A 121,896-nucleotide genomic window follows, 5' to 3' on the forward strand; every position below is an offset into this window, starting at 1 on the left:
CTAAGAGTTTGTGCATGATATCATAGTTTATACTAATTATAGATAATTATGCTGCAGTGCCAGGGAGGACTCTGAAGTGCTGCTTAATCTACTAGTGTAGACATACCCTGACTGGCCCATGCCCCAGCCGTTTCTGCAGCCAGTCTCACCGCTGACATTTTGGACAGGCAGCCCTCAGTGAATATTTCCCAGTGGCACATAGATGGGTGGCGTAAGCTGACTCCTTTGTCCTGCAAGGACCAGGGCACCTCTGCACCCCCTGGGACCTGTCCTGTTCCCTGCTGCCCCACCACCCCCAGCAGTAACCACAAGACCTGCCCTGCAGGTACTCCTTTAGGGCAAGGGGTTGGTTTGGCTCATTCAGACAGGCAGGGAATGTCTTCTGGTCTCAGTTGTATCAGTGTGGGTAGAGATCGGCCCCTCTAATATAAGCTGGCCATCCCAAGGAGTGGCTCCAGGCTTACATGGAAAAAAACAGACTGGTGTTTGCCTCGAGCTGGTCTATATTAAAACTCTTTTCCAAAGCTACTTTGTGCTACTAACATTGCTGGTATCAGCGCAGGTACTCTGAACTTCTAACAACACAGCAATAAACTTTATCTGAAGAGATTTAAAAGCCAACAGCCTGGTTATGGTGACTGATGAGATTTTCTTTATTGACTGTGCAGTGTGATTTAGATCCCCAGCAGGGGCCCTGCTGCAGGCTCTCTAAGAGCCAGCTGTGACAAATGTCCCCCACAAGCTCTGCTGATCACTGCTGCTGTCCCCAGCAGTGGTGGCACTGAGAGGTTCCTCCTCCTCATCTTCCCACCCTCCTGGTCCTGCCTTCCCAGTGTCCTTCCCTCCCGCAGGGCCACTTAGTTGTCTGGCATCACATCCCTGCTTTCTGAGGTAATAAATTACTATGGGATGCAGCTTTGGACTGGACTTCATTAACTACAAACACTGTCATCCCTTTTCCTGCCACACCACACAAGCCAGTCACCCATGATTATCTGCAGTAGATATGCATTTCTCAAGCTCCTGGGGGACCCACTGGTTTGGGGCAGATGGTACATCGGACTGATGGATGCACAGGGCTGGGGAGGCAATTCATCCTTCTCGTCTCTGGGGATCATGTCCCCATACAGCCTGGCACTCCTGTGACACTACATTCCCATGCCATTGCAAAGGGTTTATATACATTTGTTAGCATTGGAAAAAGTGGGATATAAGTTTCGAGGAGCCTAATTTGGTACAGTCTTGTTCTGTTTTCAGAGACCATCGGTACTTTGAAAAAGTACCAGGCTTAATTAAAATAGTAGGGGGTCAGCTCAATAAAACTAGAAGTGAAGACTGAATGTCAAAGTGCAGTAAGATGGATCCAGCCCCATGCTATCTGTGTGAGTGCTGGGGCTGTGTTATTTCTAAAGAAAATAGCATTTTTTTCAATGCATATTGAAGAGTTACTTTTGAAAAAATGTTAAGTAAAGTAAAAACTGATCTCAGGGCAGTCAGCATCCCAAATTCCTCTGCTAAATAATCACCTACTTTTTGCTTTTCATTTCTTTGCTGCTTTCTCATCAGAAGGAAAAGGTTTAAAAAGAAAGAAATATGAAGAAGAGAGAGAAAAATATGTTTTCAGAAATTAGGAGTTTTTACGGTGTTTCTACAGACAAATTTGAACAAAATGTAATTATTATTTGTTGCTTTTTTCCCTCTTATCTCTTTTTTGGGGGTAAGCTCTTTCTTATCGGAAAATAGTCCGTTTCTGCTAGCAGCCCTAGTTTTGAAAAGCAGGAGGAACAATGGAAAACCAGATCAGCTGGCATGTAAAATACACTTCCAGGCTTTATATTTGGAAGCTCTGAAGCTTCTACTTTTGATCCATGCATCTCTGTGTAAACAATTCTTGCAGAGAGTCCCTGCCACTAATCACATTTTTTGTGGAAGAGCCTATTTGTCAAAGTGGACAATGTCACGAAGAAATGTTGTGTCTCAGTGCAGAGATTCAGTCCCCAGCAATTTTCTTTTTGTTTGTCAGCCAGCACCTCGCTCCTGTCTGAGGTCAGACTAAATGATGTAACGCTCCCTTCTGGCCTTGCAATCGATGGGCTGGCAGCCGGGGCTCCTCTCCCTGCTGACAGGAGCGGTCGCTGCAGCTGAGACCCCCCCAGGGACCAGGCTTTGGTCCTGGGCTCACACCAGATTACCAGGTGCTGTGGGACAGGGTTCACAGCGTGCACTAATGTGAAACATGCCTCTTGCAATGATGTTAAACCCCTCCACAACAAGAACAACGATAACAACAAAAACCCCTCTTTAACTTTTTCCGTCACACAGATACAGCCAACAAACCCGACGGTTTTATTTAAACCAATATCCATTAACCCGTGTCTGGGGGTTTTGGTTTATTTTGTGTTTCTGCTTTCCAGGGCTCTGTTTGCCCTAAAGCGGTGTCTGAGCAGTTTGACCATGCAGTGATACCATCAAGCAGTCTATCCAAACTCTGTCTCTGGCAAGAGGTGGGGGACTGCATGTTTGCTGGACCTCTGATAATCTGACCCTGACACTACCTGACTCCCATGGCCTCTTTCTAAGGATAATGAGTGCTCTGTGGTCCAGGGCTGGAAGCACGAACCCGCTGAGCCCAACAGTACAGGACTGGCCCAGTGCCCTGGGAAGGGCATTTCTAGACTTGCACAAGAAAAGTCTCGGGTTTTGCTTTTAGCCAAATTCAAGACCAGACTCAAAGACCCGGGCAGTTCCTCAGCAGTCGCTATCCTCAAACGACCCGCAGCAGCAGCCGGCATCCCCTTTAACACCCGGGAAGGCGGGGTGTAGCCCCGCGCCCCCATCCCGACCCGGCCCTGCCCGCTCCGCGCCCCCCGCCCCGCCGCGCCGCACTCACCGCCTCGGGCGCGGGGACGCCGGGGACTCCGCCGCCGCTGCCCCGCCGCGCCGCCCCGCCTGCCCGCGGCCCCGGCATGGCGCCCGGGGGCGGCCGCAGGAGCGCGGGGCGCAGGGGTGCGCGGCTGGTCCGCCTCGGGCGCGGAGCTGGAGCGAGTGAGCGGAGACCCCGGTGCCGGCTCCTCTCCCGCACCTCCCCGCCGAGGGAGGAGCCGCTCCCTCCCTGGCCAGCAAAACCCGAGGGGACCGCAAGGATGCCGAGCTGGGCGCTGGCAGGGCCGGGCTCGCCGGAAAAGAGGAGACAAAAATCAATAGGCATGGGGAGAAATGAAGTGAAAAGTGACTTACAAAGAGAAAAGCCTTCACGGCTGCTGATTTATTGGTGGCGCAGCCAAGCACTCCCCGCCAGGATTATTGCTGAGACAGAGTGGCAGGTATGAATGTAACGCTGTAGGTGTTGGAAATAACAAGCACTGATGCTGCGGAGCTTGCAGCCGAAATTTGAGTCCATCATGCATGCAAGAATGAGGGATGGGGCCAGGGGACACTAGAGTAGGGGGCTGTGTTGCCACTAGCCTGGAGGTAAAGGCTCTATAATGCACTCATCGTGCCCACAGGCACTTGCTTTGGTCTGTAACAGATATCCTCAGCAGCCGCCTAGGCACAGATTTGGGGAATCACCCTTTAAACTGGGATAGGAATTGCACAGGGCTCTTAAGCAATTGGGGTTGACTTTCTACTAACCAACACACTCCATCTTCTTGTTGAAATCTAAGTGACTCAAGCAGGAGGGAGCTTCATCAGTTCAAAGTGGGGTGTTTCTTCTATAGACTTGCCTGTACTTAACCATCACATTTTGCATCTGCACATTTGACCTGCTATCACTGACCTGTGCTGCTTGGCAGTTGGATGTAAGTTTGTTTCAGATAATGATGAATTGCCTCCAGATGGGACACTACCTCTTGCAGTCCTGACATGGTGTTTTACCAGGGAAAAAGCTTAGTTCTTTCCCATAAGAAGGACAAGTAGGTGTCCCGTCAAACGTGGGCTGGTTAATAAGAGCTCCAGTTTGTCTTCGAGAAGGGGGAGAGATGAATTATCATGTCCCTGACAGTTCACAATGCACTTCTTACGAAAAAAAAAAAAAAGCAGCAACCACAAAAAGGACAGATAGATACAGTCTCCCACAGAAGTTGCACCTAATCACAGCGGCTCTGCCCGTGCTTGCGTATAGCCGGCCGCTGCAAACCAGCCACCTCGCTCTGCTGGTATCACCCTCCCTTTCCTGGTTCTGTATGACCCCGGGAGTTCTGGGAGCTTTATGATTTGTTTGGGTTTTTTCTTTTTGTATTTTTTCAGCTTTAGTGCTGAGTACATCTCTTGTATAAAATATTAATAAAACTCCCTCTGTGACATCCTCTGGCAGCCTGCAAAAATCAAGGGAGAAGTTACACAAGGTTTGGCATCATCAGTGCAACTATTGTGAAGGCTCAGTTAAGCCCCCCAGGACATGAATGCCTGCCAGCTTTTGTGGAAGCTGCAATATGTTCCCAGACAACATGATCAGGAGTGATTAATTTTGCATTTACATATTCGTATTTGATATTAGCTAGAGTTTGGCAGATAAAATCATGGCTTGAGACCTTCAGAGAAGTGAGACAGACCATTGCTTTCTGCCTATTGTTGTTTTAATCAGAATTGTTTTCCAGATCACTGTGAAGGGAAGAATATAAAATAAAAAATACAAAACATTGGATATATATGCATATAAAATATCGGATAATTTCAGAAAGTGGTAACTGAAGACTATGGTGAAAGGAAGAAAATTAAAATCAGAATTGCTAACATGGTCATATTATTTCTTACAATTCATGTTTCTTCTGGTGTTTATGCTAAAAACCCCAACATTTCGCTCTGCACAAAGCCTCATACATGTCAGCAGTGTAAGATTAACTGTGATACCTAATTAAAACAGGCAGTCACCAATTAAGATAATAAAAAATTGTTATTTGAAATTCATAAGAGACTGAGAAGTTAAAGAGACACTTATCCAAGAGCTTAGCAGGCTTTCATTTGCAGATATTTAAGGAAAAAAAAGTGAAAACACACTCTGGAACGTAGCCCAGTAAGATCAGAGAGGAGTCTGCAAGCTCCTGTGACGCTTCATTACTGAAGTGCCTGCTGCCAGCCAGCCCGTTTCCTTTTGCACTCCATCTGCCACGTCTTGTACATACGGAGATCCCGGCTCTGCTGCCATCACTTCTGCTGCCAGTTCCCCCTCTGGTGTCCCCAGCCACACCGCTCCAACCACCTGAACAGTGCAGGACCTGCACCACCACCTGGATTCTCCTTGGGGCAGGGACAGCATTTCACTGACATTCAGACAACATTGCTCCCTCTGACCCCCCTCAGGAACTCTACGCGATACAGTAATAATAATAATTAGTTCGAGGAATCGATAGCAATTATCCAACCCAAAATTTATTTCAAATTTATTTTTACCATCTGAAAAGCTGACTCGGTCTTCTTTGCCTGCTGTTACTAGGTGAATTAGCTCCCAGAGAGTACACATGTATGTTCAGGTATATAAACATTTGTACAAAGCCTGTGAGTATGTATGCACACGTGAGTGTGGTGAGTTAAACTTGGCTGGCTGCCAGAAGCCCACCCAGATGCTTTCTCACTCCCCTTCCTCAGCAAGAGAGGGAGGAAAAATAAGATGAAAAAAACCTCTTGTGGGTTGAGATAAAGATAGTTTAATAAGAAAAGCGAAAGCAGCATGGGCAACCAAAACAAAAAGAGGAATTAATTCCTGACCATCAGCAGGCAGATGTCCAGCCACCGCCTTGGAAGCAGGACCTCAGCACACCTAACAGCAGCTTGGGAAGACAAGCACCATAACCATGAACATCCCCCTTTCCTCCTTTTTGCCCTGAGTTTTTATTGCGGAGCGCAATGTCACGTGGCAGGGAGCATGCCTTTGGTCAGACGGGGTCAGCTGTCCTGGCTGTGTCCCCTCCCAGCTGCTTGCCCACATCCAGCATACTCAGTTTTGGGGATGCAGGGAAGAGAGAGAGAGATCCTTGACACCATGTGAGTGCTGTTCAGTGGCAGCGTGGTGTCAACACTGTTCTTAGCCCCAGACACAAAGCACAGCACCACACAGGCTGCAATAGGGAAAGTTAACTTTCTAACTTCATCCCAGCCAGACCCAGCACAATCTCCATTCCTTACTCCATACCATTTGTGTTTTGCTCATCTCCCACATTATCTAATACATCTAGGTATCCTCTTACCATCCTGTTCCATCTGCTTCTCATTCCTGAAATCCCCTCACACCACAATGAAGCAATCCAAATAGGTTTACCTCTGTTCTGGCAGTTGGTCTTCTTCTCTTGCCATAACCAGCCCCAGAGGGCATCTGCCACCACCCGTGAGTCAGTGTAGAGTACTGGCTGCTTTTCTCTTTCAGCAGCCTTAAGGGCCAGCTGGATGGCTTTCACTTCTGCAAGTTGACTTGACTTGCCTTCTCCTTCAATGGCTTCAACAACTTGTCATGTCATGGACTCCACACAGCAGCTTTCCACTTTTGATGGCTTCTTACAACACAACAAGATCTGCTGGTAAACAGAGCATGCTGCCTTTCGATTTATGATAACTCATATGGTGGTGCTTCTTAGGCAGGGGTCACCTCCTGGGGTAATGCTCTGAAATCTCTGCCTTCTGGCCAGCCCATGATCTGCTGCAGGATTCCTGGGTGGCTAAGGCTCCTTATTCGAGCCTGTTGCATGATCGACATTACCCACTTACTGCGTGTAGCATCGGTTGTGTACTATGTAGAGGAGATGCTTCCTTTGAACATCCAGTGCCATACATGCAATCATGGTGCCTACAGGAACTGTGTTTCTGTGCCAACAACTTCTGAAGCAGCTCAAACTCCTTCATATGTTGCTAGTGTCTCTTTTGCAGTCGGGATACAGCGGTCTTCAGATCTTCAATACTCCCAGCTCCAAAATCCTGGAGGTAGACCTCAGGTTTTTCCTGGTGTTTTCTGCCAGAGGCTCCAGGTGAGGCCGTGCTCCCTGGCTGAAGTGTAGAGCACATTTTACATGGCTGGTCCTGCACAGATGGACCCAAAAGCTACTACGTGAGCTATCTCCTGGCTGATTTGCTCAAGAGCCTGCTGTTGCTCAGGGCCCCACTCAAAATAGTTCTTTTTCAGGTCACTAGATAAAGAGAGCTCACATGTTGACTGTAATCCAGAATATGCGTTCCACAGAAACCACAACACCTAGAAAAAATTGTGTTTCTTTTTTGCTAGCTGGTAAGGACACAGTTATCTTATTGATCACACCCATAATGATGTGACGATGTCCAGCCTGCCATTTTATTCCCAAAAACTGGATCTCTTGTGCAGGTCCTTTGACTTTACCTTTGTTTCTTTTTTTCTTTTTTTCATTTTTCTTGTGTGGTGGGGTTTTTTTGTGTTTGTTTGTTTGGGGATTTTTTTCAGCTGTTGAATCCAGCTTTCAGAAGGATCTGGATTATCCTTTTCCCTTTCCCAGGTACATCCTCTGCTGTGTTGCTCCAAATGACGATATTGTTGATGTACTGCAGATGTTTAGGGTCTTTGTCCTTTTCCAGTGCTGTCTGAATCAATGTATGACAAATGGTAGGACTGTGCTTCCACCCCTGGTATAGTCAATTACAGGTGCATCGGAAAACCCTTTATGTGAAACCAAACCGTGGCATGCACTTGGCAATCTCAGTTGTAGCATACAACTTGGCTGCCTTGGACTCTAGTTCATGCTGGAGTCCAGCATGCCTGGTACTGCAGCACTCAGCAGTGGCTTGACTTTGTTCAGGCCATGACAGTCCACTGTTAGCTTCCACCATCCATCAGACTTTCACACTGGCCATATGGAACTATCAAAGGCTGGCTGAGTTTTACTGATCACTCCTTGGCTTTCCAATCAGCGAATCAGATCATGGATAAGAACCAGGGAGTCTCAGTGTGATGTTGCCATTGATGCATCATCATGGTAGCAAACAGCACCTGCTGTTCTTTGACACAGAGTAACCCCACAACACAGGGCTCCTCCAAGAGGCTGGGCAATGCAGGCAGCTGTTTAACCTTCTCTGTAACCATGGCTTCTACACCAAAAGCCCATCAGTACCATTTTGGGTCATTGAAGTGCCCTCTCCTGAAGTAGTGTATGCCTAGGATACATGGGGCCTCCGGAATGGTCACGATGGGGTACTTTTGCCACTTGTCCCCCATTTAGCTCCCCCCAGCCTCCAATACAGACAGCTGTTGGGATTCACCTGCCACTCTAGAAATCCAGATGGGTTCCTCCCTGACGTACCCTAATGGTACACTGTGCATCAGTGTCCACCAAAGCTTTATACTTCTGTGGATCCGATTCACCAGGCCATTGAATGTACACAGTCCAGCAACTGTGGTCGTCCCTTTCCTCCTCCTGGCCAAAGGCAGAGACCCTCCATTCTTAGTCAGAGACCTCTGCAATGTCAGACCAGAAGTCCCTTCACCAAAATCAAGGGAGGCACTCAGTCCTCTTCTATACCTCAGTTTGAGTACATGAGCTCCTAACTTTGAGGTGGGCTCACCATCCCACTTCCTCGTGTCCTTCCTCTGGTCATGCAAGAAGAACCAGAGACTGCCACGCAGTGTGTGCCTGGGCTCCCTTCCCCTCTGGCTGGAGGGGGGCTGGCTCTGCAGGGTGCCCCTGACAGCTGAGACGCTGGCCTGTGCGGACAAGTTGGAATATGATGCCAATGATGGTTGGAATATGATGCTGATGCATTTCAGACCACCCTTCTCCGCATGGTTTATGTACACTGGACATCATCTGAATCTTTGGAGATCTGTTTGTTGTCCAGGTCACTGTAGAAGACTTCCAGCACTGCTAATTCTCTGAAATACTGGATGCATTCTTCTGCAGTAGTGGCAGCAATCTGCTTGCCTGACTGGTGGTTGTAATCTTTCTGCATATCTCAAAGTTTGCCCAGGGTTAGAGACCAGGTAGTTTCCACCTCTGGGGTGATTTCTCTCACTTCTTCCTCTTGCTTCCTTGTTGAAGGACTGGCTTCCTGATCAGACCCTTCCTTGAGCTCCGCATCCAGTGCTTCTTTTTGACTACTAGGGCAATTACTGTAGTTGGGATCTGGGTCCCTATATCAACCATGGTGCTCCCAGATGTGGTTTGAGTCCCTGTCTCAACCATGCTCCTCTGGTGGTGCTGAATGGAGGCCTGAGGGACATGGGGAAAGCCCCAGGACAGTGCTAAGAACTGCTGGATTTCACTGGGGTAGATACCAAATAATGCACCAATTCAATGGAACTGCACACCTGTAGAGGTGTAAGATCCCAAGCTATTGGAGGTGATAACCACCCCAGGCACCTGCCCAAATCCTCCCACACACCCTAAAGGCACATTTCCTTGTCACCTCACCAACAAACTGTTTCCTCTTAACATCAGAACAAAACCTGGTTCAACACAAATGAGAAAAAGACAAAGACATTAACCAAGCACCTTACAAAAGGATGTGTGAGGACCTGGGGAGCCCGTGCAACAAAGGTGACCACATCAGTCCTGGGGGTGAAGAGGGAGGTGCAATCCTTCACCTCCTCCTCAGGACAGCCCTCCCGGCACAGGAGCAATACCCATGCCAGCGCCAAGAGCATGGCCACTGCTTTTATCAGAATGTTCCCAGGCATAGCTAAACACAAAGATAAGCGGTGCAGCAATGAGCAGGAGCTGAAAGCCACCTCTGGTGAGCCCTAGGCTCCGTTACACAATAAATCAAGTCAGCTCTGTGACCCACGGAGAAGCCTGTCAATTAACTGCTATCACAGCTATAGTATGTCCAGATTCAAAACTGTTGTTATCTCATGCCCCACTTTGGGCAGCAATACAAAGGACTGGTGGGTTGATCATGGCTGGCTGCCAGAAGCCCACCCAGATGCTTTCTCACTCCCCCTCCTCAGCAAGACAGGGGGTAAAAATAAGACGAAAAAAACCTTGTAGTTGAGATAAAGACAGTTTAATAAGAAAAGCAAAAGCTGCGTGGGCAAGTAAAGCAAAAAGAATTAATTCCTGACTTCCCATTGGCACGCAGATGTCCAGCCACTGCCTTGGAAGCAGGACCTCAGCACACCTAACAGCAGCTTGGGAAGATGAACAACATAATCCTCCTTTCCTCGAGCTTTTCTCAAAAAAGTTGTGCAGCTTCTCCTCTGTGTGTTGTTTGCTGTGTGAAGCTCTGCAGATTGGCTGAGAGGGCTGGGAATTTTGATCTGCTGAACCTGTGGCAGGGACCCCACAGTGAATGAGTGTCTTGCTTCACACGTGTGTGGGACCGGGGGGTTGTGTGTGCTCCTGTGCAGCCCAGTGGGTCCCTACTTGGGCAGAGAGCATTTGACTCTTGTGCTGGGCCACAGGAAAGCCTTGTGCCTGGGGAAAATGCTGCCTGCAGTGCTGATGGCTGGCAGCGTGCAGCACAGGTGAGGCAACCTGCACCTGGGTTGGTTTGTTCAGTGATCCATTGGTCCTTGAGGGACTCTGCTGGGGTTTATTTCCAAGCCTGGAGTTCGCATCATCCCCAGATGGATGTTTCTGTTTGTGTCAGCTGACAAGGTACGGGTACGTCATGAACCATATCTCAAGCTGCTATGTGTAGGTCAGGCACTGCAAATGCTGTGGCTCTGCATATGCCACGACATTTCACAACAGCTGCTCAGGAAATGTATCTTGAAGGGGTTGTACAATTTGGAAAAGAGGTACATCTGCATCTTTTTCTTGTCCCCAGCCCTGAACAGCAAGAGCTGCTGGCAAAAGTCCATACTCTTGGTCCAGAGTGAAAAAGGCATCAGGTGTTGTGGGATGAGGTTCCTTGCTGAAGGACCATCTTCCTGATAAGACCCTTCCTCCTCCTGCACTAATCGATGGTATGGACCTGTCGAGCTGTGCATCCAGTGCTTCTTTTTGACTACTAGGGCAATTACCATAGTTGGGGATTGGGTCCCTATCTCAACCATGGTGCTCCCAGATGTGGTTTGAGTCCCTGTCTCAATCATGCTCCTCTGATGGTGCTGAATGGAGGCCTGAGAGACACAGGGAAAGCCCTTTAGGCTTTGTCCCTTTAGGCCAAAGAGCACCAGAGGAATTGCTGGTGGATCCTGAGCAATGAGACAGTGGGAATGTGTTCTTCTGGAAACATTGCTACAAGTACACCACATAATGTAGAGCTGAACGTTTGCTGAGTGCTCCTTCCAGGTCTCCACGAGGAGAAAATGTTAGTCCTTTATGTAAGTTGCTACTTAGCCAGGTCTGGGGCAGGAGCAGTGTGAGGGTCTGTGCCAGGATCTCTGCTCTCGGGAATGCTGCCAGAGGTGCTGGAGAAGAATCACCAGCTGCACCTCTGGGACTGCAAACTAAATGAGCTTAATGTAGTGTGTAAACACAGGGTTTGGTAATGAGCTCACAATAATCTGTGTTTTTCAAAGCACAGCATGCATTTTTCAGATGGTTGTTCAGTGTTTCATTTCATTTTATACATCCTGCTCTACATGCAGTTTGGGTTTGTGTCTGTATTCAATTTCAGATGTGAAGCAGTAGCAAGAAGGGGGTGTCCTGTCATTTCCAGTGAGCTATGGGACTGGATTTCCATGTGGACAGTGTCCCTGGACATAATTTCCAAGCTTGAGCTCTTCTGAAAATTTTCCCAGGTATTTTGAAGCCCATGTGGGATAGAAACTTTTTGGAGGATCTGCTCCAAAGAATAACTTCTGGTTTTCAGTGGCTTGATTCTGCCACTTTCTTCTTCCCCTTGAAAATTGGAGAAGAATTTCCATGAGAACCACAAAACACAAAGCAGAAGTCCAGCATCCTGCCTATCTGTGTGTTAAAGCCCCTGCTTCACTCTCACAAAGTGTGCTGGAGTTGTGCTGCACAATTTCTCCCACCTCCCAGCTGAGGAACCTCATGATGGTGGTGCAAAGCTAAAACACCAAAACCTGGCTCCTATAGCAAGGAGGTGACAAAGGTTACTTACCGGGACACTCGAAAAAATGGTTGAATATAGGCAGGGAAATGTATTTTTCCTCCAATCTCATTCTAAGGACAGGCTGAAACAGTTCAGATGAACTTTTTGAAACTGTTCAGCCCAAGGCTGAGACATGGTAGTACTCACCAGCTGCAGTTAGAAAGTCCTTAGCATGGACTAAGCAAGGGACATGGACACGGAAGGGTGTTGGACTAAGTGATTTTTAAAGGTCTGTGACTCTGTGATTCTGTGATCTTAGTACGTACTGTGTAGGGTGACCCCAAGTGTTCGTTCCTCATGTTATGGGTACTACTAGGCTTTGCAAAAGGTCAACACCCTTGGGGTCTATCAGAGGAGGGAATTCCAGACTGCTGTCACTAGTGCAGGGTGTGAAACGTGCAACAGGTAACATCAGTGTTTCTAGGTGTCCCTGTGGCCCGATTGCTGTGGCCTGTCCTGCCCTCTAGTGCCTGCAGCGCTGCCTCCCTCTGCCCCCTCTCGGCTCCCCCTTGCACCCACACACACCCTCAGGAGATGCTGCTGTGGTTCTGAGCAGGGACCAGGAGCTGCATATCCCCGGGGCCGCCCTCAGGCCCACCATGGGTGCAGAGTGAAATTGGAGGGGTCAGCGGCAGGAGGGGCCCAGTGGGGAGGTGGGGAGATCACCCACAGGGGTGGAAAGCTTCCTATCAAACACAAAGGCAAAACCATTTCCATCCAGCTGACACATCCAGAACTGCATTTTTCCTCAATGCTCAAAAAAACGCAGCTGGCAGAGCAGCGGCCAGGGACTCTGCAGGGCCCAAGCCCTGGCTGTGCAGACCCACGTGCAGACAGCAGCCATGTGCCAGCCCCCGTGCCCTGGGGTGCAGCAGCCCCTCCAGAGGCCCAGACCCACACTCAATTGCCCATCTTCATTTCTGTGTCTCCTCAACTCTGGAGATGATGGGTCAAATAACCACAAACACAGAAGTGTCTTTTTCAAAAGCATCTTGAGAGCCTGAACCACTTCTACACTGAGGATTCAGCAGTGGCAGCCCATAGGCTTTTTGGAGAGAATGTCCCTGGTCTCTTCCATATTCCCATTCCCCAGGTTCACCTGGCACCGGCTGCACAGCCCTGATTTAGCTACATGTCTCTGAGTCCTTCATAACCCTCTCAGGGACCTTCTTTTCCCACCCTAACCCCTCACATTCAGTTGCATCTTGGAGAACCCTGATGGTTCCTGGGCTGCAGAGCCACCCCCAGCCCTGTGTGAGCCCTAGGAAAAAGCAAATCTGTGCCCTGCTGGCACTGGGCTTGAAAGTGAGCTCCTCTGACCAAGCAAGCAGGAAAAAATTGCAGAATTGAAAGAGTAAGTTCTGTAACCAGAAAGTTTTGCAACCAGCCCCAAAGTGACGGAGAGGATGGTAGAGGCCAGTGACAACTCTTGAAATTGAGAGTCTCACTTAAAAACCTGTCATTTATACCAGCTTGCTATTGCTCCATGCGTTTGGTGTTAGAGGGCTCTAGCAGCAGCACTTCCTGAGGATATCTGAGCTTGCTCTATGAAATGAGTAGTGTAGGAAGAGGAGAGAGGCTGCAGTGTCTCAGCTAACGTAGTCACTGTGCTGTGGGACAGGCGCTGACAAGGAGCCTTCACATCTGCTGCTGGTGGAGTTGGGCACGTGGAGCTCACAACCCTGATTCGCTCTTTAGAAAGGGCAGATGTGGAGGCTGACTGGAGTGCTCAGCGCTGCGCAGCACAACCGCAGGCTTTCATGTGCTTCGGGAAGCCTCCGGTGATATCTCCTGATGTCATCTCATCTACTCAAGGACATGGACTGCTGTAATGCTTGCCTTTCAGTCAAGACCTTGTAATTCAAGATCTTATAGTTAACCACAAGTTCAGCTGCTGTTGGGGATTTCTGAATTATACTTCTGCTAAGTAATGAATAAAGCACACACATGCCACTTTCTGGAGGGAGCATCATCTGTCTGAGTTTAATTGACACTGGATCAAATAAAGAAGTGTGGCTGCTGCACCATGAATTAATGTCATATTTCTTTTGTGTTTATGCAGGGTGGCTGACAAACTGCCGAGACCAAACCTGGTCTTGCTCAAGCACTTGCTGTCTCTGCTCCACCACATCAGCCAAAACGCCGAGACCAACAGGATGGACTCCAGCAATCTGGCCATCTGCATTGGCCCAAATATGCTGAGCCCAGAGACAGACAACATGCTCCCGCTGGAAGTGCAGAAGGAGATGAATGACAAGGTTTGTAGAACTCAGCAAGCAGCCTCTCCCTTTGGGGCAGCTCAGAGCCATCCATAGGGATCCCACTGCCATGGCAAAAGCTGAACAAAACAGCACCCCTGGACATCCGGGGTACCCCTCAGTCATATCGCAGCTCTTGAATACTTTGCAACAGAGAGCAAGAGGCACCCCACTGCCACCTGCGGGCCCTCTGGACAGTGAGGCTGCAGCTGTGGCTGATGGTGTTTTGTTTGTATTGGGGCAGATCAATTAGTCTGCAGCATCTGTGTGCAGGTGACAGTGAGTGAAGTTTCTCATAAACAACTGCTCAAAAATATTTGGGGAGGACATTACCTTGTCTGTCTTTGCCTCGGCTGAGCAGTCACCAGAGCACATAAACAGCTCCAGAGGTATGAGAATCAACTGGGGGGGAATTTCATAGACTGGGGCTGCTGGGCCAAATTCTTAAATTTGATACGGGAATACATCTGTGGAAACTAAGAGAGTTGCAGACGATTCAATATGTTATCGTACTGTTTTTCTACAAGAACACTTCCCAGAAGTTCAAAATGACAATACTCAATAACCAAAATTAAATCCCAATGTTAAACATCTGCCTCAAGCACATTCTGCTACAAATGTGCTGATGCCTCAAGGACCTTTCTGGCAGGGCTCAAAACAGGGCATTATTCTTCAAACAGATCCAGAGGTCTCTGTTTTTCCACTGCTCATCAGGATGAACAGGCTATGAAAAGAAAGACACATTTTCAGCGTAGCTGATATGCTATCTGCGTCCTTTTTGCACTTGCCTTATCAAAGTTAACTCCTCCGAGAGCTGTTTATTCTCCAAGGTGAGCTGAAACTTAAAGGTCTAAACACTGGCTTCAGAAGTCTGTAGAGTGAAATGTCCTTTCGGTAGCCATATTCAAGAAGAGCAGCAGACTTTACAGAGAACACGGCATCAGGGCATGCACAGATGCCTGGTGTATGTTTTGAGTTTTGAGTTTTGGTTTTGGCTTCACAATAGTCATTTTACTGTTCATTTCTTGGATATTGTTTGCCTTACTGAATTGTCAGGTTTAAAAATCACAACAAAGTCCTGCATTTTTTGCTTTGTAGAGCTGCATTCAGAAGAGCAGCAGGAAAGGTGCACATAGAAGTCATAAAGACACTTTTCTGGACAGAAAATATTCTCTGTTCTTCACCCAAGAAGAGAGAGGAGGACATGTGGCCATGCAAGTACAAAAAGGAGAGGTGTAGGTCCTCAAGCACTGTCAAAACCTGTATCCTGTATGAAGCAAGTTTCTCATGCAAAACTGGGGCAAAACCAGAAAGGAACTTGTCCTCACAGAAGGTATTAAACTAAAACTGTCTCCATTGTATGCTGTGAGGTTAAGTGCAAAATTAAGGAAGGCAGTTTTCCACGTGCACTGGTTCTGCTGCTTTGAGCTAAGAACTACAATGCTGAGAAGTGTTCTCCCCTGCAGAAATAATGTCCAGCCTGAGAAGGGGTTGGAAACACAGAAGTGACCAGAAATAGGGTCCAGGCGAGTGCTCTGCTTCTCCCTGGCAGCCCCCACAGTGGCTGTGTTAGGGTGTGTGGTGTCTCACTCCAGCCCACTCATCACTTAGCTCAGGGCTTCATCCAGCTGGGTCTTGAAAACCTCCAAAGACAGACACTGCACAGCTGCTTTGGGCAACCTGATGCACTGCCTCACTGACCACAAGGTGAGAAAGGGATTCCTCAACCCAAACTGAACCTCTCTTGTTTCAACTCCTGACCATTGTCTCTCATCCTCCTGCCATGCACTGCTGGGAAGACCTCGGCTCCGTTATTGTCCTGACCCCCTCAGAGGTGCTGGGGATCTGCTGTCAGGTTCCACTGCAGTCTTCTCTGCACCAGCTGAACAAGCCCTGGTCCCTCAGCCTCCCAGCACAGGACAAGTGCTCCAGCCCCAACCATTTCGGTAGCCTGTCACTAAACTCCCTCCCATTGATGACAAATCCTTCTTTTTGTGCAAAAAAACAACCCCTCAATTAATAACATAGCTTTTTGCAGCACCACTGTTCTGTCAGATTTTCTGTGTTAAGCCCCTCCACCTTCACAGGTGATCTTTTTAATTTGTCACATTATTCAAGTTATATATTTCAAATTGGGAGTTTAATTGTTGTTCATTGATTTGGAAGGGATATAGGGTTTGGAATATTTACAAAGGCTATCTGTAGCTGACAGTAATAAAATAAAGAACAGGTGTTCATCAACTGCTTTTCAGACACACCAAACACTTTGGTGGCTTCCTTGGTTCCAGTGTTTCCCACCACCAAAAACCACCATGCTGTGTACAGGCAGTCTCCTGGTTAGTCCTTGCTCCATGCACGGAGCACAGTCATTATACGGTTATGTCAGAAAGAAATACACTTTGGGAAATATAACTTCGTTAAATACTTCAATTGGGATTAGACATTTAAACTCTTACATAGCCTTTAAGATTTAAACTGAATTTACTGTCTATTACCACCAGATGTCACTGATAACACTAAAACAAAGTGCATTTACCTGTGATTAAAGTCTTCCTTCAAAGGCAGGCTTGCACACCCACCTATTGTCCACTGTTTGCACCATGGCCACGGGTGGTTGACACTGCAGACATCAATTTCGTATTTGTCATGTGAAGCTTATTCAGTGCAAAGCCCTTCCTAGCATTGTTCATGCTTATCATGCATTTCGGGTTGTGTAATATTTTCGCCGGAATCTCTGTCGGTTGGATGGAGATAGGCTTAGGGACTGGGCTTCCCTAAACATATAGCTGTGGGAAAGACCAGGAGACCAGTGTCAGGCTTACTTATGCAACCTGGTGAGGTACCAAAAAACATGCTTTCCATAGCACCAGGTCAAAATCAAAAACCTGAAATGGTAATAAAGTTCTGCTTTCTGACTTGTACCAAAATGATTGTAGCAGGACACAGAGGATTAGGCTCATCCTATAAAGACCGTCATGAGGCTTGATGTGGCTGATACACAGGGGATGCCAGCAGCTGCCCTCACCCCCTCACCCAGGATAAGCAGAGGGGACAAACCTGACCAGGGTGTGCTGGGGGCCCAGCAGGGCGTTGGGAAATGCCTGACAGGAAAGCTATCATCACTTTTGGCTCTTCTGTCCTGACAGCCTCACACAGGCAACTCAGCAGGCAATGAAGCGATGGCTGCTGATCCTGAGGCTCTTCAGGTTCGGAGAATTACCTGCCATGTGTGCTAACCCAGCAGGCCAGATCCCAGTCTGAGAGTGGGAGGTTGGGACTGACACCTGAAGAGACAAGAACCTGCTCCACATCTCATACGCTCAAAAGGGACATCCAGACTTTTCACTGGACCACCTGTACATGTCGGTTCCCAGGCAGACCCTGCCTGCCTTCCATCCTGGGCTAGGACATCTAGTGACAATCAGGGCAGCTATTGCTTACATAGAAAATCAACCTTGGAAAGTGTCAGGTCTTTACATCTCTCTGTAAGTAGTTGAAAACAAGAAGTAATGAGATGTAACCACCAACAAATCCACTCAGTAGTCTGAGGACAGTAGATTTGAATTTGTTAAACTGTCTGCAGTTGGATGGTTTGAGGTTAAAATTAGGCTAGCAGACCACAGACACTTTCTAAAGCTGGAATATTCTTCTGTAAACTCCTCTGTTTTGTAAGTCGCAATAATTCAACACACCATGTTATATTTTTCATTTATCGTTAATTCCTAAAAGTATCCAAATATATGTTATCTGAAATAAAAAATGTTCATGCTCACCACACCTGCCTGTTAGTATTTGAGAACAATTGCTCAGTTTCTTTTGATGACACACAAGACAGGAGTCAAAGGCTGGCAGTGAAAATTTGGTTTAGGTATTGAAGACAATGGGACCAGGATTTCACATTGGTTTTGTTTCCACAAGGATGGAGATTCCTGTCATGACTTCATATAAATCAGTCTCATTATGTCTAACTGTATCTGGATTTAAATAAATTAAAAAGTACATTAAGATGTGGCTTGTGAGAACTGTAAACGTTTTAGCTTCTATACTGGAATATTATATGTCAGGTTTAGGGATTACTCATTACTGGATGTCTTGTCATATCTTTACTAGAGATTTAGCATCACTAAGAGGATTGCTGTGGATATTTGTGGAAAGATTCAAGCATCCAAATGCTGATTTAAATATTTGTTTTGGAAACTGCCCAAGGGGGAAGTGGTCAACTGGAAGATTTCCATTTCTGCCACTTCTGCTTTGTGCTTTATTAGCTGAAAAATTTAGTTGGAGAGTGATGGATTGATGTATTTAAATTGGCGGTGACATTATTTTTATTCTTAAATTGCTACAAGAAAAATTAATTAATTGTATCCATTGCAATAATTCAGGAATATTGGCTTATGAGGGATCAAAAACATGTTTAAGAGAAATTTCAAAGCTAACATATCATATCTCATTTTCACATAAAAAGTGCTGTTCAGGAAGTCTGTGTCCTTGCTTACTTGAAGTGATGTAAACTGTACACAACTATAGAAAATAAATCAGGTTTAGTCATATCCAGAAAGACATGCTTCTGACTTCATAACAACATTTTTTTTAAAAGGAGAATGTGAAGAATTTGTTTCTTTGTTTGTTTATGGTATAAAATTGTCGAGAGACTATAAGGTCAGCCTAAGGTGTTTAAGTGGATGCTGCTTGGGAATTTCATCCTCCACCTGGTATAAGTAAGTAACTTATGGAAAGTTACTTCAGAAGTTACATTTAGATATTTACTTCATTAGAATTTGCAAATACAATCCAAACCTGTAAATCATATCTACACTTTACAGTCTGCATTTAAGAAAACAAACGTGCAATGAAGATAATACTACACTGTAAAAATTATCTCACAATAAATTTGCAGAATATATTGGAATAGGGGAACCAGTTATTTTAGCCCTAAAGTATGGTGCAATCTGTGCTCTTTTGTCAACAGCTAATGGTTGTGTTTGGTAAAAAAGTCCTCATGAACCTGTTTCCATACTCCCTAAATACAATATTTGTTTAATGATAACAGCAGTGTGAGTACCAGGAATGCTTATTTGATGAAAAGTATTTCTTCACATGGATAAGGTGTACCCGAGTTTAAAAGAAAAATATTAAAATGGCCATCCCTGAGGCACCTTTTGCAAAAGTGACTCTGCTGGTGGAAGGACATTACTGTGCTCTACAGTCAGGCAGGCAGTCATGGTCCTCTGGCTGAATGGGAATTATTTAAGTTCGCCGTAACTTAAAGATAGCAAGAGCATCAGAATTTACAAAGGAGCCTGTCTTGCTCCCTTGCCAACAGAAGTTGCGCTGTACTGACCCAGAGAGCACATCTTGCTAGTAGACTGATCAGCGGTTGGGCAGGTTCTGCTGCGTTTCCTTCCATTTGCACTGAAGCATTCATCAGACAGGTACAGGCAAGGATGCTCCTCAGAAGAATCACATACCCTTCCCATCTTCACATCTCCTTAGGGGAAGGGTCTTCTCTCTGGGTCATCCCTCCTGCTCTAGGTCTGATATACTAGATTTCCATTGTGTTTAAAATAAGTATGACAGACTATGGTGGCAGGAAAGGAATTGGGGATTTTTCAGAAGATCTGTGCTGAATATTGTTCAATATTGAATAGTTTGGGGTGGAAGGGACCTTCAAAGGTCAACTAGTCCACTCTCCCTGCAATGAGCAGGGACATCTTCAACTAGATCAGGTTGCTCAGAGCCCCATCCAGCCTGGCCTGGAATGTCTCCAGGGATGGGGCATCTACCACCTCTCTGGGTAACCTGTTCCAGTGTTTCACTATCCTCATGGTAAAAAAATTCTTCCTCATGTCTAGCCCGAATCTCCCTCTTTTAGTTTAAAACCATTACCCCTTGTCCTGTTGTAACAGGGCCTACTAAAAAGTCTGTCCCCATCTTATACAATGGGATGATCATACTCCCATTCCCCATGTGATCTCAGGGCACTTCCATTCCTGACCACTAAAATTAGGCTTGTCTATGGAAACAAAACATGAATATGGATTAACTGCCTCTTCAATGGGAAATGTGTACATCAGCCCATCTCCCTCTGGCAGCGAGGTGGGAACAGGAGCTACCAGTGTCACACAGTGCAGCTGTATCTCCCTGCTAACAAGGAAAAAGCTGAGGACCGAGTGCAGCTGACTTCATTTCCAGTTTCTGAGTCTGCTGTAAGCTCATGGTTTTCACCCCCTCGCAAAGCCCTTCACCCCGCTTGGAGACACCCCATCCTCTCTGCTGAAGGCACCACCACACGTGGGTGTGGAGCTGGGCAACACCTCTGGCTAGCAGCAAGCAGCCCCCATGCCTGTTCTGCTACGCTGACATCTCACCCTTCATTTCAGCCTTCGGCGTCAGTGGGTTTGCAAGGTTGAGTCCCATGCTCTTAGGTAATAAACACAAGCGCTGCAGATGCGGATCATGGAATTTTTAACTCTGCAGGCAGGTATTGCTGGTATTTTAAACACTTTCACAAGTGTCCCATCTGGCTAATTCTGCCAGCAAACAAGGACCAGAGCTCCACTGTCTCTTACTTGGGATGTTTATATGAGCAGCAAACTTTCTGGCATGTGGCTGTCTTCAGACATACAGATTATTAATATTTATATCAAATAATTGTCTAGGAAATACAGGTACAGACCAGTGCTCAGCTTTATACAAACACACAGCAAAACAATCATCCAGACCCCAGTCAAAGCAACAGGCAAGAAAGAACAGAGATGTTCAGAGCATAAGGAAACAGCATTTAGGTATCACAAAAGTTTATTGCAAGAATTGCTGTTTGTGATGGTTGATTAAAGACTGTGGGAAAAAGAAAGAAAAGGAGACAAAACAAAAAAAACACACCACGTTGCATGAAATGACAGTTAAACATAGAGATGACTGTGCTGGGTCAGAACTGCAGCAATTCTAGTCCAGTCCTGGACTCTATCACCTAGAGCCGCCAACAGGAATCGCCTAATGATAGAGGGAAGACAGGGGAGGCTGCTCCCCAAAACACTTCCACAGGATGCGGATTTGCACCTCAAAGAGTTCCTGAATCAGAGATGTTCGTGTTGAACGTCCCTGCACAGATTTTTCTTCCATGATCGTGCCTAATTGCTTTTTGAATTTCTGACATTCCCAACATCCTGTTGCAATGAGTTCCAAGATTTAATTGTGTTTGGTGTGAAGAGGTGCCTTCTTCTGAACCTGCCACCTCATAATTCCATTTGATGATCCCTCTTCCCCTCCAGCTGCTATGTTAAGCATTTCAGTAAATACTTTTCCTGGAATACAGGGGCAACTTTGTAAAAAACAGAGAATAAACTTCATATTCAGATAATTCATCAGCTGTGTGAAAGTATATGTATATATAATTATATAAAATACACTGCATGGTATCTTCCCAAATAGCAAACGCATATTCTTTATTATGTTACTAAGTTCTCACAAAAAAAAAAAAAATTAAAACCACTCTGATGATTCTACAGCAGATACTTTATCTGATATATGCAGTATACGTGATTAGTAAGCTGAGAACATGTGTGACACAACTGCACAGCACAGACCAAGAACTGGTACGCATTTCCACAAAACCACTACAGTTTGAGCAAGTAGGAACACATCTTCTAAGTGATCCACTGCAATTCTAGTACTTGCAGTCTTGAGCACAGTCAGGAACTTGGCATATTAACGTTTTCCTGATGATGTATTAAAAATAAAGCAAAAATCTTCAAATGGCAGACCGTTTGCTTTCATTATCAGTCGTGTTTTAATACAGTTCTCCTCTACTCACCTTCATATGATGCATCTCCACCTTTCCCAGAAGGAAAGGGGATAAAAAGAAAACCTCGCCTTATGTTTCTCCACCATTGGATAAGGGTTTACACATTCATTGTGCATGCCTGAATAGGACTCTGAGGCCTAAACAGTAAACCCCAAGCAGGACAGGCCTGCATCTTTCCAGCAGTATCTCACCCAGAAAGGGCCAGGCCCTGTAATACTCCTGAAAGCATTTTCTGTTGCAGCCTGGTTCAGACTAATGGAGGAGAGATGGAAGAATATAGGCCAACGCGATAAGGTTTATCGCTCCGCTTCCTCTGCTGCTAGCAGCCAGTCTCCAATCTTAACCGGATGCCACTTTAAGAGCAGGCACAAGCCATGACTGCCAGGAACAGTGTTTTTTCACAGTGGCATGGCACAGGCCACTCTCAGTTGCTTCAGAGAGAGAAGGAGCACACGAGTCCAGGCACCAAGGCCCCGAGGGTGTCAACGCCCTGCCCCGGGGCCACTCCCGAGGGCGGGGGACGCGCCCCGCTCCACCAGCCGCCCTGGCGCCGCCCGGCCGGCTCCTCGGGGCACGGGCCGGTGGCCGGGAGGCGGGACGGGACGGGACGGGACGGGACGGGACGGGACGGGACGGGACGGGACGGGACGGGACGGGACGGGACGGGACGGGACGGGACGGGACGGGACGGGACGGGACGGGACGGGACGGGACGGGACGGGACGGGACGGGACGGGACGGGACGGGACGGGAGTAGGCAACAACTGCCGCAACCGCACCACACCAAGCCCACCCCAACGGCCGGCCGCGGGCTGCTATTTATAGTGCGCTATTTTAATCGCGCCCGCTCATTGGCCGCCGCTCCTGTGACGACGGCGACTCTCCCAGGGCGAAGTCCCAGCGCTCCCCGCCTTCCCCTGGGTGACTCGGGCGGCGGCCGGGGTGCGGCGCGAGCGGCCGCCGTGCGCATGCGCAGGGCGCCTGGGGCCGCTGTGGGGGGCACTGGGAGAGGCACTGGGAGCGCGGGGTCGCCCCGGCGGGGCAGCCTCTGGAGGCGCTCTCCGCGGTGGCGGACGCTCCCCCAGCACCTCAGCGTATTGGGGAGAAAGGCTGTGGCTTCTTCCCCAACTGGAGGTGTGGGAGACACGGGTTGACCCTGCCCCGAGGCCCTCTGCCACCTGCGGGCCGTTCAGCTCCCCTCTCAAAATGGCGGCAGGGCGGGGGAAGGCAGCGCCTGAAGGTGGAATTGCCAGGTATCTGTGGGCAGGGTGGTCAGAGACCTATTTCAGGGGGTTTGTCCATAGTCTTCAATGCAGAGGGGTAGAACACCCCGTGACACAACTGTGGCTTGTCTGTCCCTGTCCTTGCAGCAGCGAAGGGGATGAAAGGCTCTCAAGGGCAGCTGGGCTTAGGCATGAACCTCAGGAGAGGTGCGGTGGGAGGCACCATCTGCGGTGGCCACAGGTGGCTTAGGTGCTGGTTGAGGTCTGAAAGCATGCAATGGTACCTCCGCATACCCCTGACACCAGTGAAATGAACCTGCAGGAAGTGGCCAGGTTGTGTCTATCTTGAGACGTGGAACCTTATTTTGGTGTTACTGGTTTTGGTCTCTAGATAAAGAGCGTCCTTGCATCCCCACTCCTCCATGACAGAATGGCCCAAAGTCCAATGGATCAGGTCCCTGTGGATTTTTTTTTTGGCATATAGCACAAGGGCTTTGTGAACACTTAATGAATGGGCTAAATATGTATCCAGGACTTGGTGCCACTCAAATAGCCTTCAGAACACCTGGCCCATAAAAACATAAAACCTGTCATGCTTTATTTATAGAAACAGTTTGTGATTATGGTTGGGATGTGTGCTGCAGTTCTCATGTCTCCAATAGGCCTGCTGGTACACCAGCATGCACCTGAGATTAAAGTTGGAAAACTGTATTGGGAAAGATGGAAGACCAGATTGCCATTTCATGTGGTTAAAGAGCTCAACAGCCAGCGGTGTCAAGGTCCAGTTGCCTGATGTTCTTACATGGGTGTGGATGTTTCTCCAGTTCACCAAACTCTGTTCAACTAAAACAGCACTTTGAGAAAGGTGCAATTGTAAGTATTAGCTTAGCAAATGTAGCATAAGACTGAACAAACAGTGCTAATTGCCTCCTTTAAGTGTAGCAGAAATCATCATCCCTGGAGTTCTTGGATGTAGCTCTTAGGAGGATGATGCAGAAGTCAAGCCACATGGAGGTGGGTGTTGTGGGAAATCCCTAGTTTTCTACAGCCAGTGCATCTTCTGGCAGTCAGGCAGGTTGGAAATGCAACAACATATTGGTGTGTCCCTGAAATACTCATTTGTGTAAACCCTTCATCTCCCACAGGAATTTGTCTGTGCAGGCGAGATCTGCGTTAATCTGGAGCCTGAGCCAAGACACTCGTGGACAGCTCCTGCCCGGTGGTTGGCCTACCACATGCTAAGCACACAGACAAGGAAGAAAGACTTTTTACAGTCTTGTCTGCTAACAGCTATGGTAAAATATTAATTAGTTGGACTTTGACTGGTTTGGTTCACACCGTTTCCTGATTTGGACCACATTTTTGGCAAGTGGAGTGCAATACATAAACTTTGCAGAAGCTGTTTCTGTTTGTCCAACTCTGTTGCAGGATTTCAGAACTTATGTTATGGCTTAAAAATTATTCTCAGAAGTATTGAATTGTTTAAAGATTATGCTACTAGTTGCCTGATAATGCTTTGTAGTTTTCTCGAGAGCAATCCTTGTGATACATCTTTAATACATATATTTAGAGGTGTATCACGTCTTACGTGTATTTACTCTACATATGAAGCAAGGCAGAGAAATGCATTCCTCCCAGCATCTGCTGCCCACTAATTCATTAAAAGAAAATCTTCTTATTGCAGAAGGCATTTCACTCAGGAATTACCTTGTTCTATACTATAGCAGTTCCCAGGCTGTCACATCTGTACCACTGTCAAGCTGTATACAACAGTGTATGATAAAGTTTTACACAGCATTTCACAGAGCTGGGTGCTTCCATCACTGTTGATCATATCTAGAAAATGAAACTTTGTTAAACAGTCTCTTGCCTCTCACATTCAGAGCTTGATTACAAGTCCATTGAAGCCTATGAGAGTCTTTTCAAGAATTTCAGTATATTCAAGAATGTGCCCTCAGTGCATGAAGATTCATGGAATTTTTTATAAAGCCCACTGCGAAATTGTGTTTACTGGGGAAAAAGCTTAGGAGGGAGCAGAAAGTAAAGTTTGCAGTTTTAGTATAGATGTGCCTCATGTCTGGTTAGCTTAGTCCATGTCATGTGTCTTGCTTTGCTTTATCCAAACAAAAATAAAACTATATTCTAGTTTTATAATCATCTTAATTTAAAGACAGTTTACAATGATTGAAAAGTCAAAGTTCACTGACAGTAAGGCTCCTGAGTAGGCAACATCACTTCAGTATTGTTCCTCAATAAGTGGGTTTGGAAAGATCCACACTTCCCAAATGCTTTAATTAACCAAAGTTTAAGAAGAAATTCAAGACTGTGTTATCAATTTATAAATTAATCTGTCAATTAAGATCTCTTGAAAGCTTCTATTTGGATGCAAAGATTTTATTGCCTTCAAGCTAACAATATCAACTACCTGATAAGCAGAGCACTTCTGCTAATATTTGGAGAATAAACCTTGACTGCTGGGTTTATCCCCTGTCCCTGAAGCAAACAGAGATTCTCCAAGCTGCCATTGACTTAACTGGGAATTAAATCAGAACCTGTGCCAAAAGTAAAATGCAAATAATTCCCCAACATCAAAATAGTGAAACTGCATTGTTAGTGGAGGTGTTGATTTGTGTGGGTTTTATCACTTAAATGTAATAATTGTAGGTTATTGAGATGAGCAGTTTTTCCACCACCGCAAATGAAAGGCATCATCAAAAATGTCGGTGAAGTTTTGCACTCACTGAATCTCAACTGCTGTGGGGGAAGAAGGATCCATGAGTGGTGTTTAAGAATTATACAGATCAGTTTCTGCCTTGCCAGTGCCTTGGCCACCATGGTAGTAGACTGCTCAGGGTTTTCTGAGATTCCAGAATGACAAAGAATGAACTGTAATTGTTAAGGAACAGCTTGTAATCGAGAAAAATATGGGAATGATGTTATGGTCATGCAAGGTGTTAATTTTAGGTTACAGCTGTTAACACATTTTCATGATCAATTGCATAAAATCAGATTCTACTTGCCTCATTAATAAACAATTAGTAAACACAGGGAAGTGTAGACTGAGCAGTAGTGTCTGCCTTTGCATTCAGAAGGCTCTTTTAAAAGACTACGGTAAAGGAGTGCTTAAATAAAATGAATTTGCCACATGCAAAAGATTTCTTACCAGGTTGACCAAATTCTCACCAAGCTAATGAGAGGCTGAAAATCTGTTTGCAAAGCCAGTCTTGTTGCAACTGTTGCTGCACAGGAAAATAATTGCATCATGAAAATGTGAGCTCCAGAGTTCAGGGAAACGGTGCACAATTTTGCAGAAGGGAACACAGAGGTCATTTGGGCTGTGTGCTCATTAAGGAAAGCAATTGCACCGGAATGTGGGAGGGTGGAGACTAAAAATTCAAAGCTCCTGTGCCTGAAAGAAAACAGGGCAGTATGTATGCCACAGCGACTTATGATGTACAGACACCTACTGAAATGATTCTAAAAATGTTAAGGATGAAAATTAGTTTTATTGAAGATAACAGCCACTAGAAGTTGTCCATCAGCTCTCCCTGTGCAGATTAGTCAGCTATTATCCCTGAGCAGCTACAGGAATGCCTGCTGGAGCCATGCTTCTTTCAGGCTCCAGTTCCACCAGACTCCTAAGTATACATACAGGGTTAAACAGGAATTGTAATTTTGCTGAATTCTGGAGGATGCTGTTTTCAAGGATGAACTGCAGTCAGTAGCCTCACAATGAGAAACAAACAGTTCAGGTACGTGCTTTAAGGCAAAGAAAAATCTGCAAATCTGAGGAGGGTCTTGCAGATCCAAGTCTCTGTCTGGGTGAGTTCCATTTTCTGTTCAGCAGTGAAACTGCACTGCGAGAAACAGTGTTACATCCATGGAGAAAAAACCAATTGAATAATGCCGTTTGAAACCTGGTCTGTGATTTAGGGAACAAAAATAGGGGAAAATCCGCCTCTCAAACACAGGCAGATAGGACAATACAGGGGTCGTACAATTATATATTTATAAAGAATTCTAATTTTTGAAGAGTATTTTAAGGTGCTTATAAGAAATCACTCAGATGCTGGGAAGTAATCATGGTCCCTTTTGGTTTCAGGTGCCCATCCTAGGCCTGCTCCTGGCTGACTGAAATCCATGAGACTTTTGGAGTAAGGCCGGGGCCTCTCTAATGCTGTTTCAAGCTGCATGAAAGAGAAGCCCTGTGGAAATAATAGAAACACTAAGTTTTAAAGAGCATGTTGGGATCATTTTCGGTTCCTCGATTTTTTTCATTAACAACATTGATTTATTTTCCCACTGTCACAGGCTGGTAGCAGTGCAGGCTGGGGCTGGACCAAAAGTGCTTGGTTTTCTCCGAAGGGTTGTGTTTGCTCACCCAAATGTGCCACTACTCCCATAGAAATGCAGTACTTAATGCAACTCAAGTGTTTACATATCACTATTGTAAAGCAGGCAGTAAATTACTTCCTTTATGGACAGACCCGTTGAGTACATTCTGCTCACTGCTGTATTAACTGAGTATTAATAATTAATGAAAAATAAGACATGAAGATAGTAAAACCAACTTGTTTTGCTGTTAGGATAATATAGTGCTTACTGGCTGCTGTAGCAGGCCCTTTCCATGTTGTGTGTACTGCCCTGTACACATGTTCCACTGAAGGTGCTTGTGTGTCCAACAGGAGTCTGTTCCCAGTCCACAACAGTTGGAACCAGCTCACCCTGTTTATGGGCAGTTTTTTTATCAACAACATTACACAGAACAAAACTCTTAATCCCATAAGGCCCAGCCTTTGTTGTAGGGCCTGGATGGGCAATTCCAAGGAACCCTCACCTGATAAACCTTCTTCCTGGTTGCCGGCTGTCCTTTGGTAAGTGTTTCAGGCAAATTCAGGATGAGCCACACCTTACTTCCTTACTGTGAAAAACAGGGATCAGATCAGCCCACTTCTCGACCCATTGTGCTCTCCTCTCCTCACCTTGGGGGAGAACCAGGACCCTTGGTGCAGCCACCCCCCCCATCTCCCAGCTGGGGTGAGGAGTGAGGGCTCAAAGATGAGTGAGGAGAGTCGAGAGGAGCTGAACAATGGGGTGGCTTGAAGGGGCACTATTGACAGGCTGTGAAAGGAAACAGAGCAGGCACTGAGTAAACAAGTATTGGAAAAGCAGCTTTAGGTTGGAAGATGAAAAAGGAATTGCTGAGCAGGGCAGAACAGACAGGCTTTGAGGGCTCCAGGAAGCAGCACATGGGTGCTGAGGAGAATAGGTCCAAGCTGGAAATCTTCTGTAAATAATAATCCTAGAAAGAGGAGTAAAGAAGAAACTTCAATAGTTCAAGGAGTAGGTTCCTATTTACCCTCTCTCTGCTTGTGTGATATGAGCCAAATCTGGCTGACCTCCATCACTTGAGCAGTGCCACCAAATGCCAGCTCACTAGTCTTCCCATAGGAGCAAGAGGACTCTGTGCATGTCAAAGCCAGATATAATTAATGTGTATACAGAACACACATATATAGAATGTGTATAATGTTACAGAATACACTGCAAAAAAACACAACAGAAACTTGAGAATCATTATGTTAAAGATCAGACTAAATGGAATCTGTTATTTTGAAGGATTTCTCCTCTGTCTCTTTCCAGGACAAACAGCACACATAGACTTTTAGCTTGAGTTGAAAATTAGCAGAGCAGGTGTTCTGACCAGGACTGCTTCAACTTCCCCTAATTAATCAGATTTTTATAATTGCTGAACCACTAATGTGCTCCATTCATGTAATCTCAAATTTTCCAAAGAACATAGAACTCATCTCTTCCACCTCTACTCGTGTTTAAGTAAGACTGCACAAGAAATCAGGTAATAGCACTATGGCTAAAAGTAGAAGAATCAGGCCAGTAAGCTCTATTTCTAAACTGGCACACACAAACTCTTAATCTAATGTTTGATAAGGCCCATAAACAACTGAATTACTGCAATCCTGTGATCAGGCTGACAGAATCACCCTGATTATGACCTCACACAAGTGCAAAATAATTTCTGACTTTGTCCCTGTACGCTGCGTGCAGGTCTTTGGATAATACTTAAACCATAAGCACAGTTCAAGGTTATCATTTCACATTAACAAGGGCTGGCTGAGAGAGTAATCTAAAGTAACCAATTAAGAATTACAATGGGAGCCTGTCATAGTGAAGTCATGGAATTTTCTTCGCTAAACCTCTCGATTACAGGCCTGGTCCCACTGTCTTGACCCTGAAGGGCTCTGACATTGGGGCAGGATTGTAAGCTTGAGTCCTGGGGGAAGAGGCTCACAAGCATCAGTAGTTTGCATTGAAACAACTTGCCACTTTCATTCTCTTCTCTACAAGCAGGGTTTCCCTGCAGCTGAGTTTCCTCTAAGTGGGTTCCACAAAATTAATTATTTGGTCTAAAAATGACTCAGTTACCTTTTCGTTACCTTTTTCCTAACGTTCTGAGATTGCTTATAGGATGTGAGTTTGAATCCATCTGGGTACTAGATATGTAGCATTGCATTTCTTCTCAAGGGAAGGTTGTTGTTTGGTTTTTTTTTAAGGATACTCATTACAGAAATAAATAGTTTAACTACATGGAGTTGCTGCAGTTGTTTTTCCTGTGCATTAAAACTTTAAATAAAAATGTTATACCCTAAATTAAAAAACTCACTCTCAGAATTTTACAGCCATGGTAAAAATCAGTGGTTAGAGATTTTAGAGCCAGGAGAGATAATTTTGATTATCTGCCTTGTCTAACATGAAACTCAGGTTGTCAGTCACGAGTTCCAGTAACTTTTGTTTAGGGCTTTGTTTGAATTAGATTGTCCTGCTGAAATTTAACACCTGCAAAAGCAAACAAAACTTAGTTCTTATTTAAGCCATTATTTATACACCTCTGCTGTGTGGTGGCATTTGAAACACAGTACTTAATTGCTGCTTGAAACACAGAAAAAAGAGATGGTTTCAAATACTGCACATTGGCAACCGTGGGGAAAATGGTGGCCATAATCTTACTTGAAACAACACCACTTTTTCAAAAGTCCTTAGCACTGCACTAATGAATTGCATGCTGCATTTTAAGGTAATTCCTATGAAGAGGAGTTTTTTGTTACATTCATTTTTTTTAAATAAGGGTACAGACTGAACTCTGAGACAAGAAAGAACTTTGTGCAAGAGTATGTGCTGCTATCTAAGAAATATAGTTTCTTATCTCTCTGGATTTGTACAGCACGGCTAAACCCACTACAGTGATGAGTGAGCAATTATTTCAGGTGACGACGGGGTGGAGGGTATAGAGAGCAATGCAGGGAAGGAGTGCATTTAGATACAAGGAAAGATAATACTGTAGAAAATCATTCCTTGCTGTGGTGTTGTTTGCTTATGGGACAGACTCCTACAGGGATCAGGAGAGCTGCAATCAATTAGAACGCAACTGGAAAAAATGCTGTGTTGCTAGAGATGGTTGCGCCCAGAGAGAAATAGCGTGGGTGAAGTGCTTTCGTGAGTCCTGTCCAGGTTGCTTTCTGCGAGCACCTCAGGAGCAGCTCTCGGGGATGCCCCTGAGACCTCCAGGCAGGTCTCCTCCACGGAGGGTCCCCGCCTGCGAGCTGCTGCCTTTCTGCGCACTTCGGGCTGTTACCCCACCCTGCGAATCAGCTGCAGATGCACGCCCTGTTTTGTTGTTGTCTCTAAGGCCCTTTTGGCATTTTTCTGCCACACAGTGTCGGGCGGGTGAAGGGAAGCTGGGCCAGTGGCCAGGACTCCCTGTTTTCCCACTCTGTGCTGCTGTCCTGCCTGGCAGAACAGCCATGGAGGGCTGGGCAGGGACACGGCCCTGCAGGCCTGGCCTGCCGTGGCTGCATGGCATGGGCTGAGCCCTTCTCGCAGGCTTTCACAAACAGGCCTCAATGACCAGCTTCTCCACGGACAGTGGGTGAGAAGCCACTCGTGGCCCTCGGCCCTGAGCACTCGGACATGCTTAACTGAGGCCATGACTGGGTCGACTGGGCTTCTACACACTGTGTCAAAAACAGGCCATGTTGCCGGGTATGGCCTACTGTGAAGCCCTTATTTGGCCTTAAAACTGAGCTCCGCAAAAGAAAGACATAGCTGACATTGGACTTTCACCCCACTCTCCGTCTGCCCTGGCGAGCAGATCACAGTCAGGGAGAAGAAAACAGGGCAACCCACTTTCTCATAGGAAAATGCTACATGTAACAGTATAGCATGCCTTAGGGACAATATGGTTCAGCCTGTCTACAAGGTGTCTCCAGCTCTTGTGCTCCTGGTCTCTCTCAGATCCAGGCTGAAGCTGGCTTTGGAGATAATCCAGGCCAAGTATATGAAGATCTCTGATGGACATGTGTTTGTGCTAAACCACTCAAAGCGAAGTCCATAAGTCCAAATGACATAGTTGGGAAAAATAAGACAAACTACTTGGATACAGAAACTCTACTTCATGTCTGATTGCTGCAAGAACAATGTTATTACTGCTTCAAGACAATTAAACCTACTGAACAATTAGCTCATGAACACTGGCTCCAGCGTCACCAGATCGTCACCTTCAACTGATACCAGGTGAAGGGACACAGCACCCCACTTCTGGAGTCCAGCAGCACCTCACCCTTCTCCTCCCACACTGTAAGCACTTGAATGTCAAAACAGTGGACCAACAGATCTGGCTCCATAGGCGTTGCTTGCAGCTGGGGAGAGGTCATGCAGATGAAACCATAGCACAGAAGGAGATCGTAAGGTTACATGTTACTGATTTCTCTCCCTCATCTTTTATTTGTCTTATATTAAAAGAGAGCAAAGAATTCATCATGCCATCTTTAAATCATAATAAGCTTACTAAGTAAGTGTAACACCGAGCTGAGCCATATTCTGCCTAGAAGCAAATAAGGCTGTGTGAAGTCCTGGTTACCTCTGAGGCAGCACTTCAGCTCTATTTTGAAGGCTCAGTTGGTACTGAATTAGTACCTAGGTCCTGAGCTACCTGCTGCAAACAGGTGAAATTCACCTGCTATTTTAAAGGTAGCATGATGATATTATTTTCCCAAGTGTTTTGAGGAGTTGCTAGCCAACATGCTACAAGACTTGCTGTTTATCTTTAGTGTCATGCGTCAGAGGCAATTACTTCACAAACTAGGTGTGTCGTTGGGAAGCACTGAAAACTCTCTTTGTTTCCAGTTGCCTGCATGCCTCAGTGTGGCAGGTGAGCAGTAATCAGCCCAATCCCCTTCTCTTCCAGCGAGGCCTCACAGAAGTTATTTGGTTTGGTAGCCTCTTTGTTTCTGAGTTACTGGCTTTAAGGCAGCTGGGGCTGATTAGATAAGATGACCGTGTATCTGCAGCCTTGACATAAAATGGATTTAGCTTGCCCTCAGTGTTCAGCGGGGTTGTTGAAAACTAATTAAGGATATATGTAGCCATTTTTAAATTGTGTATGAGCTGTTTGCTATGAAACACAAATAGCTTTTTCTCATGAATGAATATTTAATTGAGGTACAGTTCCAGGTAAGCCCTTGCAAAATATCAGAGTTAAAATTAAAGTCTGGTGAAAGTAGGCAGTGTTCTGCTTTGTTTAGCAATGTCACCCTGCTTATACCTGCCTTGTATGTGGTCCTGCATCTTTATCAGTGCCTGCCTGTTTCCAGCATTATTGTGTTATCACAGAGCAAACAGAGGATTTCCCAAGAGACAGGTGGATTCTTGCACTTCAGACTCCAGCTTAGTATCTTACTCATTACATACTAAGGTCAAAATTACCCTCCTTTATCTGCAAGAGAAGTCTCCACTGTATATTCTCTCCTAATTCAGCACTTGGAGTTCTCTGTGCAGCCTGCTCTGCCACTGGACAGTTGCAACTTGAATGGAGCAGACATAGTCTTTTTCTCCTAATCGTGCTTGGAAATGTTCTTGTCTACAGCAGAAGCAAGTGATGCAGAGTAGGAGGGCTCATGTATGACCAGTAATAAACAGCAGTGCCAGTATTACATATTTTCTGTTTCTCTTGCTATTGGATGCAGCTGTTAAGGCTAACCAGCCTTATACTATGAAAGAAACCTGATCTCTAATGACCAAAGGGGGAGAGGCCTTGTTGCATAGAATACTTACATAAGGCTAGGCATAATATGGGAAGATAATCTGAAAGAGACAGTCCTGAGTGGAAAAACAGGGTAGAGTGATACTTGGGACCTTCCAAACTTTACCTAGTCACCCTCTGCATCCGGCAATTCTTTCTTTTTCAATTAGGGGTAAATAAGGGAGAATGTTCTTCTATTTTGATAGCTGGCACCAAACTGCACAGTAACGCAGTTTATATTGCTGATTTAACGGAGGCAAGAGCCATGCTGGATGTTTTATCCTGTCTCAGTATTTAACTTCAAATTGCATTATAGATAGTGCATCTTCTGAAATTGAATGAGAAATACAGGTATCAGTCAATGCAAAGTTTTCACAACTGACACCGAAAGAGCTTCTGGCCATGAAGAGAAACAGGAGGTAGAATCACTATCCTTCAGTCTTGGGACTGGGATTTAAGGCCTTTCTAATGTTACAGGCATGATTTGAGAATCAGCAGGTGAAACTCAACTGCTTAGTTTATGCTGAAAGTCAAACAATGTGGTCCTTCTGATCTCAAAAGGTGTGAGTCAGCATCATATCACAGGAAAATAAAATGTACTCTGTGTCCCTTAATTGTGCATTGAACTCTGCACTCTTATTTTAGCCCTGAAATTCTGAATTTTGGCACTCTTGGTTAAGTTGAAATAGCTTATTATTTGTATTTTTGAGCTCTTACAGCCTCATTCCCACAGTGAGAGCGACACACATGTCAGCAGAATGTATAATCATAAAACAACTTGGAGTAAAAAATCTCCTGCACACAGACTGATGAATTATTTTTCCTTCTATTAACCAGTGGGCATTTATTTTGCCTCCACCTTCCTTACTCTTCACATCTGCTCTAAGTGCACATCTGTGCTCCATTTGTGAACCACATGAACTAAGTTAGTTAACATTATTTGACCTGCTATTTTTGTCAATGCTGTCTTTATACATCTTTAGTTTGACTAAAAACAAACAAACAAACAAAAAACCCCACCAAAAACTAAAAGAGACGGTCCTCATAGAAAGAGTTCAGATTTGCAGAGGGTATTTACAGTACATGGCACTCAGCTCTGCTTTTAATCAGACTCCAAATAAAAAAGCACAAAGGAAGGTATCAAGGTGGAATAGAGATTACTTAACCAGGGGAACTCCCTTCCTCTTTCCTTTCTTATCATACACATTCAGATCATTATTTCATTTTGAGACGTAAAAGCTGTGTTGCCCCTAGTTTCCATTTGCTTTGAGTCTTGGACAAACAGGTCTGGATTTACACGTGTGGTATAATCTCCACAAATTCAGTATGTCTTGAACTTCGTTTGTCATTTTACACATTTTTAAACAATGCTTTGTGACATGATTGTTCTTTTGCAATAGATTCAGAAAACTCTCAGTGCTTTTTTCTATTTTTATCTTTGTTGGTAAGATCAATAATTCATTGTGGATTTCAGTTACACAGATTATTACCATAGATTTTCCTTCCCTGATGACATGCATGTTTAAACCTGCCTTTACTTTGAGTAATATTTTATCTATATTTTACCTATCACTAAGTCTTGCCTTCCACATCCATTGTAAATAATTTCTCAGTCTCAGCATGCTCAAAATGTAAATGGCAAATTATGTTTTGTTTCAGTCCAAAAGAAGATTTTATTGCACACTTTGCATCACTCCTTGTGAAAGTTTCTTGTGGAAGAGTGAAGAATGTGTTACTAGAGTTGTTACTGAAACAACTCTCACAGGAAGTGAAAGCAAACTGGCCTTGGGACTTTTTGGAATTTTCGCTGAGGAGCAGAAAGGTATTCACAATCTTCCTTTAAGTTTTTCTCTCTTTATATGATGGGTAAGAACAAACCAGATAAAAGCCTGAAGTCTTGCCTGCTTCTGTTTTCTTCTTAATCACATTTAAAAATAATCCTTCGTAAACTTCATTATACATACATTTCTCCATAACATAGCATGTCCCCATAGGGCTCCATAATGATCAATCAGGTCAGATAATCCCAAGGAATACTTCATGGTGCAGCTGGAAAATAAAATAAATGCAAAGATAAAAGTCTTCCAGCATGTAACCATTGGATCATTTAATGAGGTTTATTTCCAGGCATGTACCCACCTAACCATTTGTGAGTATAAAATGAACTTGTGGGAACCCATGCTTATTGGGGAAAAAAAAAAAAATCAACTGAACTTGGCAGCAGCTTCTCATTTAGGAACAACCGAAAATGAGGCACAAGCTTTGTGCTCTTTTACCTCGTATATCCCCTTCAAGAGAAACACAGAGAATGTGAACAGTGCTTTGTTGGGAAATGCTGGTCCACTGTGACCTGAATTTGTCGGCCTTTCAATAAGCTCAGTGTGCATAGTGGGGAAGCAGCTGTCAGTGCAGACAGAACTAGAACTCTGCAGGTCCTTGGCCACTCTTCCTAAAGTCTGACATTTCAGGAATTATAATGCCAGAATTTCAGAAACTGCAATGGGGAATAAGCTGCCTATTCAGTCATGCACAACGAAAAAGAAGCTACTGTCAATACTACCATCTGGTTCTTTTTCCTCCTACAGCTCTTCCAATTTAAAAAGAAATTCACCCTCTTGACTGTCCTACACGAGAGCAAATCTCATTAAATCTATACAACACAGCTCAGAATGTGACATTCTTTCCTTTAACTACTATACTGAATGTCCTTTCTTTTAACTGCTCCACTAAATGCACGGTCTGTGAGTTGTCGAGAAGACAGAGTTAGCTACTATATATTTTCAATTAGTAAAAAAGCCCTGGAGCAAAACTGCAAAAAACCTCATCAGAGATGCTGCAAAACTCTTCCAGCTGTACCTTGCCAAAAAATCCTAAACCTGGATGGAGCTTTATGGAGAAACAGGGAGTTCAGATCTGCCTCTCGTTAAGACTATTGATTTTGTGTGAGTGACAGGAGTGGTGTTTTTAGGGCACAAGTTTCAATGGTTCCCAGTTCCAGGATGATCCAGCTTAGGAAGTATTTTGCTGGTGAAAAACTGGCTGGCATCAAGACTGTTAAGCAAAAGCCACTTTATAGGTATAGGAGTTGCTTGAGCAAATGGTGGCAAATGGTGGCACATACTTGGAATTCATAAATGTTTTACATAAAGTTGGAATGTTATTACCGATTAAAGTAGAACAGGAAATATAAATGAGTCTTCTCTTTAAAACAGGGAAGGCAGGCTTGATGAGGATGACAACACAGTTTGGTTAGGGGTCATTAAGGTCTGGGAACTGTTACAGAGAAGAAAACAGAAACTGGGTTCTGCTACTGACCTGCTGAGCAATTGAGATCCTTGCATCACCTCCTCTGCCTTAGTAATTCCTGTAAATTGTTAGTAATGCTATCCTTTTAATAAAGCATGTAAGAATAAGTGCTGGATCAGGGCAGATCTTAATCCTCTAACTTAAAGGCTTCATTTTTCTCCAGGTCTTATGCTCAATTGTGAGGTCTGACTGAAAATGCTGTAGTTAGGGTGGCTATAAAAGTTCTCTCTTTCTTAGCTAGTGCCTAAATCTAGAAGTAATCAAGTTCCATGGATTTTCCATGTGAAAATTTCCCTAGCTTCTACATTTGTAGCTGGTTTTTTATATATTTGTATTTCTGCCCCAGGCTGTCTTCATGGGGGTTGATTGCTATGTGCCCACTTCGTATCTGCTCCAATATTCCCTCGATCAGATGCCAAGGGGGATTCGGTCTTTAAGCATTCTTAGACAATGTTTATCACTATCACACATGGTGCCAATGCTTCAAAATTCGGGACACTCTCAGGAAAGCCTGATGGCTTTCATCCCCGCTCTGGAGGAGAGGGGAGCTGGCCTAGTTGTACTGCATCTGCAATGGATGAGTAGGGTTCAGTATAGAAAGGAAGAAGGGGCTGGCATTATATACCTTCCCATCCTTATAGGGGGAAGCTGAGGAGAAACATGAAGTAGCACATGAACCCAGCTATAGAAGAGAGTTTTGTACTGTCACAAAGACACCTTGCTGCCCCACCTAACCCAGCTTTTAATAAGGCACTGTGCTCTGCAGGCAAAGGGTTTGAAAACGCGCCTAGCAGAAGGTGAAAGCCCAAGAAGGAAGTGAAGGGTCTCTAACGCATATTCCAAGCTGGTAGTTGTTCTGGTTCCTTCCACAGAAGACAATTCTTCCTGTGTAAACTCAGTGTGTTCATGGTGGTTGGTTTCGGGTGGAGAGGTGTTGTGTAAGCTGGTAGTTATGGATACCAATGGAGGCATCTACCTTTCCCCATGTATTGCAGGTGATTGTGGGAGAATGGCAAAAGGCTTTGTGCTGTGGCAAACAAGAACCTAAAGATTGTATGTTGCCACAATCATTAGTCACCTAAATTCCTCTTGCCTCTAGGTCTGTGTGGTTAGGAAGCCATGGTAAGTGTAAAAAAAATCAGGGGTTTAAGCCTGGATCTGTAGCTAACACATAGAAAAAAATACCTGACTGATCCAAGACACTGAAGAGATGAGGATCTATTAAACGAGGCATCAGTCTGACATGGAATCACTCCAACATGGAGCCCCAAGTTGATGATCTCTGAGCCCATGCTGAGCTATGGACAGGAAAGGATTTATGAAATCAAAATCCCCCCAGGATAGAAGTGGGCTTCCCATTAGATCCATGCATTTCCCTGTTTCTAGGGTATGCAGATACACACACTTGTTTTGGCTTTTCTTTCTCCAATCACAGCCAAAATCTGGATTTTAATACTAAGGAATGAAAATATCTCACCTCTATCCTTTTCTACTCCCCCAAAAAATCCATGACCACCACTTAGGGTTTTGAGTAAGAGCTGCAAAACCTGGGTTCTTAAAGCACTCCTTACTTGGAACAGTTGTGCTTTGTGCTTGGCAGCCCACCCAAAACACTGTGATAATCCGGTCTGGTCCATCTCCAGTATCATCCCACTGAATAAGGCATGAAACCCAGCATAAACCTATTGTTTACAGAAGAGCATAGAAAGTCTCCTCGTCAATTGTATTTTGTTAAATTAACCTGATCCAAGTATATCTCAGTGGAATTGTTTCATCTGAAAATGGAGGCCATATATGTTTCCCAAATATGTTTGACCCCATGGCCCTTCTCTTGGAAGCTGTTCAGCTTAGACTATTTCTTCTCACCTGCTGTTGCAAGCTGCCACCCCCATGGCTCCATTTTGATGGTAAAGCTGCCTCTAATCCCCAAGGATTATGCAACAGGAAAGGAATATAACCATGAATTCTCTCAGCCTCTGATTTGGCTGCCCTCTCCTTTCTCTCACAGACCAGACACAGTAACAATTCTTCTATTTTAACGAGGCACTACCAGTTGCTGCCTAGGGGACTCTGGGAGGGAAGACACCGTTTAGATCTTCTCCAGTGCAGGAACTGTATTGCTGGGGCTGGCCTTTTTATTACCATCCCTTGATATTTCCCAGGCTCTCTCCTGCCCTATATATTTTCCATTTAGTGGGTTGTTACTTGCCTTGTTCTCTGCCTCCCTGTTCCCATCCTATGCCTTTTCTGACCAAACAGCCAGATGCTGCCTGCAGTGGGGCTGTTGCAGACAGCAGCGTGGGTACGGGCAGCAGGATTTCCTTAATCTTACAGCTCAACTACATGCCGTTGCCGGCACAGCGGAAGAGCTGCGTCCTACAGGCCGTTGCCCATGACTATGTAAATACAATGTGCTCTTACGACCAGCCAAGCACGGAGCTGCTGTGGGAGGCCAGCAGCTCCTACGGAGCTGACGGATACTCTGTAGGAGTGTGTTCATGAATTAAGAGGGAGAAGGAACAAGGGGCGGAGGCACAGACTTTGTCGTCTTTGTATGCCTATAAATTGTTAGACTACTGCATTATCTTCTTTGGTCTTGAAAGATCAAGGCCAACTGAAGTGTGTCTTGCTTTCTAGTTTTTGAAATTAGATGGATTTCCAAACTTTTCCCTCTTGCTGCCATTGCTGAAAATGTGCTTTAATATACAAAGCAATCCTGTGTTTTGTCCACCTTTGGACTTCAAGAAACTCACCGACTGCTACTAGCAATAAACACAAGAAGCGCCAGTGCCAGTACAAGAAACAGTAACTGGTTCCCCGGGCGGGAGGCAGGGGCAGCAGGGGACGGGGGGAGCCCCACGCACGGCAGCCCTCCCTCAGGCCCCTCGCCTTCCCCTGAGCTCAACATCTTCCCCGACCCATCTGCCGGCTTGGGAAACGCCGTTCCCGCCGGGCCGCACCGGGCGGGGCCCTGCAGCTGGGCGCCGCCGTGCCCCCGGCCGGCTGGCGGCAGGTGCGGCGGCGGGGCTCGCCCGGCGGCCATGTTGCGGTGGGCAGGGCGGCGGGGCCCGGGTCTCCCTGCGGGGCGCCGCGGGTGGGGGCCACGGAGGAGAGGCGGCACAAGGAAACCCCGCCACGGTCCGGCTGTGCCCGGCGCCTTACCGGGGGCGGCGTGCGCCGCCGCCGTCCCCACCCACCGGCACCTGTTGCCTGACGGTTCGCGGGCGGCCCTGCCCGCCTCTCACCCCACTTGGGCTCAGGGCGGCTGGAGGCTCTGAACCTGAGTTCTCCCTGCGCCTCAGGGGCGTCGAAGCGAGGCCGACGGGGGTGTCCGGCGGCTGGGCGAGGCGGTCCCGCGCTTGGAAGGCGCCGGGGGGAGCGGCGGGTAATGGCCGGCGGCGGTGAGTCACCGCGGCGGCTCCACCTGCGTACTTAACCGCCGCCGGGCGGCCCGCGCCGCACTCGTGGGCTGTGCTGCCGCCGTGGCCGGGAGCGGCTCCTTCCTCCTCGCCCTCCTCACCCTCCTCCTCCTCCTCGCAGGGCGCTCGGCTGAGGCTCGGCAGACGCTGCATGAACGTTTGTCTTGGGAGCAGGAGAAGCACTAGCAGCCTTCAAAATGCCGAAGCCGGTGAGTGGGGCGCAGCGGGGGGGAGCGCTCTGCGGGCCGTGCTGGGGCTCGCCCGAGCGCCTGGCTGGGCGGGCACCGCTCGGTGCCGCGGCGTGGGCTTTTCCCGGGGCCCTGCCGCCTCCGCGACGGAGGGGCTGAGCCCGAGTCCCCGCCGCGGTCACGGCCCGAGCTCCCTGTACCGGGACGGGGCTTTACGGCGGGAGTTCTCCGCGGTACGAGGAGGGAGCGGCGGGCACCCCCTAGCTCACGCAGACGCTGCTGAACCAAATGAGCGGCTACTTCAAGCAGGAGGAATAGCTGGAGCGGCTCGGCGGGTTTGCTTCGGGTGTTGCGCCGGAGCTGGAAGGGCCGGGCGGCGGGAGCGGGGCCGCGGGCGGGCTGGGGGTGCCCCTCGCCTTCCCCACCCCCCGGAGCTGTGCTGGAAGACATCAAACCGTGGATTACTCCGTCTTCTGCAGTACTCCCATGCTGGAAACATACAGACCTCCTGGGCAACTCTTCAGAGATTTTTATGACGCTCCCGCTTACGAGAAATGGCAAAAGTGCATTGGTTTCCATTTGGTATTTGTGTGGCCTGTGCATTTATCTATAGGAAGCCTATATGTCTTTGTAAACACAGGAGAAACTTTTTCCCTTGCTTCATGATCTAAAAACTAAACGCCAGGAACTTTTCATGAAGTTCTCTACAGGAGTCTTTGACAATCATTATATATTAAAAAAACCCAACCTGTTTCTTCTTTTTGTATTTTTTTTAATTGAGAAAACTTGTCTATCTTCAAACTTGGCTCTTTTTCTTCCCTCCTTTTTTTTCTTGGCACCGCCTCCCCTCGATTTTCCAGTGGGATTTATTTCACTTGTTTGGTTTTAAAATCTGCTACTATTCTGCTAGTTAGAAACAACAATTCCCTTGAGGAGCTAACTGCCTAATGCAAAGCTCTGAGCAGTCATTGGAGTAGATGCACTTTTGAACTCTGAAGAACATAATCACGACAGATTGTTGCTATCTATTTTCAATAGAGGCAATATTTTTTTAAATGCAGTGCAGTAAAGGACTTACATATTAGCTACACCCTGTGAAATGGGGGGTGAAAAAGCTTATCTTTATGGTAATAAGCAATTGATGTTTTACCACCATAACATTAAAGTTAGTTTACCTTAAAAAAAAAAAAAAGGCATTCTTAGGTTATGTTGCAGTTTCTGTAAACCTACCAAAAATGCACTCAATCCTTTTAAGAACTGCTAAGTCTTCAGTTTCTCCGGGTGTTTTTCATGAGTAGGTGATGTATTACTTCATGTAAAAAATGTATACTGAAAGGACCTGTCTGCAGGTGGGAGAGAAAATACACAATTTACTGAGCATGGATATAAAAGGTGGTGTGTGAAAAATCTCTCTCTGCCTCGTTAGCCATTTGCTAATTACAGAGTGCTTTCTTGAAATATCCTGGTCAGAATAATCTGAAATCCTGGTTTAAGACTAAGTCGTACTGGAAGCCGTGGATAGGTGTGGAAAAACTCTTTAATCTCTCCCACGAAAAAAAAAGAAAGCCGTGTTCATCCTTTTACCTGGCATGGCTACATGGCTATGTTCATATTCCCTCACAGATGGAGATTTTTGTTCGTTTCTGGGCCGATTAGCCAGTGAATAACAAAGGTAGATGGTGTAAACCACTTTCCAGTGGGGAAGGACAGTTGCACTCTAATGATTTCTGAGATGTGACATGCTGGCTGGGATTTATGGACAAGACTCTGTGTCGATAGTTTGTACAATATCAGCACTTCTTTTTAATCTGTTGTTTAGTAGGGCTAACCGCCACCTTACTGTAAATGGAGAAGAGGAATTTTGCAGCCATTATTTTAATAAAACACACTGTTTGGTCTGGCTGCTTCAGACTGAGACTGTTTTGGATCCTTCCCAACCCAGCTCATTTGTTCTTAATACAGCTAAATAGGATTCCTGTCAGTTTGCAAGGAGTGGTGGGGAGGATGTAGAGCTGTCACTTCAGAGGCAGAACTGTGCTCAGGAGGATCACCACAGCAGCCTTTGGCATGTGTGAGGAATGATAACATAAACTCTTGGGACACACAGGGAGGCAGTTTTAGTTTCTAATGAGTGTTTGACATGGGTACTAAATATTTATTACCTACACTTGTTTGCATGTGTCTTGTCTGCTTGGTATAAGTACATATGATATTGCCTGGCAGGCTTCATGCTGCTGTGGGTGAAGTTTGACAAACTGGTCATCAGTTGTCATCTTATCTTGACCTGTAAACAAAAGCAAAATTTTGGCACCACCCCCATTCCCCCCCAAAGCCCCTTAAGTGAAACCTTTATATGAAGCTTTTGTTTTACCAAAAATATGCAAGCACACACAAAGCTTACAGATAGTGTTTGGGGTTTATTCTTTCACAATAAACAAATACTAAGTCCTTTAACAGTAGAACATTAGTGATTTTGTATTTTAATTGAGTATAAAAATGAAGTGCTAGAAAGCCAATTGTATTACAAATTCTATGACAACATTTATTTACAATTAGTTTGATCAGATGCATGTCTACATTGCTTAAAATAAATTGTAGCAACAGTCCAGAAAATAATTCTGAAATAAATATATTTAATATAGGCAAGTGTTAATTTATAATTTAATTCCATGTGTAACAGTTAAAAAGTAACAAAATCTATCTGAGGTGAGCATAAGTGCATAAGGTTTGGCTGAGAGTTCATCAACAGTTCAGATACATAATTTCCATCTTGTCTGTACAGTGGTTCATTAGGCTTCACAGGTGATGAATTATTATGTAAGGAAATGCAAGAGAGGTCATCTCGTCCAAATCTTGCTGTGCTATCTGAAAACAGGTGAAATACTAAATAAACTCATTTGCTTAGCCTTGCATCTTTTCATTATTGGAGTATCTGTGTGTTCTCTGCATTTTTCCTAAACGCATGTTCCTAGTTCATTTCTGTTTGACTCATTGAATGGATGGTGTTTTAGCTGAATAATATTCTTTTGCAAAACAAACCAATCTAATAAATTGTGGCTAGGGCAGCACAGCTATGGGCTAATGAACATTACTTACAGAAGAAGGAAACATGATCTCTGGTTTGTAGACCTGTTAATTTGATCTGACCTACCAGCATTCTCTGTTACTTTATCAAAGGTGGATTTTTTGTTTGTTTCCTCTTGTGGGGGGGGGAAACTTAAAGCTTCACAAGAAACGAAGCCTTTCTTTGCATATAGGTTGCAGGTATCTGTGTCCAAGAGACACAAATTCAAAGCAGAACTTAGAGAAGGGGTTTGGAGTGACTAGAGGCAGAAAGCCACCTCATGATAAGAGGGTGCTTGGCTAGCTTAGCCTGGTAGAATTTTAAAAGTCACCTCTTCCTTCACCTGTTAAAAATGTAAGAGGCTTAAGTGCAAAAGAGGAGGAAGAACTGCTTTAAGCAGAACTTGTGGTTTAAGAGACTTTTAAACATTAAAGCAGTTAAGCATGGTGGATGTTTTTTGTGGATGGGGTTCCCCCCTGCCACCCTTTGCCCTGTTGGTCTTATTAGGAGACTATTCCAAGACCTAACATCCCTTAAGATAAAATTTGACAAGGATACAACTTGATGCTGGTGTCTGTAGGAGTAGGGAACTGGAACTGATGACTCAAAAGGTTTTTCCCAGCCCTGTGTTGTTAATTATGTGCTAGTGTGTGCTAGGCATTAAGTTGTTAGACAAGTCCTCCATACCTGTTTGATGTTTAATATACATGAATTCTGGAAAAAGAAGGCAGCATGCAAGTCTTCTGCAAAACTTTTAGCTGTCTGTGAACAGAGTATGGTATTGAAATTCAACAAGTTTATGATAAGCCATCCCAAAGAGACACCAAGTGTAGTAACAGGATTTTTTTCTAAATAAAAATAGTACTAATTGTTCCCAGATTATCCCAATTTATTATTGACTGGATATCTTTTAACTACACATAGCACTTTTATCTCCAGGTTCTTTGCAGCAAACTGGACTGAAATAAAAATATTTTTTCATATCCTGAAGTGCTCATAATTAATTAAAATACTCTTAGCTTATGGATAGCTATAGATTTGGTCAAGAATAAAATCTTAATTCTTTCCTTGTAAGCACCAATTACAGTACATCAGATAATATGGTGTACTTACTTGATACCAGGAGGTGTATACTCTGGTGCAAAATGGAAATGTAAGGGAGCTTCCATTTGCCAAATGCGATAACTCCCACTCATAGCTGCAAAAGGAAGGTGGAGGATTCTATTAATAGTGAATTTAGGGAGTAGTTCATATATGACTAACGTTTTAAGAGAATGAGTTCAGGGTTCTGCCAAAAACCTGAATTACTGCATGAGCTGAGTAAGCATTTCTGAAGGCAGTGTGCTTTGGGACATTAACTGCTGCAGAGAAATCAAGGGTGTTAACTGTTATATTAGTCACTACTTAAATAATTTCTTAGCCTTCTTAAAGGGCAGAGTGGGGGAGATAAGCCTTCCTGTTCTTCTCCCTCCCTCCGCCCACATGAACGTCTTTTGTCCACAAAAAAAAAAGCTGTGGTATGTCAGGACTTTTTGAGAATAAGACTTCTTGATGACCACTGAAGATTCCCACATCAGAGTCATTCTTGTTTGGCACAGAGTGTCTGAAGAGCTTTATGCACACTGTAAATCCCATAATCGCTCAATCGACCTTGAAGGAAGGCAATGCTGCCTAAGATCACTGAACCACTCTGCACACTGTGTTAAGTAATGTATTTTAGTTGTGTTGTGTGCTTGCTTTGAAGCCTGGTTTCAGCATTAGGTAACATTTAGTCTGTGAGCTGAGAAGTATAGCTCTTTGCAGGAGCGACTGAAGTCTCTGGCTTTTACTGAGCAGCGTATGGGATCCTTTCCCCTAGAAAAAGGAGAAAAATCGTTGCTATGTGGGGCTGGAAACATTGTGTAGCTCAGTGTAAGAGCTAATCTTATTGTCTCTATGGTGCTCATCTATTCAGATCCAGATTTTGTTTCTCTTTCTAGTTCCTACTTTGTAGTGGGGGAGAAGTTGCCTGCTTTCTCTGCATCTGCTGGCATCTTTGAGAAAGCATGAGTAGCAGCCGTGTGCTCAGCTGGGACTGATGAGCACCTGGTACTAGAAGCTGCCAATTAAAATAAAAATCCTGAGTCAAAGAGTTAAAATGCGGGATTCTCATCTTGTAATTGAGTAAGCAAGATAAATTGTTGCTTGATGACCAAGGGCTTGTATTTGGCTACCTACTGTGCTGGCACCCCAACACAAGGTCTGTAGCCTTCTGCTAGCTTCAAGAAGGGAGTATGGAATTCCCCTGTTTGAGAGAGGGTTATTGTGCACTTGCTTCTCCCTCCCACTTTCATGAGCAAGTGCTCTAGTTTATGTGTAAAACTCAAAGGCACTGCTATCACCATCTCTTCCTCTCTTGATTTTTGCATTAAAATGTCCATGTTTGCTGTGGTTGTTCTAACCTCAGCCTGGAATGTGTGTGAGAAGGGCTCCTGTGGGGATGTGAGTGGATGGACGCTCAGTTGATTAATCTTGAGCAGGCTTATGAAATGGGTCTACAGCTCCTCTGTTGTACCAACAGACCACCGTTCTGCAGGTGCACAGAGCAGGTGTGTGAGCTGCCTGCTACCTGAAGCTGTAGAGATTATAAAGAATCTCACATTTGTATTGGGGTGCCTGAAGTTAACCTGTGCAGTCCAGCAGAGGACTTCGAAGTCTGTACTGTAAGATCTGGGCTTCAGAGTTCTTTGTGGGAGCTAAAGTTATTCTTTAACATTTAGCTGAATACAATTTAATTGTAAAAGCTTAGCTTGCTTAACTTGTTGTCTTTGTAAGAGATAAGTGATCATAGAAAGTTCATGGTGCACAAAGTATGTGGTGTGAATTGGTGGGTGGATTTGCTTAATTGATACTCAGTGATCTCTGTGTGGGAGAGAATAGTTTTCCCCTTTAAAAACTGATACAGCCATGCAGGCAAACTTTTGAAAGTTACTTTTTCTGCCCTCACTGTGCTCTGGGCACACTTTTGGAATCACTGGTGCATACTTGTTTGCCATCACACTTCTGTAGTGAAGGGCCTGTGAAGAGTTTCATCTCAGAAGCCCACAGGCTGTTTTAGGACTCTGGAAGGGGTATTTTGCCCCCTCACAATCACTTTTCCTGTATGATCTTTAACTTCTCAAAAGCAATCTCTTTGTGCTTAGGTGACATTCCAGGACTTGCAATGACCTACCTTTATCTAGAAGCAAATAGTACCTGTTGCATACTGTTTGAAGTACCTTGTTGGGAAGCGTAAGCATTGTAGTGTGTTGGACGTAGATCAGGTTATCAAGCTATCAGAGGTGATCACCTCACATAGTCCCACTCCTAAATTTCATGAATGCCCCATGGTACATTCCACTGAAGTCCATGAGGTAAAATGGAAAAGCCTGATTGTGGAACAGGTGAAACAGAAGAGTGGGGTATTGAATCAGTAAATCCCTCTTTGATGAATGGAATCATATCTAGAATGCAGAAAGAATGTACATAATTACTGGGCCTTGTGTGAGTTGTTACACTGCTATTTCTACTTAAGTAAATGGAGTTCATGTTCCCTCTGCATTTTGACTTCTATAAGAACAGGGCTGGCCTTGCTGGGTCAGGCAGAAAGCCCCTGTGTAACCTAAGTGTATAGCTCTGATGTTGGCGGAAAGCTGATGCCTGAGGAAGAGTATTTCAAAGACATGCACCATTGCATTCCTCTGAGCTGCTGAGGTATTGGAGGCTGGAAGTTCCTATATAATGAGTTACTAAATGGATTTCTGTGAACTTGTCCTGTTTCCCCTTGAAACCATGTGAACTCCAGCATCCACAGTATGCTTTAACAGAGGCTGTCCTAGATAACCTTCATATTGTTTGGAAAGTTATCTACAAAACTCCTTGCTAGAGCACTATTTGAAAAACATTTTACTTGTTTGGAGTGTTGATGCCCTGTAGTTACTCTATTGGTAGAGCAATGAACACATGGTCCTTGTCTACCCTGTTTGTGTAACTTACATGCTCATACATTGTAGCCTCAGTTAATTTTCTTCCAAACTGAGAAGTCCTAACCAGCTTAGTTGATCCTTGCATGGAAATTATTCCATGCCTTTGAACATCCTTGAGCTTTTTCCAGTTCACACCTGATGAAAGTAGTGCTTTGCATCCTGTGATGTCTCCATCTGGGAAGAGTACAGTTGTTGAGAACACTTCTCCAACAGTTGGTTCTTGGTCCCCTTAAACTCTCAGGGCATAATCCTGTGAGAGAGTAAGTCATAGAGTCCCCTCGTGTTCACACAGCCCATCCTGTTTCAGCAGCGTTGCAAGCTGTGCACTGACAGGCTGTGGTGTTGCCTGGTCTCTAGGTGGGTATCTGTCAGACTTTTAACTCTTCAGAATGGCTCTGGGTTTTCCATGCAAGTTGCTCTCTAGAAGCTATGCCTCTGCATAAGCTTTGGAATAAAAGGAACCAGTACTGGTCCGCAGATTCAGGGGAAGCTCTGAGACTATTATATCTTTTATTTTGATTATTCATGCCTTCAGACCCTGCTCCTGTTTGCTTTGACTTGGTACTATGAAGTTCAACTTCTGCATAAATTTTTGCATGCCTGTTGTTTCAGAATGAAAAAGCCAAGTGGAGGTTTGAAATGGTGTTTGGGTTCTAGATCAAGACTATAAGATACTAATTTTTTTGTTTTCCCTTGTGAGGATTGCAGAAGGATCATATTACTTCATGTAGCAAATTCACATAAATATTGGAGATGTTAAATTATTTAAAAGACTCTTATAATAAACCTTATAATAACCTAGACTCTTATAATAAAGAGGTCTTAAACCTCTTTGTTATCTGCACTTGGCCCCATTCTGATGTTTCTGATGGAATACCACAAAAGTTCGTCTGATTCATTGTGGACTCTGAGTGACTTCGAGATAAAGCTTATTTGAGGATTGGTTTGGGGGCTTTCTTCAAACTTCGTGTGTAAAGGCTTAGTCTTGCAACTTCATTATGTTTAATTAGATGAACAGCTGTCATAAAACAGCCTGTGTATGAAGGAGTTTGATCCAGTGGCCTGTAGCTTCCCTCTGTATCTTTTAGGTACAAAAGATCTATTGTTGCTGCAGCCTGTGTTCCTAAATCCATCCCAACATCCATTGGGGGTAAATGGCTCATCCAGCAGCAATGCTGTCCTGAGCCTGCTGTCACTGGCTATGTGTTCCTTCTATGAAGAACAGACTGCTGCTTGTACACAGATATTCCAGCAATGCTAATGGAGTATTATACAGCATCAGAGAGTCTTTAAAGTGAATGTTAATGTATTTCAACAGAACACCGTAAACCCTCCTGGTACTTCCTAACCTTGTCTGTGTTCAGAGTAAACCATTCCTACCTCCCTCAGAGAAAGTGAGAGCAAGTGTTTTGCATGAAAAACATCTGGGCTCCCTAAGTGTATGGGGCTTTGTTTAAGGGCAATATCCTGAGGACTTTCAGGCTTAAACTGTATTGCTTTATGTCTTGCCAGAACATAGGGCTGTCTCTAGGTAATTTTAGACTTTAAAAAAATTGGATTTTAACATTTTTAAAAGGCCTTTGTCTCTCAGTTTTTCAGATTTTTCCTAACTCGAGACAGAATTATGTAGTTCGCTTGTTAGGAAAGAGTTGGATGAAACTTTGGTGGGTGGAGAAAGACTTTTCTTTGGGAAGAGTACTTGCTTGGTTTTACTGTTTCACTGAGCAATTAATGCTAGCTGTACAGAGCTGACCACGGATGGAAAACGCTGGAAGTCTGGCTGAGGTCTAGTCACTTGGGAGCCAGTGCCGTCAGAGAAGCAGGGTCACACCACTTGCCACACCTGTGTGAAATCTTCATGTTCTTCTGGCACACAAAGCATTATTGCTTGACCAAAGATAAAGAACTGAATTACAGCCATGGCTGCTTCTCAGCTTTTCACACAGATGCCTGCTATACAGTTATATGCTGACAGAAGATATATGAGGCTTTGGTTAAGGGAACTGAGATAGGAGTGTAATTTAGTATGGCATCTTCTTCTGCACAAATAAACTAAAAACGTTTGAATTTATGTTCTGGGATTATCTTCATGTTTGACTAGAAGGAGGGTTTTGTGCTATCTCACAAAGAAGAGTCAAGTGACCTGGCTGCAAGAGCAAACTCAATGCGTTGACTTTCTTGTGATGTCTTTGTGTATGCTGTTGGGGAGGGGGAAGTTTGTTCTGAAAATTCAACCTGCTTTGGTAAAACTGGAATTTCTGGATGACTCCTCAGATCTGGGTATTCAAGGTTTTCCTGCCCACATGAGCCTCCCCCCACCCTGCTTCATCTCTGGCTTTCAGATTTCTTTTCAAAATTATTCTTGGCTTCTCCTCAAAGTACTACTTCTCTCTTCAGAAAAGCTTCCACGTAAGTTGTTGTAAAGCTTAGTCACCTTACATGAGAGCAGCAAATACTTGGGCTCCTGTTGCCTAGGGTAAACTTAAGAAATTTCAGTTAAGTATAGCTGATATAGCTATTGCTCCTAAAATACTGAGGATTGCTACCAAAACCCAAATGGTTGTACAAGCAGTTGCATTAAAGTTGACAAGTAGTTAAGGCTAACAACTGTGCTGGACAATTTTAAAGTAACTACTACCTTTCCAGATTATTATATACAACTGTACTTACCCTCAGTGGAATTTCCCCCTCTCATGGGAAGGTAAGGAAGGTTTTAAAGAACAAAGACCTGCCTATTCAACTCTAATTTTACCTGTTGCAAGTGCAGTAGAACCTACCTCTGCTTCATAGACTCGGAGGAATTCCAGTGGAATGTGACTTAATGCTCCCATTTATTTGCAATGAGGAAGCAATGTTTAACACAATGAGATCTGAAATGGAACACGTCCTTCAGTTTGCAGTCAGGTCTCTTTGATTTAAGACAGTATGCTGAGAAACTGGGTCGGTTAAATCAATGCAATGGGCTTGCCTTGTCAGTCAAGTGGATGCCAACGAGGCCGCCTCCTATTCATGTTTTGTGAACTGATGAGTCTGTTTTCTCCCATGTCAGCAAACTCTGTGCTCCGCAGTGTGGAAAGGAATGTTCAGGACTCTTTTGCTGTGCTGCCACTGCCCCTTCTGAAATGCTCGGTGTTGGGCAGGGAGTGCAGAAAGGATTCTGGCACGGGAGCAGGGGAGGAGCGTGTGGTTGGCACTGAAAGGCTTTCTTCAGTGTTGTGCTGTACATCTCTTTCCCACTGTCACAGAAATCAGATTCTCCTTCCCACAGAAGAGAAATTGTAGGTTTGTCTTTTGCCTTCTCATTTTAGCTTCTTAGAGATCCCTTAACTCATAAAAATGTAGCACTGGAGAGGACTTGAACCTATGTTGTCTCCAGGCTGCATGGAAGTGGTTATGTAGTATCCCAATATCTTACCACTCCAGCAATTATTGTTTCTTTTCCTGTCACCCAGCCTGCAAAATAAGAGGGCTTTTTAGTGTTTTCCTCCTTGTGGGTTTAAAAGTTGCTGTCTTCTCTATAAACCCTTCATGTTTCGTACAACTCCCATTTGAAAGTGATCAGTGCCATGCTAAGAAATCAACTCCTGTTTGAAACAAAAACAAACAAACCAACAACAAAAAAATTCTACCAACCCAAAAACACCTGACCTCCAGATTAGTGCAGACTTTCCTTGATTAACTTGCTCCCTTCCAAAAGAAGCATTCAATTTTGGGTGACAGCATTCCAGCTGGCAAGTCATCAGGCAAGCAGAACAGAACAGTCACCTCCTGTAATGCTTCCGCTGACAAATACACTCAAGAATGTGATTTTTTTTTTTTTTTTTTTTTTTTTTTCCCCTTCTATGCAATAGCATCACACCAGGAAATGTGGTGTTTTTCTGGGGATTATAAAGACCACATCCTTGTCTACAGTCCTTCTGTAGCCCATTGTTTGCAAGCCTGTAATTTGTTCACCTCTTTGTCTGCCTCTTGTCCATTGTCACTGCTCCAAGTGTAACACCTGTCACTATTTCTCAGACCTACTGAGATCTTTGAGTTCTAACCCAGTTCTCCTAAACATTTTTTTAGTTCTTGACTGGGTGCTGTTTGTGGACTTGTAAGTGCACCCTGACTTACAGGGATCATGAGAACACGTCAGTGTATTTTCTTACTCCCTCCACCCCACCACACACATCCCCCTTTCAAGGCCTTGACCTGCCACAAACAAGTCAGAATACGTGTCCTGCAGTTGCTCCAGCAAGTGGAAGATGCTGAGCCCAACTGGGAGATTTGCTTTGGCAATCCTGCAGCAGTGAATGGAACTGATTGTTGACTTGAAACTCATGACATCGTCTCCTGCTTCGAGACATTTGGAGAATTTAGGTGCACAGCTTGTCATTCAGTTGTAATTTCACATGGCTCATATTTGTTGTATACCTAGTCTATGTCATATGACACCGCATCAAATATGTTACTAGATGAGGTTTGATCCATCAGGCAGGTTATTCTGTCAGAGGAGAAACAGAACTGGCTGCAAGTGTTGTGTTCTTGACATTGGATCATAGAATATCTCAAGTTGGAAGTGACCCATAAGGATCATAGAGTCCAACTTCCTGTTCCTTGCCGAACTACCTAAATGAAACCAAATGACTGGCTGTCGTGGTTTAATCCAAGCTAGCAATATAACCATGATAGCTGCTCGCTCACTCTCCCTCGACCCCCAAATAGGGGAGAGAATGAAAAGGGAAGGGAGAAACTTGGATTGAGATAAACACAGTTTAATAAAATAATAAAATAACAAAATACTAATAAACTATGAGTAAATATATATAAAATAGAAATAGAATATGAAAGATACTCAATGCAATTCCTCACGAACTCTGTCCACAGTGAACAGCCAATCCTGCAGAGAGAAGAGAGAAAAAGACAGAAAGGCCCAGAGGCCTCTGCAAAATGGCAGGATGGCAAAAGGCCAAACTAAAGAAACTTCCAAACAGAACTCCCCCAAACAGGTCTCCATCCTGACTGTGACAAAAAGAGAGCGAAGAGAAGAGGAAACTGGAAGATCCCAACTCTCCTTAAATATGAAGTGCGATGCTAATGGGATGAAATCCTCTTATTGATCAGTCTGGATGTCAGTCAAGCTCTGCCCCATCTACGCCCCCCTTTCTAGCCGCCTCACACCTGTGGACAGAGTGCTCAAAACATCCTTGGCGCTCAGATCAGAGCAATTAAAAACATTAACTCTGTGCTGGGGTGTTATCTTCTTGTTCTCAAACTAACTTCAAACAATGACTCTGCTAGCTATGGAAAAAAAAATGTTTATAACTGCATGAGGAAAATTAACTAATTTTTGGTCAAACCAGCACACTGGCTGAGGGGTACATGTTGGTGTTTATAAGTACTAAAGAATAATATAATAAAATGAACTTATATCTCTCCAGTTTCTTGGGTTATTCAAGCCACTTACCTTCCCAGAGTTGTCATCTCCCCTCCAGAGTCTCTGAACTGTCCCTTCTGTACCTGTGAACCTGTTGCCTTCAGTAACTTGTGGAGGACAGAGAAGTGCAGATGCTGAAGTGTTATCAGGTCAACTCTGAGCTCTGGAGCCTCTAGGTTTTGGGTTGTTTTGGTTTGGTTTTTTTTTCCCCTTAATTGAAGTTGAAAATTTTCCCAAAACAGTTTCCAGGAGCTGGGACTACAGTTACTCCATCAACTAGCACAATAGCTTTTGTTATTTGGCCTGGAACAAAAAAACACTAAAGCATGGAAAGTGGGAAAATAGAGAGCAGTTTTGGTGCCCTTCTGATGCTGCTATGTGAAATTGCTTTTCCAGTTAACAGGTGCCTAATCACTCCACACACCTATGAACGGTTCCGGTTGCTAAGGTTGAAATGAGATTACTTTGTCTATGCAGCTGCATTGCAACTCAGGGCAAAAAGCTTGTCAGTTATGTATTACAAGTACAGTAGTAGTTATTGTTTGTGTGGTGGAAGAGTAGAAATAGTGCACAGACCTGCAGCAGTGAGAATGCAATCTTAACATTACTACTTTCTTAATAATATTTTTAATACCACTGCTTTCTTTTCTTTATTAAGACTGCCATATTGGGGTTGTTCAAACCATAGAAGAGAAGGCTCTGGGGAGACCTCGTTGCAGCCTCCCAGTACTTAAAAGGGACCTATAAGAAAGACGGGGACAGACTGTTTAGCAGGGCCCATTACGACAGGACAAGGGGTAATGGTTTTAAACTAAAAGAGGGGAGATTCGGGCTAGACATGAGGAAGAAATTTTCTACAATGAGGGTGGTGAAACACCGGCACAGGTTACCCAGAGAGGTGGTAGATGTCCCATCCCTGGAGACATTCAAGGCCAGGCTGGACGGGGCTCTGAGCAACCTGGTCTAGTTGCAGATGTCTCTGCTCATTGCAGGGGGGTTGGACTAGATGACCTTTGAAGGTCCCTTCCAATCCAAATTGTGCTATGATTCTATATTCCTTCATCGCAAGCACATCCATGTGCTATACAGTTTGAGTATGTGCTAGAAACACTAACAGGCCTGCACGTGGTTTTTCACAGTGTGTGCTGTGCAGGTGGAGCACTTCAAAACCCCATTTTTGTTCTGTGCTATGTGGTTGATGTGCTTACGTGTACTAGCAGCTTGCCTGGGGTTTCCAGACATCCAGTGACTGAAGAAAGAAGGCATGCGTATCTAGGCTTCTCCATTATCATAGGGCTAATTGCCACCACTTGGAAAGATACTTTACTAGCATTTGTGCTTGTAAACCTGCAATTTAAAAGGCTCTGGTCTTTATCACTCCTTGGAAAGAGGAAGAAAACATTCCTGAGCATTGTCTGAAGCAGTTAGAGCTGCATAATGACATGCAAAAATTTAAGTACTGGTTTGTCTTGTGTATATGGATAAAAGTTGGTATTTACTGCCATTTATCTTATGGATTCACTGGAAATAAATTGTATGGTATTTTCAATGACTTGCACAACTTCATAGTTCCACTAGAGTATTTTATTATGCAAGTGAACTTAAGGGGTATTGGATTTCATGCATCAGCATGCAAAATATCCATGGTAGCTTACTGTGAGGGCTGTGGACTTTTTTCTGTTCCATCTGATGTTTTACAGTGGAGCATTTAAATATCAGGAGGTGGATGGTCAGTTTCAAAGATACCATGTTGCCTGCAAACAGACAGATTCTGGACCAACAGGCTGTAGCTCGAGAGTCAGACTATAGAAAAAAAACTACCTGTGCATGCACAGTGTCCAACACGTGGAAACTGCGTTTATGAGAGGGAGAGATTGAAGAGGCAGTCATCTTTTGTTCCTGTCTAGGTCTTGGATCTTACACAGAGAAACTGAGCTGGTTGGCATTGTGTTGCCTCATTAAGAGACAATATTTTCTGAATGTTTTTTTAAATGACACTTTAATTTTCCGAGTTAGATGCATGGTCTCCAAGAGGCTGCAGTGTCCCATGGTTTGATCTACTGACTTAACATTAGAAGAGATGTTGTCTAAATGAAAAAAGTAATACTAAATGCATCACTTGAGGGCTCTGCTAAAGCAAGGAAGATCCCATTCTAACTACTGTAACTTCTCGTACAAGAGCTTTCTGTAGTGTTATGATTATTTAAACTGTATTGTGAAGTTCTCTTCAGTTCCATCTTTCATTTTGCTTTCACCATCTTGTCGCAATTGGAAATGTAGGTGACATGTTACAGTCCACCCCCAACAGTCTGAAGTCATGGAATTAGTATTCAGTTGTTCAGTGTAGTAAGGTCTTCAGTTTCTCTTGTCTCTTACGATTCATGGAGCTTTTTTTCCTTTTAATGCAAAAGGCATTGCCTTTTTAACAGCACTTTTTTTTCCCTTCTGGATCAAATTTGTTAGCAATTTTATGCATCCTTAGACAAGGGAAGATTAAAACCTCACATTCCGTAATGTTTTTATACACACAAGCAAACCTTCTAAAGCCTTATTTGTCATGAAGTCCGTTAGTCTCAGACATGAAAGTATAATTGTGAAGGCATCAGCCTATTGAGAAGGTAGTTACATCTTACAGTCTAGGATTTTTGGTGTGTTATGTGCATTTAAAAACTTATTTCTTGTATAACAGCCATGTGCTCTACTCCTCACTCCAAGCACCTGTGTTCTGAAACAATTAAAAACTGCTTCCTTTTTGGATTTGGCCACGATTCGCTAGAGATCTTACAAATGACCTGCCTTGCCTACGCAGGCTAAGCAGGGCTTCACTTGTGAAAGTTGACTGTGTCTTGCTCTTTTTTGTTGCCAATAGAAGTTAATCTGAGTTGTTCCCTCTTTTCCTCCCCAACAATATCTTGGATTGGTTAGCACCTTGGGTTTTGATTTGATTGTCTTGACGCCAAGGGGAGTTTCACATGGTCAGAGATGAATGTCAAACTTATCTTCTGACAACCTAACAGAGAAAGATTTCTTCACACTGTCTAAACCAGGTTTTCAACTGGGTTAAGCTCTGTTTGCCTGCTTCATTACCAGCTTCTCTGTGGCTAAAAGCTTGTGTGGAGTGGTCGTAGGACATCCATTTAGAAACACTATTAAAACCATTATGTTCTTCTTGAAATCAAGGCTAAGGTTTGGAGATGAGAAGCAAGAGGACAATATGGCAGGAAGGAGACTTGAAGGATTTTCCCAGGCAGCCATCAACTCATTGAAGCGACACCTGCTAGAGGCCTTGTCCCTTCTTGCTCTTCCTGCCATGTGGCTAGCAGCTTGTCTGAGGGCACAGCAGGGGATTGCTCTGTATCCTGCTGGTTGTTCAGCCCTCTGAGAACACAGAAATTAATCTTTACCGCGTGCCCCAAGTGTCCTTGAAAGATTCTGGATAACCAAGTAGTCGTGTTCCTATGTGCTTATGGCTTTAAATGATTGTAGTAGAAAGCGGATGACTTCACTTTTTGGTCTTAATACTAAAATTGTTATTAAAAGAGGTAGCAGGGAGATGGATATAGTACTAAGTAACTGTCTAGCTGATCCTTTAGGAAGGGGACTATATCCAGAAGGGACTTTCAGGGATGGAGTAATATAGGGTATTCCCCTGAATTAGGGAGCTTACCTTTTTTTTTTTTTTTTTTTTTTAAGTAGCAAATAACCACTAAGGAGATAGAGTAAAAGATGAGTGTACTGGTACTAACTGGAATTCTGTGCTCAGACAACATCCTGTAGGTTTTCTGGTAAGGAGTGGTAAACACATCCTTTCCAACCTCTTTATCTTGTAAAGTGATACTTATTTTACACCCACTGTGGTGTTTCAGCCAGAAGTACAAATAACTTGCACAATACAAAACTGCGGATTATGAGCATATGTTTTCTTGAAGGGGGTAGAAAGGGATTAGAATATGATTAGGGATTTATTGTTGAGAGGGATTAAGCAACAGGAGCTTTTTAAGGTCACATCTTCAAATTGCAGTCTTGCTGTTCTTGAGAATTCAGTATCTGAATTTCCCCTATGCTGGAAACGCTGTTTGGGAAACGTTTGGTTCTTAAGGCACAGGAAGAAAGCCTTAAGCATACTTCTGTGCTTCCTTATGAATCTCAAATGCTACAGCTGGGGAAAGGAGCTCTTAGAAAACCTTTCTTGCTTGTTCTTTCTTGTTGCTTTTAGAGGAATTAAAAACCAAGTCACAATGTAAAGGACTCTGCTTTAGAAATGCAGCTTGAAAGTGACAGGGCACCTAAGCAGTCATGTTCTCTGGTTCAGTTCTGGGGTTCTCTGACTTGGAAACTGCCTTCAGTCATCTTTCTATAGGAGGGTCCTCTGTCATCTGGGAAAGAGTTGAAGGAAGAAACAACTCTATAGAGGCTAAGAGACACTTGATGCTTTCATGTCTTATTAAAAAAGGAATGCAAAAATTTATTATATTTGACTGAAACTCACTGAGGCAACTTGTATTATTCACAGTTCTGTGTTAACTGTAACATTGTTTTACCTGACATTTACCCTAGAGTTTAAATACATGTAATTAAGTAGCTGGAAACTGCTGCAGTGTCAAGGTTTTGCAGTCACCAATTCTATTTCTCTTCTGCCCCTTCCTCTGATTTCTTCAAATGGCTTCTGTGCTAGGCACCAGTACCACCACTGTAGCAGGCTCTGCTGGTCTGTTACCTCTGGCTTTCTGTAGCCTTTATAAAATGTTAGAAAATGTCATGAAATTATCTGTGTGTAGCTTACCTGTTGTCTGTCCTTGACTTTACATGTCCACTTTTTCTTCATTTTCCTTTAAAATACCAAACTACGAATCTAACTTGTTAGTTGAACTATACTACACAATTATCCCAGTTTGGTTTTAATTTGTTTCGTTTGTGGTTTGTTGTTTTGTGTTGTGGTTTGTTGTTTTTTGTGTGTGGTGTGTTTTTTGGGGGGGAGGGAGGGTGTTTTTGTGGTTTGGGGTTTGTTTTCTTTTTTTTTTTGAGACACAATATTGCAAACAATATAGTCTTTTGTAGTCAGAACAGTTTGGAGATAATCCTTTCTTGATTTGCCATTTTGATGGTCCTTATGCTATTCCCTGCAAGCTTAGTTTACTGCTTTTGTCTCTAGATAACCTGCTAAATGTACTTTTTCTAGTCATTAAACACTCTTGCCTTCTGCCTACAATAGTAACCTCTGTCTTGCAGTCTGCTTCTGCTATTGCAGTAAATCTGCTTATGTTATTTCTTCACTAACAGCAATATCTTAGTGAACTTTTGCCCTGTAGTATCATTCATTGCCTATAACTGCTGGTTTTATGCACTGAGTAGATTTTAGGAGGGGAAGAACGAGCATTTATCAGGTTAATGCTTTGTAAGAATAATCTGCAACCTTTTGCCTTTAAAACCTCAGATTAATTCCAGCCCTAATATAAATGGAAGTTAAATTATAAGTCTTAAATTTAATTTAGTCATTAGGGCCGTTCGTAATCCAAGGGATGGCCTGCAGGCAGCTATGCTATGCACTCATGGGAGCCCTTATTCCATGAGGTTTTAGGCCTGGAAACGGTCAACTGAAAAGTGCCCTCTTGTTTAACCAGAAGCTCAATCCAATCCTGTGTTGAGTAGGAAACCCCACAGAACAATCTGGATAAGACAGCAAAGTCAGTGCCCCAATTAAATTTGCTGGTGTGATAACACGAATCTAATTGGGGCTTAAGTGTGTATACTGTAGCGATTCCGGTAATGCATCAAAGCGTGGAGACTGTGTTGTACACAAAGTACTGTGTTAAGACCAAGAAATAGCTTTCAGTACATTTTAAACAATGCTTTTTGTTTTTCTCCTTAGATCAATGTTCGAGTTGTTACCATGGATGCAGAGCTGGAGTTTGCCATCCAGCCAAACACGACAGGCAAACAGCTGTTTGACCAGGTCAGTGAAGGGCTGGTACGGGCTATTTTTAAACTCAAAGTACATTTCAGACTATAGTGTTTTCTTAAGACTGAATTCCAAACCTATCTTTCTTTCTTTTCTCCACCTCCTAATCAAAGGGCCCTGGTCCAATCTAAGATCTTTAAATTCCATCATAGTAGAAGAAATAAGCAAAAAATCCTCATAGGTATGTTATGTTCCAGTGAAACTTGTCTTCCTAGCAGTGCTGGGTGATGAAGTGCAGTAAAGGATCTAAAATATCTGGACAACATAGGTAATGTGTAAAAAACGCACCTCTTGCTTTGAAACACAACTTAGCTCTTATTTCTTTCTTGAATTCTAAAGTTGAAAAGTTGTCCCGGTGCATAAAAATCTGTAGAATCAAATCTTCAGATGGCTGAAGGTGTAGGCATAGCTGTGCTCATTCAGGAGCCAAGTTGGAGGTAGCCACTTGCACAGGTGTTTTAAGTTTGCCAGACTACTGAAAAAACAGAAAAGTTTGTGACCTCCATGCAGCAACTATATCAACAGGCCCTGTAAGAAGCCCCTGTGCGGCAGGATGGAGTAGAGACTTGTCCAGCCTGCCTCTGGGCGTTCCCAGGGCATGAGTAGCCAACACTTTCCTTCCTTTCTGTTATTCTTCCTGCTACTGCATTAACAATATACAGGTCTGTTTGGAGATGGACCTACAAAGAGGTCAGATAAAGACAACTAAAATAAACAAAGACCATTTGTAAAACATTTTTATTCTTGAGTAGTTTGCTTTTATAAAACTGAAATAAGACCTAGATTTCAGTAGAAAAAATAAACTTACTGTTTTGGAATTTAAAACAAAACAAAAAGCAACAAACAAACAAACAAAACACACACACAAAAAGAAAACACACAAAACCAACCCAAAACTTCTAGATATTCCTGCTGGAGCCCTGAAGACTAAGAACTGATCTGTGCAGGCTTCAGTTACAGGTATTAAGCTGTTTATGAAGTGTTACAGCAATTCCTTTGCACTTTTCTCCTGTCCCCTGCTTGCCTTGATAGCAAAGGGTGGTTGAGCTTTAACTCGAGTCAGCAGAACTGGCTAAACAATGTTCATTCCTGCTAGGTTTTTCTTGGTATAATTTCTCATTTCAGTGAGTTAGCTAGAACTTGCTAGGCCTTATGGCAATTGTGCACATTTCCAGTCAGAAGTACTTAAAAAACAAACAAACTTGGATGTAGTGAAAGGAGACAAAATCATAATAATTGCAGAACTCCACAGTACAAAATTTAGTACTACAAACTGTGTTTATTGTTAAATATAATTTTAATTCCTTTTGATGATTACTTATATGGGATAAACATCAAGTATTCATTGACTGGAAATTTGGCGAAGTGTGTATGAAACCTGCATTTGGTGTTTGAACCTCCATTCAGTGCTGATCACCCTTGCATCAGGGTAATTTCATCCCCCCAGTCCCTTCCATGTTAACCCCAATCAGAGAACAGTGGTTTCATCTCTGAGGGTACAGCAATCCAAATGACTAAAAACCAGGTTTTTAAAAGCAATGCCTTACACTGACTGATCTAAGTACATCCCGTGTTCCTTACAACAAGGATTCAACACGGACTTTTTTTTTCCCCGTACATTTACTGATGTTTAAATCTGTTAAGAGTCAGAGTCATGTCTCTGGCAGAAAAGAAATTACTTTCTTGACCTCCAGCCAAGAAGCCCAAAATCCAGAGAATGTGGAAAGAGGCAAGATGTTTCAGATCCAAGATACTTCTAGCTTGCTGTCCAGGTATTTCTGGACTTCTGAAGACTCTGCTTGTTGCAGCACTTGTTGCACTGTAGGGATAGAATATCACCTCATGAAGGTTTGCTCCTTATATCCTACAGCTTGGGTTTAAAACCTGTGATTGGAAATTCTTTTCTGTAGTTCATACCTTGTTGGAGTGCACTTCTGCTTATCAAGAGAAACCTAAGATAGAAATGCGCAGTGCAAAACCAGGAAAGGTGAAGACTGCTCAGCTGCAGCTACTCTGACATCTTTACTTGTGCTGTGTAGGCCTTTTACTAGGCCCTTATCTTGGATGGAGTTTACACTCAGATTAGGCCTATGGAGTCAACAGGTTTTTGCAGGTATGGGGAGTGGCCCAACTTGAACTGCAGAACTGCTCTGGGGGGAAAAGGGCGTTGAAGAAGCAGGCTATTTTTAAAAACCACGAGATGATTTATTGGCCTGCCGTCAGCAAGCAAAACTTCTCTGGCCGTGCCCTTGTGCTTTAGGCTTTCATAGCTTAAGTGTATCCTGCATGTAAGCTGAATTATAATTCCCTTTTATAGAAAGGGGAAAATAGTGGAAACCTGTGAATACTGAGTTCAGCTCCGCTCAAGCCAGACCTGTGCAGAGTTTACAAACCATTTCCCAGAATACAGGCTAAAACATTCATGTCTTTGTTCTTCATACTGGAATGCAAATGGTCAAATTGTGAAGTTTAGCCTAATTACTTTCTCCGTCCTTGCCTTTAGGTTTTGGGAAAAAAACTTGAGGGGTCATGACTTCTGCAAGCTTTCTGACTTGATTTATAGAAGTGTATTTTTTCTGTTGTAAGGGACCTTCAGAGATAATGACCTGATAACTGCTTGATGTATGCAACCCTATTTTAACAAAGTTGCAACACTTATTTGTGCAACAGGAAGTACCACACTCAACATACCCCTGCTTTTCTGCTACATTGAGTAAAGTCGAGTTCTGACCATTCTAAAAATATGTGTAGCTGTTAGAAAACTTGTCTGTTCTGTGGTGAAATAAGCCACTTTGGGGGAGAAGGGAAAAGGAATTTTAGTCAAGTAAAGGCTGAAGTATATGCAGACCTCAGCTCTTTTTAAAAGAAGTTGTGGGGTTTGGGTTTTTTTGTTTGTCGGGTTGTTTTGTCTTATCATAAACTCTAGTTAGTTATAACTAGTTACTTATGATGCTGCTGAAGTAGAAGATATAAACCATAGCCTACTGAAGACAGACCTTGTCTAGCTATGGAGCTGTCCCAGTGCCTCAACTAGTAGACACTGACCCCTTTACCATTAAAAATTGTATTTGCTTAGTGACATTTTTTCATACTGCTATGCAATTTTCTTGGTCTGCTTGTACCATGAAACTTTACAGATTGCCTGTTATTCAACAATGTCACACAAACAGTAATTCTCAGCACGTTAATCAGGATGGTGCATTTTTCCTTCTGTCCCTTACCAATCCCGGGAAGATCTGGCTTCCAGGTACAGACTGCTGGGTTCCAGCTCACCAGGAAGAAAATCTAAGGGATATTACAGCAGAAACTAATTGAGTATCCTAAAATAATTGTCTCAAGTTTACTCTTCAGCCAGACCGCCTGCAGCAATACTATAAATGGGGAGGGTGAAACAGGTCCTTGTTTGACATCTCAGACCTGTTGAAGCCTGTGTAACTACACCTTCTCCAGTCTGTCACACTTTCCTAACTTGCAAAGTAGCTTTAAAAAGCTCTTGCCTTCCGCTCATTTTGGCTTCTTATGGTGATGCCCACATCACTTTTTGAGGGGCTACTGTGCAAATAACCTGAAGGAAGCAATCCAGATATGTGTGTAGTGGATCTTTTCAGATCTCAGCTCTGTCTAGGGCACAACTTTATAGGTAGATGAGCTGGCAGCAAACTGCTGGGCTGTAAGAACAAGCAGTCAAGAGTAGGAGGAGGCTGGGAACTTGTTAGGCTATCTCTTCCACAGAGGAAAAGAAACGTGTCCAAACAGGACTATTTTCACTAGTAAATGTGCCATCCAGTCAACAAGGGTGTTTCTAGATCTTCTGTGTGGTTAGTATGTATAATATATGACATGAAATAAAATTAAATTTGTCCTATGTTGGGCCATTAATATATCTTGTCCTTCAAAAACTATCTCTGCATGAGTTTGAAAAAAAGATACCCTTGAGAATACTTGCAGCTTGTTTTAATTCTCAGAATCTCCCCAGGAGCTTCCCGCAGCAGCTGTGTAAAACATCCCTCAGTTGCTTTCTCTGGCCAAATAATCTTTGGTGACTGGCAGGCAGCAGCACTTGAGCCATTAGTACTGCTAGCTAGTTATAGTTATTACTAACACCATTACAGACTCTCACCAGAAGCTTCGGTGAGGGAAGTAACTTGTCTGCTTAATCAAGCACAGTTAAGAAGGGCCAGTAGACAGAAGCAAGCAGAAGCCCCACCTGCTGCCAGGGTACCAGCTGAGCAGTTGATGTTCTGTCGCTTGCCCCATTTGTCTTTCCCAGGTCCCCAGAATCATCTTCTAGGAACTGGGTGGGACAAGTAGCTTAGAATATGCCATTGCTGTCATCTACTACAACAACTGTATGTCTTTGTCTACAATATGAAATTAAGATATGCCGGATGAGTATGTTTATGGTGTTACCTGCACTTGCTGGTGATGCGGGACTTGAGAGGAGACCTGGACCTCAAGTGAACTGTTACCTACAGTGAATTTTTTCCTGACCTTTCTGTTGCAGGTGGTTAAAACCATAGGTTTACGAGAAGTGTGGTACTTTGGTCTTCAGTATGTGGACAACAAAGGATTCCAGACTTGGCTGAAGCTTGATAAAAAGGTAATAGACTTTGGGCCAGCTGCTGAACAAAGGTTAAAGCTTCCCTGATTCCTGATGTATTATTGTCTGCAACTTTATAAACATTGTACGTGTTGTTGTTTGTTAATTAATTTTCTTAACTCCAGGGTTATTTTTAGAGAAAACTTTGTCACCTCCATGAGAACTGCTTGGATGAGGTGTGACGTGGTGGAAGTTTGCCCTTTCTCTCTGTGTAAATTGTAGGAAGCTTTATAGCACTTGTCAGATGTACAGCAGCAACTTGATATGGTACTTTGTTGGGTCGAACCAGCTATTCTTGCTGTGTTTGGAGGAACAGCTTGGCTAGTAATGGTTTGAGTCTCTCCTTGTGCAGGATCAGTTGTTGCACTGATCAGAAGGATGGGTCACTGCAAGGCTGGGCGGTTGTATCAGTGCGGGTGCCTCTGTTGCGTTCTTGTTTGTGGATTTGCAATTCTTCTGGGGGTATGAACAGTTTTTCTTGATGGGGCAGTCAGTGACATCCCTGTGTAATGTCAGGGGCTGTTGTCTGTTGAACATGTACAATACTGGATGGGTTTGCCATCTGATACAGCATGGTAAATCATTCTCCAGTGACCAAGGTTTGCTGTGCAAGCAGAATTTTACTGGCACAGCTGGAAAACATAATTTGTCTCCCCTGTGTTCTCACATCAGTAAGCAGCCAGAATTAAGGAATGCCAGCAATGAGTTGCCGGTCACTTGCCTCATAAGGCAAATGCCCCAAGTCCCTTTTAATGTGTAACAACATTATATTCTATTGTTTGCAACCCTGCTCATTTGTGTTGTCACATCTGTCCTCAGGTTTCTGCTCAAGAAATCAGAAAGGAGAATCCCCTCCAGTTCAAATTCCGCGCCAAGTTCTTCCCAGAGGATGTGGCTGAGGAGCTGATCCAGGACATCACGCAGAAGCTCTTCTTCCTGCAGGTGAAGGAAGGGATACTCAGTGATGAGATCTACTGTCCTCCTGAAACAGCTGTGCTTCTTGGCTCCTACGCTGTACAGGCCAAATTTGGAGATTACAACAAAGATGTGCACAAGCCTGGATATCTAAATTCAGAGCGTCTGATCCCCCAAAGGTGAAGGAGTTGGTTGATGCATTCTCTCATTTTTAGGGGGGATTTTCATGGGGTTTTTTTGTTTTGCTTTATTTTTTTTACAACTCAAGAATTTGCATTCTACTTAAGTACAAAGCGTTTCATTGAAAGCATGGTGGGGTTTTTTTCGTTTAGTTGAACTGTATGCATTTGAGTGTTTTGGTTCTTTATTTCTATCTGTCATATTAGAGTGTGTTTTACTGCTCTCTCCTTGGATTGGTGAGGGAGAGGAAGTATACTTTTGAAATCAGCTTTCCTTTTCTAAACATTGCTGCCATGCTGGTAACTGGCAGTTACCAGTCTCCTTTTTAGGAAGATAAGAGCAGCATTCAGTCAAGAAAGTGTCATCCCTGGAGTGCGTTAGGTTGTGCATCCTTAATGGCATGTCTTGAGGCTATGTAGTCCATCCCCACACAGGATAAGTGTCTGTTATCAGACAAATGGCTTCAGTTTACAGTTCCTGATGACACTGCAGAGTTTCTAACTCCAGGAATGACACCAATTTTTGCTTTGATTTAACTCTCTGGTGTCTGCAGCATGTATGTGATTCTTTTGCAGTGTTCTGCTTACTGCTCTCACATCTCTGGTCTATGACCAGAAAGGCATTGCAGAGATTTTTTTTTTGTTGTTCATTCTGAATGACTGCTTCACAGAGTACATCACTGGGCTGAGTAGTATCTTTGTCTTGGTTTCGGTAAGGCTTCGTGGGTGGGACTGATTTTTCAGTAAGACTGTAGCAAAGATCGGCATCAATGGATGCTACAGAGCACAAAGTCTAACCTTGCTAATATCTCTTTCTTTGTGTAGGGTGATGGACCAACATAAACTCTCCAGAGAGCAGTGGGAAGAAAGGATCCAGGTGTGGCATGCTGAACATAGTGGCATGCTCAAGTAAGTGTTCTGTATTGGTCCCTAGGCCAGTCACTTTGTCACTGGTTGGTTACCTTCAGCTTGCAGTTCTACAACAGGCTTTTGAAACACACTACAAGACTTGCCTCTGTGTGGGAATTCTTGGTGTAGATTTTCTAGTCCAGCATCAAATCACATGGTAAAACTCAACAGGATTTTCACACTTGTGCTGAGAACAATCTCTTGGATAGTTTCCTGAAAATCCTGGACCTAGGCACAGTGTATCAGTGATGACTTTCAGAGGAAAAAAAAGTACAGGTGTGCATGTAACCTTAAGTTCATTCAAGAATTTGCACTGGCAGATGAGGAAAGTTCAGGTACTAAACCTTTCCCAATGACTGTACCTTGAGACAAGGGTGAGAGCTGGAACAGATGAATGTTGCTAATTTCCTGTCTGGAAATACTAGGGCTTGATAAATGGGAGTACTGTGTGTGTTCATAGTTGTAATATCATCACTCCTGCAGTGAATCCCAAATGTTGAATGTTCAGTTTTAACTCTTGTGTTTGATATGTTGGTTTAGGAAAAGTTACTTGTTTTTCTTGAGGACTTTGTGCTTTCTGAGATAATCAGATAAATGAGAAGCTAATGTCTGCTCTCCTTCCTGTCTCAACCAGAGAGAATGCTATGCTGGAATATCTGAAGATTGCTCAAGACCTGGAGATGTATGGAATCAACTACTTTGAAATCAAGAATAAGAAAGGAACTGACCTTTGGCTGGGGGTTGATGCCTTGGGACTCAACATCTATGAAAAGGATGATAAGTAAGACCTTTTTTTTTTTTTTTTCCACTTCTGATCTCCCAGAGTGAGGGCTAGTGTAGGAGCCAAGGGACATTTCTCATTTACAGGATCAGGGCAAAGTTCAGAACTTGCTTGTGTTCCAATTTTGAATCAATAGGTGAAGCTGTGCTAGGAAATGGGCTTTTATTAATATATCTTTTATGCTTTCATTACTTTCCTTACTTTCGTAGCCTGCCCTGCTAATGCTACCTACTGTATAAAGAGAGACATCAGTTGTACAGTGCCATCTGGTAAATCCTGCACAGTTGCAGAGCTGAACCCTGAACTAAAGAGTTTACCAAACTTTTCCTTGAGTTAGGTTGCCAGGTATACAAGCAGAGGAGACAATACAAGAACCTAGAGAGGCTGACATATCTGCAGAGTGTTTGGACATCTAAGGCCATTCCTGTACTGAAGTTAATGATAGATGGGCGTACAACTGCCTAGTTTTGAAAAAGACAGATTATGGGGTGGACACGAAACCAAAGCCAGATAACACCCGGAACCCAGGGAGGAGTTAATCTATACAGTTACCATGAACAAGGAAAGAAATGAGGCCTTGCTGAGGTATGCAAAGTTTTAATCAGCCCTTCTGATAAAGGCAGAGCCATTATTAATTGGATAGTAGGTGGGAAATGACAGACTACATCTACAAGTAAACATAAACAGCTGTGTCTAAGCCCACTAGTCTCCTCTAATACTCCACAATTTAAGGATTGAAGAGGAGTTAAAATAGACATTTTTTAGATGAAGGATTGCTGTCTGGACTGCTGCTTTTTTTGTCCCCCTACATTCCAAGTCTTGGTTTCATATCACTAATCTATAACAGACTATCGTTGTAATACAGAGGGGATTTCACCTGTTCTACATCTTTGCCTCCAAAAAACTTTGAATGCAACCCAAATATTAATTGGAACTCTCTGGAGCTTCTGTTTGGATGACAAAGAGAAATGCGGTCTTTTCTGCAACGCTCATATGTGCTGTCACCCATAAAACAAGGAGTGTCACTTGAAAGAAAAGTAGTTTCACTCATGTAATACTTCAGTCTTGAATGACTGGTCTTGCTATGTAACCATGGTCACACAAACAGGTTTTTCAAGCTGCAGAAGCAGACAGAATATAGCCCTTGACTGTGAAGAGCTATCAAGAGCGTTTGCAAAACAAATACAGAGCTGGAATAAATTGCTTGTTTCTGCTGTAACTCTTGCTACTATGTAATTAAGTCTTTTGAGCAGATATGGGGACTAGAAAAATGGTAATTTGTACTTTACCTCTGGTTTGTACGTGCAAAATTTGGGGACTGGGGCAAAGGTGAAAAAGCAAAGATTTCGTTGTTGAAGTTCAACATGAGCAGAATGAGACTCTGCTATAGTTGTGCAAGCCTCCATACTACAGTGTATGTCAGTGTCACACTTCAAGGTATTTTCAAGCTCTTTTTTTTAATGCAGTAAAGAGAAGAGCCTGCAATAGAGCTTATTAATAAGTGAATTATTCTAGTTGCCTGTCATACTGTATTATCTAGGGTTGAAACTCTTAAGACAATATGATGGAGGCTGGAGTAATTACTTAATCTTAGTCTAGTCAAATTTCTTTACAGTTTTTACTTAATGTTACACACACACAGTTGCATAATCTTGCAGTTGAGTTAAAGGTTATGGGATGGTAAGTTCTGAAGAGGATGTTAATTCTTGATGTCTGATTTAAAACTAATCAAGTTTTTTGTTGTATGCTTGGGCCCAGTGAAATCATACTATGTAGTAGTTTTCCGTCTTTGTGACAATGAGGCACATTCTTCCAAAATTGCCATTTTTTTCCTTATCCAATGAACTCCATAGAAAAGATTCTTAGAGAGCTCAAGTAGTTCACCATGATGATATACACTTGTCTAAGTGCTAAACATGAAATACTCGTGTCTTCAAACCATTTGCTAGAAATAATTATCAGCACTTTAGTGTGCATCAGAGACTCATATGTCGGAGGGGTTAGATAATAACAAGAAGACGGCTCGTTGGTATTATCATTTATGTAAGACACAATTCTTCATCGTGAACTGCCATGTCTAGAGAATATGCCCTCTCTTAATAAGAGAAGAATAAAAGAATAATAATGTGATATTAAACATAATAATTGGAATATGTGGTCAGGGCGAATTAAATAAATTAGTTACAGTCAAATACGCAAGTCCTTGTAATATTGGAACTTGCTGCAGAGCTGGGCAAGTGTGTAAGGGCGAAGTACTAGAATGGCTCAGAAACATTTGATCTCATGAATAACTTGATGCTTTTTATATGCAAGAGTCCAGAGAAATTAAAGCAGAGGAAAATCTCAGGTGATTAGTGAAGCTTAAAGAAGTAATTTTAGCCAAAGCAGCAGACCTGAACTCCTCGGCAGCGAGGAGGAGCGGGGAGTCTGACTCTCGCCCTTGGCTTCATAGGGCTGCTTTCCAGTAGGAGAGAGCCATGTGGCACGGCTCCTTGCACGACCAACATATAAAGTTCTGCTTCTTGACCAGTGGGATGGGCTGAAAGAGCAGTTTGCATGGAAGGAAAGAACAGGGCTCTTTGTTGCCAGCCTTGCCTCTAATCTGTGGGAGAAAACAAAAGACAAGAAATCTGCTTCTCCCAACTGTGTTCATGCCTGCCCAGCACTTCAGTGGTGAAGGCAGCACGGAGCTGACTGGGCTGGCTGTAACGCAGCAGGATAGAGTTCTCTGGGAGTGCGGAAGGTGTGGGGAACAGCTGAGTTACTTTGGCTTATGCCTCCCATGATGTACAAGAAGCCTCCTGGAAGCACAGCACATACGCCTGAAGTCTGCACGCTGCGGGTTTTAGGCCATGATTTCAAAGAAACGAACTCAAGGCAGGTGTTTGGTAAAGCTGAGTGTGTGGCTTTGGTGGAAACCATCCCTATTGCAGAGCCAGAGGTCAGCAGGGTGGCTGGTCACAATGAGAAGAGACTGTGAGAGAGGTGACTTGACATCTTTCTCCATTTACTCCCTGTGGGGTTTTGGTTCAACTGCTGTCTTCTCTTTGTTGGGAGAGCCATGTGAAGTGTTGCATCCCACAGAGTCTGTGTGTTAGAAGCAATGTGGGGAAAAAAATGTTCATTGCAGCATCTCTTAAAAATTTCTCTTCTTTCCAGACTGACTCCAAAGATTGGGTTCCCCTGGAGTGAAATCAGAAACATCTCATTCAATGACAAGAAGTTTGTCATAAAGCCTATTGACAAGAAGGCACCTGTAAGTATATCTAGAATGGATTCCTGGATGCTGCATATGAACAACTAATACTGTTTAATCTCAAAGTAGTCTTTGGAGAGGAGAAAGCTACAGATTTCTAGATGCAAAATGAGCCTTAGTATTAATATTTAGGGTGTATTTAGAGCTGTCTGGTTTCCTGTGCAGCATAAATAAAGGGCTTATGTTGGTATCTAACATAGAGAAAGACAAGGATTTTACAACAGCAGAGTCCTTTTTTTCTGGGTAACCTTATCCTTAAATCTGAGATTCTTTGCTAGTTCTGTGAGTCTTCTGTGTAGCTACAGACTGAGACTAGTCCTCTCCCCATGTCTTTCAGTGCATGGAGGCTGAGGGGTAACTTTGTTGTTGTTGTTCATTTAAAAAAAAAAAAAATCACAAAAGTCATTCAAATGCTGCTGCAAAACCACATAGATACATGCGGCTTCACATCTTAATACTCACTGCTCGCTTCCATGTCACTGAAAGAGCAAAAGCCAGTTAAGGACCATGGTGTTCATTGACCTTCTTGAATACCAGCGTAAATGGCAAGGATATGATTTCTGTGGCAAACTGAAATGTGGATGTTGCTTCTCAATACTTACAAACATGTTTTCAGATTTATTTTAGTGAAGAATTAGCAACTTACTTTGACCCGTTGAGAACATAAAGGTGGAATAACTGGTATAGGTGGATCTCATTTGTCAGTCTTGTGAAACTATTGGAATAGTTAAGAAAGGCTTCCTTCTCCTCTCCCACCCCAGTACTTGGCCTTGGTGGGTAAGTCCAGCCCTCAGAAATAATGAGCAGTTTGATTTTGGCAAAGAGTAGTGGTTTATAAATCTCTTTAACAGAAAAAGATCCTCCCAGTGGTTTAAAGGATACTCATGGTGTGTTGCAGGACTTCCCTCCAGATTATCATCCTGGAGTGTAGGGAGAGAGGAGCTTCTTTTTGTGATGCCATTAGTGAAAAGCAGCAAAATTCCTCAGATGTAGAAAGCTGGTTGGTCAGGCATGCTCTTCTCAATAGAAAAGCCCCTTGGACATGTTGTACACATTACAAAGTTATTAATGTCCTGTTTATGGATCACAGCTTCCCATCCACTCCCCAACAGTAAATCTGACTGAGTTTGAAATGGGAGACTTGCAAGAGGCTGATACAGAAAGGCGTTAACACTGAAAAACTCAGTTACGTTTCCTCCCTCTGCCTCAGTTGTCCTTTTCCCTCTGGATGGTATTATGTTTAAAGCCAGGCCTAAAAGAAATATTTATCTGGACACTAATTCTGAGCATCCAGGAAGTTGTCTGGACCTTTTCATATGCTTGTGGCTCCTTTTTAAAAGGCAAGTATTATAACAAAAGCAAAATACTGAGTCCACCCAAGATGTGGGTTGGAAGCTCCTCTTTAATTTGAAGGATTCTACATGTCGGTGTTTAAGTGGACACTTATGTCATGGGTAGAGTCCTGGGGAACCTTGCCCAGAGTAAGCTTTTTAAATTTTTAGGCCTGCCTGCCCACATACTCCAACATCTTCAGCTCGTTTTCTTTCAGGTATCAAGCTGTGATGCTCCCAGTTCTATGAAACAAGGGGGCAGCTGGGGATGAAGAAAGGGAGGCGATTCTTTTATGTTCTTATGTGAATGTTTTGTCCCTTGGTCATGGCCTTAAATGACAAAGGCGAGTGCACTGTCCGTGCCCTCAGTATTTACTTCCACATAGGTGAACATTGCCTCAAGATAGGACCTGGTCATCATAATGTACCCGAACTGTTTGTTTTAAAAATCACTTGTCAGAAGTAGGAGGCTGGCTGAATAGCTGAAGGTACAGCTGGCAGTGCCGGACCTGCGCAACTCAGAATGGCTCTGGCAGGACTTGGTAGGAGAGCACGACACACTGCGCTGACTGCGTCTCTTGCAGTTCAGAATGCGAATTATGAAAGTGCACTGAAGAAAATGAGTCTTTGTCAGCATATTCGTGTTCATCTTAATAGTACTTGGAGCGCTTCTCATTGCTTCTACTATGACTTCTAGTTTTCTTCAGAGATAGCGACAACTTGTGCTTCTGAGCTCAGGCAGTTAAAAACATGATCGCTGCTGCCGTGCAAAAGTGTAGGGCTTCTGTGCGCCCTTCTCAGTTCCACCTCTTGCTAACAGCGAGGCACTCCACAGAGGGTTGTGCTGAGGAATGGGTACTGGTTTATGGTGGTAACGTGGCAGCTTGGCCACTGCCCATATCACTTTCCACATAGTACACAAAAAAGGCACAAAGACGCAGAGTTTTTTCACTGTGTAAGTTCGGATTGCATTGTAAACATATGTGTGGTTGTGGACTCAGAAAAATTGTCAGGTAATGAACTTGGCCCTCTGTATCCCTTTCTTAGCAGGCTGACTTCTAGAAGATCCAGCACAGTGTGTAGTTTCTGTAAAACCTTGGTTATAAGACAAATAACAAGAAATTTGGGGATGTTCTTTTTGCAGAACCAGAAATTTTGGAATACCTTGTGTTTTGTTACTGCCTGCAACCCAGTGTTCAAAATAACCGGTATATTTGGTGGTTGAAAATAAAATAGTTTTCATTTGATGCTTTTGTAACAGCCTAGGCCAACTCAACTAGGAAATGCCATGGAGATGAAAGAATGATATTGGAAGGTATTTCTGCATGGGTGGGGATTTCTTCTCTTTCTCTGAAAAAACACAGATGGTGCCTCAAATATTGATTCAAATAGCTCAAGCAATTTTACAAAGTTACTTTAATAGTCTGCAATACATTTTTAGTTTCATGCTTTATCTTTCAGTCACAAACCTATGCAAACTTAAAAACTAATTACTCAATACCAGCGGTCTGTGAGTTGCCGAGATGGTTGTCTGCCAACCCAGAATCTTCTGCAACGTTTCCAAACTCCAGAGTTTTCTTTAAATGGAAATATTTGAGACTTCTAGAAAAAGCATCTTTTAGAGAAAATAAGCAGAGTAACTTGTCAATTCTATGTAGACTTGAAATGGATGATATAAATAACAATTGTTTTGGCTTCAGATGATGTTGGCAGTCTCCGCTGCTACATTTAAATGGCCTTTGGCAAGATGATCTGTCTGCAGCTAGCTGGGAGAAGAGAAAGCCTGCTTGAAAAACTGACTGTGCCGTGTCTCTCTTCTAGGACTTTGTATTTTACGCCCCTCGTCTGAGAATTAACAAGAGGATCCTGCAGCTCTGCATGGGCAACCATGAACTGTATATGCGGCGCAGGAAGCCTGACACCATTGAGGTGCAGCAGATGAAAGCCCAGGCCCGGGAGGAGAAGCACCAGAAAAAACTGGAAAGGTGAGCTTGACTATGGAGAGCAGCGGGGGCAGGGTGGTAGAGATAAATGACACCAAACTGCCGGGGTTCAGCAGGCAGTGGTACCTGCCAGGCAGCAGCCGGTAATGTGGGTTGTGCTTAGGTGAGGTATGAGCCATCCCACGTTCACAAGGCCCTGTGTGTGGCCCCAGAGCTCTGGCTTACAGTGCCGCAGGATTGTGTTACTCCTCTGGCTCTGGCCTGTGACTGTGTGGCCTGCTCTTCAGAGTTGCAAGAGAAGTGTGCAAGCAGAGATGCAGCAGGCTCCTGTGTGGTGGTGCACAGCTACAGAGGGGTTCTCCTGGTTCTTGAGTTTTAGGACCTGATTCATGTGTTAGACCATGGGATGGTTGGGTTTAAGGGAGGGACCTTCACAGGGAGCATGTGTGTATCCTGCAAAGAGAGAAGGGGGGACTGGGAGACCTCTTACAGGCAAGGAAAAAGGATTAGCAATTCCATTGGACTTCTACCACTGGCTGCAGGTTGCTTATGATTCAAGAAATCATGTTGCTTTTTCTCCTGTATTTGTGGCTTGTTTGTCTTCATTCCCTCAGCGCTCTTGTTTTTACACCCCCTCGACTTTCCTTATGACAGAAGTAACAAAATTAAATCTCCTCTGCTGTGCGGTACAGAGTCCTGGTTTTCTCTCTCTGCATCTATTAGCTAGTTGGTGTTCTAAATTTCTGTGGTGGGCAACAAAAATACAAATGTTTTTATGAAATGGGGATATCCAAAACTGAGCAAAAATGATGAAGGAACAAACTATATGTATTTGTTTTGTGGCAGTCGCTTCCATTGAACTGCTTGGAGAGATGCCCAGCCAGCTTTCCTGGCTGTAGCTTTGGTCTGGAAGTGAGTTTCAAGCATGAAATCTGTTTCTAACAGGGAACAACTAGAAAATGAAAAGAAGAAGAGGGAGACAATTGAGAGGGAGAAAGAGCAAATGTTGAGGGAGAAGGAAGAGCTGCTGGTGAGGCTACAAGAATATGAGGTGAAGACTCAGAAAGCAGAGAAAGGTAAAATACTTGTGCTGACTGACAAGACCATGTGTATTGTGCTCCACAGAAGGGTTATATGTGTCCCTGCCTACACCTACCCTAAATCTGATGACACTGGGATCTCTTGGCAAGGTGTGCTAGTATCTGCCTATGTAGATAAATACAGACACAAGCATGCACTGCTGAGATCATCTAAGGCATGAAAGTAGCATAGAATCTACTGATTGTATTGTATTTGGGAACTGAAAAGCAGAAACTCTTTTCCTCTGTTTTGAAGAGGGTTTCAGTTGTGTAGTCTCTTCCAGCAGTGAGCGAGAGTTCCGCTCTCAAGAACTTTGCACTTCACTCCTAACAGAAATAGTACTTTGGGAAGAAATCTTTCCAGTGAAACAGAAGCTTCTGTTTCAATGCACAGATTAGCACATTGGAGACAGCAACATCTGGTCCTTGCAGTAAGCTGTCAATTAAGGGCAGCAGAATCATGTCAGTGTTATAGACTTCAGTGCAAACACCTTGCAGAAGATTTCATTATAATGTGCACCTGACTACTTCTAAATTCAGTTACTTAATGTATTATGCAAATAATTACTCTGAGGTGCACAGTGAAGGGATATTGCAGGCTGGAGTCAAGTGCTTGTCGTGACTTCCGCAGTTAACACTTCACTTCGACCAGGCTTGTGGACTAACTGCATTGATGTGTCTTTTTCCAGAGCTCTCAGATCAGATCCAGAGAGCCATCCAGCTGGAGGAGGAAAGGAGACGAGCCCAGCAGGAAGCAGAACGCCTGGAAGCTGATCGTTTGGCTGCTCTGCAGGCCAAGGAAGAGCTGGAGAGACAAACTATGGACCAGATAAAGAGCCAGGAACAGCTGGTAAGATCAGTCATTTTGAGGATCAGATATACAGGCTTGTTACTGTGCCCTTTGAGTAAGGCAAAGCCTTGTTCTCCCGGGAAAAACATAGTGCCGTGAAGTACTAGGGCATGTGATAGCACCATTGTGCCACTAGTTTCCGTCAGGAGCAACCTACTTTTTGTTCTTAATTTTCTATTCAGTCTTTATTACAATGGAGTGTAACACTTGGGTCTTTTCTGAGTCAGCAGTGTTTTGTTGTTGTGTTTGGGGTTTTTTTGGTTTTTTGTTTGTTTTTTGGTCTTTTTTTAAGAGTCCTTATAGTTCCAGCTTTTTTATTCAACAGGCTACAGAGCTTGCAGAGTATACAGCCAAGATTGCACTTCTTGAAGAGGCAAAGAGGCGTAAAGAGAGTGAGGTTGAAGAGTGGCAAATCAGGGTGAGTATTTGCTTTAAAGTTACTCTGCAATTCTACACTTGAGCAGAGCGTACCGTGGTGCGTAGCATTGTATGATTTCTCTGAACATGTGGAGACAAATATCTGTACACCCGCGGAGAAGGGCAGACTTGTAATGAGTGTGCAATATGCCTGCAGAACACCTTTCTTCCAACAAGCCTTCAGTCACCATTCAAAATGGAAGCCTCTATAAGACCTAAAAATGTGCTCATTATCTTGGAGCCATGGAAGGCAAGAGGCGCAAATATAAATGATGCATTTCATCCATGATGTAATGTCTGAAAACATTGCATCAGTTGAGAAGGCACTGCAAATGCAGCCGCACTGCAGGTCCCAGTCTCGAGGAGCGTGTGCCGTTGTTAGTGGCTTCCTGGTGCCCAGGTCAGGAGAGTTGAGTAATTTGATGCGCTAAAACCAAAACTAAGCCATGCAAGGCCCAGAGTGCCTGGTGCTCGCAGTGCCCTGTAAGCAGCGCTGCAGGCCGCAGGGGTGGGCAGAACCACTGAAGCAGCCAGGGAGCTGACTGCCTCGTGCATAACTGCATTAAAAATGCCAACTTGGGAAGCTGGGTTCTTGCTCTTTGGAACCTGTATTTACAGCCTACAGCTCTTCAGATGGAGAACAGGATGAAGACAACTGCAGCTTCTCTCAGAACTGTTTTTCTTAGACTGTGTTTTACTGGAAGAATATTCTTTGTTCAGATCCCCTGCACACTGCACAGTGGATGATGATAGCAGTAGCAAAAAAAAATTATGTTCTGTGTAAGACTGTAACAGAGTAATGTCAGCTGCAGGGATTTAATTCCTTCTTTCTTGCTTTTCATAGTAGATTGATAAAACTGGGAAGGATAAGCACTGAAGTGTTCATTAAGCTGGTTCAAAGCAAGAAATGCAGGAAAATATTTTTTCACTCTTTCTCAAAGGCCAAGGAAGCCCAGGAGGATCTGGTAAAGACAAAGGAGGAGCTACAGCTGGTAATGACTGCTCCGCCTCCGCCCCCACCGCCTGTCTATGAGCCAGTGAATTACCATGTCCATGATAACTTGCAAGATGAAGGATCTGAGTACTCTGCCTACAGCGCAGAGTTCTCCAGTGAGGGGATCAGGAACGACCGCAACGAGGAGAAACGCATTACGGAAGCGGAGAAGAACGAACGTGTGCAGAGGCAACTGATGGTAAGACAATGTTGGGAGGAGGCAGAGTAATTGAAACAATCATTCCTGGAAAATAGGTCATTTAACCACTCGGTTAAGCACACAAAGCATGATAGTTTCTCTTTGTTTACAGTTCCTATAGGCACTTCGAATTAAATATGAGGTATATAAGGATTAATCTCATTGCTCAGGCTTTGAGATTACTTACATCACCCATAGTGTTTATGGAAAGCATATGTTGTATCCATATCACTGATCGGGCCAGTCGTCTAACAACCATCAGCTCTCGTCAAAGAACACTGCTGTCGTGAGCCGAAAGCTTCTCCTGTATAATCTGTATTTAACATTCTTTGTATTGCAGGCGCTGACAGATGAGCTGGCCCAGGCTAGAGATGAAAATAAGAGGACCCACAATGATATTATCCACTTGGAGAACATGCGACAGGGACGTGACAAGTACAAGACGCTGCGGCAGATCCGGCAAGGCAACACCAAGCAGAGAATTGATGAGTTTGAGGCGATGTAATGATGCTTATAACAAGAAGGCAGAACTGTGGGAAAGGCAGATCTTAATGCTGTGTTCTTGTTTTGTTTTTTGTTTGTTTTTCCTGAGGAGGGGTCACTGTATGACATTTAACAAATGCTCTCTAAACCCAGAGGTGTTTGAATCTCCCTTTTATTCCATACCTTCTATTAGATTTGGTGTAGTTAAAAACTCATCATACCACTGATCCTGGTACCTTGCTCATGCCTTTGCCTAGTGCCAAAAGGCCTTATGTCATATCTCTCTTTAAGCAAGACAAATTTTAATAGGCCGTGCTTCTAGCTGAAGGTACATGTCCTGTGCAGGTGCTGGATTCAGCTTGGTCTAAAAATAAGCAACTGTGGGTGAATTTTGTGCCATATGCCTTTGTATTATTAGTTACATTGTAAAGTCCAACAATTGAGAAGAGAGGTTGTCAAACTGGAGATCTGCAAGTAGCTTGTACACCCTATTTTTCATCTTTGGTCTAGATGCCCATGTTTTCCCTCCACCCCCACACACAAAAGAACTGACAACACCTCAGAACCACTTTGTGTAGAAATTAGGTTTTTTCTGGTTACTGTTGTCACCTGGAGGAATTCTGCAGTGATGGCTCAGAAGTGTGGCACGGGGACACTAACACCCTCCTCATGTAACAACTAGGCAAATACTCTGTTGGAATCTAATACACTACTGTGTTTGCATTCCAGCTTCATTACTGATCAGCTATAGTGTAGTATTTATATATATATATATATATATATACACAAAACATGCAATATATGGATTGCAATACTAGTTTAAAGGGAAATAGTCTTGTTCTGTATATTTTGTTACTTTTCAGATTTAATAAGACTTGCATCTGTAAAAATGCCTAAACAACACTGTAGTCTGATACAGTGCAGCTGATTATTTGCTCTAAAGCATTATTTGTAAAGATCATTTTTTTTACTTAATGAAAATTGTTATATGTACACATGATCCAATATATACAATTTTACTGCACCTATTTTTCTAACAAATTTTCTAATTTTTTTAAAATGTTTGATTTAAAGTTTCAGACTCCAAAAATGAAGGGACTGCTTGTTTATATCACAGTTGTATTCTCTCTAGCAGAGAGCATTTTTGTGACCATTCCTTCCCCACTAATCTCCCCCTTTCCTTGAAAATCTGTTAGAAAGTGAGATACACTATGTTGTCAGCTCTTCTCTTCCATTTACAACATCTATGCTGCTTGATACTTGAGTTGAATCTTGTGTGTTGGTTTTTTTTTTAATTTGCAGCAGCAAACATTTAAATAAAAGATCTGCAAAGTAACAAAGGACTTGGAGTCAAGTGTTTCTTGTGCAGGGTGTATTTTGCATTAGGTGTGCTACTGCTCTTTTAGTTCCTGAGCTTAGCATAAGGATCTCTGTCTTGAACTCTTAAGTCCTTAAAGGCCACATTGACCTGGAAGGGTCCCTCACTCCTCCTGCTGAGGAAGAATTTACACATTTAACCGGTTTTAAGCACACTGATACAGCTCACATTTGAAAGGCATGTGGCCAGAGGTTTTTAGGGTAACGTGAAATAATAGTGGCACTGTAGATAACTCTGAAGCACAGGCATGTTAGCATCACTCACATGCAGCAAGTAGTTAAAGGTAAGCTAGTTTTTAATTCTCTCTGAACATGTATAAAAAAAATGATCAGAGCAACAGCATGTTAACTTTCTTCAGGTAATGGTTATTTTCTCTAAGTAGTATTTCTGTCTGTGATTAAATTAAATACTGCTCTGCAGTGCCCAGAAATGGAAAAAAAACCCTGCATATTATCTGGCTACTGTTGCCTTGTCAGCATTTCAAACTGAGTTGGTCACTCCTGAAGAAACAATACATTAAACTCCAGCTAGAGACACAGGTAACAAAGCCTTAACTTTTCACAAACAGAACCTACACAATGTCACACACTTTGAAATGTATAAGTCTGTTCCCCAAAAGCTGGAGCAGGTACTGTTGCAGTGCACCTTTCCCCAGACCTGAAAGGTATGTGCCACTTGAGTTTAAAATATCGCACACAGGGAAGGAAAAGTTGTCGTGCAGTGATCTCTCATCATTTAAAGTTTTCCTTATTTGAATGCAGTACAAGCGTAAAGTCCATCCACGTGTTCGGGCTGTGGAGCATCTCCTGCCATTGGAGCAGAGACTGAGAAACAAGGTCTGTAGAGCCAAATGATTCCTCTGCAGAAAAGCAAAAAGGAAAGGTCGAGTTACTTTTCACTTGGCCTTACCCAACTTCTGGCCCAGTCGACTAGGAAACAACCAACCTGCTTTTCCCATTTTTATAGCAATTTCAGCTGTTCTGTAGCTCCAAAGGGATTAATTGCAATAAATTATAGTTATACTTTTGAAGCGTTATTTACACTTTGTTAAACTAAGATCACTCTCAGCCTGCAGCAAAGAAAGTTTTTGGTTGTATGACCAAAAGCAGAGGAGCAAGCGTGCACACTAAATATAACAGCATGGCACGAAGCCTCCTGCTTCAGTTAATCTCCAGTGACTGTAACACTTTACTAGGCTTAGGGCTGGGATAGTTTTCTTCACTCAGAAGCAGGTAGTCTCTGCTCTAGCAAAAAAGAAAATGCTGGGAAGGACAATCAAAAGCAGCTCCTGAGGAAGCCTGCACAGCACCAAGTTATTCCTAGTGATAATACTCCTCCAAAGTGCACATTGATACCATAATGAAGTGACTGAGCCTCAGTCTTTTTGAGCCTTTCGTCTCAAACACTGAAACCAAAACACTTACGCTCTGGGAAGACAGGGGTGAGAGACTCAGTTAGGCAGCTTTCAAGCTACAGCATTTCCCTGCTCAACTACCAGTTAAACCAGGCCCATTCAATGAGCAGAGGGTTTCTCAGAAATTTCTCAGCCTTGTGAAAGGTGGGGGGGTCCCTCTTATGTTAAAACGGGGCCCAAAACTCAGACACGCAATAGCCGTTTCTGAGCAAGTTTTACTTACTTTCTCTCCCATTGATTGATTCGTGGATGTAAAATAATCACAAATATAAGCAAGGTTGGAGTTTACTAGATCATTAGATCTTGTGCATCCTTTTGATGAGATAGTGTTTAAAATTAGCCTAGCTGTAGAAAACAGCTCAAGGAACAATTCTTAAATTAGAAAGAGTTCTAGATGAGTTGAGTCCACCCAGCTTTTCTGTGCCTGTCGTTTGCATGGCCACACTCTGACCCTAGAAGTTACCATGCTACCAAATGACTTTCCTGGAAGTTCTCAGTGACAACCTTGAGCTTCTGCACAGACCTGAACTAAAACATGTGCATCAGTCCTCGCAGGATCAAAGCCCAAGATCGCAAGTTGCTTAAGACACGGGCTGGGCCTGTACGTGTAGGCACATAACAGCAGGTAATAAATAGCACAGTATAAATGTTATTATTTAGAATGTAAAGTAAATGAACTTTTTCCCAAATTACCTTCAATTTTTAGTGATAAATAACTTACTTGCACCAAGCTTGGCTCCTCCTAGGAACTGATCGCTTGAGCTGAAGGCTGACTGGTCCCAGACAGTCAAGTGTAGACATGATTGCTGTAGCTGAGCTGCAGTAACACCATCAAAGACAAACAAGTATTTCCACTGGGGACAGGCTTCTTTCTTCAGGACAGGAGACTTGCGCTTTACCTCCACTTGGTCTGGAAGGATAAGACAACTTCTCCAAAACAATGAGAGTTCAGTGAGGTTACTGATTTCTCAACCAGAAAATGGAACATTTTCCTAGTAATCCTAGGGCCTAGTAATTCCTAGTAATCAACTAAGGCGCTTTGGTTTGCCTTGAACAGCAAAAAAGTTCAGCTCAAGTGCAAGGCAGAACATGGTGCTAGTGTGTTTATCTTGGGGCTTGCTCTTTTTGCTGTCTGCCTTCAATGTAGGTATAAGTAAACTCTTCTGGTTTGCTTTTCCTCTGCTGTCACTGACTGCTGAGGGAGTCTTTACTCCCCATTCTGTTATCCCATACTGCCCCAAACCTGCCTTTCAGTAGATAAAATGCTCACCCATTTCACTGAACAGATGTGCCACAGCAGATGGAATGGCTTTATGAGATGTTAAGTGTACCTCAGTATCATACTTCCAATGACATCTGACAGTAAGAAAGTAAAATGATCCCACATACAAACTATCAGTGCACTGAAGAAAAATTCAGTCCCTCCTCTTTTAAAATGTCTAGAATGAAGGGGATAAAAGTTTCCTTTTTAATGTATCCAAAGCTATATTCAATTCTGCAAAGGCATAACTGAAAATAGGAATGAAAATACCCTCTTGATTTGCACTTCCTTTTTTTTTTTTTTCCCTATCCTAATATCTGAAAGCAGATATTAAAAATCTAGAGTTTACTATTTTAAGTGATATCAATAAGTTCCAAAGTGCCATTCAGGACTCAAAGAGCAAGTGGGACCCATCACTGCCCTGCTGAGTGCTGCTGTTGTGCAGACACTCAAATGTCACCACTACAAGGAAGTTTGACTAAGAATGTGGACAATGCCACTTTCACATGCCAGTCTTCTGATGAAAACATGTTAATACATACTTTTGTACAGAAAGTGAGGGACATTTTCTGTTGAAATGTTGTGTTTCATACATACCCTTTAACAAATGAGTTTGGCATTCCAGTAGATCTCAACATGGGCAAGTTCTTTGCCCCAAATATCATAACCTGAAGCTGGCAGTTGGGAACTCCTTGGTCTTTTTTTCCTGAAACAGGAGCATTTCTCATATGAAATAACCAGTTAGTTCAGCTGATAGCTTAAGATGCTGCTATGAGTAAGTAGGAACATGGCTAAGCAGTACTACTGAGGTAAGGTCTCATAGTGCTGTGTTAGGATCACTTGAAAGACTTTAACCTGCTTGTACAGTGTGTGATTCCTACGAAAAAAAAAAAAAAAAAAAAAAGAAAAGAGAAAGCAAGGAGTAGCAGGTTGCTTTGTGATTCTGATTCCAAACACAGCTTTCTGTTGTATTTGTGAAAAGTAAACACAGAGCACTTCTCTGAAAGAAAGTCAGAAGCAGGAGAAACAGCCGAACCCACAGTGTGATACCGCTCCTCAGTTACAGCTCTTTAAGAGCAGAGACCCAGTGCACAGACAGGCACAGAGAGGAAAAATGGAAGAAAGCAAGCTGGGAACTTTGGGGTCATTTGGAAACAAAAAGGGAAGAAAATTAAGCCAACAGCTAATTAGATCATTCTATTGGTCTCTACCTGTTGCTATGGACCTCAACATAGAGAGCATTAGTAGAGCTCTGAACCTTTATATACCTCACTATGATCTAGGGAGGTAAGGAAAATGAGGTTGTACTGTCCCTCCCTCCCAAAGTGTGTATTTTATCCCACCAGCAGGGACTTGCTCTGACACGCCACAGCAATATTTAATGTACCTCACAAGTCTTTCATAACCAAAAACTGAATCCTGACTGTACATTTGGAATGTAATATCGTCCAACTGAAACACTCTTTCTAAAATTAAACCACTGGAGGAAGCCAAAGGTGCTGGTCTGGTACCCTTGCAGCCATTTCCCTTCCACTTTTCCCCTAAATTGGCAATCTCTACCTTGGGCAGTAAAACTGCTGCATCACCTGCAGAATAAGGTTTACTGGCAACATGACAGGCACGAGGTTGCCAAACAGCTGGATGCATCATACTGCTGCCATTATAATGTGCAGCTTTTGTTTGCATTAAAAGGAACAAAAATATGAACTTGGCAAATGTCTGGATTTTAATTAAATTGAAATACAATGCACCACAAACCACCATTTCAGTAGCTGTTATAAACCCCATAAAGGAATATTATACAGACACATTGTCAGTCCTTCACCGATCTCAATTCTTTCCTAGCCAAGCGGTTCATGTGTGCTAAAACGTTATATACCTTCAAACTGGACATTTTTATACTGGGCTGGTACTGACAGTCTTGCAGACACGAGGAGTTCTCCACTGTACTGGATAAGATCATCTTCAGGCTTTTCAAGCTGAAGAAAGGGACATACGGAAATCTGCATTACTGCAATCATTGTATTCCACATCATTCTCACAGCTTGTTTACATTTGCAACGTCTTACTAGTGGACTGGATTGACCACATTTTTCCCTCAATGACCTCAGAAGGGTGATCTTTTTTATAGGTTTCACTATTATGATTAATACATCCTTCTGTTGAGATACAGCTAAGCACAAAAACTAAGAATCACCTTGGGTTTGAGCTGGTACCAGTTGAACAACTGCATCGAGTTATCTTCGAAATTCCATGTTGCCAGTGGAATCACCACTTCCCCCAAAAACACCCTGTATTTGAGTGCTCCTGCATGCCACACAGAGATCTGAAGCTGCCGACTTCCCAGCTGTGAGTATTCAATCTTGTACTAGAAAGATAAACAGCACTTACAAAACAACACACAGGATGAATGCAGGTCCATGATCACAGCCTCCTCAAAGGAAGCACAGACATGGCATGGCTGAAGGGGCTGAAGGCATCTGGACACAGACAGAACCATGTTGTCTGAAGGTGCTTTGTGATTTGCATATTTGCATATTACCCACTACTTAAACACTAAATAATGCTCATCCAAAGATGAAACAACATTCCAGGAATACCTTGGCCTGCCTTGCTAAAGATTTGGATAATTGATTCAGAACTTTAAATAATTCTGGACCATTTTGCTTTTTGGTTCGTTGGGGTTTTTTTTGGGGGGGGGGGGTTATTATTGTTATTATTATTATTAATTGTATTTTATATTTTTATATTACACTCCCCGCAGAATTTGGCTGCTCTGGAGGTCAGTTCAAGATCAAGACACCTAATGAAGGTGCTAAAACTTCAATTCTGGTTAGTGGACATCTGCTCACTGCAGTCAGTAGGGACAAGGAAGTATCTCAGCTGACTGCTAATTAAAGCCCTGATCCACTCCCAAAACATAGTTAAAGCCCTTTGAGAGAGTATTGGGTGCCTAATATACCCACATGAGACTGGTAAATGTGATACCCAGCCTAGAGGGGACCTGCACCCACTTGGACTGAAAAATGGAGGTGATGCCATGGATGAGGGCACACATTTAGGCTGCTGAAACACAAGCTGGGTGTAGGCTCTGGAGAAAACCACCATGAATCACCCCCAGTGATTCCCAAGAGCGCTCACACACCTCTCACACATGCAGCTACCTCAGTGCAGGTGTCTCAACTTGCAGCTGAACCCAACTGAGTTGGATTGCAGTATCATGATGTAGTTGACCTGCCCTAGCACTATGCTCCTTTGGTCATTTCTGCTACTTTGGATGAACTAATAATTAAACTAATTTAAAATATTTCTAACTAAATTACTTTTAGTGTTCATGCAGTCAGCTCAGGCATGGTGCGCACTCCCCTTTATAAGTTTTGCATGACTCTGGCATTGAAAAAGGACTACAAAATTAGGACCAATTATTCTAACTTCAGGCTGGTTTTTTTTCCCAGCTTAAACACTATATACAGATTTTTGGATATATGAGAATTACATACATTACAAACTTTGTTGTTGTTAATAGAATTTTAGCAATGGTCTTCTCAAACCTTTTGCCTGTTTCACTCACTACGAATTCTTGATATTCGTACAGACCAAGAGATGGGATGACACTGAAACTTTTGTGTAGTTCAAGGAGCAACAACACGAGTTTGTCCCTCCATTAACTTTGGTTCATTTCTCTTCCAAGACAATATGTTAGCGAATAACTCATCATCTTATGTGCTATTGCAGCTCGCTGATAAACATAAAATATTGGATTTGTAGTGATCTGTGTACAAAACTGAAGCTGAGAACAACCAAACTAACCCAAACTCTCCCAGCCAACAGCACTCAGCTTCAGCTTCACGTTTCATTGTCTGTGAAGTGAGAAAAATGGCTCCTATTTTCTACACACAGTTCTTGCAAGGATGCAAGAAGCAATATTGCAAGGCATTAAGGAATTAAAATCATAACTACTGTTCTGTGGTGGGATTATCAATGTTTGAAATAAGACACTACAAAGAGATGGCCTGACATCAGTTGCATGGTGAAAAGGAAGCAGATGATGTTTTAGAGGTGGTGGAATTCAGTCAGTATTCAGCTAACTGCAGAGACGCTCCCAGTGGCACCGACAAAGGGTACATCAGCCGAAAGGGATACTTGTGTAAAATACTAACTGCTCTGCAACACACCCCGTTCCTGAACATACAAAAAAAAAAAAAAGCATCTGTGAAAGATGCTTTGCTTTTGTCACAACTCAGAACAACACTGGAATTCATTGTGTTTTCATGGACAAAGGCAGACTCTTCTGATGGTTTGCAATTTACCATTCTAACTCCAAAAGCATTTTCTCTTGTTTGGACTGAAAAACCCAATTTTTTAAATTATAGTTGTCAGTGACTCCTAGATTTATGCCATCAGGATGATTCTGAACTTGCAGGATTGCACATTACAAAAGGAGATGTTCCCATAGAAAAGCTCATTTAGCAGAACGCAATTGCAAATAGTACCTTCAAAGTCTCATCGAAGTCTGGATCCACTGTGCTCTTTTTGATAGCTGTCTTCCGCTTACTCCGAGGAGATTTATCAGGAAGTAAATAAACTTTAACATACCTTGTAGACAGAGAGAAGGACATGCGGAAAGTGAATAGAAGCGGGGCCGGGGGGGCGGGGGGGGGTGCGGGGCGCGGCAATCAAACTAAGAAGGAAAAAAACAATTATATGAGAGGATATTTTTCTTCTTAATTCTTAAACAATTTTATTGATTTTGTAGTTTTCCAAGCAATAAAATGGCAAATTGTGATTTATATCCTTTCTCAATATAAGCAGACAGACTAGAAGGATACCTGTATATCATTCAGCTAATGTGTTTCAATCCTGTTCTAATTGGGAAAAGGATTAGGATCTGAATAGGAATATTTTGTTTTCTTATTCTTGGCCTCTAACAAAACAGTGACCAAGGAAGTCACCTTGTCAGTTGTAGTGGCAGCTTTATGATGAAAACACACAGTATATTATGTGCTCAAAAAAAAAAAAATTCACTCAACTTTAGGATCATTGCTGCTTGTTCATGAAGAAAATCTCATCTTTACAACATCAAGTACCATGTAGCAAAAAAAGGTATAATCATAAAAATAATACATAATCATTGATAACTCTTACAAATGCTAATCATTATAACAGCCACTAAAATAAAAGTGGGAGATTCTCTAAAGTGCTCAAAATTGCCTTAACATTCATTCAATGAAAATCAGCAAAAGAAATTTCTGGAAGCTGAGTTAGGCCAATATCAAGCACCAATGATTCTTACCCAGTGTTTCTCATGTGTAGGCCACGTGAACTTTAATATTTAAATATTCCCCTTACCATGAGTTCAATGGGCTGTATTTGTCTTATGGCTTCAAAACTAAAGAGTGGCAGCAATAGACAGTGCTTGCTCACAGCTTGGCAGGGAACAGAGTGATTGTTAACATAATACTAAATATTTTTAAACTGTACTTGTATAATACATTTCGGATATTATGATTTAAACCAATTTTAAAAGAGCCTCTTGATTAACGTACTGGGTAAAGTCAGCTGTATCTCATACCATCAGTGCAGAATTTACACATCTTCCCTATTCTTTCCAAACTTATCCATAGGTAAAACTATGTTTAAAAGTATTCAGGTACTAGAAGCTTTAGCCCCTTGCTCTATCACCCCAGATCAATTGAATTTAAAAGTAGCCAATCAGACCTCAAATCAGCCAACAAGCTGAATAATTCCAGAGGTTTTAAACAGTCTGCTTTTCAGCAAGTGTGTCACGTGAGTACACTGACTGCACTTTTTCTGTTGGCTTGGAAACCAACAGAAATATATAAATATATACCAGTAGAGAACATAATGTTCACCACACAGCACTTCCCACATTGCCTTTCAGGCTTCCTGCAACTCTTTGCCTGGCTGAATTACCAGGGGGCTTAAAGAACATTAACGCACTTTTGAAGTGCCCCCAAAGTGCCCTGTTCCAGCAAGGCTCCTTGCATCACTAAACTCATCTTTATGAACATCCTCTGCAAGATACGCATGAGCAATCTTCCCTCTGGGCAAAGGTGATTGCAACTCCGTAATTCCAATGTGGTCACTCAAGTGCCTGAACACGGTGTGACAGGAGGAGCGAGAACCAGTAGTTAGGTATTCTACCTGGTGATTTTCTATGAATGATTGCTGCATGGTCAGAGGGGATCGTTTAGTAATAAACAGACAAATCACCTAGTCTTAACTATCCAGCCAAAAATTTCTGTGGCGTATTTTATCCACAGAAGGTGGTGTTTCTTCCTCCTACAATAATACATAATTATTAAACAGCTTTAGATTTTCAAATGTGCTGCAGTATCTGAAATGCCTATTCTTATTACAGAAGATGGAAGCACAGTAGCATAGCAATCACCCAGTGACCCACAGCGAGTCAGTAGATTAATTAGGAACATGACATCTCATGTTTTAGCCACTTATGTATTAATTTTGCAGGCACAACTTAAGAGCTAAAATCTGAATAGCTATTCTCGAGATCCCAAGGCACTCAGGAGCAACACAAATGGTTTCCCTGGCTGGTCACACACAGGGAAAGAGACGGTTACTAGCAGAAAATGGTCAGAATGGAGTAAGTGCTGGCATGAAACCTATTTGTCTTGCAGTGTGTAGATGTAAAAAGGGCTGGTATATATGTTGGATGTTCTGAAAGTGCTAATATGTCATACTATCATATATCAATCAATTTCAACAACAACATATGTAAGTATCTTTAAAATGGAGTATTTTCCTTATTTTTTTCTTCTTCTGTACAAAATACTTACGGGTTACACTTTTTCTTCTTCTCTTCTCCATAAGCCAGGTTCCTGCATCCCTTGATGCAAATTTCTAAGATGCAAGCTTTGAAGACGTATCTTATGGCAAACTCTATTTCTCCCGTGACATTAGCTTTGCCAAAATTGCCAGACTCAGTGCAAGTGCTGTTAAGGCTATACAGACTCCCCTAAGAAAAGACAAACATTTAAGAAAAGTAGCTTCAGATCAAACAGGACGAAACATTTATTTCCCTCAAAGGTCAGTATCTTTATGGACAAGCTGGTGGAGCTACTGCAAATCACAAATATTTCAGGTAACCTGTATAAAACATTCTGTTGCTTCCATAACAGCTCTGAAAATTATGACTGTAATTGCAATTCTACTGCTTTGCCTTTTTGTCTTCAGTAAGATCTCTAGGCTAAGAAAATGCTTTCTTAGATAACTTACAGATCTAGAAATTGTCTCCACATAAAACTGCTATGTGGCTTCCCAGGAGAAAAACGGGCTAGAGTGTCTGAAAGGAAGAGAGTGAAAAAAACCTCTGAAATCTAAGAACATACAAAACATCGAAGTAGACTGTTTTCAATACACAGGTCATAGCATGGAACACTATTGGGGCGTTAGGTTCTATCACGTATTAAAGCAAAAAAAAGTGGCCTCGCATACCCAGTAAATATTCTACAAGATCCCCCAGTTCCATGTAAAAATGACATGCTCCATACTGCAGCAGACTGTTCAGGAAAAATTAAAATAGGAAGACATCCAGTTGTCCTATGTTGGTGCATAAAAAAGGTGTTTCCTAGCTCACCTCAGCCACTTTGTTCTCCTTTCATCTACTTTTACCTATGGGGCAAAGGTTTGGATGCTGTGCAGCCACATATAGAAACAACATTTGTGAACAGCATTTACAGAGGCCATCAAACTGCAGTGAAGGAAGAGACTACATGTAACTTTATGGTGCTATCTAGCCTTCACTGTAACAAATTATCAACTCAATCAAAACAGTTTGGTCTTCATTCATTTAGAATTATGTTCTGCAAGGTGAGCCCTAGAAACTTTTTACATAGCATACATCCTGAAGACACAACTGCTGTTATGATTAATCTCACAGCAGCATTGCCCTAGATCGTTAAGATATCTGTGTTAGATCACTCCCCCCTCCATAAATAAACACCAGCCCACACAGGACTGGTTAACCGAGGAGTTCTGTATTGCACAACCCAGCAGCCGATAGTGCACAGTAGTGTTTAAGATCATATCTCTCTTCTTTGCAGATGCTCTTATTCATTCGCACAGCCTGCCAAATAGTCATTTTAAAATTCACACCAACAGCTTCATTAAAGAAGCTATCTCCTCTATCTTACAAGCTCTAAGTAACATAGAAACTTGACAAAAGAAGAGTCAGAGTGCTTACTGAGGAAGTCACAAGAAGTGTTAGGACTGTTTTGACCTGACACTTGTTGCATGTAACCTTGCCACCTCCACGAGACACGTAGCAATGTAATCAATCTCTCTTGCAGTTTTGTTCAGCTCTTCTCTCATTCACTGACATATTTTTATCCATCTGACCAGAAAAATGCTTATTTTCCACCAAAATCCTTCATGACAAAGGAATGCAAAGAGATTTTTATCTTAGCTCATATGTCCTAAAAACAGTTCTGCAAAAGTCCCTCACATTTATTACACAGAACTTCTCATTTATTTAGAGAGGCTGGATATATGTTCTGATTATGATGTTTGGACTGAATATCGCTACATATGTTTCCCACCTGATCAGGAGTTACATACATTCAATGTAGAAATCACTCATCCCTTTGGTTCAGTGAACAGGGATTTAGCAATGACTCCATGTATCGCACTCCTGCTGGCATGGCTGGAAGCAATGTCACCTGGTATTTTGGAAGATACATTTCCGTGGAGCAGTAGTCAACATCCAACACTTACCCACAAAAGGAAGTTTAATGAAACTTGACCTTCCACTTTATAAGATAGTAGAAAATGTTTCACTTTTAAGCCTGGACTGTCTATAGACCAGTTCAAATTATTGTCATCAGAATCACAAATAGCATCCAAAACTGTCATCCATTTGTCAGTTTAACACCTCAGACCCCACAGTGCAGTAAACTCTGAGAATGCACCAGGGTCCTTGTGTGTGTTTTAACTCCTCTGCAAAGTGAACAGACTGGTTTAATTTTGATTCCCCAGAAGTCATTTTAGTTCCGTTCTTTACAATATCAGTCATGGATTCTTTGGACACTTCACCCTGCTTAATCTCATCACTAATACATAGAAATCAGCTTCCGCAGCTAATCACAGAGACTTTAAAGCATGTGCTGAATGCATTTATAACTGGCTTCCTTCTCTCTCATTTGCAGTATTCAAAATGCCATCCATCAGAGAATGATTCAGTGCCATTCCCTAAACCTATGAACTGCTTCCCGGGTTTCCATCACTGTCAGCTTCCTCTTCATTCACTGACATTCTGACATTTGAATTTCCACTGACATTTCCATTACCACAGTTCTTGCAGAATAACAAAACTCCTCAATTAAATGAAGTTTTAAGAGAAAAAGCGAGCTGCTAGGTTGAAAGAACCATGTTTACAATACCAACCCTAATATAAAATGGGAAGAATGTTAGTTGCATTTGCAAAATTCAGAGGAAGATGATCTATCAATTATTCGTTATTAATGGGTATATCCATCTATCAGTTATCCATTACTAATTTGATTTGGCTTATACTGCAAAAAATTTGCACAATGTTACTGTGAGGACCATGTCAAAGGTAGCCAGTCTTTCATCAGATACAAATTCAAGTAAAATTCTTCCTTCATTTTGTAATGTAAGCCAAACTACACCTACATTTTGCACAAGGTCTTAGCTTTTATATCTGTCCCTGTCAGGCACCTATTCTGTTTTGCTTCACCCTTCAACTTACATGTTTTCCACCATCACAGAAAACTGCATCACTTGTGGGACTGGTTATTATGTCTTCTTCCTCCTTGCAGTTCCTTTTGGTCAGAATATCATTATCATTTTGGGCACCGGCAATGAGCTGTTGAAGACTGGGTGTACTTTTCATCTGTAAGAAATTCAGCAAGTAATTTTTTTTAATTTAAGAAAAATGCCCCGATTTGTTTAGGAATGCTATCAGGAAAGAAAAAAACCAACCAAACAAACAAACCACCAGTAAATATCTATAATTCACTCTGATCAATGTCATGCAGGTGGTGCATTTTCAAAGACAATGTAATAACTTCAGTGTTGATTTACAAATCTCTCATCTCAGCTAGCAGTACATTCATTATATTAATAATTTTCTAAAAATCAACATACCATCACCTAATCTAAGGATCGCTACCATAGCAATTACTAACAGCAGTCTACTAATAACACACCAAAGTAGCAATATACTAATAAAAGGCCTAATACTAATTAGCCTTTAACGAAACAGTAATTTTGCAAGAAAAACAAACAAACAAATCTTGCCTCCAGGAAATTTTAAAAAAAGTATTTTGCAATATGCATTACACGTATGCAAGAAAGAACATACGTTGAAAGAGACTTAAAAATAGAAACAGACTCACAAGTTCTTATGTTCTTATTTAGCTTTGATTATAGAAAGTTTAAATTTCTGAGTTGTTCTTGACTTTGCTTTGACTATGACCATTCACCTTTCCAATCTTCCCATGAAAACCCTGATAATTTTGGAAAATTAAGATATATGGTAGCAAAACTCCCCGAGATCTACCTTCAACCACCTCTGTTACCAATAAGAACAGTTAATAGAATGAAGTGCCAAAAGACTAATACACATGGCTAGAAATATGCTGAAAATAGATTTTAGCTCATTCTGGCACACCACTACCTCTGAGTAATACAATCTATGAAAAGTATGTTCACAGTTCAGTGGGTAGGAAAAGAGTGAGGTAGGAAATATTACAGGGTTAAGATGTAAGAAAATAATTTCTTCCAAGAAAAAAAACCTGTATAACAGGGATTACCTGAAAGACTAGAAAGAATATGAACAAATCAACAAAAGGATTGGGACATATTTGCATTGAAGAAACAGATAATATATATTTAATAGACCTGGGAACCCCTCCTGCACCATCAGCAGAAAGCAGTAAAGAACAAGGACAACAGAGGAGATAATATATTGAGATTACTTCTGAAAAAACAGGATGTGCAAAATCCAAACCAGTACACTGTTACTATAACACACAGAAATTGTTATGTGTAATAACTGCCCTACCTTAAGAATAGATGTAAGAATTCATTAAGTTCCCTTGTGAGAACAAAACAGACAGAAAATACACTCAGAATACAGTCTCCAAAAAAACCCCAAACAAAACCAAAACTTTGTATTTCTCAGTAGAGAAACTTTGTTCTGCTTTATTAAAACCTCAAACACCACTAATATCACTTGCTGCCCAAAACAACCTACTACACACTGAATTTTAACTACTACTTGGATCAGAAAGACTCTCTATTGTGTTAAATAGAACATAAGTGATTGACGAGGCAGCATAACTACTAGTGCAAAATTTAGAGTTGGATGACATAAGCAAGAGTCCCACGTAGCCCAGCTCTAATGTGGGCAGCAGCCTGAATCTGCTGTCATGGGAAGTGTTATCCACAGCTGCTCATGCACCACAACCAGCCCCCAGAGCTTGCACATGCTGCTCATTCCCCCAGTGAGGCAGGCATATGAACTTTAACGAACTTAGAAATTCTGATGGTGAGAGCCCCTAGAAAACACTATTCGATTAACTTTCTAAACCCAGGTTTTACACTGGCTGGTAGTTCTTGCCATTGGATTGTTTATTCACTATTCCTGAAGTTAAATATAATATCTTTCAACTTCAATTTGAGGGAATCAAGCTCAAAGCATACCACAGATTTGGCAAACTTGCATCTTGCTTGATGCTTGACCCTTGAGACTGAAGGGGTGTCCCAGTCTTGTGCTCTGCACATTCAAAATGGCAGAGTTACAGTTAATACTTCCCAGTCATTCCTAAGAGAAAAATGCACACTTTCTAGGGGAACAAACAAAACAAAACCAAACCACCACATGACACCTGTTTCAACTCATTCTCCAAAAATGAAAGTTCTTTCTGGGGTGGAAATCAGAACAAGTAAGATTTCTACATCATATTTTGTTACAAATTTGAGTAATTAGTTGGTTTGCAAGTGTAATTTAAATCAGGTTCTGTCCCTAAGCTTAAGTCATAGTTCAAGTAAGGATGAAAACATCTACCCTTATTTAATGAAAATAAAGATGGAAAACAAAAAATAAATTGAAGAAAAATGCGATACTGGCATTGACGGAGATTAATAATTTTTAAAATCACAGTAAAGATACAGAAAGCTCTCAAGTGCAGAGGCAGACAAGTAAAATTTCCATCAATATTAAGAAACCTAAATGGCAAAGATGACATTCACAAGAAAAAAAGACAACAGTAACTCCAGCAAAACTAAAATTCTAGCTTAAATATATTCTAACTGGTTTGAATGAAACAAAAGCTCTCTGACTCAGAGAAATAGAGCTCTGACAGACAAACAACATTGAAACCTGTCTTTCAAAATCTGTAATGCAGAGGGTGGACATAAATTAAGTCCTTGATCTTTAAATGGGCAATTAAAACCCCACACAAATAATCTGGAATCTCCTACTAACAGATTTCCCAAGCCAGAGAATCTATACCCATCTTTTAAACATGGCAGGCTGTGCGTGATCAGCATGCAATGAAGCATAGCTAATATTCATATTATCTCCAACTCCAATGTTTTTGGTGCATTAAGAGGGGTGTTCTGCCAGTGGAATAGAGAAAGTAATATTGAAATGTGGTTTGCCGCAATGGAAGCAGCACTCAGGTAGTTAATAACTGTTACCAATTTTATTTATAATACAGTTGCATACAAAAATACCAGAACTAAGTTTGCAGAGTTCAAAGACCTTGCTGGACCAATTCAAACCACGAGTCCATGCGTTCTGACATCCTGTCTCTTCCAGTTATCACCACCTAACGCTTCAGAGCAAAGTGCACAGAGTGCACCAAGGGAGCTGTGAGTAATATTTGCCATGAGGTCTGGCCCAAAGCAAAAGCTTTCCTCTGCATCTAATTCAGGCACTTAGCAGACCACATTTACCTCATTCAGATGAAGAATAAGGCAATTCAGCAAGTACCCACTATGTGGAAAATTGAGCATGGACAAAGTTCAGTTATTTGAGAGGTGAAAGTGTACAAAACAAAACAGTCAGTGTAACTTTAAAGCAGATCTGTGACATCATCTTCAGCCCCGCACAATTTGTGGAAAAACTGATGACTGGATTTTTCTCAAACTTCTCAAGAAAATACTGAAAGCTAGAGACTGTAACCAAAGCAAAAAGAAAAGGGAAGTTGCCCAGCAACTAACAGCAGTCAACATTTTCTCCTTGCCAAATTAAAAAGTGCTTGGAAAGTATCACGATGGCTTTTGGATGGCCATAGTTTGGTCCTATTCAGTAGCAACAGGAGCAGGAGAAGGACAAGAGACAGAGCACCTCCCTGCAGCCCAGCAGTCACAGAGCAGACATCAATCAGCCTCAAGAACCTGTGAGTGCCTGAGAGCAAAATGACCCATCCTCTTCCTCACTCTGTGGGGTTCTTTGTAAAATCTCAGTCTCACGTTTCAGTTCTGGGCTGAAACCAAGTGTGCAGACTCAGTCAAAGACCTTGTGAAGAATAAGAGTTCTAGTCACAGTCAGTGAACATCAGCTAAGCCCTGCTCATATAATACAAGTAAAATTCCACTGTGTAAGTCATTATTCTTACAAATATGTTCCATTCCTGAAATAGCCCTTATGGTTACAGACTGTGTATAATAATATGGATACCCTGCTTGTAATGTTGATGGCAGTGTCAGACTGGCTCCTTCTTTGCTTCCTTCTTTCCACATTCTGCCCATAATCTGTGGTTAGGAGACATCTGTCAGCCATGTCATTCTGGGACTTGGAGATTTCTGAAGTGAAAATAAAGACAGGAGTCACTATAACAAACATTGCAAGCAATCCTGTAGATTTATAGGCTAATTACATAGCTTTCAAACTTTCATTCTGCAATTTTAGTATTGATCTCCTAAGATTAGGAAAGAGATGGGAAGGCAAGTGTTCGTCCCAGTTTGTATAATTATATATTGCCTAACTAAATCTTTCCTGCTGTTTCAACTAGAAATTAAACTCCCAGCTTCCTATCATTATAGCTGCTGCAAGGAATTGTTGTATGCTATCAAAAAGTTTCCTCACAGAAGTAGCTACTACAGACCCTATATATAGTTTGATTTGAAAAGCAGTTTGGTTTGATTCAGGATAAAAGCAAGATCATAACAACATGAACCAACATAGCAATGGAAATTGGAAAGCAGAGTGTATTGGAAAGTATTTAGAAATTTATCCAAAATATGGATGAAAGGAGAGATGTTACATACTCTGGCCCCAAACCACATATACCTTTAAGAACATGAGTGGCCCTCATTGACTCCATGACCTTACTCAGATGGATAAGCTTATGTCTATAATTAAGTACCTTACTGAATTAGCACTTCAGTAACATCTAGTTTATTATCAAATAGATCTATAGGACAATTACACATTCAGTGCACCACTTTTTGCTTATTCCTTGGGGTACAGTCAGACTTCACTTAAAGGGAAGGGCAGCACTCATCCATGATTTTTGAAGCTGAAAACTGGCAGGCTTAGCAGCACACTTTGTTGTAAATCCCAGATAGTCTCTCATGAAGAATTAATAACTTATAAGTGGTACATGAAATAGCTATCATATGTTTAATTCATACAGAAGAAATAAATATTTGTCCCACAACAGGAGGCTCTGTGGAGGAACCTCAGACAGTAGACAATATGTCATTATGGTATTCAAAAACAATGGTACTCTTAAGTGTGATTTTTAAAGCTACCTTGGGTTAGTTTTTTTCCTAGCAGCAATCAGTCCTCAGATGTTTACTGTACTCTGTGTACACCATTAAGGCATCATGTGACATATTCACAGGCAGGCTCAATTAAGTCATCTCTGACTGTAAATGAAACCAGGTTTTTAAAACACATAGTGAAATCAGAGATCATAAAAGAGACTGGAGTGAGAGATCTAATGGAATAGATACAGTCTGAGTAGCTTGACCAGCAGTAGAAGCAGAAACACAAGCTTGCCTCACACTCTTAAAATGAACAGGTTACAGAACAGGTTACTGTGAGAAAAAAAAAATGATTGTTCAGTTTTCATATCTATTCCTCCTTTGGCTTCTCTACCCAAATGGCCAGTAAGACCAACACTATCTATAGTGCCAAGGGCGATTTTGCACTGCAAATAAAACTACAATCAGCAACTCATTTTACATTCACCAAATGGCAACCACTGGATTATAATCTCCTGTTGCTGCCAAGCCATGCTGGAACAGGAGGTAACAGCATACAGAGCAGGCTGTACAACAGCAGCATTGTGCTACACGCGCTAATCCTTTGTTCCCGCTGCTCTCAGATGCACACACACACTGGCTCCAGTGATAGAATCAGAAGCACAATGAGGTTTTCCAGGTTTATTTACTGCAATACACAAGAGCTGGCTGTACTAAATACCTCTGCAAACCAGGACATTTTTATCTAGATAAGATATAGAATACTAACTTTAGATACTCGTGACCAAAAGCATTTATCAGCACAGTACCAAGTTACATTAAGAGGCCACATTGTCTGAAGAGCTGTTTTCTTAAGAGGCCCAAGTCTTTCCCTCTGTAAGACTTCCTATACTTTTAATTATTGACTTCAGTGATTGCAACAGCCTGTTATTTTCTCACAGATTAAAAGGTTCTACCCTAAGGATGATAGCACCTGAATGGGGTTAAACATACAGCTGAACTGAGCTGACAACTTGCTGCCATCCCCACTCTGCAACCACTGCTCTTCCCTCCTCAATCCCTGGCTCTTGGCCACATGGCCCAGCACCCTCTGTTGTACAGGCTCCAATACATATACCCCACCTTGCACCTATTTAACTCACTAAACTGGTGGAAAAGTACCTATATGTTTTGTCTGGGTTAATGTTCTGCTCTTTTAATCAGTAATATCAGTTTCCAGACGGGTCCAGAAATACTGGTGCTAATTTGAGTTAAACAACGGCAGCATAAAGCCGGAAACAGAGAGAAGACAGACATGGGGGGAGTAGGACCTTCCTTTTGATAGCTGTGAACTATTAAATTAGCTTGCTTTAGTCCTGACAGTCTTTACCAGTAACTGTGGGATGTGACCAGGCTTCAAACTAACTAAAATACCTTGCATCCACTTCTGTGCTGCCTGAGCTCTCTCTCCTTCCAGCAACAACTATCCTACACCACCCTACAGTACACTCCTATTGAGGACAGACAGCCATTGTGTCCCTGCATAGCTTTAATAATGTGTTCACACAGGCACAACAATAAATTTGTGTAGTTAAAGGAGAACAGGCCTTTAGGGTGAGTGGAAGAGGTTAGAGGAAAGACCAAATGAGAGCTAAGAAAAAACTTAGGGGGAAAGGCAGAAAAGCACTAAAGCCAAGTCTATTCAGGTCTAATCTCACATTTGCAGATGTCTAAGATGAAGCTAGTAAGAAAACACTAAGTTTGTTCAAAGACATGCAAATGTGCAAGCCCCTGTAATCTTCATAAGGCTCAGAAGTTGTTTCCCTCTGGTCATTGATGCCTTTAATTTGTTCTTCGCACAGGCTGTCTGCCCTCAGCGTAGTTAGCCTTAGAGGTGCATACACAGTCTGCACCCCAAAGAACAGCAGGCAGCATAAGTGTACAGGAGTATCTGAGTGAAAGAAGAGTTGTTAGGACTGGCTGGCTCTTAGAATAAGCACTGAAAAAGACCTCACAACTAGACAGACTCCGAAGAAGGAGGGAATTCCTCTTGAAAACTGCCAGTGGATGAAAACTCTACTTCCATTACACGATAGATACTTCAACACGGTCAGCTGGGGTTCAGTCAGATAGATAACACAAAGATCAGTACAGTAGAAAGTGGTTATTACGCTGTACTAACATGAGTGAAATATACTGCATCTGAACACCCAGTAAACTTAAAAATAACATTATACAGTCTTTTCACATCTTTACAGGAAAGGCATTCTGAGTTGATATCATTAGCTTGTTAAACAACTAGCGGAATACTGAAAGAGAATTACACTTACTGTAGTATTTTTCTGGTTGGCTCAGTCTTGGCATTAGTCACTTCAGACACTACTCAATACCCTTTGTTTATAACTATTTTTTGGCCAGTACTTTGGCCAAGAAAATTGAAATCTTTTACTACGTTACTCTAGAATGACAAAGCAGGGAAAGCTACTTACTTTTTATATGTGTTGTGAGAGACAAAAACAAGTTTTCCACAGATTTATTAAAACTTTTAGACTGTTTGAGTTCCTGCAAATGGGAGATGCCAAGAGTAAGAAAACACAAAATATTTGCTGTTTTAAAGTTGCCATGATCACATATCTACAGACCACATAATAACCAGACGGTAAGGCTGCAGCCCTTTGCTCAGCTCTGTAGACAAATACATCTGAGGACATATGTTGATGTGCTTGAAAACTGTCACACTAATGTATGAAAATGGAAAATGATCTTTTCAGTTCCATACTCTTTCATATACAAGTGGAACTCCTTGTAGGAAGATCACATAGCAATTTCATAAATACAACAAATTACATCACTGATTTGTTGTAATGTATTTAACACTTCAAGTAGGAAAGTCCTAACTATTACAGACGCTCCTGTGCCTCTCAGTCAGAGAGTTTTCATCAAACTCCAGGTAAGCACGTATTAGAATGTTTACAGAATTGCGATGGGCTCCAAAATCAGGGCCTCAGGACCCAGGTCAAAATGAACTGAAATAGTGTGATTTCAGTGAGTTCTGAGCCATGTCCTACTATTCTGTCCACTAGAAACTGTACTGCAAAGGCAAACATCAAATTCACTGTTTTCTACTCAGTAATGAAAGTAACACATGGAATGATCGCTTTATAAATGCCTATTGAATATCATAGGATCATGGGATCCCTCCGGAGGGGACCTCAGGAGATCTCAGTCCAGCCTTCCTGTAGTGAAGGACCAAAAAACTGGTGCAGTATTCTAATGCCAAGTAGACAGGGTTAACCACTTGCCTCATAAACTAAAAACTAATTGAAAACATCCCTCATTATAGACTCTGACTTTTCTCTCCTACCCCTAATGTAGTATAAAAAAAAAGTCAAGTGAACATAAAGCAGCATTTATACTCCAACACAATGCTACAGCAGTTGCTGTTCACTGTGTTTCTGTGGCTGGCCTTTTCATATCAATGACACTCTAAGAAGTGCATGCATTTGCATATTTTGCAGATATGTACATTTACCATCACATCGCTTCCTGCTGTGGATTCTGTGAAAGGAGGCGGAGTTGGAGGCACAACAGAAATTTTACTAGAAATTTAAGAGACAAACAGTGCAACAATTAATATATTATGCTAATAGATGGCTAAATAAACCACGTTCGTGCACAGTATCTTTATTACCTGTCTTTCCTGCAATCTAAAGATCTGGGTTGAGATCCCGTGTCTTTAAGAGTTGCAGCACAGGCTCACTGTCTGTTTGTAAGAGTTAGGACTACCTTTCTATCTTCTCAATCCTGGGCTGCTCAAGGCAGAATTATTAATTTAAAACAATCACGAAGACCTAATTTAGGACAGGCTTCCAAGACTGTGTTAAAACACAACTCCCATGTAACGCGTCCCATCCCTGTTTCAGAGATGTTTTCAGAAAACAGTCATCTGTATTTACAATACTAAACAGATCTTTCTTGCCTGGGCCCAGAGCTGTTAGAGCCCTTTTACAGCATTCCAGACATTTACCTGCTGTAAAGAGCCCTAGTTTAAAAAAAACCCAAAAAACCCCCAAAAAACCCCTGTTTTCTGACTGAATCTGTTATCGGGGCACAACCACAAACCCTAAAGGCAGCCAGTGAACTTCGTTTTTGATTCTCTCCTACTTTTACCACACCTAGGTAAAAGCAAGTCTTTATGCAGCCCTGGTTAGGATCATATCTAGCTGAATGTAAGTTTCTGTCTTATGCAGCTATGCCTTGACAGATAATTATAATAAAATTGAGGTCATCTCTTTGTATATTATTTTACTTTAAAAAAAAGTAAGAGAGTTTCTTTTATACAATATAATTTAATTATACTGTTATTTCATTATATATCACTAGTAAAAACTTGAGTATGGTCATGCTTAGGTCTCAAGTCAAAGTATTTATTCAGAGTAAACTACATTTTTTACTTGTTTTAAGTTTTGGTAAGCAGATATGCCTTACCAAATTCGGAGCTTCTTGTCTACTGTTTAGCCTAAAGCTATCAAACCTGCAATATCTCCCATTGAGCAAATAATGATGCTATTGCTATTATACCTAGTAAATAATTCTCATCTCTGATCATTTAAAAGTTGTGTGTATATTTGAAAGATAATGGTGTAAGTGGTTATGCCAAAAATATAAGCAGATATAACAAAAATACTGCACATCCATTCATTTCATGTAAATATGAAACCATTACTCTAAACAAAGCACTCTTTTTTGGACTTGAGACCCTTTCTATGGATTGCTGAGAGACAAAAATGGTAATTTTTCTAAACTTTTATCATCTCTACTCCAAAAGTATTGAATTTGTTTTTCATAATAAAAAAATACAAACTACTGACTGGTTTATAACATAGAATATATCACCTATACAAATTCTCAGTGTCCTAGGATGATTTGTCGTTTTATGACTCTTACCTCAGTTCCTGATAAGATTTCAAGAGCTTTGCACCAACTGTTTCATGTCTGCCTGTGAAGGAGAAACAAAACAGACATCCAAAGATCATTTAGCAACAACAGCAGATACTAAGGCCTCAGTGCCTTTTCAGGAACTGGCCTGTATTTACAAAAGCTCATGCACATGCAAGCCAGGAGTGGAATCATCTCCCATCTGACATACCAGTGTACATGCCAAGCAACACACACGTCTCTCCTGTATCAAACTCTATAGTGTCTCCACCTTCCCCTCTCGCAGGTGACACCAGCTCTTGACAAATGCTGAGGACAATCATGTACAGCTGCTAACAGGCCCATTCCTGCAGGTTGCTAAGTGCCCTCAGCCTCCTGAGGTCCAGGGCACACGTGGTACAGGGGCCCAGAGCACTGAAGCACACTTTAGCCATAGAATTCAAACACTATGGAAAGCTTGAAAATGTGTACAAGAGCAGGCACATGGTCATCTCTTGCATCTTATGAAAAATTCTTTTCACTTTTTCTAATAGAGACCTGAACAATCATGAAAACACACGATAAGCTCACAAACACAAGCAAAGCCCTTTGCTAAGGCCATCCCTGTGGGGAAACAGCAACTACGTCACGTTCCTCAGGTGAGCAGCCACATGGTATAAAGAACACCGAGAAGCAAGCTCTCCATCAGGCACAAACAATGAAAACTCAAAAACGCAGTTTGTTCCTGAGTGATTGCAAAAAGAAAGAAGGCTAAATGCATGTAACAAATGGTCAACTGAAAATATTTGGGGTGGCTTTAATCACTGATCATTGCTAATACATAAAGCTGCGTGTAATCCATGCTTTGCTGAAGATGTCATTAATTATAATGTATTACTTACATATAAGTAGCAGACCCTTGTGGTGGTAGAAACAATAATCAACTTATTGATGTTACAAATTTCAATCAGAACTCCAGACTTAAAGCTCTGTTACTAATAAGTAATATTTGGTATCTTGATTTTTTGCAGTATTAAATTATGTCTTAGATTTAAATTTTTTTTTAGTCAGGAAAGGCAATCTATCACTTCCACGAAAATATGATTTGTATTCTTTAGGTAAAAGTTAAACAAAATTAATAAGAGGCATACTGATGTAACTTTTTTTTTTTTTTTTTTTTACTCTGCGACATGAGAAAACTCCACTGTAACATGTATTTTTTCAGTTATAGTGAATACTTCACTTGTGTTATATGTTCACACCAAAAGAGGGCACTGTCTCTCCAGGCTTGAAGGATACATAACTACAACGGTGGCTGTTTCAAAGTTTGCCATTTTTAAACCCCTTTAATTAAATTAGTTCATCTAATCAAAAGGAACTAAACATAACATATTTCTCACTGCAGGCTTAGCTTCTGTACATCCTTTGATCTTTGTGATTTCAACTGTATTAACAATAGACTGAGCAAAATGCTTCATGCACCCGCAAAGCTTTGATAATGCAAGGTGAGAACTCATTTATTTTACTGGAAAGAGGGACATTCAATACCTTGCAATATCAGATTCAGTGTCTGAGAACAACATAACATTTTCCAGTAACTGTGAGAGATTGTTAAAAATACTGGCTTCAGACTAACTGGAAAGAATATGAGGGAAAATTACTAACAATGGTTATAGAACACCACTGTGCTTTAAAAGATCAGTCAACTAATACTTTAAAATTAGAAATTCTATTAGCTAGAATGGAATTCAGTGAAATCTTTCAAATTCTAAATGAATTGTTTTCGCAGGAACTGTAGCTCAGTTTCTTAATATTTCATTAATACCTACTACCCAAAATTTGCCTGAGTATGTTCTTCCATTTATAAACTACTTCCTATTCAAGTTTCCCAAGGGATATTTAAGGTCTAGTGCTTTCCTTTTTACCAGCTATTCTTAAATCTGGATAGGATGCAGATACTGGAAGTGAAACTAAAACTAACATCTAGCTACAGTCAGGCACAAAGTGAGACAGTTGCCTGTCTGAAGTGGCGCTTGAAGGAAAGAGGAAGGAAATCCTCTCCACCTCATGAGTCATTGTAGGTGAAACTGAAGACTAACAGCCCCTTGGCTGGTAAAACACATTCCCCATAAGGCAATCAATCCACACCCTCTAAAATTTCTTTTAGGGTTTTGTATATTTAATTGCACTGAAAAGACCAAACACAAGGCAATGGCGCAGCTGGCTGAAAGTAAAGAAACAGTAGGCGTTTAGCTCTCTGTTGATTTATAGCTATAAATGTTGTGGTTTGGGTTTTTTTGTTTAGTTGGGGTTTTTTTTGGTTTTGTTTGTTTGTTTGTTTTTCTTCTATTCCATTCTGTCATTTCCTTAAGCTTTAGAACTTTCTCAGTGAAAACAATTGAAGTTTAACTTTGACAAACAATGGATGCAAGATCATTTCCTTTCTGCACATATATTTTAACATGTCTGTATTTGTTTTACATCATTGTATTTCTTAGAAGCTTTACACATCCATTAATTCAAATTGATATGGCCAGCAATTTTCTTATTATTCATTCAAAATAAATTATACTTTTAAGTACATTCTGCTAGTTTGTATTCATGTTTTATTTAGTGCATAGACAGATGCACAGCATGATAATTTCTGATAAATCTTTCAGCAAGTGGAAGAAATGTCAAATATAGTGGCAGACTACATTCTATGTCTCACTTAGCTGAGGACTACACATTACACAGCAGTTTATGGCGTTTCAGCAATTACCTTCCCCTGGGTATTTCTTTGCCCGTTCCTCAAAGAACCATTCACCGGTCTTTACTTTCACATCTCTGAAAAACAAGCAGAAGACACTTGAACCAACATTTTCCAAAGTGTGTTTCTTCAATTGTTTGATAACCATTTAACAATCCAACAATCCTTCTTAATCCTACCATAAAACTAGAATTTCATGACTGCTCACTCTATTGGCTGATTTTGCTGCAAACAAAGGATCCCTCCCTTCCATTATTTCTTTTTTCCCTTTTGCTATGTAGGACTGCCATGGAAAGCAAGACATACTGCTCTGAAGCCAGGAGTCCTGGGCCTACTCCAGTCTATCTAACCAACTCATGTAACAGCCCCAGGCACTTGTGCTGACACCGCTGCTTGCAGCTGTAGGCCAGTCTGAGGAGCAGGGAAAATCAGTGAGAGGACATGCTCCCACACAACTTCGAGTGGCCATCAGGGAGCACTCAGCTCCACAACCCTGATGCTGTGATGGCTTCATGGCCCATCTCTATTTTGCAGAGATTAACATCAATGATGGCATCATCATACATAGGCACCAGGATCACAGGATGAGAAAAGTAGTGATGAACAAGTATAAAATTATATCAGACTAAATAGCTCTGTCACGAGCAGACTTTCAGCAGGTTTGACTCTTGCATTTTGTTCTCTCCAACTGAATTAGACTAAGTCTGCAATTTGAACTCATCCATTATTAAAGAGGCAAAAAAATTTTTAACTGAGGAGAGGGTTCTATGGAGTCTTCAGGTTCCAAATTCTCATCTAAATGTCTTATTAATTTTTAGGGCATATATAATATCTCTGTTCCTTGTGGATTTTCTACTGCTTATTATAGGATGAAATCCCATTGCAAAAATTTCTTGAGTGCAGGCACTGCTAAACTTTCTTCTCTACCCAGTAGTTCATTTTCCTTCTACGAAATTAATCCCTTTATTACCATTCCCACTGCCAGACTTGCTTGAAATTGGCAACAACACACAGAGTAGATCCATGTAGGGCTTCCCTCCTTAAGAAAGCAAAATGTCTAAACACAAGAGCTATACTGATGTCTACAAAAGGCCAGGCAACAAAACTCCTGGGCCTGCCATTTCACAACTCACCTTACTCTATGTTAAAATAGACAAACCATAGGATGCTGTTTGTTCTTTGTGGCTTGATTTTAAGACATTTAGGGCATTTAAAGTATACCTTTGTATGTTTTAATGTAGAATATTAAAAAATTAATTACCTATATAGATTGTACTATTTATTTTCATGCCTAACCATAGATCCTTGTGCATAACTGCACACAGATGAGTTTGTAAATTAAGGTAAAATAACATTGAGACAGAATACTTATTTACTTTGGAAAGAGATCTATTAACCACTAAATGTCTGAAATCCCTGGCTATACTAGATCTTCAAGGGCTCTGTATTGTTAGTGTTTGATATTCGTCCCCAACCTTTGCTTTATGTTCTTCTCACAACCCATGGTTATCTCCCGGAGTTTAATCTTTAATCTCCAGTTTGCCACAGGTTCGTGTGATGATTAGATCACTCACAGGATGAAAAACAATCTGGAAATACCTTTTTTTTTTTTTAGGCTAAAGAGAGTATTAAGCTAAGCTATGATGACCAAAAGTGTGAGAACAAAGCTAATAAAGTATCCTCATCAGCTAAAACACACTAACCTCCTTCAAAGCAATACCTTTCTTTCTAGACTCCTAGAAGACAGGAGTCCTTTAAAAAGCACACTATGCCTACTCCATTCATATGAGACATGCCTCTTCCAGGTGAAAGATACAAATTTTGTCAGTCCACAAAGCTTTTAAAATTTCTTATTTTGTAAACAACATTCGTTCACCTATCCCAGCTCTTCCACTGAGGCATTTAAGCGTGTTCCTTACAAACATGACCCTAGTGTCTAGGAGAGAATCTCAGTAGTGCTGCTGCTGCTAATGTTTTGTTCAGGAAAAATAGTGGTAAACAAGACTCAAAATTAGGATTGCTTAGGACATGAAAATCAGTTCTTACGTTTCTTAGTTGTCCTATTTTTCCATCACGGGGGTAAACAAAAGGCACTGAATAGCATTTACCACACTGCTGCACTCCCACCCTTCTTGACATTTGCAGCCTTGATGTAAAATCTCACTGAAAGCAACAGAAGGAGTTTGACTAATTTTAATGGACTTTGTATAGCAACTAAACAAGATCAAATATGCTGTCTCTTTGCCATAAAGAGAATTTCAATGACAGCCAAAGAATTCCTCTACATTAGCAAGAAAAAAAAAAAAGGTAATTTCCTCAAGAAAAAATAAAATTGTCTTTTAATTAATTTAAAGAATGCCTTCATGGTTTTACCACTAAATATCTGGACAAGCTTATTAAATAATTAAGGGTGTGCAGCACTATACAAGGCAGCTTAAAAACTAGCTACTCTGTAGGGGTTTTCTACTCTGGCCACCAAATAACTAGAAACCAATTTAAGAGAAGAGGAAATGGGGGAGGTACCTAGAGAAGGATATGGAAAGTTAACTTCTTAACCTTTACATTTAGTGCTTATAGCGTGAAGCACAGATAGTGAAATATATGCATCAAAATTTAGTAACTGGCTTGTATCAAATATAGATGGAGGTAATCTGCCTATTTTATGTATAAATTGTGAAATAAACTGAGGATTTGGAGAACACCTTTTTAGTGATAGTTCATAGTGTCCTTCAAAATATAGAAAATTACTTCAAACTAATAGTAGAAATTCATTTACCTTAAGATCAATACCTTGCCTGACATTTCCCAGGCATTATTTTCATCTCATTTTGGCGTCTTAAGAGAGAGTGGAGTGGTGCACTGGTCTTGTGTTGGCAGAAGTTAAAATTCCATCCAAATCCTCACCCTTTATACAGAGATATATATCGCCCTACACAGCTGTTGATTCACTTTCAAAACCACCTGTCTTCGTGTACATAATATTATTTTTCATCAAAGGTGGAAATATAGCTAAACCATTTGGTTTAGAAAGATTCTGATGAACAGGAGGGACTGTGCTGGAGTTTTTTGATATAAAAATTGTACCAATACAGTAAAGACACTTTCCTGGAAAACAAAACCAAGGTGACACAGCAAAAGAAAAAACAACTAAGTCAATGTAAACAAATTTGGATTTCTGGTCACATTTAAACAATTCCTGATAATGTTATTAATACTTTTTGCTTTTCAAATTTATATAAAACATGACTTTAAATTATTCATCAATCTAGGTTCCTGAAGGATGAGGCAAAAAATGATTACGAAATTGTCAAGACATTGGCTATACTACACCAAAACACACCACTTTCAGTAACTTGTTATGATGCACTGGTTCAGTATTGAGCCAGGGGAAGGAGTTATATTTAAAGTTCAGAAACTAACTATTGTTCCTATGCTTTGCCATTATCATCTTTTTCACACTACCTCTGGACTACCTTGAGAATCCATTTTACTAAATATAGGAAGGGAAATCCTGACTACTTGAGGCATAACACAAAACTCCCATCAATTTCATTGCTACCAGGACTTCATCCAACTTTTTTAGGCTGCCAGAGGTTTTGTATCATTAATTGTTTAAAGCAACAGATACACGCTGGTTTTGTGTGTATCCACTGGATAACCAGTGTAAACTGGCATTTATCCAAGCCATCAAAATTCCTTACCCATGAGCATAACAAACAGTGCATTTCCAAAGGCAGGGATTCAGGCAGATGCGGCATTCGGAGCACACTCGGTGACTGCACCCATTGCATACTGCACCTCTGTTTATCAACAATCCAAGCGATTTCCGACAGCGAGCGCAAGATCTCTCCTGGTATTCATGGCTTGCATTTCTTGCCCCTTTCCACCAAAGCTGCTGCAGCTGCAGTTTCAGTTTCCTAATCATCCCAGTTAAAACAAATTAAAAAAAAGTAATTAGACCAAAACTCCCAGGTAAGTCACAAGCTAATACCCTGGTTGTGCGACATCATTACTATGCCCTCAAGTCTAATCTCAACTGGGCACTGTCTGAAGGTTTCTACACGCAGCTTTTTTGCACTATGGCTGTATACACAACCACAACTGTGCATCCAGACAGAGTAACAGTCCAGTATAAATGGGGTTCTGTTCATGTCAGTCATGCACACTCAGGGCAGGGCACCGAAATTGTGCATGCAAGTGATTAACCCAAGACTAAATGGTGCTCACTTTCATTTCATGATGTTTTTTATCACATTTAACCAAGAATCAAATATTCTATCAAGTAAAAATAATCATAACAAATGCCTCATCTGAAAGTTAAATAAAAGCCACAGACCAAAATATTGAACCCTCTCCCTTTCATCAACTTTGCTTGCATTACATATACCAATAATCAAGACCTATGTTTTTAATTGTTAGCTATAACATCAACAGTTGTCAGGGAATTTCTAACCAGTTCAGACTTTATAACCCTTTACTTACTTTTCACAATCATTTAATAGTTCAGTAATACTTTCATAAATGTTTGCTGTAAACAAAGTTTCTACATTTAAGAGACTAAAAATTTCTAACTTAGCAACGAAAATATCCTGTTTTACATGGGAATGCAATGTGACAAAGCAGGGTACAATCTGCAAGAAAATCCTTGCCCTAGCTCTGACATAAAGCAAATAAATTCTGGAGGATTATCTCATATCCTTCACAACTAAGATACTTGCATAGTGTGAAGTTATTAAACAGAATCCTTTTCTTAACCGATGACACCTATTGACACTAGTAACAAACTGCAAGACAATGTGGTATGCTTGTTACCTGTTGTATGTGAGAAGGGACAGTGACGGATTCACCACAACGTGCATGTATCCAATTCTTAACTCCAGTCTCGGCACAACATAAACTAAATAAGCCAGCCAAAGATCTGAACATGTTCTGTATTACCAGGACTACATAGGCATACACAGGAACATGATGAGAATGCCATAAAGCTTTCATAGGAAAAAAAACCCAACCAAAACCAACCAACCAACCAAAACAAAAAACACCAAACATAGGCAGCTATTGTACTTTCTGTGAAGGCTAGAAGTAAAACTCCTCAAGCAGATTATCTACTGAACAGTATTTGCTCATCTTTACTGTAGACTAGTCAATGGTATGGTAAATCGAAGAGGCTCTGGATAATCCTTAGTTTTCCCAAACAAAAAAAGGCATAAGCTAACAACAAGTAAATAAAAGGAATACATTTGGAAGCACAATGAAGAGGAAGAAGAGTAATTCTGAGGAGGAAAAAAAAAAAAAAAGGAACAGAAATACAGGAATAAGGGAACAGCAGATACCTTATTCTTTCCTCCTCTATTTTTCTCACCATCTGGTCACGGTACAGGACTTGTAGAACAGCCTCTCGCTCCACTTCCTTAAGGAAGTTTAGATTAAATTCACAGGCCATTTTCCCCAAACTTCACTTATTTTGTAGACTCCTGTCTTATGGTTCTACTACACCCAGAACGATGGATACTAGTTTATAGAGTACAATGTGGTCTGAGTGCTTAATAAGTGCCTGCGCTTTTACTTGATTGGTAATATGTTTCACTCCGTCATACCCTTGAAGGGAAAAATAACCAGGTTGGTCTTCACATAAGTCATCACTTAAGTGTGTCTGCTATGAACAATTATCAAGGTCACGGCAGTCTTGTCTTTTTCATATGAAAGAACGTTTCGGTTTTTTTGGGTTTTTGTTTTTTTCTTGCGAGTGGTTCGAAAAAGATAAGAGCTTGCAGCAAGATCTCAGATAGGGCTTTAACTGTCACCAGGTGGTGGGACAATTCTCCAAGAGATGATGAAAAGGAGCAGGGGGATCGGTTTGTTTTATTTGGTCTTGTAGATTTGGGATTTCCAGGCCTAGGGAAAAAAAAATAATACATGTTATTATCCCTTCCCCTCACTTCTTCAAGACATTTCAAATAACATGTGAAGACCACATTTTGCCATAGTCAGACCTTTCACACGCTAATTTAGATACAGGAGAGGTTTCAAGACAGTCCTGTTCTTCAGTCAGTCTCACCATATTGCCCATTAACGCTCGGCCATGTAACTTCACATTCTTTGTATAGTCAACATAAAACAACCAATAAAGAAGCTAAAATCACTTTTGAACACAGGCTTAGAGGCCCCATGACTGGAAAAGTCATACTAGTTGATACAGAAATGCCTTTTTCTAATCTCATCTCACTGAAAAGACAAAACACCTTCTCAAGCCTCAGAGGAAAGAAGGCAAGACACCCTCTAAGAGTCAGTTCTATCAACTGCCTATGTCTGTTGAGTCTAGATGAACAGTTTAATACCCAATAATGCTATTATCTTTGTTAATACACATAAACGCTGAAGAGTTAAGATATATACTATTTCCAGCTCAGTGCACTAACATTTTTTGCCCCAAAATAATGATGTTAATGTACAAATTACACATAATTAATTAAAACAGACTCACAACTGTATTTTGCATATATTCTGTGACCTTCACTTTTGTAACACTCCCAATAAAATAGAAAATAATTGTAACATACTTCACAGTGAAACAGAGAAAGAAAATTATTATTCGGTCTAATTCAGTTTACTCACCATATTGAGTTTTAAGACTACTGTCTAGTGTATATTACAAGAAATGTAAGAGAGTCCTACTAATGGTACACCAAATACGTGTATATAAAAACTGGTTATGTGTTTCAAACTTAATCTGAACTAAATCCATACAGTCAGGCTCAAGGCAGAATATTTAGACACTAGGACAGAAGGGTAAAGATTTCCCAGGGCAGTTACTGATGCTTCACTGATGGACCTGAGCTGAGAATCTCAGGAACTATCTACATTGCTGGATCATTATTTTAAAACATCTTGAGTTTTAAGTTTAAATTAAAACAAACAAAAACCCCAAACAAATAAAAAGCGCCCACCACAACAACAGCACTTCAGATATATAGTGACAATGTATTTTTGTAAGTGCAGGAAATTACTTTATATACAGCTTGCCTCAATTAAGTTACTTAATTTCACACAGAGAAAGCAGGAGGTGATAATTTGTATTTATAGACAGTATGCATTCCATGCTTTTATATCTTTTGTGAAACTCTTCAGATACCGAAAGGACAAAGCATTTCACAGAGCACTGTTAACAAAGAGAAAAAAAAGAGATTGGTTTCCTGTGGAAACAAAAGAGACAGATATAGGCATAATCATATTTTATTTCCTTACCAACTGCAATTTCACAGGAAATTACTCAGTTGAAACCTAAAAAGCCTGAGCAACTTTTTAACACAATATGTCATTTTCAAAGGCCCCTGTATACTTCACCTGCTTTCATCTTTTACCTCAATAATACCTCCCAGAACTGCTGAGCAGGTTCAGAGTCTTCAACTTCACTTAAGTCAATACAATCTGAAAGAGCAGTCAGTACAAATAAAGGGACCTCTGCAATATACAGGATACCAGAACACACATTACAGCAAAATTTATGTTTTCTGTAAACTCCTAGGATTTCCAAAGGCTAGTATATCTACAACATCATCAGAAAATCCCACTGAAGCATCAGTAAGGGCTAGCAAATTCATGATAGTCATTATTAGATGGATCCAATAAAACCACTCAAGTGATCTTAAGGAAAATACGTGAGCACCTTACAGAGCTATTAAGAATGTGCCACTGTAAAACAGTTACTAAAAACAACATCTGAAGTTAAGCAAGCACAGAAATAGTTGCTATTTGATATCTCCAGGTCAGGGGTTTTTTTAAACAGATCTTCAGTTTAAGTGCAGATAATCGTTATGTTCTGTCATTTTTCCTTGCACATTCAAAGACAGCTCAAAATCTAGCTTAATGATGAGGTAGCTTTAAAAAGAAATAAAATATTGTATCCTCCAAAATGGGAGATAATCCTTATGCCCCACAATAGACTTGAGCTTGTAATCATTTTGCAGATGTGTTCAAATGGGACTGAAAAGCTCTCTACTGTTGCAAAAGAAGAGCTTTTCTAGCATCTAAGCTATCTGCATTAGGTTAGATTTTTGGCAGTAATAAAGAAGTAGTGTTTTCAGTAATGATCCTCCTTGAAAGGAAAAAACAATCTCAAAAACCTTCACAGATGCCCTCCTTTCATGTTTACTCATTGAATCAAGCCAGCTAGCTGTTTTACAGAGTCAGCTAACCTCAAAGCCAAGCTTGTTCTATGCAAAACCAAAAGCAACAGCAAGCTCTTTAGTAAATACCATAACACTTTTCAGCACAAAGGTCACATAAAATATTTTGTTCAAGCATTATTTTAAACTATGTATTTAAAATAACCCAGTGTCAAGCACCTAGCAGATAGATCACTAGCTTTTTGAAAATATCATCTGAAGTTTCAAAGCCATCGTAAATAAGACGGGACGACCAACGTGGACATGCCTTAGGAGAGGCAGACTTGCACGCACACAGTGCAATCTCAGAAGACCACACTTTTTTCTTTTGTATCAGACTAAAATAGTATGTATTTATGTCCTACCTAGGACAAGATTAAGTTTGCAAAAGATGGCTTATTTTTTAAGTATTTGAACTTAGAAATGCCTAATTTAGCAAGCTTTTTCTCAAAGCAATTTTGCATGTAATGTATTATTAGTCTCCTTTCAAATCCTTACGCATTACCAAAATAATGACAATCAAATAAGTATAAATAAACTGGTCTTCATTGACTTGAGATCATTGGATTACTTCATCCATTACCACAGAAGATAGATGCAATACACGAGTAGCTAGGACCCCAATTAAGAAGGTGCAAAGTAAAAATCATCACAAAAACTACTGTAATTTGTGACTACTCTGCAGAGGCCAATCACATAAATTTGTTCTTAGTTAAGAAAACTGCAAGTGTGATTTTATACTACCTGGCTGCAACAGTTGAATTGCCACATCCCTGCATACACACATGCGAACTTCTTACAAGTTCTTTGATAATGTTTTACCAAAGTTAGGTCTTGTGACTTTAATAACATCCCAGCACCTAAAGTAAAAATAAACAAACAAAAACCGCCCCAAAACCAACACAAACACTTAAGTTCCAGTTGTGGTCTTTCCATGAAATCCTTGAAGTTTAAAAACCACCATCCACCATTTAAAAAATGCCTCCCCCTGTGCAATATTATGTAGAATAGATTAAAACAATGTTCTTACCTTCTCAGCAGCCATCCAAGAAAATATGTGTGGAAATAAACTGCTTTTAAGAGATGAGTAGCACTCTTATTATTTATCTTTTCTTAAAGAAAACTGGTGGTTGTTCTCCTCCCCTTTTCCTTCCTTTGGGCACCAAAATTAGACTGACGTATATACAGAGGAGCATCCGCAAAACAGCCAAAAGCAAACACACTCAAAGAAAAGCTTTAGTGTTACAACACTTTTTGCCACCTCCCTGATTTTGTTACCAGAAACGGCAATGAGCAATCAAAGAGAAGCTACTCATTTTTCTAACATCAAAAAGAGATTCAGCACAAGAGACTATAAAAGCTGACAGATACCATCAAAATATGCTGTCTTCAAGCCACGCACAGGAAGAGAAGTGGCTTTGAGCTCTACATAATTTCTTATTCTGATACTATAGATGTGAAAATACTACCAACCTCAATGCCCTCAGGACTCGCACAGAAAACTCTGTATCGTAAGCTGTTCTTTCCTGGAAACAAAACAGTTTTCTATTCAGGTCTGAATGACAAAGCAATTACTATAGATCAAAGTACGAAAGAATTCGGTTTTTTAATGCATCTGTGAAAAGAATAAAATTATTTTACCTCACAACTAGAAATCTGATCTCAGATAACAATTAAAAGTTAAAATATCATTTGGATTGGATATCCCAATTCAGTCTATTACAGAACCAAGTGTAAGGAATAAAGTCCAAAACTACTTCCAAATCCTTTCAAAGTCTGGAAAAGAAATGAGGCTGGTTTTGCAGGTCAGTCTCCTTTCTTGTTCCTGACTCTACCAGATAAACTGCATTTACAATGCAGAAGCCCTTCTTAGTGTTTTGGGTGTTTTAAGACTTATTATTTTTAATTGAAATTAAACAAAGCACTACAATTATATTCACATGGCAAAATTAAACAGCCTGCAATTTTATAACCTCATTAAGTTAAATAGGTTCAAACATTTCCACCTGTGTATGCGAAGTTTAATCACCTTCAACCGCATCACTGAAGAGAAAGCAACTTTTAGTGGGGCATAGATCAATGCTAATCAAATAATATTTGGATGATTTAGGCTTTCATTTTAGGCAAAACTTTAAATGAAAGACCAGAAATAACCTGAGAACTGTAACCACCCACAGCCACAGACTAGTAGTATCACAAATCCAGGCTGAGGAACTTTAGCCCTACCACCAGCTTTCCTCTAGTATTTAACCAAAGCCTTAATTGCCACACTTTTAACTCATTTTATTTTTCCCTCTCACCCCTGCACCTGGAAAACTGCTGCAGTATTTTATATATGCTAAGAATATAACCAAGTTATAGCCTTTTATTCTTTTGCCTAAACAAGCACCACTTGTTCAGCCTTCCCACGGGCCTCACTGTTTTGTCCCAGCGGGAACAGGGAGCACAGGGCTACAGGAGCGGCCGAGGGCCAGCTCAGCACCCAGCTGCAGCGCTGCCACATCCCAGTGGGAGAGCAGGGCGAGCGCTGCCCGCAGGGTGCCCATACAGTCCCAAAGTGAGGTGACGGGTCAGGGTCGCCTTCTTCAGGAGAAACAGGAGGCAGGGCCTGATGTGGGACTGGGAACAAGGCCGAAATGTAGGGCTGAGGTCCAGCCCAGAGGCAGGCCTGGAGCAGAGGGCACAGGGTGGAGGCCAATGCTGAGGCTGACCAGGGCAGCTGAGGCCTGTCCCTGCGCCCAGGCCCTGAGGCTGCAACTCCCTCAAACTTCTTGAAACACAGCGGCTAAAACTGGACCAGTATTTGTTCCTTGTGAGGCTTTATTGCAGAGAGTGCAACGGGAATGCTGCTCCCCACGTCCTGCAAAGCTATGCGTCCATTTACGCTCCTTTTTTAACAGCACCATATGACAAATTGAGGTAAATCGTACTTAACACACCTCCCTACCCTCTTGTCTATGGAACAGATACTGAGTGAGCTGGTCCTGCCCTGCCTGCATTTACAGAGCTGGTTGTTCCTGCTTCAGTACAGGCCTTTGCACTTGCCCCCATAAGTTATTTTCTCCTTGGCTCAGACTATTTCTGCAGTTCATCCAGGCCACTCTGAACCTGAACAGCATCTTCTGTTGTTTACATCGTCTCTCAGAGGTTGCTATCATCAGCAGTCTGGGCAATCTGCAAACACTGCACACACACACAAAACCCATAAAGTGTGAAAAGCGCGCCCTTTAATTTCATTGTCTGGATTCTGATTCTGGCTGCTAAAAATAATGAGATCTGCTTAGAACTGCAAGAATACACATATTGTTCATGTCTTTTCATGTATTCTTCAGTTTCTGGGCGTACATGACATACTCAGGCCTTGTTTTCGAGCTCTGTTTCCAGAAACAAGATACAGATGCTCCTTCCCAGAGCAGAACCTCTGGGATCCACCTCTCCGCAGGCACGCCCACCGCTCACAAGCGGCAAGCTATCTGTGTGAAAAACACAACCATGACAAGCAGCCTGCTCTCTGTCCGCCCCGGGCCCAGGGGCGTTTGACACGCCGAGCGGCATCCCCCCGCCGCGCTGTCACCATGGCAACCCCGCCATCTTGGCGGCCGCCGGGCGGGCCGAGCAACCCCAGCGGCGAGCGCAGCGCTCCCCGTTGCTACGCGCGCGGCGAGCGCATTGCGCAGGCGTTACGAGAGCGGCGGGCGGCCGGAGGCGGGGCTCGGGAGCGCGCAGGCGCACTGTCGGCTGTTCGGGCGGGGACGCGCCGGGCTGCTCGGAGCCCACGCGAGGCGCAGGGAACCGCGCGGCCCCGGCGGCCGGACCCTGCGGGCAGCACTGCGCAGGCGCCCCGAGCGCCGCAGGCTGAGGCGGGCGCGGGGCCGGAGGCGCAGGCGCACTGCGAGCAGCGGCCGGCGCGTGGTGAGGCGGGGGCGGTGTCGGTTGAGGCGTGAGGGGCTGCAGCGGGAACATGGACGATTTCCAGTCGGCGGAGGAGGTAAAGCACCGGGGCGGGGGCGCAGCTTCGGGGCTTCTCTTTTCGGGAGGCTGCGGGCTGCTGGAGGGTCTTAGGCGATACCTGTCTGCCCCGGACCCCACCCCTCGATCTCCCCCGGGAGGGCCGGGGGCGTTGGGAGCCCCTCCCGGCCGCCATCGCGCCGACCCCCAGCCGCCCTCGCTCGAGGTGACGCCTCTGAGCCGCGCGTCCCGAGCAACGGCTGCAGACAGGCCCAGCCTTTGTTCCTGCCGCCCGGCTGCCCGGGGCTGCTGCCCCGCCGGGCGGGCCGGAGCCGTCCCGGGAGCTCGCTGTCCCGCTGCCCGTGAGACCTGATGTGGGTACCGGCCGGGCCGGTGGGCCAGCCGCGTGTCTGCCTGTCGGGTGGGCTCTGGGCGTTGACCCCCACGCCCGCTTCTCTCCCGAAAGTTGCTGCTGCAAATCACAGAGAGAAAACGCTCGAGGGGTATCATGGTTTCTGGCTTCAGCGACAGGATGAAGCAGTGTGCTGTGGTAGAAGGTTTACTACTACGGCTTAGATCAGTGGAAGACTCGAATAAGCTATTTTTGTGTAGAAAGAAGAGTTCAAGCAGATAGTCTGCATGTTACAGGTGCGCTGATGGGGCGTTATACCCCTTTACTGAAGACACAAAGTCAGATAAATTGAAGGTCTTTATCATACTAAATGACTGCCCAGTGAATGTTGCTTTTGCAGAGGGACAGGTTTTCAGAGCTGTGACAATTTGCTGCATTGTTCTTAAGCAGCTGCACTGTGACTTGGTCAGACAATAGCAAAGCAGCATGAGGGGCGAAGGTGTGTCAGGCTTGTGCTATTCTAAAAGCCTTGTCCTGATTGCTGGGCCTGGCCTGTGTTATACAGTTACAGATATTTTTAAAAGAATGATAATTAACATATTTGAACATCATTCTTATAGCTGTTTTCAAAAATGTCTTCAGAATTACTCAAAAATGCTGCTTTGCAGTTTGCATTTGTCGCCTGGGAACAACCCTTTTAAACAAGGTATTGGAAACATTGCTCTTGCTTTCCTTGGGTCCAAGGAACAGTTCAGAGAAATCACAAAACTTCTAATTTTTTTCCCCCTTTATTTTATAATACAAAAAGTGTTTACATTAGCTTAGTAAAGGATGGAGCACTCTTGTGTTATTTGGCAACTCTGTTACAGCGCACAAAGCTGGATGTGGGGACTTTATGCTCTGTTTTGTCATGCATCTAAACACATACACACTCTTACCCCAAAAGAGGGAAAAGGTCGAGAAGTAACAGCAACTCTAGAAGCAAATTCTCAAATTTATCTATGGCTCTTCCCTGCTTGTTTCAGTACAAATGAATTATATAAATACATTTGAGAACTTGGGCTGGATTTAATTCAGTTTACTTTGGTGAACTGTGTTTGTGCTCACTCAAAGGTGTTTCTGAGCAGACTGCTAGACTTTGTAAAGCAAAATCTCTATATGGTTTATCAGCTTGCCTGACAGCTTCAGGTCTGCCAGAATGTCTCAGGTGTATTCTTAACTTATGTTCTATGGGAAAGGATATTTTGATAATTACAGTTCTTATTTGGTTAAATACAGTGGTGCATGTTAGACATAGGCACTTGTAATATTCAGTACTGTGAAATGAGGTGTATTAAAATTCAATCAAAGTCAAAAAATGAAAAATTAAATCAAAGCTGAAAATAAAAGCCAGTTTGCTACAACACGTAGAAGTTTTTAAAGAAATGGTGAAGTGTGTGAGCAAGTAGGTGCCTCTGAACAGTTACAGAAAAGGCATTGCCTGCATGTCTCCTGTGGCGTGCTGGTTTTTTTTATTGGGGAGAACACTCAACTGCACACATGTCTCTGAATGTTGTGTGTCATTGAAGCTGACAGACCATTCAACTTCTGACCAAAGGTTTATGAACGCAGTGCTGAGATTCTCCTGAGCAGGTGTAACCGCGTCCTGCCTGCACACCCAAATTGCACTGGTATCTGTCTTTGCCAGCTGGAGATGCTGACAGACCTCCCAGCGACCACTCAGTCAACATAGGCTTGATGAGGTTAATTTTGAAGTCATTATTCAGTCTTCTGAAATTAATGAGTTTGCTGTTATGTGCACATCTTGTGCCCAGTTCCTCCCCTCTGATTTGTGCGGTGAGGCTGTGCAGTACCAGCAGTACAAGCGCAGTGCCAACCCAGCTGCTGCCCAGCCTCCTGTGTGGGCAGCTGGGTGTAACCGCCTTACATGGAGGCAGCAGTAGCTGGGGGCCTGAAAAGGGGAAGCATACTAACCATTCAAAAAATGGGTAGTCATTTTAAGATTAGTAAAATATTGGGGCCTTCTCTGTCCCCATTCCACATGCTTACTCTCTTCTCCCCAGGGCCCAAGAGAAGGCTGAAGGTGGTGGGGAGTTCAGTGAGCTAGACAGAGCTAAAACTGCCTTTTGGTTTCCAAGGGGCAGTTTCCTTCTTATCCCTGGCTGAAATTGGCCTGACAGCTTTTCCTTGAGCTGTGAATTGGTGTTTTGCCCGCATCAGTGCCCTGGAGATGTCATTTTTGATGAACTGCAAGCTGTGCCTGCACACTGAGGTTCTCTCTGCAACCCCACCATGAATTGCAGACAATAATGCTTATTGTAAAATGAGAATATATATGTACAGAACTGCTATACATACTATTTTAAAATACTCTCAAGTTAAAATTTCAAAACTTTGGCTCAAAAGTCCAGGTAGTATTAGTTCATCTGTTAGTTTTCATTACTTTGCTAAGAATGTTAACTTGACTGGGTTCAGGGAGCCAGAGTATGTATGAGCAAATAAAGGAAGATTCAGTATCTTCTGACTGTAAGGACTCTGGAAAGCATAAATTAAGCTTCTAGTGCATGTTCTTAACAAAACCTGAACTCTGTAAACAGAAGAGTGTGTCCACTGATTATTTAAAATTCTACTTTTTTTCTAGACTACCTTTGTTGTTGATGAAGTCAGTGCCATCATTAAAGAGGTAAACTAATATTTTAGTTTTGTTGGTGTGAAAGTATAGTATGTTGTATGCTGTGTGCTAAAAGGCATTCAAGCAAATCCAATAACTGATATGTTATAGATTTCTAGATAGGTTGCTATCGAAGTGTAACCAATTACATATTTTAAATGGAAATGATACCTAGCTTTAGTTGTGATATGTATTACAAATCCAAAAGATAATTAAAATAATTTCGTATGTTCCTCTCGGTTGCGGTGTATCCCTGTTAGAATTAGATACAGATTATATGTTTCAGTAACATACAGGGGTTTTTACAGGCTGTCTGCATATGGATGTTACTGTGTTCTTTTGAGATGCTTTTCTTCCAAGATGAGTTCATGTTTGTTTGAAATGATCAAACTGTTCTTGTTGCTAAGAAACATTAATTTCCTGTCTAGAAAATTTCCATAAGGATTTGGTTTTTGTGCCCAGAATTCCTCTTGTAGAGCAGACTAGTGCACTCTTTTTCTTGTTGCAAAACAACTGTTTTGGTCAGATTTTGTAAACTGAATACACATGCTTTTATACATTCTCCTGTCTCTTCTGAATCTGAAATAATTTCGTGATTATTTTTTTAACAATTTCTGTGAGGAAAAAATATATCAATGAAAACCATGCAGGTTTACTGTACTTTTGTTTATATTTCAAAGGGGAAACGATTCTCATAAGTAAAATGGATTATTTGGCTGAAGGCTTCTGCTCTATTAGTAACCAGCAACTACATGGGTCTTTTGACTTTTATTTGGGGTTTTGTTTCCCGAAAAATCAGAAGTTTATTTTCCATAGAAGAATACGTGTGAGTGAGCTGTTGTTGTGTGCATTTTTTCAGTCTCTTCAAGACTGTTTAAATGCAAGTCTCTTTTAATAACTCTGGCTTCAGGACGTTGGAATAGGAATTGCAAATAATCAAAATATCACAAAATGAAGAGAGGATGGAATCTGTGATAATTTCCCCATGGTTCAATCTCTAACATGCAATTTTTTAATAACTGAAAACACTTCCAACAATCAGTATGGCCAGGCAGTATGTAGGATTTTTTCTGTGGGTATGGGGTCTCATCTTCAGTGCTCCATGTTGGAGTAGGTTAATGGGTGACAACAGTGCAACTTATTTTATGTGTTTGTTGCCAAATAGGCCATAGAGAGTGCAATAGGTGGCAACGCCTACCAGCACAGCAAAGTGAACCAGTGGACAACCAGTGTGGTGGAACAAACGCTAAACCAACTCACAAAGCTGGGGAAGCCTTTCAAGTATATTGGTGAGCTCAACTTTCTCTTTTCTGTTAAAGTTGACACAGGCAAGTACACTGATGGATAGTGGGTGGGGGAAGATCTTAGCAAGAACCGTGTCTGTAAACTACTCGTAAACAAGTTTATGTGCATATGTGTGTATGTATGTACCATGCTAAGCAAAAATGTAGCTAAATGTTAAATGTTAGTGATAAATTAATAAAAGCTTCTCTACTGACTAACAGTGACCTGTGTGATTATGCAGAAGAATGGTGCTGGGCTACATACAGCAAGCTCTTGCTTCTGGGACAACTCCAGTGATGGTAAGGAACACAACTGTTGGATTTTTCAGCTTGCAACTTTAATGCTAGTCCCCTTAAGACTAGGCAGCATACTTTTCTTTTTTTCCGAATGCTATAGTTTTGGAGTAATAGCATACAGTTTGGTATTTTTGCCACTTGGTCGTGATGCTAACTTTGCTATACGTGGAGTGCTTAGCTGTTGTGAAAGCTTCATTCTTAAGATTCTTAATGTAAACAATTAGAAACATGCATATAGTGGCATGCATTTAATGACTGTAAGTTTCTTCTGTCTCTGAAGCCCTTTTTTGTATTTGTAGGAACCTGCACTGTGAGATGGGAGAATAAGACTATGTACTGTATTGTCAGTGCCTTTGGACTTGCAATATAATTGCCTTGGAATCATTCATCCTTCTCTTTTCTACTCCAGCACTTGATTCCATCTCTACTCATACTGTGAATACACTGAACAACTTCTGTTTTTAATGTACTTTTAAAGTAACTTTTTTCAAAGGTAGAAAGGTGAAAACATGCTGTTACATGGTTTATGTTTGTACTTAACGTCATACCAGTGTTGCCGTACTGTCTTAACACTTCAAGACCTTCACTTCAAGGTGCTAATACTGAAATCTGCTGCAATGTAAACACTTTCTCTGGATTTCGTTTTTAAGACCAATATAAATAAGACACTGACTTTCACACTTTGTACTTTTGGTTAGCATTAAATTATTGAAATTCATAGCCATTGGTGTGACTCATTTAAACTTAACTGTTTTGTTATTTTTAAAAAAAAAAGTTTCAGTTCTTTTAATTCTCTCCAAGGTAGCTCAGGTAGATACCAGAATACAAAGCACTTCCATAATTTTGCCAAAGTCACCTCAAAATTGCAAGAAAGTGATATGATGTTTATCAGCAAGTAATGTGGCTGCATTTTTGGGACCTGTTTAATCCGACTGTGTGGTATTTAGGGCATGGAATGATAACAGAAATAGCTGTCGTCATTGAACAAAGACAGATGAGAAGTTTTTCACATTCTAGAAGCTCTGGGCAAGCTATACGTGGGTCATCATTCACTACTGTGATGAATTACATGTGTTAAGTAGGTCTTGTACTTAGCTGCTGACTTCTACATTGATTTTGCTGATGGTGAGTGCAATGAGTTCTGATAGTTGGTGAAACATGATCTTTTCTGAAAGGGGGAAAAAAACCCTGCCTTAAGGCGACATGACTAAATAACATATCAGTAAGTCTCCTGCCTTCTCAAGTCGAGTTTCAGAGGAATAGCAAGCAAAACGAGTTTTCAGCACAGGCTTGGATAAGATTTTGTCAGCTAATTAAAGAAATAGGAGCATGCTGTGAATTTCAGACTGCCTCTGTGAACTGCCGTGCTGCTTCTGTAAGCAGTAGCTCACTGCTAGTGAAGTTGAAAGAATGAGTTACAAAGCAAGTATGGGCTGAAGTCAGAGTGACCTGCATTTGCTTAGATGTATGAAGCCTTGTCAAATATTTTCAGAATCTGGCTCTCAACTAAAGCTGTCTAGAACGAGATGACTGCTGATACAACAGTACGTTTCTGTGAACTGCAAAGATGTAATACTGGAACATAATAGTAGAGGATTTATTTTTCATAGCACACACAGGCGTGTTCTATGTGATAACTCTACTTGGCGTATCCAGACTGTAAAAAACCCTGTGTTAAGCCAGGCTTCAACCCTCTTCCTTCCTATCCATTTCTGCTGTCAGTAGGGCAAAAAAGCTGTCTTTATCAGCAGAGTTGGGCTTGGTACATTTGAGACTTTTAATTTAGCTGTAAGGCTTATGTATTTCTGCCAGCATACCAGTTTCAAAACGTGTCTATAAACACATCTCCTTCACTACAAGCCACTTCTTTATTCTAGCAAATGTCTTGGTGAGTGCTACAGGGCTATGCTGCGTGTATATACTGTGGAGTATATACCTTAGACTGATTTCTGTAGCAGAGAAGAGTTTTAGCCTGGGTTTGACTAGAAACAGAATGCTGAGTGTTCAGTGTCAGAAATGATGCAACACCTGTAAAAAGAAAATGTTAAAACAAGGTAGATTGAATAAAGTGCCTGAAATAGTCATCAGGGTGAGAGAGAAACTTGTCATCCTGAGAATAAATCTTTGATC

At 42.2% G+C, this 121,896-nt stretch overlaps 3 protein-coding genes and 1 long non-coding RNA gene across 5 annotated transcripts; 3 read left to right on the top strand and 1 right to left on the bottom strand.

Moving 5' to 3' along the window:
* The first annotated feature begins 23,017 nt into the window (after window positions 1-23,017).
* On the top strand, window positions 23,018-25,109 carry LOC135986491 (uncharacterized). The gene is made up of 3 exons (XR_010605895.1): window positions 23,018-23,270; window positions 23,903-24,113; window positions 24,386-25,109. It is a non-coding gene; the product is annotated as an uncharacterized LOC135986491 (long non-coding RNA).
* A 14,507-nt stretch (window positions 25,110-39,616) lies between these two features.
* Window positions 39,617-77,927, top strand: EZR (ezrin). Of its 2 annotated transcripts, none has more exons than XM_065630453.1 (14): window positions 39,617-39,655; window positions 40,183-40,270; window positions 58,606-58,689; window positions 63,200-63,295; window positions 64,115-64,389; window positions 65,215-65,298; window positions 65,933-66,079; window positions 69,239-69,335; window positions 72,488-72,651; window positions 73,555-73,685; window positions 74,378-74,538; window positions 74,864-74,956; window positions 75,897-76,148; window positions 76,489-77,927. In XM_065630453.1, exons 2-14 carry the CDS (start codon window positions 40,259-40,261, stop codon window positions 76,651-76,653), a joined length of 1,761 nt encoding a protein of 586 aa, XP_065486525.1. In that variant the 5' UTR covers window positions 39,617-39,655; window positions 40,183-40,258; the 3' UTR covers window positions 76,654-77,927. The 2 variants fall into 2 exon arrangements, with proteins under 2 accessions (XP_065486525.1, XP_065486524.1); XM_065630452.1 differs by lacking the exon at window positions 39,617-39,655 and adding an exon at window positions 39,958-40,043.
* SYTL3 (synaptotagmin like 3) lies at window positions 72,161-108,493 on the bottom strand. Its single transcript, XM_065630454.1, has 16 exons — window positions 108,384-108,493; window positions 106,752-106,967; window positions 103,063-103,127; window positions 100,332-100,383; window positions 98,917-98,983; window positions 97,874-97,946; window positions 94,375-94,499; window positions 90,433-90,576; window positions 87,503-87,681; window positions 85,178-85,280; window positions 82,882-83,052; window positions 82,564-82,663; window positions 81,282-81,390; window positions 80,145-80,350; window positions 78,761-78,868; window positions 72,161-72,243 (listed from the first exon to the last, which is right to left on the bottom strand). Exons 1-16 carry the CDS (start codon window positions 108,491-108,493, stop codon window positions 72,161-72,163), a joined length of 1,911 nt encoding a protein of 636 aa, XP_065486526.1.
* A 6,473-nt stretch (window positions 108,494-114,966) lies between these two features.
* DYNLT1 (dynein light chain Tctex-type 1) lies at window positions 114,967-120,455 on the top strand. The gene is made up of 5 exons (XM_065632110.1): window positions 114,967-115,203; window positions 118,157-118,198; window positions 119,352-119,475; window positions 119,692-119,769; window positions 120,066-120,455. The coding sequence occupies exons 1-5, from the start codon at window positions 115,177-115,179 to the stop codon at window positions 120,134-120,136; spliced, it is 342 nt and encodes a 113-aa protein (XP_065488182.1). The 5' UTR covers window positions 114,967-115,176; the 3' UTR covers window positions 120,137-120,455.
* Window positions 120,456-121,896: the final 1,441 nt, after the last annotated feature.

The sequence above is a fragment of the Caloenas nicobarica genome, chromosome 3 (genome assembly GCF_036013445.1).
Source record: "Caloenas nicobarica isolate bCalNic1 chromosome 3, bCalNic1.hap1, whole genome shotgun sequence".
Lineage (NCBI taxonomy): Eukaryota > Metazoa > Chordata > Aves > Columbiformes > Columbidae > Caloenas > Caloenas nicobarica.

Coding starts and splice junctions, on each gene's coding strand:
- EZR (XM_065630453.1), top strand. Junction 74,539..74,863: donor TAAAGAGCCAGGAACAGCTG/GTAAGATCAGTC, acceptor TTTATTCAACAG/GCTACAGAGCTTGCAGAGTA. Junction 74,957..75,896: donor TTGAAGAGTGGCAAATCAGG/GTGAGTATTTGC, acceptor TCTTTCTCAAAG/GCCAAGGAAGCCCAGGAGGA.
- SYTL3 (XM_065630454.1), bottom strand. CDS start 108,493: ATGGCCTGTGAATTTAATCTAAACTTCCTTAAGGAAGTGGAGCGAGAG. Junction 106,968..108,383: donor ATAGAGGAGGAAAGAATAAG/GTATCTGCTGTT, acceptor TGGGATGATTAG/GAAACTGAAACTGCAGCTGC. Junction 98,984..100,331: donor AAATCTTATCAGGAACTGAG/GTAAGAGTCATA, acceptor TTAAATTTCTAG/TAAAATTTCTGTTGTGCCTC.
- DYNLT1 (XM_065632110.1), top strand. CDS start 115,177: ATGGACGATTTCCAGTCGGCGGAGGAG. Junction 115,204..118,156: donor ATTTCCAGTCGGCGGAGGAG/GTAAAGCACCGG, acceptor CTTTTTTTCTAG/ACTACCTTTGTTGTTGATGA. Junction 119,476..119,691: donor GAAGCCTTTCAAGTATATTG/GTGAGCTCAACT, acceptor ACTGACTAACAG/TGACCTGTGTGATTATGCAG.